Source organism: Thunnus albacares, chromosome 9, assembly GCF_914725855.1.
Source record: "Thunnus albacares chromosome 9, fThuAlb1.1, whole genome shotgun sequence".
Classification (NCBI taxonomy): Eukaryota; Metazoa; Chordata; class Actinopteri; order Scombriformes; family Scombridae; genus Thunnus; species Thunnus albacares.
In genome coordinates, this window is record NC_058114.1 from 11,142,846 (window position 1) to 11,275,328 (window position 132,483).

Genomic DNA, 132,483 nt, shown 5'->3' on the forward strand with positions numbered 1-132,483 from the left:
TGTCCTGTGTCTTTGTTTATTCACAAATCATCTTGGTTCATGATCTGTGTCTGGTCCCTATGTTCTAATCCATTTTAAGTAGCTCTGATCTTATTCTATATGAGTTGTCAGTGGTGTAATAGCTCCCCCTAGTGACAGAGTATACTATTTTTGCATTCATGGATGTATAAGAGCTCTTCTAATACATCCATGTTTGCTCTTTATAACGATTGAGAAGAACAGAGAGCAAAAGATGCATGCAGAGAAATCAACCACTGAAAACATTTTTAGTGATAGATCTATGGATATGGTTTTAGGATATATTTTTCACACAGTACTTGGATGAAAATGGCTAAGAATTCACATACAACATGTTATAATGGCCAAGGATGTACAATCTAGAAATTAAAACTAAAAAACACAAATTGACATACAGATTCTTCCCAGAGGTCTTCATAATCAGGTATAACTGTCAGTTCCAAACAAATCATTCTGTATCTTTACAGTTAATTTCACCCTAATTCCTCTTTATTTTTGTTTTCCTATTTATTGACTCACTGTTCACTGAGCATTTTAGGCTACACTGATAGATAGATGTTGATTAAATATTTTATCTAGTCATGAGCATGACAATATTTTTTATTTTTGTTCTTTGGCGCAAAACAACTTATGCCAAACCATTCCAAAAAAACAGACGAAAAACAAAAAAACAAGAATATAGTATGCAGTTGTGATTGAATTAGCTGGGGCAATAAATATACAATGAAAAACTTACATGTGTGCAAATTTCATGTCATTTCTCATAAACAGAAAAAACCTTAACACTGTTCAATATGGTATGTTATCATCCATCATACAACCATCATTATTCTCATTATTTTCTCCTATTAATTTATCATTATTGATCAACAGTTGTCCTTTGGTGTCTTAGCTTTTTCTCACACAGAATTTAATTGAAGCAAGTTGTGAAAGTGACAGTCCATGATGTGAGGTAGTTTCATTATTTTATGATAATAGAATATATATATATATGTATGATCAATGACATCTCCAGTCTCGTAGTGCAACACAAAACATATGTCTGCCCTTTTTTGTGAAATGAAAACAGTTTTATTCTTAAATTAATTAAAAGAAATAACAACCAATAAAATATGTTTTAAAAAATTGCCCACGGTTGAAACTGATTGCTGACCTCTGCCATGCCATCAGTGCTACTGATTGCAAAATGCTAAACACTGAAATCCAATTAAATATGACAACGCTTTATTAATTGGTATTTACCTCAATTTTTATTCCAGATTTCTTTCTTTTATTTATTTATTTATTTTTCTTTTACATTAGTTTTATTCATTTTTAAACCTCTTTGTGTTTTGCTATTATTGTTCTTGGTGGTGGTATCGAGTTATTTATTTTGCTGTTTCCACCTTTTCAATAAATTTACAGCATGTCTACTACTATTTTACAAGACGATAAGTAGATATCTATCCCAGCTAAGACTGTTAATCACTTTATAATTTGCACACTGAATGAATGAAACACCCAAAATGTGTATGAGGGATATTAAGTGTAGGGTCATATTACAACCCCTAGATGGCAATAGAGAGCTCAAAATAAGTGGAGAACAACTTTTTGATTGTTCTGCTCTCATTCCTATTTGACTCATGCATTGAAGTTCAGTATTTCAAACTATTTCTTCCTTTCTGTGTCTGTATTTTAGGATACACATTGATTTCTCTTCCAATAATTTGCATGCAATCTGCTCAGATTCCACAGTATTCCTCAGATGATCTGTAGTGGCTGCAGCAAGTGGATTATTGGCTTTTAAACTCATCAAAATTACACATTTATGACAGCAGATATTAGATCATGGGAAACATGATAACGTGTATAGCACTGCAGCTGTTTGTGATTCGCCGTAATCACTGATAAAACAGTATTTATACACGGGGGTCGCTCGAAGTCATCCAAAAAAAATCTCGTCCAATCAGATCCCCGCTTCCCTGCATGGGGTAGTTTGCGCCTTGGAGACTCTCTGCCCAGCTGAGAGGTGGTCTTTGTATGACAGAGCTGAACAAGGACTTCTGACTGCAGATCTCTCACACAGGAGAACAGACACTGAGCTGCTTGCTGGGACCTCAGAAACCGAGCTCAAGGAGAGGTGAAAGGCTGCAACTCCTGCGCACAGAAACTCCAGAAGAAACCAAAGAGGCGCATGAAACCGCAGCAACACCAACGACAAATTCCTTTATAGGGCTAATGTTGTGTCCTTTGTAGACATTTTTAAATACTTTTTAGCCAATTTTGAGAGCCTGATGTCTCTGCCTATATATCGAGATTCACCTTGAGGTTGCGACTGGCGAGAACAAAGTACCCAAAAACTTTGCTTGAGAAGACTCTTGGATCTGAAATGGGCACCAGATTTGTGTGGTTGTCCCTTACGCTGTCAGTGGCGTTCTCCACTGGGCAAGACGCAGGGACCGGAGCCTCAAAGGAGGACATCCCGGAGGGCGCATCCACCCTGGCATTTGTCTTTGATGTGACCGGCTCCATGTACGACGACCTGGTCCAGGTTATCGAGGGTGCCTCCAAGATTTTGGAGACATCTCTGAGTAGACCGAAGAGACCTCTGTATAACTTTGCCCTGGTCCCCTTCCATGACCCAGGTAATGAGATGAACATATGAGAAATTAAAAGTCAAATTCATTTATTGATTTACTCTTTGCGCATGACAATTTTAGGTTTTCTGTATAGTTTCTGCACACTTTTTTTTTTTTTTTTGATTATTTGGAGTTTACTCCTTGCTGTGGAAACAAAAGCACACAGAAAAGTGAGAAATGTGATAGTTTGCTCACAATCCGCCCTTTGAATGCCTAATGTTCCTCACACCTCCAGAGGAGGGACTCAGGGGGATTTTGTCTCTGCACACAGATGTTCAGCCTGGCGGTCACTATCATTAGCATTCCGCCAGGGCTAGTGTGTGGCTTAAGGTTTGCAATGCAGCTTGATGATTATCATCACCCATGGGTGCTCTCTCATTCTGAGCAGCTAATGTTGAGACAATCTGTCATTGGGCTTATTTAACAGTAACCTTGACTTGTAGGTCGCAGGAGCAGGTCCGAAGTTATATAGATTAAAAAAAAGAATCCAAATAATTTGGCTCAAATAATCAGGACTCACATCATGACCTTTGCTTAAAGAGTAAGTCCTGGATAGTGGTATGGGAGTATGGCAAGCACATAAAGTTACTGGAGAGCATGCATTCAATGTGTGTTGTGACTTACTTTAGTTATACCACTTTCCATGTAAGTCTTGTTTACCATCACAACCACAGCTTTACTTTGGATGTTTTAGAGATGGAGAGACTTTCTGTAAGGATTTAAAGTCCCTGTAATTACTATTTTCTGAGAGGGGGGAGAACTCACTTACCTGCATGCAAAAACACCATCAAAGACTGCTGTCATGCCATGTCATGGGGGTTTGTGAGCTGATCTGGAGGTGAGAAGTGGAAGGTGTCCACCTGCGAAAACACTCCATCAACATGGTCACGTAAAGTGTGCAGCATAAACTTTTTTTTTTACTTTAAAGAAACTTGTTCAGTCACACTATCGAACCACCTTTTTCAGTGTAGACAACACCAAACCACAAACCTAGACGATCATAAAATATTCCTGTAGGGATCCAAAGTGTGTCTATCACTCAGTAGCAGCCTTTAAGTATGTTATGGCACTGATTCTGCTTTTATGCTACTATGCTATTGCTATTGGCACTGTGTATTTTGATATGTGTTAATAATCTGCTAAAATGTGCTGTAGGATTTCTGTTCTCATAATTGGAGATTCCTACTGACTGCTTATATTGTATATTTAAAACGTTTGTCAGTTAATGGGCTTAACAGGTGAAAAGACAGACAGATCTGTCTTTACACTGAGAGATCTGAGAGACAGATGAATAGACAGAGGTGATCTGTGTAGTGAAGAGATAGATTCCTATTCCAGATGTTTGTTCTCCTCTGCTAAATTTCAGCATGTCACAAATTCTTAAGCTCGATTCCTCAATCATAGATACAAGCACCCTGCTCTGTGCCTAGAATAATACTTATATTCAAGGAAGAAATATGCTCAGTATACACAAATGGAACAAATTATGAATTCATTATGATGTACCTCTGGGGGGGGAAGAAAATCTCAGATCATTAGCAGATGATGAAAGAGCTGCAATCCACTGTATCTTGGACAAAAGCAACAGTAGTGAAATAGCACTGATTGTAACCTGTATCTAACTTCAAGGCTTAATTCTTAGCAAATGTTACCCTTACTAGGAAGTAATTATAGGATTGTTCTCTTATAGTAAAGTGAGACTGCAACAGTTTCCTTGTTGTCTTCTCTTTACAAACTTCTATGTCTTTGTGTTTGTCCCTCACCACCTCGTGACGTTCGTTTGCTCCTTAAAATGTTTACGAGGATGTCAGAATGTGTTCTCCAAAACCCCCACGGGAATAGAGGAATGATTAGCACAGCACACTGCAAGCCGGGGTAGCTGAACATTTCCCCAAATGTTGTTCTGCCCCTGTCTCTTTTTTTGTCCTCCTTTGACTATATCCCAGACCCTTGGATCAGTTTTGTTTTCCTAGGGACCTTTATTTAAGTTTTGTTTCATTTTGATACAGATCCCTTTTCTCTGCTTTCCATCCGACCCGGTGCGATAATGCACTCCCTCCTGTTTGATTTGGCTCCTTTTAAATCAGAGGCCAGAGCTTCCCCTTTATTTACACTGCAATCTGACACAGTAAACATTAGAGTGTGTGTTTGTGTGTCTGTGTTTCTGTCACTCTGTGTTGCGTGCTTGCCTTTGTGTGTGTGTGTGTGTGTGTGTGTGTGTGTCAAGAGAGAGTGTCAAGAGGATGCCTGGATATTGGGGTCAGGCTTGTGTGGGAAGATCAGTCAGGAAGCCTCCCCCCTTTCCTCCATCCTGCAGGGAGAGAAAGAACGAAAGCAAGAGGATACTTGACAAGTCATTTTACTGAGGCACAGGGGTTGTGTATTTAACACTACAGTCTGAGAACACTCCAATGAAACCATTGTAGGATAGAGTTTCGGCTACCCTGTTGCGTTACCCTTTCAGACCTTGGTTACTTTTGAAAATGGCATTCACATTCAAACTGCAAACATGAACATCACTCTTCTGTAGCAATAGTCCAGGAATCCTGTTTTAGGACATCAAAGGTGTATTGCAAGAAGACTCTCCGGACTCATGGAGTGTTTTTTTCGAGAATTTACAGCCAAATAAACTTTATTTCACAACACTCCAACCATTCCCCAGCCAAGAAATGTAGCCTTTATCCCAGGAATATTGTCAAACAGTTCTTTTTTTCAATCGACCATAAATAAGGCCTCTCTACAATGTATAAAGAATGTACTCTAAGGAGTTAAGTTGATATGAAATATGAAGAGTATGTATGTGTGTTAGTGCATGTGTCCGCAAATTTGTTTTGAGAGTCTGCTAAGATTCCATGTTGTGGTCTTCATGGCTTTGCTGACGTCCTTACGCACACATGCTTGCCCTTGTAAATACTACCATGCTGCGAGAGGCTGTATGTTTGTACGTGTGTCTTGTACCTGCTTGTGTGAGTGTTTAATTGGCTGAGGTTGAGATGGGTCAGAGCCCAGTGCCGTGGGACAGTGGGGAACCTACCATGCATGCCTCAGTTATACACATTCAATGCTGCTAGAGTATTAAAGGGGAAATCCACCGCCAGGTACTGGGGAGTACTACTCTATATGTGAAAAAAGGTATAATGCATTTTGTGGAGCCAGAGGGAGCTGCACAAAGTCTAATAAATTGTCTCAAGTGATGTAATTTCAGTCAGTGTTGGTTGGGGCTGAAGACTACAGGTTTGAAAATGAAAAGAAAAAATTGGGAATGTGGAGTTAGAGAGAAGTGAGGTTAACAGACCTCTGTAGTTCACTCCTCATCTCTGCTTAAAGCAAGTGGCTCAAGTATATGTTAGCCGCTATCAGCATAACACACAGGAATTCGTGCAGTTAAGTTGAGTTGTATTATTATGGGTAATTTAGACACCAGGTTTTGACAAGGAGGAAGAATACATAAAATAAAAAAGACAATATATCTGGTTTTGCTGATCTTTTTAATCTTTTAAATGTTCATTGTGGGTCCAACAACAATGTTATAGGAGTATAATGTTAAATCTGTGGAGTCCTCTTTTTGGAATTTGTTATATTTTGTTTGAAATGAAATAAAGATTATACAGTTAAAGTTCTGACTTCTGATTAGTTAGTAATCCACATCCACGATGTGCGGAACAATAATTCTAGCTCTTGGGTTCCAACTGGAACATTTTGGCAGTGCACCACTTAGCTGCAGCATGCCGGTAGCACGCTCATGGATGTATGCTAGCCAGCATAGCCAAGTTACCCCAGTTACCCTGGTTAATCATGCTCAGATAGTGTTGCAGCCGTCATTATTATTAAAATATCCCACGCCCCCGGCCATTATTGGAGACCTGGCTTTTAATTGAGTACTGTCTTTTATTTGAGGAAATACGGTAATTGCAAAGCCCTTCAGCCAACGACTGGCTGAAGTCTGTGACCCATTTAGTATCTTCACTGTTGATGCTCTGCCAGAACTGCCGTGGAGGGATCTCCAATTTTTTGTTTTGGGGAGTTTGGTCTCCAGCAAGTGAAACACATTTGATTGAGGTCAGGTGACTGCCCTGGCGAGGCAAGGACATGCCAATCCTTGGTTGCCCAGACTTTATATTTAGGGTCATATTGACAGGCTGTTTATGAAAAACAATTCCTATACCAAACACATTTAAAGTCAGCACTAAACCTCATAGTGATAGACTGATTGATTGGCTTACTGAGTGATGTCTGTCTACTTTAAGCTTGCTCACATCAAGTAGTTCAGACTCAGGATTCTGACTCTATGGGCACTGTAGAGGTCTACCTTGCTAACCTTTCCTGCCAGCAATCTTCAGTTAGAAGGAGATGGAGCAAGGCCTGGGCACAGAGTGATGAGAGGAGATGACGGGATACCTTCTACCTCCTCTGCATGATCAAAGGCGCTCATCTCAGAGCTCCCTTTGTTGGTGTTCAGCGTCCTTTTCCACCATCCCCTTTTCCCTTTGTTTTCTTCTTTTCAGAGCAGCCGTTTTTTGTCTGAACCACCCCGCCCGTGTGAGATTACAAGGAGCCTGCGTTTAGCTGGACAGAGTCAATAATGATCCTATTAGGCAGGAATGTCAAAAGAGAGAGAGGTGGAGATTTTGGAGAATTAGAGGAAGAGAAGAGTGCAGCAGACTGCAGTGTGTATCTGTGTGTTTCATGTTCTAATAGTCCTACTCTGGAATATTAAAATGGTCTTTAATTTTTAGGACTGTACATACACCTTCTGAAGTGCCCTGAGGTGCTCTTAGCACAATCGTTTTCAACTCCATTTGACTTTGTAATTGGTACTCAGGGGTTATCCCCCTTTCATCTTGTAAGGCAGTTCATACCTGAGGGCTGCTTTAGGAACACTTTAAAATATTGTCCATTCTGCTTTCCTGTGGGCAAGTTTATATATGACAGCTTAGGAGATTCTAAGGTTAATTACCGATAAAGGATGTTGCTGGTGTTTAGAAAAGTCACAGGTAGTTGACCTTTAGATGCACCAGTTGACATGAATCCATTTGGAATAAATGACCCATTTGTTAAACATTTCTGTTACTTTGTACTTACGACCAAGTCTGGTTTGTTTCCCTCTAGGCGTTGGATTTATTTTCCAAACCCTGTTGAATTCCAAGCCTCATCCTGAGGTCCTGAAGGTTCACATGACCTGGTTGTGACCTTCAAGGCTCTTCAGACATCACTGTCTGGGCTCTCACCGATATCCTCTTGACCTTTCATGGCTGGATTTTTGTTTGTGTTGCAGCATCTTTTGGGTAACTGTCTGAGCATGAATGAGAACATGGAGCACGCTGCAGTAGCCAAGAAGTGAAGAAACACAGTGAGAATGCAGTTATTAGGTAGGACATAAAGATTAATCTCAGGAAGTGAGTTGAGGTTTAAAGAACAAAGAGAGGAAGAAGAGGAGTTTAAGAAGTGAAACTGAACATTTTTTTCATCTTGGCAGAATAAGGAAATTAAAAGACAAGTTGATTAAACGCTGTAAAACCTTGGGAATATTACACAATTGCTTGTTGCTGAAAGAAGAAAGTCATCTGCCTCATAAAACATGTGCTGATGTTAAATTAGATCTGAGAAATTGAACCTGAACTGTGTTTTGTTGGCAGTTCACATCACAGAGGAATCTGACCACTAACTGTGTTTATGGATTTTAATTTGTCACAAACGCATGTTTTGCTGCATGTCTGAGATGTGTTTTTCCTCTTCTGTGGCAGACATGTTTACCTGACCTGTCTCTAACTCTTACCATGTGTCCACAGCATAAGCAGCCAGTCACTCCAAATCCATTTATTTGTGAGAGCGAAACACCCGGGGCAAGTCAGGTGATTTTGATAACAGCTGCCGCTGGTTGCCTTTTCGCTGGTGGGGAGCTGCTGTTTTTAATGCTGTTTCTTACAGTTTGTCATGTCCACTGCTGTAACAGTGTAGTAGCCGGAGATGGTTTGGACCACATCCAGATTTTTAAGATATAGTTATGATCTGATCATTATACTGACCAATTTTTATACCTCTACAACAAACGCATGGGTCTCAAACCAGTCTTTCATAGTCACTGCCCTGGAATCCAAGTGGACAATTTCCAGCTGCTATTGCCAACTATACCAGCTGCAGACATACGTACACTATGTTGTATATTAGTATTTGCCAGTCAGCATGTTTAGTACTTTATTACCCATAATAATAAGCAGCAACCTCAGCATTTTTACTGTTGCCCATTCAATGAGGGCTTTTCTCAAATCAGCACTTTTATAGTCAATTTAGACCCTGAAGATCAATGTCTAGACATTATTACTAAGGGAACCTTTTTTCTAAAAGACTTTTTAGCACAGATTCATTTGATTTCATTGTTTTACATCATACTTTTGGTGTCTAGAGGACTAATTTGGAAAACATTGGATTTATGTCCATATAGATCTGTTGCCAAAGTTGAACATTCCCATGGTTTGGTATGCAGTGACCTCATGTTGGCTGTGTTTTTATACAATACTGTGTAAGCTGTCCATGTACACTTTAGTTGAAACACATGCAAGGATTCAGCCATGGGACTGGCGTGTGTAAAGTGACATTTACTCTCGAACCATTAATGGCCAAGCTTTTCTTTTGTTTATTTGAAATTTGTTTGATTCTTTCTTTCTTCTTTTACAGATTAGAAGCCTTAAAGCTGCAGTAATCAGTACATTTATATTAACAATGGATCAAATGTGTAATGTGAAGGAAGTCGCTCGTTGTGACAAATCACGGAGAATTTTTTTTTTCTTTTTGCAGCGACTCTGCAGTATCTCTCAGCTCTACGTAACGTTTTAGCGTCTAGACAATTTTAAATTAGCAATCATCTGGAGAACATTGTGAAGCATTTAGCGAATAGACAGACAGATAATTCACTCAGGAATTGGTGGCGACTAAAACAGAGCTAAAAAGAGAAAGAACATTGGAACATTAAATTTGTCAGGTGGCAAGAAACATGACTCCAAACATGACTCTAAAGTTGTTGTTTGCCACAACGACTTTATGAGGTGATTATATATCAGTGTTGTGTTTACGCCTCATTACGTCGCCTCCAAGTGGCCAGAAAAATAAATTATCGCTACTGTAATTAAATTCTGTCTACTTGGCAAGATTTACTTTACCAAGAAGACCAAGCAGGGAATTACATCCTTGTAAAAGGTTAATGATCTTAGTATCGCAGAACCACAAGTTTACAGCAAATAATGAGCAGGAAGTTTTCAGCGACAGTATGAACTCTGAAGTGAGCGCATGCATTGTTTACAAAAATAGATGAGCTCATTGGTCACAATGGATGAAGTTGAACAAACAGTTTTGTTGTTTTGCCATGAAGGATTATAATTGGACAGTGACAGTGTTGGCCAATGTGCAGTGTATTGTGCTTGATGCATTTTTGTTTTCCCTCCTCAGTATTGAATTTTGCAGGTATATTCTTTTCCTTTTTTAGGTCTCCTCCACCTCCACAGAAGCATGGTGTGTAGTGCTGAAGCATTCCCTGAAAGGCTGCAAAACTGGTGACATGTCCATGTGTCTGGACCAGAGGAAAGGACAAAAGGTTATAGGCAAGGGATAGAAGTTGAGATGATACAACAAGGTGTCTCAAGTCGTCTAAGGATGTTGATTAATGTGAAGGTCGGTGTGGTTTGTGGTTGTGGAAAACGTCTCTGAATCTGACAAATGTTGAGGGAATTACAGGCTGCAAGGCTGAAGGTCAGGCTTTCAGTGACCTTTGGCCCCTACTTCTGAGGGGTATGTGTAGGGGAAGTCATGTATCATGACATCCCATCTCCATGCCTCAGTGGTGGAGACCACCTTAGACCAGTGTTTCCCAAGATATTTTATGCCATAGCACTATTTCTGCACAATAAGGTGCGGAGACATTACAGAATAAAACACATACTGTGTTCAGTGCCTATGAATGCAGCATCACTTTTAGTGTGAAACTGAGTTTGTTTTGATGAACCTGGCATTCTGTGTCAAACTCATGACAAGCACGTGCTGAGCTCCTGGTCAACTGTCTTGACAACCTCGAAAAGCCAAAATAATCAAGTTTTCCACAACAGACCGGGGGCAATCTGAGGCAGCTCTAGTGTGCTGTGGCACCCTGGCTGAAAATCACTGCCTCAGACATCTGAGTGTGCTTCTGTGTGTGGTCGACAGTGCTGATCTGCTGCATCTGAGGTTTCTCTGTCTGCTTCAGCATGCATAATTAGAATTTCCTCAGTAAAACAAAAACACACCAAACAGAAAACACCACTCAGTAACTTTTTAGCGCTCTGGGATTACACCATTAGTCATAAAATACATGGTCATGAGTTTTGCAGCTTTGTGGTTGTAATATTGAGGTTGTTGCCATTTATTTTCAAACCGCCCACTTACATTTTAAGATAAATTAATGCAATTCCGGCAATTAAAAGGCCACATTTAATTCTAAAGTACTTTTTTTCTCAGAGTGAATCATAGAATCGGACCTAGCCAAGTCTCAGGGTTTTGGCCGTTTTGTCTGCAATGGAGACCATATGTAGAAATGACACAAACAGCACATTTCTCAGTGTGTTTGCTGTCTGTGCCAGTTTTGTGCCCTTTCAGTGAGAAGCATTTAGATGGCTGATGCCTCTCTAAGCCACAGCTTTGTCTTTTTTCATCCTCTTCTCCAGCCCTCTCTCTCATCTTTAATAAGTTGTCAAGGCAATGAAATGAACATCTGTCTTACCTCTTTGCAATGATGCATTATGGGTAATGGAGATGTTGCACAACACAGCCCATCAGGGGTGCGGTTAGTTCTCTAAGCAGGTTGCTTTTGTAAGCTGTTGTTATAACTGTGCAATGGTGTCACCGGGACTTATGACCACAAGTTTTTTTTGTTTTTGTATTTCACATTTAGGATGATTCATTACGACTTGACCTAGAAACCCCACCATCAATCAATATTGATAGAAACAGCAAAAGGTTAAGTGAAGGGTTTGAGACAAATGAGTGCCCTTATGTAAAAAAAAGTGGGGAGGTGTGGAGCAAGGAATTAACAACACTGTTCTGACAACATGTGTTCGCCCTCAGTCTCATTCCTTTGAGGCTTACGCAGCATTGTTTGTGTTTACACCATTTTTAAACGTCTCGCCCAATGTTACTTGCAAGAGGTCATGATTGCAAATAATGGACCTGAGCCACCAAGTTGATGGTTGCAGATAAATGAGAGCTGTATGGGATAATATTAATACAAACCAGACGAGACATTAATTGAAAATTCTGACTAATCTCAAAATACACCTTCATTGCCTTTATAAAGTTGGATTCAAAGATGTCCATAGACAGATAAGCTTTAAATATAATCAACAATGCCTGACCTAGCATAACTTTGAAAAGCTGTAGACATAACAGGCTGCAGTGTTGTGGTTTCGATAAAGCTTCTATGGCCAGAAGAGTCTACAGAGTACTGAAAGGCAATTACATTATTTGTTGAATTGGTCTGTTATTTGTTGAAATGGTCTGTTATGTGGAACATCTGCTTTGAGAAGTGCTGTCGCAAATTCAAAATGCTCAGTGTAGTTTTTTGTAGAGTACAGTGAGCTAAAACTAAAGTTAAATATCACTGTAAAGTAACAATTTTGCTAAATAAGTCAAGTGAAAAAAACTGTTGACTATAATGAAATAACTGAAACACAGGAAAATGAGTTAAACTAATGTGCTCCAGATGGATTTATGTATTGGTTACCCTGTCCAGACCATGTCCGGAGTTCAAGAGTATGGTTGACAAACCGTTAAGGTCAAAAGTGAAGCATGAAGACACGAGGTCAGACGAGGTCTGAGAAAATATAACTCATTCCTCCTAGTGGTGCTTTTCTTTGAATCTCGTACAGGAGCACATACATCTCATCTCTACTAGGTCAAGTCAAGTCTATTGTATTTTTGCAGCCACAAATCACAAATTTAGCTCAAAGGGTTTTACAGTCTGTACAGCATATGACACCCTCTACTCTCTTTGAATACATACTGGACTATGGATACATTAATTGTTTATTACACAGTACAAACTGTAAACATACAGTATTGACGAATAAAGCATACATTTTATGTCCCAACATGCAAAAATCTATCTCAACATCACTCTTGTTGCATGAAGACATAATGTACTAGAGTGAATCTAGTCTTCTGGAGGCAATGCAGAAGACAGTGACACATAAATCTTGCCAAATAGTCTTCAGTCTTGTTTCGAACAATAAATTATTCACTTACTTTTGCCCTCGCTTCCCTCCGTACTCATCTACATTCTTCTTTTGTGGCTGGTAATCAGACGCAGAGTCTGGGCAGTGACCCAACCACACAGACAGATCGCATTCAACTCACTCTTTTAAGTTTTTCTTTGTAGAAATTCACAAATCCACACATCACATTCGCTCATATAAAGTTTGTGGTGAGAATTAGGCTAAAGGTTTTGACTGCCAACACGTGATGTGGATCTCACACAAAAGAGATCTTTGAAGGGTCCACTGTGATCATTGCCTCTGACCCCACCGCTTCCCAGACCAGATGTAAACGGAGCATCAAAAAGTACACATTAACAAGCCGACATCAGTTCCTCATTCAGTTCCTTAACACTGCCTATTATGCGTGTATGACTTTTAGATAATGTTTGTGAAGACCTTTAAGCAAAAATAGTTCACAGATGGTCAGTGTTGACAGATAGCCTGCATCTTTCTTAAATCATCAGTTGAGCACGACAGTTATTTCCTCAGATAATTTTTGTAAGATGCAGCTGTCAAGAGTTTAACATCGAGAAACTATTACGTTACAGTAGAATATAATTTTATGAAGTAATATAACTTTAGTTTGAAGTTAAAGAGAGAAAAGCATTGTTTGCATCTAACATTAGATATTGCATTATCAGGCAATTATACATTATATGGAATTTAATATGAATTGTATCATATTAAATTTACTTGAAAAACTGACTCTTACAATTAACTCAGTTTATTAGGATAGAATATTTCTCCTTTACTGGAAAGAGAAGAGGGATAGGAAAGATATGAGATGGAGACAATGTGGATACACTTACTATCACTGATATCAACAGCAGCATTTCTTCTTATTAATTCCAACACACCTACAGATTAATATGCACTGACACACTCAAACATAGATAAAGGGATTTCCCTTTGCTGCAAGGTTGCTCTTTTTCTATAGTTACATGAATGGCCACACCACAGAACCACACGTCCCCATAAATGATTGTCATAAATTTATAGACACGCACACAAAGCACACATGGCACACACGTCACACACGTCACACACTTAATTAAGAGCTCTCCCCGGGTTGCATCCTTGTCTGTGTTCTGTCTCCAGCACGAGTTAACCAGTCATATGGATGACTGTGGGAGGATTCAGAGCTGTCATCTGTCTCTGAAACACGCTCCCCATCAGGCAGTGCATCTGTGAGGGATTACACGCCTGTGTGCGGTGTGTTCATCAGTTTGGTCTCACTATATGTTTGTGTGCGAATGGCTGTTTGAGATCATTTGAACTCATGACTGTCATTAATGGAGATCTGTGGGTTTGTGGCCCATCATCTTGAGACACATCCAATTGTGTGAAGTGAAGTGAAACAAGAGAGGCAGTGCTGTAACTGCCTGGTGGTCCTTCTCTCTGTTGGTTGTTGGGAGTTGGGAAGTTTCCATCACAAGTTCAGTCTGTGGCGGTTTGAAATCAAGCCTGTAGTCAGCTCTGTCGCTCGGGGCTAAAGCTCAGTCATTAGATGCCAGCTGGTGACATCTTACAGGGAGGGCGAAAGAGCAGGGGTAAGAAAGAAAAGAGGGAGAAGGAAAGAATAGAGAGACACATAGAAAGGTGTGAGAGGAAAGAAAAAAATGTAGTGATGAAAAACAAGGGCAAAACAGGAAGACAGAAAAGTCAAAACAAGATTAAGCTTATATTGTGCAGCTTGTGGACTTAAAACATTTGAGACCGAAATAAACAATTAGTACAAGAGGTATTGAATCAATCCAAAGTATGACCTGTTTATGCTGACAGACCTGAGGCTATGTTGGCTGCTGGTCTTTGGAGGCTGCAGTATCAAGAGTCAATAGTTAGAAATAGTGACTGTTTATCGGATGGCTGCTGCGCTATGCTAAATTTCCAATAGTTTAGTCTGTAAAGTTTTCTCTGACATCATAGTGACTGGAAGTGGGAACAAATAGCAAAATAAGTAGCTCATAGTTGCATTCTGCTTTGTTTTTGTGACTCAGTGTGTTGAAAGAACACATTTCTGATTCTGTAACAGTGCCACAATTGTGGTTATTTTGTAATAGTGAAGACATGGTTGTGTCACCGTCAAACGCCAGAAATAATGAGACTTTATTTGAAATAAATGGACATTATTATCCTGTCAGAGGGTCAAACCACTTCCTCTACACCATGCTTTCCCTTTTAAAATAGCCAACACATATGGTAATGCAGGAATTAATCTTTCACAAGGCTGCAGTTTCCTGTTTGGGAAAATCTTTCAGGCTGATTTCACCACTGGTGTCTGAGTGAAGCTGGCCAATTTGAACAAATTTAATTAGGGATTTAGATCTGTGTCAAACAGAAAGAAAGGAAAAGCTAACAAGGGGCTACTTCCCCTGGTTTCTTTCCCCTGACTGAAAGAAACAATTCATAAGAAAGAATGTGAACAATTAAATACAGCACATTGTTTTTTGTATGCAGTGCACCTTTTCAGTTTTGTATTCCCAACAGAGACATAACATATGTTTGCAATCTATTAGTAGTGATGTACTCATACTGAGATAATCACAGAACTCTTATGTTGATGACATATTTAACTACACTGTATTTGTTTGTGCATATATGTGTTAGGATTGTAAATTCACTCATGTTCCTTAACTCACTCATGTTCCTTAACACATATATGTCTGAAAACCTGTGTGCACCTTTGTTCCGTATGTTAAGTGCTGGACGCTAATTGCACAGTGTGCTGTTTCACATGTGTTTTCTCAGTGGGGCTGATTAAGTGAATTATGCCCCATAGCTGACGGTCGGGATGACAGCCACTCTCACTCTGGCAGATTTTTACCCTGAATCAGCAGAATGACAGAAAGCAGTGTGTGTGTGTTTACAGCCTCTCTTGCCGTTAAGTGTTGTAACAGCTACATGTTGTGTAACTTTACAGAATACATGCATTTGAATGTGTGTATGCGTATGAAGAAGAAAGAAAGAAGGATTTCCATGTTTATTAGGATTTCTTCTGCTGCACAAACAGAAAACAACCTGTTGTCTTTTGTTGGATGAGGAAAAGCATCAAACCTACTTTACTAGACTGTTGTTCAAGTAATCTTACACTAGTCCAACATACGTTGGCTCATTAAATCAATTTGAAAATAATGGTTGCGCATTTTGTTCATAAAAATCTTGAACCATGAATGAACTGGTGACTGTAAATAGGGAAAATAACCCAACCCTTTTTGACTGCAATGCTGCTGGTATTGATTAAGTTTCAGTTTAGGAGTTTTTCTGGTTGCCGTTGGTCTGTATTGTCACAGCACTGGTTTTCTGGAGCTCTTTTAGGCTTTTATAAACTGGAGTAATTGCAAGTTAGGAACATCCAGGTTTTTTGCCCTTAAGAAAGAAAAAATGAAAACAAATGCTGTAGACTATACACGTGATTGTTGTCTCTGCTTTATAAACTCTTGTGGCAGAAGGTCTTAGAGGATGCAAGCTTCAGGGGATATAAAGAGCAAAACTTTCCCAAACTGCCAAATCATATCATGGTCACCACTTTGCAGAAAAGGCAGTGATACATAGAACAAATTTGACAATGTTTCTGTCAATTGCCTGTCATGTAGCAGCTCGTGAAACCTTGTGTCTTATATATTCCTGCCAAAGCTCAGAATTTATTTTCTTGGAAGACATTAACGTCTGTGACCTTTCAATGCGATGGCCTTTGAATTCCTCGCTGCTGATGTTTTAAGGAAAGAGAAACTCACTCCACAGTGAATGCACGTGTGATTCCCAGCAAATTAGCTTAAGCCTGAATGTCAGAGGAGTTGAAACTGAGATTGCATTTGGACAATTGCCCAGTTTGTTCCATCCCATTAGACCTTCTTTCTGTGTTTAAGCTCACTTGGGATTTGCGGATACATGCTTTAACAGCTGGCATTACAGATGAATGCTTTAAGAATACCAAGGTGGGACCTGGAGTCATTTGTTTGGATGATTTACTTCCAGTCCGCTTGTGTCAACAACTTGTACTACTAACAGATTAAGAAAACAGGAAGAGATGCAGACCTTCGATGTGATTTGTTTGTGGTGGTCATTTTCTGTCTTTTGTTGTTTTGTTCTTCTTGTCAGACTTGCAAGCATTCTTTCACTCTGAGTTCATTCACTTGGCCTTGTTCGTGCCACTTATGTGTTCCTTGTCATCACAGAGAAAGCATTAAAAGTATTTCCTTTGTGGCAGTCGCACGTTTTATCTATAAAACTCAAGATGGAAGATCTTTATCCAGAGCCTACTAAGTTAACCAAAATAAATCTATCAATTTGCCTCAAAAGTTACTGATATTTTGTGCAATGGGGATTTCATAAAATATACAAATATTTTGCGCAAGAAATGAAAGGCAGGGAAAATATGTTTGAAAACAAAGTACTAGTGGGAAGCTCCCAGGCATAAATGTTTGTAACTGTTTAATTGGTTAAGTGGCACTGAAAAAGAACACACAGGCTTTTTTTTTTTAGGTCTCCAAATGTCTATAGATGCACATTTAAAGAGAAAGGTAACACTGAACAGCAGTGGAATCATTATCTTAATACTATGTCAGAGTCAGAGATCATTACACAAGTAGAGTTTAAAGAGATTTATTTCATCTCATAATGTTTAGAGGTCATGAGCATTAGCTATGGTTTTCCACAGTGCTGGTGCAAGGAGGGTGGCTCTGGTTTGGGGCACTGTAGCCAAAATAGTCTAAAGAATACTTACAACAGCCATGGGAACTTCTCCCATAAGGAAAGAGATGTCAGCTTTTCCATCTCTGCAAAGTTTGGCTTGAGATCCGTGTTCCTTTCAGAGCGGCCAAACACATTTCCATGTTAGTTTTAAAAAGCGTCTCTGATCGCTGCAAATGTTCCTTCTCTCCACCTTGAGGATTCACAAGGATGCCAAAATCTGGGTCACTCGGAAAAAAGACTTCTTGCATCTTTGTGCATGTGATTATAGAAATTGGAAGTGCTTGTGGAGTGGTTCTCAAGAAGAAATGTAAAGAAAATGCCTCTGATTCCTTATTGCATGCGGTTATGAGTTATGTCAAATTCAAAAACTTTGAATGTTTGATCTTATGAGAGAGAAGAGGAATAAAAAGTTCTCCATGTTAATACTACAAGTATGTTTAAGCAGCCTCAGCACTCCACTTAACATCTAAATTTCTCATTTGGGTCCTGGCCTCAAGACAAAGTTGAAGACTGTTGTAAAGTAGTTTAAACTGTATCCTTTTTCAAAAGTCAGGGATCCTTTGTAATTGCCCTCTCTCCAACAAGGGAACCCTTGTTTTCCAATCTGCTGCATGTGCAGAACTGTAGTGTGTGTGCATGTGTGTGTGTGTGTGTGTGTGTGTGTGTGTGTGTCTACATGTGTGTGCTTTTGCAGCCCCTCATCAGGCTCATTCCACAGCACAGCTGCAGTGGCTGAAGTCACACAGTTTGACTCAAGAACGGGCTTAGCAGCTCATTAACGGATAGAACAAAGAAAGCTGAGAAACAGCAGTGACTACCAACACTGGCAGAGGTACAGAGCAAAGGCCATGTTGTTGCTCTGTGGTGGTGGTGTGATACTTTTATAATGCACTACAGACAAAGATGGCTTTACTTAGGTCAGAGTCTGGGAAGACATTGACATGAGAATATAACAGTATCTAAGTTGAAACGTCTTCCTGAGAGGAACCAGAGAGGAGCCAATAGGAGAGGCAGGAGTAGAGAGGGAAAACGATTGAGGAACTTTGATGTTGCTTTTATGGAGCATTAATGTGGTAGGTGCAAAGGTGAGTGGATAGGTGATATAAAAGAATATACAGAAGGACCACAAGATTCCTTAGATGTAAACATAATGTATGAGTCCAGACACCCAGTTGAAGTCCGTTCTTCTTCATTTATACTGTATAGTTTGGTTTATTCTGTTTGAATGTTTGCCACAAGTAGGCGCTTGAGTAATCTCAGTGGGATGGCGAAGGGGTCAGTATGCTTCACACAAAGTGCTTGTTCGATCGTCAAACAGCATCTTAAACTTCCTTCCACACTTTCTGATGTTTTCATTTGGGGCGACTGACAATTTTTAGAACTTTCCATCAATCAAACATTCAATCCAGTTCAGTCGTGCCATTACTGCATAATCTGTGTTTTATTTACTGCAGCGTTTTTAACTAATCATTTTTTATGCCCAGTCAGTATGGACTTTATCAGTTGTGCCCTTTATCTGCTCTGTTGTGCAGTATAATATATCTTATCTACATTCCTATTCAAGCTGTACACAATAACACTTTGGAACATCAGTGACAGAAGGGATTGAAGTCTTTCCAGAACTCAGTTTTCTTATCAGTCCAAAAGCAGCGTGTAGTGCAACTGATGTTTGAACAGGAGAGGGAAATATAGACCAACACATCTTCAAAGTCGTTATATCTGATCTGTATTTAAAACCATTTCATCATTGCTTTAATATTTTCCTTTATCACTTGTTTGACTGCTCTTTCTCACATTTCCTTCTCTCCCATTCCATGTTTATTAAATATATCTCCTTTCCTGAAGCTCTCTTTACTGCAGTTCATATTGTGACATTTTAATCTGAACATCCGTAAGCATATGCCAAAACTAATATTTGGCTCATGAGAAGAATTTAGGCAACAAAAGTGCTTTCAGTTTTTCATCTGATGCAGACTTCAGCCTGTGGCCTATTAATCACAGAGCTTCTTTCTGTTGTTTCTTTACAGAGATTGGACCTGTAACAATCACAACAGACCCAAAGAAGTTCCAGTATGAGCTGCGAGAGCTGTATGTTCAGGTGGGTTCGGCAGGTCACGTTCATCAAACCGAGGGAACAGCAGCAGTAGCCTGGACGCTAAGGTCATCTGGCATTGATAAAAGCAGCAGATTGTAGCCACGCTAGTCAGTTTTACATGTGTCTCATCAGTTAGTCTAAAATAGATGATGAAAGATGCCTCAAACAATAATTTAATTTTCTCCACTTTTAGACATGCAATTATTGAATTTCATCCTCCATGTAACGTAACCAGGGGGGTCTACCGTTCAAGACCATGGCCATATGTTGACCTCAGTGTTGCTGATGATTATGCTCTTCTTCATCCCATGTTTATTTTCCTTCCTGCACCATTACAAACAAATGTATAAACAAAAACACACAATGGCCAGACAGCTTAATAAAGTGCTGCCAAGTTCAAATTTTTGTTTAATCACTTGGCAAGAGAAAGGAAGTTGCGCAGGACTCTTGTTGTGTACCACATCAGTAATGCAGAACTAGTGCAAAACAAGTACTCTTCATGCGTCAATATGACAAAAAGACAGACAGAGACAAGAATCCTTCAGAGGTCTGTCCTTTGAAGAAAGACTTTGGCAAGTGTCTGTGCATCCTTGGCATGTGCTCCTGTTAATCTGGTGCGTAGCATGGAAGAGATCCAGTTTCCTCTCGCTCGCTGCTTCATTCCTGAGTCTGTTTTTCCTCACCTCACCTCCTCACCTGCACAACTCCTGGAGAGGTTTTGGCCAGAGTGGATGGAAAAGATTCTCGTTTGACATCAACGCCATTGTGTTTAAAGGAGGTGCTGTTAGGCAACACTTCATATTTTTGAGCCACAAGAACAAAAGTGCTCAGGGGAGTTGTCAAGGTTAGTACTGGGGGCAATAGGGGAATGGGGGAGTAGATTTTTGGCAAGAGGGGAAATGATGGGGTACAAGAAGAGACAGGATGCCTGTCTCTTCCATCTTCCTTGGCCTAAAATCATGGGTCACTCCATTCCAGATGTTTCTCTTGATGTATCCAAGCTAACTATTGAACCCATCAGATGGACAGACATGTGCCTGCTGGAATGCTTCAGACGACATCTCTCTTTGACCCCACCAACCCAATCCTGCCTCCTAGAAATTACCTTTATATACTACTAAATTGGAACAGCAAGTATGTTTCGCTAGAAACGTAATGCTGGCTGAATTATGTTTTCTCTCAACATAATGAGAAAATGTTGTAAATTAACCTATTAGGCAAATTGCAGAAATATTGATACTGAACATATGAGTGAAATATGTAGTTCTTTTTTTCATCCTGTCTTGCTTTACGGTATCCACTAGCAGAAACCACAGCATCACCTTTTTATGGTTTTGTTTAGGCAATGGCAGCACTTGGTTATGGTAGAGAAAGATGGTCTTGGTTTAATACAGTAAAAAAAAGTCCACAATGATTTGAAGCACATGTTTTTTTAACATTTAAATGATCATTAACCTTAACCAAAGTGTTTTTGTTGCCTAAAACTGTTGCCTAAGACGTCTTGTACGTCCAACTTCCCTTGTGTGATTTTGGAGTAATATTTTATGTAGTGCTTCATTCATTTGAAAAAACGTTGCCTGTGAACATAATCTAGGCAGCGATTGCCAAAGCAACACAGATTACTTGGAGACAGTCACACTGTCAGACATACTTTCTTGAGCCTTCTATGTTTGTTTTCCCTGTCAGTATCGTTGGAACAAAATGTATTTATGATTTCCACCACTAGACAGGTTTTTTCAACTTCAAACTATCAGTAACATATTTACTGGAACATTCAGAAAACTGTGTTGGTGGCTCACACACACACACACACACACACACATATGTACATGTACACCATTTGCTGATGATGCCATTCTCATTCTCAGGGAGGTGGGGACTGTCCAGAGATGAGCATTGGTGCCATTAAAATTGCTTTGGAGATCTCCTTGCCAGGATCCTTTATTTACGTCTTCACAGATGCCCGTTCCAAAGATTACAAGCTGACCCATGAAGTCCTTCAGCTCATTCAGCAGAAACAGTCACAGGTTTGGATATTACTTTCTGCAATCTGTTGGACACTGATTCAGAGTCAGAGAGATCACATTTTTATACGTGTGTGTGTGTGTGTGTGTGTGTAGGTGGTGTTTGTGCTGACGGGAGACTGCGATGATAGGAGTCACATCGGTTACAAGGCCTATGAAGAGATCGCCTCCACCAGCTCTGGGCAGGTCTTCCATCTAGACAAGAAACAAGTCAATGAGGTAAGAGCAGACTGAACAGAAATTTGGAGCTACGCTTCTATGCTCTTTGCTGTTTTTCAAGCACAAGTTCTCATGTTTCAGAGTCAGGAGACAAACGTTTTGATTTCAAAAGACACGCTTTGGTCACAGTGATCAAATTATTTGAACTTGGGCAGGGGTTTACCCCTAAGCTGTGTAAATAAAATGGTAGAGAGGGTTTTACAGCCTCTCATGTCTTTTGCTGTGCCCACATTCAAGTCTGGACTCCAAATCAAATATGCTGGAAACATTTAATTGTTAATTGATTGATGCAAACTCTTTTTAACCCTTCCAAGAAATGTAAATTCGTCTTGAAGCAGTGTTGGATTGGCGGAAAGTCAAAACTTGAGGTTTGAATAGTTGCTGTTATTAATTTTCTTTCAAGAAAAGAGGAATTCTAGATTTTATTGTTAATTTTCTATTAAGACTGAGTCAAAGTCCTTTGCTCTTTCTGCCTCTTTTTTTTTTTAGAAATACTTCAATATCTCTGTTTCTCTATTTCTCATCATCAGCATCATTCGTACCATAAACATTGTCAGCCTTACTTGCAACAATCCTTTTGTCTGTGACACCTTGACAAATTTCAGAGGAAGCAAGGATGTAAAATAGAAAAGTAGTTTTGTAGGTAGTTTTGAGAGCTACAAATAAACCTTACCCTGGTTTGTTTGCAGTGCTTATTTGAAAAAATTGAAATGACTGTAAATTGTAATTGATATACTATAGTTATGTACAAAAATGCTAGTGACTTTATAGTACAGACGTATGAAAATTCATGACACATGAAGAATTTACACACTTTCATTTCACACAGTAACTTATTTTATTTGAGTGTGACCATTCCTTTGCACCCAGCTTTTACCTGAAACTTTTTGAGATGAATTCAACATATCATATCACTCTTATGTAGCAGATGCCTGCTCTTTCAAATATTTTCGGTTGAAAAGCATCTGGCTCTGAAACAGTAGCTGTTGGATTCTTCATGGTGGTGGTGGTTGTGGTGGTCACGGGGGGAAGGGGGGACTGTCGGGACATAGGGGGACTTTTAGAAACTTCCCGATTAAAGCTTTGCACATGTTGAGGGGATGACCTTCTATGCAGCTGAGAGGGTAAATGTGTGTGTGTGTGTGTGTGTGTGTGTGTTGGTAAATTATTGATGTTTTAATGGCCTTCCTGTGACAATGTTGTTTTTAATTTTTAACACTTAAAACTATTAGAATACCACACCTTATCTAGCTGTTTTACCATTATACAGAGAGTACATTTTCCACAAAGTAATTTCCGCATTCTTTACATTTCCTTCCCATCGCTGTAGGTCCTGAAATGGGTGGAGGAGGCCGTGCAGTCCTCGAAGGTCCACCTGTTGTCCACCGATCACTTCAGTGGGGTCAGCAACACTTGGCAGATGCCCTTTGACCCCAGCCTCAAGGAAGTCACCGTGGCCCTCAGTGGCCCAGCACCAAACATTGAGATAAAAAACCCACAGGGTATGATAAGTGTGACCATGCATCGACATAATTGTCAGTGGGTCTATTTATTGATTATACTGACATTTTGAATATTAGGAAGTGTTTTTTTTCAGGTATGCAAGAGACAATACACTTAATCTGTGGCAGTTAAATTACATGAAGAAACTAGTACCTCCATTTCAGTCATTTTAGACCATTTTTCACATGTGAAGATACCATAAAACACACAATGAGACCATATAAAACACCAATGTGTTTATCTACCATTTACTGGGTATATCTTTGTTTGCATCGATAATGGCAAAACATGATAATATGATTCAGTATAAACATACTTTCAGTGCCGCTGGATGTTGTTTCATATTAGAGCTGATAAGTTATCAACTATCTAAACATCAACTATGAACAAAAGATTTTAGTGTCACTCTCTTGAAATCAAATAGCAAACACTTTCTTTGATTATTTTGAATCAAGGTTCCACAATCCTACCAGAAGAATTTGAAGAAGAGAAAGAAAGTTTTAGGAAGTAATTATTATTGAAAATCAGCTAACTGTAACATTAACATACGGAACAAAGGATTAGGGTTAGAGATAAATCATAGTCATCTATCATAGGACTGTTTCCATCACATTACATCATCTGGGATCCACACAGTCAGCATATGTTGTTTCATTCATCTACAGTATGCTGGTTAATGCTGCATCTTTTTATTTTGGCAATTTATGTCAGTATTTTATATGTAATTCTCAGCCATGCAAGTGTATGTTAAGTTCTAAGAATTCATTTGTATCAGTCAAAGCTGCAGAAAAGATGAATAATTTCCTCAGTTTTTGTGTTTTTCCTCCAGGGAAGCTCGTGGGGGAGACTGATGGCCTGACTGAGCTCTTGCACATTCCCAACTCTGCCAAAGTTGTCAACATCAAGGACCCACAGCCTGGGATGTGGACTATCAAGGTAAACAATTCATTCTTTACCTGGAAATGTGTGTGAAATTACAGGCTTCCCCTAACAATTCCCAGAGCTGAGCTGTCTTTTTAAAAGACTTACTGCAAATAGTTCAGTAGTATAACCTTGGAAAGAGGTCACAACTCACACCCCAGGAGGGAGTTGTGCCTTTGAGGAAGGTCCTTAAGTTGAATTACTGCAGTAATATATCAGCATGTTCAGATACAGTGATAAGTAATCAATTTAACATGCATGTTGCCTGGTGAAAGCATCTCAAAGCAAATAAAAAACATGATCAGAAAGATACATTTAAAGACTGAAATGATCATTTTAAAGACCACTGCTGTCAACACAACCTGTCGCTTTTTTGTGTGAGCACTCTTGCTGTTGTATTCCCCTTTGTAGACTTGAAACTGCTGACACCCTGCTATCAAGGTAATACAAAAAAGGTCACACATTTGACTGCCCACACTGTTAGTGCCAGATGTTGGAAAATGACAAGCATTTTTACCTGAGTGATTTGTTAAGGGGCCCACGATGGCCCCTATATTCTCTGAAGGCCTGTGCTGGGACACTTTCCCTCATGTCTGCATAGCTGTGTTATATGTTAGTGCCCAAATGATTTACAGGAGAGGATGTTAGACAAAAAACTGTCATCTCTACGTTTCCTCTCTAAGGACAGTGCTCCTGTGAGCAGATGAGCATTAAAATATAGGGATTCTCATAAGAATTTGATTTCCAGTGATTTCCACTGCTACGTTTATATCATGCTCTTTTTATTCTTGTACAATTATGATTTTTGTTTTTTGTTGTGCCTCCTCTTATCTCCTTTTTCATCATGCCTTTTTATTCCTCTCTAATCCTCTTCTGGTAGGCATTAATGATATTATTGGCCACTGTTACACTTTGAATGCATTGTAGTGTATTCAAAATGTAAATCCTCATTGAAGATAGTACTGTTTTTCATTTTTGTAACTTGTACGTGGGACATAGACTCTACCAGTAATACATTTTTTTTGTTTTTGGACTGATTTTGATTTACATTATCCTGTATGATGAAACAAGGCCTTTCTGGCTACGTCTGCACTTAACCCTCAGGTTAATCTCTTGCTGGGCTCTGTCACTAAACACCAGTGTAAGGAGCCTTTTCTCTTTTCGCACAGGAAAGCTGGCAGGCGCTCAGCATGAGAACACTCCCCGGTATGCTGCGTTACCTCTGGCAGACCTCTTTCAACTTTTGATTGATTGTTTACATGTGATTTATTTTTTGGCTGCGTAACGCTCTGTTTTCTCTACTGGGGCTACTTGTTAAATTAAACTTTATTTGCTCTAAGGTGAACAGTTCTGCATCACTTGGTCTTCTGTTTAATGTCAGCTTAATCACCATATCAGAAGGCTTTCTATGAACGCTGTCCATGGAAGTGATGAGGGATATCAAACAGACAATATAAGAGAGGGGTTATATCCTCCTGTCTTACTTCTGTCCCATGGTTGCCTCTTTTTTTCTTTCAATTCAATTTTATTTATATAGCGCCTAATCATAACAAAGGTTATCTCAGGGCATTTTTCACATGGAGCAGGTCTAGACTGCACTCTTTATTTTGCAGAGACCCAACATTCCCCTATGAGCAAGCACTTGGCGACAGCGGCAAGGAAAAACTCCCCTTTAATGGGAAAAAACCTCGAGCACAACTGGGCTGTAGGTGGGCGGCCATCTGCCTTGACCGATTGGGTTGAAAGAGAAAGGAGTGGGAGAGACGGAGTTTTTTTCTCTACTCCCTCTCAGTCTGTCTTCTTTAATCGCTTTCTGTCACTTACTGTATCTTGTTTTCTGTTTCCTAATGCATCTTCCTCAAAACACTATATACTCCTTCTCCTTCTATGACGCACAGGAGGACCTGCTGTTCTCAGTGTAATCCCAATACAGTACATCTTGTTTTCCCGTTTCTTCTCTTGGTCACCGCCTTTTCCAACCTCAGTCCCCCCTACACCACTCTATATGGCTCACAGACTAAAAATATCTCCATGTCATATGTAACTGTGTTTCCCAGGACATCCAAAGAAATGTGGGTAAATACTTCAGGGGGATTTCGCTGTTCTGCCATGCTGGGTTTCAGTAACGCTAATGGCCCGTGACACCCCAGTGTAAGGACCAGGCCATAGATTGTGTGTGAAAAGGAATTTGATCCTTTTTAATCTGCCTTTAATTGGATATTGTGGTGGAGTGTAGAAGGTGGGTTCACCCCGCTATCACCCCCTGCTTCTTCAGTTTTGCGTTCTTGCTACTTTACCCTGACTATGTGCTAATTTAATCCCATATTCTACTACTATAAAGTATAATTCAGTTACAAATGTTGACAGTGCACAGTTTTTCCAATTAGAAATAACATAATTTCCAGTTTGCACTAAAAGGTAATGATAGCAGGTGTGTCGTACTTCTGCAGCTGCTTTATTTGTGTTTTGTGGGGAAAATAGTCAACGACACATTAAAACATCTAGTAATTTAAATTTGCTTGTTGGCATGGCTAGGTGCACACATTTTTTTTCAGTGTGAAAAACACTACATTCGCAACACATAGTTAGAATATATGTTGGAGTGTCCAAGTGGGCAGTTCCCAGGGGCCCTTTGTTGCGTGACACCTCTTTCTCTCTCCTTGTTTCCTATCTGTCTCCACTATCTCTATTAATAAAGGCAAAAAGGGTCATCTTGAAAGAATAAAAAAGAATAAGTGTATGTCTTGTAATTGGGTTACTCTGTCAAATCCACATTGTGTGTGTGGATGAATGAGTGTGTGCACATGTGCTGTACTGAGAGTCATCCATGTGAGACTCCTTTGTGCTGCGTTGACCCCCGTATTGATGAGTGCATTTTAGTGTCACACTGAATTTTATAGGCCATGATGACAGTTTAGGAAGGTTTTAATCAACTGATCTTCAGTGTAAACATCTGTATCACTTTTCTCACCACTGCAACCCAAGAGCTGATTCAACTGAGTGAGGCTGTTTCCCTGGTCAGGGAGCTGGTCAATCCATCCAAGTGGGTGGGTGTGAAATTGGGAAATGTGTAGTTTTAATGACAGGGGCTCTTCTTGTCTTTGGTAAAAGCTTGACCTTTAAAGGACCTCTCCCCTAATTATGGTCTAATTTACAACCAACTAAAGACCCAAGATAATTCTATTGCAGCCATTAGAGCAGGTTTGATGGCCACAACATGTATTGTGTTTCATGATGGCAGGCATTAGCATTTAAGGCTGTGCCAGATCCCCTTTGTCCTTGTCTTACCTCATTGTTTAGGCAATTTCACCCCTAGCCTAGCAGTTATAATCTACCTGCCTGTATGCACCACACCATCCTGTTTCTTAGTTTCACATGGAATTTAAGTTTATGTCAGGTATAGTAATACTTAATTGTATTACTATACCTGTAATTGTAAAATACAGTAAATCCACACATTCTCTTTCATTTCAGTCAATTACAAATGACAATTTAGGTTTGCATGCCTCACTCTGCATTATGAGTCAATGTCTGAGACCTGAAGTGAGGAGTTTCCACTTCTCACCAACCTATACTTCATCATAATTACTCTGTCTCTATTTCTGCCAGGCTTCAAAGGACCTCCACGTGACGAAGACCACATGAGTCATTAGCTACTCTTTGATTATAGTGGTCGTGTTTGTTTAATTAAAGTATGAATGTCAGACTGAAAAGGTCATTTCTGAATTGTTGATGTTTTATAAGCTGAGGTGTAAGATATTTGACTACTCAAACTGGCTTGTCTATACTTGTAAGCATTACAAAAGGTTGTTACACAACAATCCCACAGTTGTGACTGTTATTTAAAGCACGCAGAGCTGCCTTTGATGCAACAACTCTTCTTTCTTTTGTTCTCTTGAGTTAGATAAAATCATCATCATGTATTGCCAGGGTTTTGAATCAAATCCACTCAAACCAAAGATCTAATAATATTTATCAAACAGCTGTTTTAATTTGATTAATAAGATTTTACCATAAAAAGCACTTGTTTTATATAGGAACTGATCTCGCACAGCATATTAAGACGAAACATTGTCATGAAGAAAAAGTTAGAAGCACAAATCTACTAACCAGTAATTCTGAGTCACATCAGTCCTGGACACACATTTCTATATATTATCTCCTCTTTTTACTGCAGACCTCTAGTGAAGGAAGACACTCAGTCCGTATCTCAGGTCTCAGCACCATTGACTTCCGAGCCGGGTTTTCCAGGAAGCCCACACTGGACTTCAAAAAGACCCTCAGTCGGCCAGTTCAAGGTCAGTGAGGTCAACCTTTCCAGACTGTAAAAAAAAAAGGACAGCACAGCTGTTGTATGTTTTCACTTTCACCTGTTGCCTTCTCTTATATCTTGTAGCTTTGGGACAGCAGTATTTACAGTATTATGTTATATCAACTTTCCAGGTATTCCCACCCACATCCTGCTGAACACCACCGGGCTTTCTCCTCCTGCTCGGGCTGACAGGCTAGAGCTCCTGTCAATTATGGGGAAAGTGATCAAAACCTTGCCAATCCGCTATTACCCTGAGCGCCAGCCGCACAACCTCTGGAACATCACAGAGTTTATTCCACCAGACGAAGCTTTCTTCTTGCGGGTGACAGGATATGACCGGGATGGTTTTGTGTTCCAGAGAGTCTCCAGCGTTTCCTACTCCAGCATTGTACCCGGTCAGTGATGCAGCTTGCCTTCTATATTTCAATGAAGACGTTAGGGGTTGCTTACCGACTAACTCCCGGAGAGATTAACTTTCTTTGTTGCAATTTCTTCCTGTTAGATGCCCCCAAAGTGCTGATGCCAGCCACCAGTCATGGTTACTACCTCCAGAGAGGGGCTGTTAACTGCCAGGTGGAGAGCCTGATCCCCTTCACACTGCGATTCAGCAGAGATGGGAAACGCCTTGGGGTGGATCAACTGTTCAGGTGAGCAGGGCTACGGAGGAGTAACAGGGACTGTTGCATAAAAGTAAAAATCCCAAAAGACAAATATCATGAGGAAAGGACATGCTGTAAAGTGCATGCTTTGACCAAAACTTAGCAATTCTCAATATATGCCTGATCCAAATTCACCAAAATCTCATTTCATCCATGTCCCATTACCAACCTGTTAAAAGTATATTTCATATTTCTTTATGTTGGACAAAAGCTCCTCTCCCCATCTTGTGGAATGACTGATGGTCTGTGAAAATACAAGTTACAACGATGGAAATAAATAAATCTAGGACTTTATTGTTGTATCCCTGACAAAGTCACAAAATATAATGGAGTGTTGTCAATAAACCTAAATCTAAAAATCAGGAAGTTTTTACACATTTTTATAATTCTACCTTAACTGTGACCTGGGACATGTCTATTAAGGTCCCAGATGTATTTTATGCATTTGAACAGATTATTTTAGCAACACGCAGCCAGTCATAACTGTATTTGCATGGTGGCTATATGAACTTTATCAGATGAACACCATCGATGCACTATGGTTTTGGATTGGGCAGATGATAAAACGTTTGGCCCTTCTTCTCTCAACTGATAAATGCACAAAGTTTGATGATGTTACATGAGACTGTTGAGTCATTATATGCTTTATATGCATTGTGAGAAACTTTTCCAATTACCCTTATAGCCAATCAGCAGACGTCCATTCATCATTACCCTAAGAATTCCAACGAACCACTGCAATCATGATTTTAATAGAAATCAAGGGATTAGCTAGTAGCAGATTGAATTGCTTTAATATTATTCTAACCAGTGTGGATAATAGTATCTAATATTCTCCCTTCTCCTCATGTCCTGTTAAATTTTTGATCCCAGTGAGTCTGACAGGGCATCATGGGAAATACCCCAGGTGACTTTGAAGGATGAGGGCTACTATGAGTGCATTGCTATCAGCAGTGCTGGGACGGGACGAGCTCGCACCTTCCTGGATGTATCAGGTAAGCACAGATCTCAAGACTCATGCACTCTGTCAGTTTGATAACAGGCCATTTTCTCAACATACTTAGATATTTATTTGATTATTTACTTTTAATCCAAGAATTCCACTAAAATTGTACTTAAAAGCAGTGATATAAAATGCAAAGTTTCTCAAAAACTCTGCTCTGTATAGTATTATATATTATTAACAATGTAAACTGAATAAAAGGAACTTGCAGAATATGTGATATGATGGATTAAGACGCTATTGCAACATGTCAGAAGCACTGTTTGTCTGTGGTCTGTAATACTGTAGTTTATATTCATTAATAGTGCATGTTGAGCTAGTCTCCATCACTGCGTGTAATGAGCCAAGACTGTCAGACAGGAATGCGTAAGAAGAGCTGGCAAACATTAGACTGTTGACAAGTGCAATTGGTGTGTGATAAATCTACTTACAGAACAGTGAGCAATTTAAAGTATCAAGTCTTTAATGTCCTGTATCATGACATAGACAACGACACTTAAAACACACACACACACACACACACACTCACACATACTGTAAAGAAACAGAATACCTTGAGTGAAATGGTGCAGCAAGATGAAGTTTGTGTCATGCTCAACAGTTTTAAACGCACACACACACAAACACATGTACACACAACTTATAGACATACGGTGGGGATATAAGTACCACTCAATGTGGGTTTGAATTTTATAGGGTTCAAGGTCTCTTGATCTTGATCCTATGCAGAAAACCGTCATGATGGCAGAATTAATTTAACTTTATGGAAAATTTGACCCGAGCTTACAACATGATGTTGTATTTCATGCTTCACAGCGATCATGTCATTGGTTTTATGGCACGGTTTGTGTGCCTGATTTGTAAAGCAATGGACTGTAGCTATGGTGTAACATGAGAGAGTACATATTAAGTTGTAAGTATGTTGCAGGCTGTAAGCATATAAAGCATGATGATGAAAGTTTTGGTGGGTATAGTTACTGCAAAAGCAGACCACAAATACTCGTCACCACAATAATAGGTGCATAATTACTTACAATCTCAGAGAAAATCTAACTAGTCTATAATCTAACTGGTAAGTTACTTTAATGATGATATACTGATCATGTGTTCATCATCATAATGTTAAAGCTATGAGCCCAGACCAAACCAGAGGGATCATATGATTATTTATACCTTCAGTTTCACCACTAGGCAAAATCATTTTTGCCTATTCATAAATCCTCTGTGGTGCATTTATTTTTCAATCTGCACACTCTCAATTATGGGAGACCAGAGCTGACACCACATGAGTCCCAGTGCAGTCAGTAAAAGTCTCCTTGCCCATACTTTGCTTTCAAAACAACTTCCTGCTTCATGGAAGTCACTGGAGCTTCATCAACTTGATGAATGCCAAGCAGAGGGGAAGAAAGTGGAGCGCGCTGAAAAAGAGCGAGAGGTAGTTGAAAGACTCTTTGTGAAACAGAAGAAGGAAAGAGGGAGCCAGGCAGGGATCTGTGTAATATATGAGCGTAACTCATTACTGTAACTCACCCACTATGTTCACTGTCCAAAAGTGCCGAGGGGACTTAGCTTGTCCAACTGTTACCTCTTATGACATCTCTAAAATTAGGTGAAATTAATCCTCCTCAGCCACATCCCCAACCTTTGCTACTGGGCCAGTTATAGTCTTAACAGGATGAACAGGATGACAGGCCCCCGCATTTTACACTTTTACACACACACACACACACACACACACACACACACACACATACACTCACATAATAGCCATTCAGCTGCCAAATTTGTGTCATCCTAATCCCAAGGAGCTGTGCTGAAATCCCCAGCATCCACCGTCTATCAGAGCCAAAGCCTCCGCTACCTCTCCCTCATCTTCCTTTTCCCTCCCTCTTTCTTCCCCTTCCCCCTTTTCTCTGCTTAGCTCTGGCTTACCTCTGAAAAAATGATTGACGACACACCGAGACTCAAGAGATGAATGTTTTCGAAATGGTGATGGGAGAAAAGACAGAGATAGAGGAAGAGAAATACGATAGGAAGGGAGACCTCCATGTCTCTGATTAATGGCGAACTTTATGTTGATAGGTGGTGTTTTCAAAATCCAGTTTCTGTGGCGCACAGCTAAACAAAGCTAAATGGAATATCTTCATACAACGCTGAGAAACACACACTTAATTTTGCCATTTAATATCATATGCATCTTAGAGTTTCCCTTCCTACTGAAAACATTGTCATCGTAAGTGTTAGTGGAGAGCCCATGGTCTAAATCATTGGATCCCAATCTTTTTGGCTTGTAACCTAAAAAGCTTTGGCTTGTCAACTCACAACCATTTGTCTATGAGTTTAGTCAGCAGTTCAATCAAAGATTTTCCCTTCTCAGATTGTTTAATTTGAATAGTTTTTAGACACTTGAAGAGGTAAAACTAGACTTCACGGTAAAAAAGAAAAGAGAAAAATGAGAAAACTCAGTTTGTGATGCAGAAATAAGTTTTTTTCTCACTACCTATCTTGTTAATCATCTCACAAACCCTTGGGTTTAGTTTGGGAATTGACGCACAAATTAAGGTAAAAAAATAACATCTGTCTAAAAATCAGTATGGTCTACAACATCGTTCCCAGTATAAAATTCTGCATCTCTCTTCATACGTAAGTGTCAGTAAGAAAATAAACGTTGCTTTCTTCATGATGTGAAGTTCCCGACAGCTGCCAACAACATTATGCCCTCATCCTGCAGAGCCGCCTCCTGCTGTCACAGTCAATGGCAACGTAACCGTTTCTCCTGGCTCCAGTGCCGTCCTCACCTGCCATGTTGTCAGCACAGTCAGCTTCAACCTCACCTGGCTGAGAGGAGGCCATGATGCCCGTCTGGACCCACAGGTGCAAGTCTTGACCAACCTCTCTCTACAGCTGTCCGTTGTGACTCCAGATCACTCAGGATGGTACGAGTGCATCGCCATAAACGAAGGAGGGGTGACAGCAGAGCGAGTCTACCTGGTTGTGCAAGGTGAGGAATGTGTGTTTATAAATATATGTGTTCAGGATGAGTCTGTGTTGTAAAAACTTAGGCTCATTGGAAGAGACATTGGAAAGAAATAGTTGCCACGTATTGGAATACCAATAGAAACACAGATACAGTATGTTTCCAGAAGCAGTGGCTACTAACTAAAGCTGAAGTTAGTTTTTGTCACTGGTGTATGTGTGCGTGAGAGTTGGTCTTTGGTATGTTTTTGTCTGTTTTTTCTGTGTGATTTACATTGTGGGGGAACGAGACTCTTGGCAAACACAACCTCCTTCCCAAATACAAAATCATCTCCCAAGTGTTTCCGCCCTTCTTCACTCTCCTACTCTCCATAATTCACCCTAATGCTTTATGGGATGTGTGAAAATTATTTATGCCTGACTCTCAAGCAATGCTAAAGTAGAGTTTTCCATCTCCGGACAGCTCTTATAGTTCTGTTCCTAACACTTCACTGACACTGAATCAGGAGCACGTTGTTGCACAGATGGAAGAGAGTATCGCTAGCTATCTGGCTAGCACCACAGAGCATGGGCCGGTGCCTGGCCAGGAAATGGTGATTTAATACAGCTGCTTAAAGCTGCCATTAGCAGATGATCTCAACCAGAACCTGTTAAGGAGAATCCAGGAGGTAAAGTCAGAAGAGAGAGAGAGAGCAAGTGAGAGAAGCAAAGAACTTTGTTTTACATAATCCAATCTGTCCAAACTAACATCCTGTATTCACTTTGTTATACAACCATCAACCTCTGGAGATGTTAATTCAAAGGCCATATGCTGCTTGCTGTTGCCTAAATTCCCCCTTGTATGTGTCCTGCCAGGTAAAAGTTTTAAAAAAGTACTCTTTCTCTTTAAAATCAAAAGCAATTGTTATATAAATACTGTAAACTGAGTTGTCTCTGCAAGGTAAAGCTCAGTGACGTAGATGGAGATGCTGAAGGTTTAATACCAGTGTTGCAGACGAGCTCGGAGAGGAACTCTGTCATTTCACTCATCTCACTGAGTGATAAGTGCTGAGTTGACAGTCGACCGTAAAACATCTTTTTCTTTGGCAAACTCCTCAGTTGTATGTCTTTTTTCAGATTATTCTGTCGAGATTTTCTTTGTTATTCTTTAAAAAAAAAACTATTTATTACTGCTTCTCTGGGTTTTTTTTGCTGTGCCTCATTTTTCTCTCAAACAGCTGTCAGCAAGCCCTGAGGGTTTCCTAATTACCCCCTGGTCAGTCCCATCCTAGTTATTAGCTACACTTTGAAGTAAGTCAAGTCTGACTTCTTACGACACTTGGATGGAATACAATTGAACTGATAGCGTCCAGCTGTATTTATGTTGATTTTGTTAGACAACTCTGTAATCATAAAATAGGGATTTGATTGACGTCTCAGCACAGCAGCGCAATCATTATTTTCTACTCTTTCTGTTGTCGGACACAGAAATAGAAAAAATATGTGTAAATATGCAAGTAAGAACAGCAAATTGTGAGTTCAGCTGTAATAACACACAGCACAGGCTATTGCAAAGAGCAGTAAGGGACAGAATGAAGGTTTTAGAAGCCAAGAGCTATTGTTTGCCAATGAAAGTAAAATGAAAAAAGAGATTTAACTGTTTAACTATTTGTGCTTTAGTGTGGACAGATGTCCAAAACAACATTTAGCTAGTTTAATGTGGATGAATGAAGGAAAAAAGGGGATGAGGGGAAAAGAGGTTGAAAAGTGGGGCAGTAGAGACAGAAGGAGGATGCAACGTGAGAGGGAGTGAAGGTGGATGAGCGAGGGAGGAAGAAAGAAAGAGAGCAGGTGATGAAGGGTCTGCTAAAGACAGGCTTCTTCCCGACACATAAAGGCTGCTGCTGAGTCAGAGCAGAAGAATGTGTCTTCCCTCTCAGGAACCTCCTAGTTCCTGAACTCAGAGGTGTCCCTGCCCCCCTCTGGGCAGGGTGACCTTGCACATTGAAAGAGGCAAGTGAGGAGAGAGTCTGACTGGGCTATAAACAACAAGAAAGGGCCCATTCTCAACGCCCTTACTTTTGACCTTGTCTTGTCATACAAGTGATGCCGCTAAGATTAAGATCAATAGGTTCTCAGGTTGAGGTATTTCAATTTGTTTCAAGTCAAGGTTGTAAGATATCAAAAGTGTTGCCTGTAAATTTATTGGCAGCATCTGGTAAATACGCAGTATATCTGTCAAAACGTGGCATCACTGATGATTGAAGTTGGGGCATCAGTGCAAAACTCCATACATTCCTTCACACCTACTGTACTCGTTTGCGCTCAACCTTTTGAACTTGTGACTGCTTGCCCTCTATCATCCCTGTGCTTCTCCTTCAGCCAACGCAAGGACGCTGACATACAGCAGATTATCTATGGCATGCAAGCCATGACAAGCTACTGCTTTCCTACTGACTACAGAAAAGAATAAATCCCTCTCTGGTGTCTTAGATGGACACGTGAATCAGAATCTCGTTGTTTTGGAATTGTCACCCCATGTTCCCTCTCTCCATTGAGAAGACTATTTCTCACACTGCACATTCTACAAGTTGGAAAGTTCGTGGACTCTGGAGATGATTCTGGCAGTGGGAATAAAATAGAGAAAAAACGCCCTTAAAGTGATGAGTTACACATCATGAATCAATTGGAAAATCTCTCCAGATTCCACTGCTTCTCCGGGTTGAATCCTGGATTCAGTATTCCTCCCTGTTTTACCAATAAAGAGGAAATGAGGGTGAAAGATACGGGTGAAACATTATTAGTTGTTGTAAGAGCCATCACTCTTCCTGCTACACTGACAGTAAAAGTTTATGCTCTCAACTTGTGGAAAAGCCTAAATTCATTCAGGGTTATGGAAGAAGTTCTGACATATAAAGGTCCAAAACATCAACAGTATATACATAGTATATAACAGTATACAACTGTATGTATGTACATGTATGTAAATGCATATTAGATGAGTATTGATGTATTGATTGATTGATTTGGTGTTTTTTTAATTCCTCTAGAGGTGCCTAGGGTTTCAGTGGAGCCCCGGAATCAGACCTTTAAAACAGGAGGAGAACTGAGGATCAGATGCTCAGCTAGTGGCTACCCTCCACCCCGCCTCGTCTGGACACACAATGACATGTTTATCATGGCATCAAGCAGGTGAATTCATCCCCTTTTACATGAAGAAATTTGAGGACGTTAAACTCTATTCACAGATGTTTAAACTGTTCAAAACTTAAATCTGTAACTTTCAAGACATAGTGTGAAAATGCATCACTCAATCACAAATCTCACTCCCTCTCTCCCATTTTTCCAGCCTTTCTTCAGTGTGCATAAAATGCTATGGAAATACTGAATTGTGTATCTTGTGTGTTCAGACTCAGGATGACTCCTGATGGCACGCTGTTGATAAGAAACATGGAGAAGAAGGATGGAGGGGTGTATGGCTGCCTGGCCAGCAACCAGGCTGGAACAGACACAACGACCTCCATTCTCACTTACATTGGTGAGTGTCACAGTGCACACACAGACACATGGAAAAGAACAACACAAGCAAAAACACAGACATTTAGATACAATATGCACATACAGTATTGAGTGTATGATCTCTCTATCATACTAATGTTCTGTCTATCCTTAAATAACTCTGCCTCCCCAGAATCTCCTGTGGTCACAGTGGCTTTGAGTGAGATTCTCATCGGCATTGGAGAAACCACTGTGATGGCCTGTTCTGCATCTGGAATCCCTCAGCCTGAGATCCATTGGTATAAAGGTAACACTTCAGAGTCAGAAGGAAGGCCAACACATACAATTTAGATAGAAATTAAAAGCTCAGCGTGGAGCTAAAACACACCCCATTCAAATTACAGCTTAAACAGCCTGAACATATCACATATTTTGTTAACTGTTCACACTCACGCTGCTGCATTTCTTCTAATTATTAGGGGATGTCCAGTTGCGTTCATCGTCATTGTTGGACATAGACACATTAGGAGGGACACTAACCATCAAAGGGACCCAGGATGTGGATGCTGGAGACTATACCTGTGTGGCTGTCAACGATGCCGGCACCTCGTCAGGAAAGATCTCTCTCGATGTAGGAGGTAAGAGTGGCACCAAGTTTAGTCAACCTTGGAAGAGCAAAAAAAAATGTAAAAGTAAAATGAACCAAAAATAAGAGCAAAATTGAAAGCAGGAATACCACTTGTGTAGCCTTACCATAGCTTTGTATGTGCAGACCACTAAATTATCCGGATTGACAGGAAATTAAACAGGGTGATGTAGTCTCATTAGACTTGGCTCGTTTCTTGTGTTGCAAGGCTGCAGCTGTTTTAGGTGATTATTGTGGTTTCATGGTATGCAGCTTCAATGTTTAGCCCAGCAGGGCATCCCAACACTAACATTTTCTGTCTTTATTCTAAACTAAATGGGTACTACTGTACTGAACAGTAAAATTTGGTTTTGACAAGTTGCTCAGTTTTTATTGTCCAGTTGAGTAGGAGATATTGACAGTATCTAGCTTAGAATATAGAAAGCCCTAATATTATCTTTCAGTTTTTCATAGGAAGCACAAAAGTAAGGCCTTTATGATACATTTATTTGTCATACATTTATAATACATTAAGAATTGATAGCTGTTAATCAGAAGCTAACCCAGAAGTGTAATGGGATTTTAGCTCTCTGTAGTAGCTTTTTAGTCCCTGGTAGTGACTTTTGTTCCACAGTGAGCATCTCAATCTACATCACTGTGAAACCTAGTCCTGGGGCCAGATGTGTAAATTATACATAGCAATGTCCACTGAATGAGGTCACATTATAATATTTGTAGCTCCACATATGCTCTGCACTATGCATACCTTTTTATAAGTCAGCGGAACTGAGTGAGATATGTATGAATGAAGATTAGAAGCAGAAACACTTTATTTGGAGCCTTGCACCTTAAATCATCAATGAATTGGCTGTTATGGCTCACAGTATATACCAGTGTGTGATGGCTGTGCATAAAGATACAAAGACTGCTTTGGTCCTGTTAATGAAAGATTCCTTTGCCAGACCAAGGACAAAACGTGTCTGGTTTACGTCAAAATACGGTTGCGTCAATATCCATTAATGAATGAATGAACAAGCTGGAGTTTTGCACGTGCACACAATTTAAAAATGACTGACATGTCTGGCACAGAACAAGGCATACCCAGAGGTCAATAAATCTGGTATTAATTCTATGTTTGCATATTTTTGCTGTTGTGCAAATAAATTCCTCTATACATCTGGTCCTAGAATCAGTAGTGAACAACCCAAGCTTACATGATGGACAGCTTGATTGTCTGTAGAATGCAATACAGATGGATGGGTGTCCCCTAAACTTTATGACCCCTGCCATCTTCATCCTTGACCACTCCAGCTGCACCCAAGTTCACACGAGAGCCATTAGACGTGGCGGCGGATATCGGCTCCAACGTGACCCTGCCGTGCCACGCCGAAGGTTACCCTGCACCAAAGGTCACCTGGAGGAGAGAGGACGGCTCGTCCCTTTTCAACAGGCCCCGCGGACACAGCACTATCACTCAGAACAGGGGAGGTCTACATATCACCAGTGAGTTTATTAGTTTGATATGTGCGTACACATTACACATATGCAGTAAATGCTCTGGGTTTAAACTTTTCTGTTCCTCTCTATGTCAGACCTGTGGGTTGAAGATGAGGCAGTATATGTCTGTGAGGCTCATAATCACTTTGGCAGGATCCAGACCCAGGCCAGCATCACTGTGACTGGACTAGGTAGGTGCAACATTTAATATGAAATGTCTTGTCTGTCTGGATGATTACTCTCTTTCTCTCCCTCTATGAACAAAAAGTAGAGTTTTTTTATCTTGAAATAAAAGCAAGTATTCACAGTGTGATTATGTTAGACAGGGAGCTGGCATAGTGATTTTTATTTGCATATGATTGATTGTTTCAATGTATAATCTCTAGGGGGGATTTGGTAATGGTGTGCATGCATTAAGTTAAATGGAGAGTGAAGGAATACAGAACTGTAGCTGAACAGAAAAAGTGCCTCCTTTGAAGTTCTTTTGCACTTCAAAGACCCGTGGCTTTGGATCACAAAATGCATACACACACTCACATATGCTTGCATTCCTTTTTGTAAGATATGCGTTTTTTGTGAGCCTTTTCATTCGTTGACATAGATCATATCTCCGTTTCATGTCCAGTACATTTTCTAAAACAACATACAGTACGTACGAGTGCCTATATCCATCTGTAGGTCTTCGTGCATGTGTGTGGGTTTCTGTTTCAGTCTTTACACGTGAGTGTAAGTTCATTAGCACATTTCGGTGGGTGTGTTTGAACACATGTGCCTTGTTAACCACTGTTTCTGTTTCACTGTTTTTCTACAGTGGAAACACTCTGAGCTCTTATATGTGGGCCAAAGGTTAAAAAGTACAGACCCACCCAGATGTCATATATTACTGCCCCACTGCCCCAATTCCCTACTGACAGCGTTGTCTCATAAGACACACACGCCCAATGCAGAAGCACATGAACAGTAGTTTCTTTTCGACAATAATGGAAGTAGAGTGCAGGGAAGTTGGCGTGTCCATGGTGTGTGTGTGTGTGTGTGTGTGTATGGGTGTCTGTGTGTGTATTTGTGTGTGTGAGTATGTAATCCCAGTACAGTCAGGGTGGTCATCACATTTCCCGGGCCAACACCCTGTTGTCTGTCACAGCCCCCGCAGATGATATCACCATTGTCCATGTGAACACAGCCAAACCATTTAGGCAAAATGTGTTGTCCAAATGTAAGCGTGTGTGTGTGTTCATGTATGTGTTGTGTAAAAGTATGCATATGTGAGGGAAGAAAGGAGTGTGTCCAAACTTTAAGCAGCTGTGGAAAATGTATACTGTATATGCTGCATTGTTAATGTGTTTATAGCAACCAAGCATTCTCTATTCATCTCACTGTACACACACAAACAAACACATATGTGCTTCCAGAGGTAAAAGCCTTTGCACACCAGTCCGTTATGTCCAGTCTGTTATGTTCATTATATTTACACACTCATTTTTAAAGGTTAGGTCATCAAAGGTCAGGTTAGGTCATCAAAATGCTGAACACTGAGGCTGTTCTGCATTTAATAATGAAATTCAGCGAGAGAGAATTCTGGTTGAAGGATGATGTGTTTTTGTGTGAAGGAAGAACTGGATTGCAGTAATTGTTTGGATTGTGCTCTCAAAGGCACTTGATCTTTGTGTGCATTTTCTTTTCATCTCTGTGCAGAGAACAGGCTGTTACCCACATGCTGTAATTCTCAACTGTATCAAATAGCTCCTCACTGCTGACATGAATATACTTAATCATTTTCTTGAATACTTTTCTATTGTTCTCTCAGCCTGTTTTTCTGACTTAAGCTCTGTATAATTGTTTGCATGACATCCGCAGTCTCTCCGGTCATTGCGATGAGTCCGACTGTGCTCAGTGTGATCGAGGACCAGCAGGTGACTTTGCCCTGTGTGCTGCTGGCTGGGAATCCATTGCCTGAGAGGCAGTGGCTGCACAACTATGGCATTGTAAGAACTCAGACACGCAATGGATCGAAGTCACAGTTTTTACATGTCCTACAATGGATTTACTCTGCATTTGAGTTAAAAACCATGATTTAATTTAAACCTATTTAATCTACAATTTGTCAGGTGACTTCCGACCAGTATGTGACCGTGAGGAGGGATGGCAGTCTGCACATCGAGAGAATTCGGCTGGACGATGCAGGTGACTACACTTGCTTGGCTGAGAACGTCGTTGGGGCCACCAACCATACCACCACTGTCAACGTCCATGGTAATGTATAAAACATACATACAACTCAACTACACACAGACATGTACAGTATGTGCACAAATCTATTGAATAGTTTTTAAATGTTTATAGGTACCTTGTGGAGGATTTTTAAACACCTGTTGAACCCGTATTTCTCATGTTCCAGTAAACACACACACAAAGATGTACATACTACAAGCTTTGGCAAGGTGTCAATGTATGGGGTAGTAATGCAAATGTAGAGGACATGTTAGTGTTAAGTTGGAATATCACAGCTAATAAGCTAATCCAACATTTTTGGAGATTTTACTTCTGAATGGAAACATCTCATCAGTTGGCAGTGACGCCATCACCTCTAATTGTCCAATGTGCTGGTAAATTAAACTCAAAGTTACTCAGAAGGCTGGCTTTATCTGTCAGATTAAAGGTGCAAGAAGAATATTTATGACATCCCATGGTTTTACACAATTCCACATATTGGCAATTGAAGGCAATAATTCGCCTTTAAAAAGTTTCAGTGCGCCAAAAAGAGGAGAAGCAGAGAAGAGAAAATCCCAAGCTTATGCTTTTGTTGAAACAATCCCAGTTAAAATGAAATTAAAATGCCATAAACCCTTTTCACAGCAGACATTTTGACATGTCATAGTAGGAAAATAACAGGTGCAATTCATAACATTAATGATGGCTGCGTTACACTTCCACAGCCATTTCCAGGGTCCTGGTATTGTGCATGCCGACTCACTGGGACACTAGTACTGAGCCATCGTTAACGTTATTGATTACATCTATGCTTTTCCTGCTATGACAAGTCAAAATGTCTGCTAGTGTTTTATGGGATATGAAATGTCTCCTCTCTCTTTTCCTTCTCTTTTTGGCTCTTAACCTCATAAATAGGATTATATTTGAGGTTGCACTAAAACCAGGAGCAGCTGAGGGTAATGACAGAGTTTGGAGCACAGTGAGAAGGAAAAATGTGTTCTCCATTTATACTAAAGTCAGTCATTGCCAGATTCTACCAACACAAATAGGAATCATCCATAGCGTGTACGTAAAAGGCAGTGGCTCCCTCACTTCTTGAAATTAGGCCAGTCCATTTTAGATGTAAACACACAGAACACTGAACATTTACACTATGTAGATCAGTGTACAGTTCAGTTAACCATAACCTATTAGAAATACTTTGCATGGAAGCTACATAATCTGAATCACATGCAAGAAGTGCTGACAGAAAACCTCCATGCAACAATCACTTGAATATCCAAACCCGTTTTTCAGTGATGTCTGTCATAGTTCACGAGATTTTCAGTTAAATCACTTTTCTTTTTCTTTTCCACAAAGATGCTCCAAGCCTCAAAGGGCTGATCTTTTCTGCAGAGACAGAGGTCATAACAAAGCAAAAACAAGACAGATAATGAATAAGGGAGAGAAAGAACAAGAAAGGGAAGAGTAAGATAAATGCAATACCCGTACAGAATACTGTATCTTCAGTTAAGTACAGGTTTTCTCCAGATGTTTTTGAGAGACACAATCCAAAAAGAGGCAGATTTTGTAAACACTTAATGAAAGTACAGTATGTACGCACAAAAACATTGGAATAACTGTTCTGTGTTTTGTATTGTACTGTTTTCAGTGATTCCTACCATTCAGTATGGTCCTCAAGTGTTCAGCACCATTGAGGGAACACCCATCTCTCTGCCCTGCCGAGCCAGTGGAGAACCGACCCCTGAGATCACCTGGTCTAAGGTCTGTATTGGCATAACCCCTCTGAGTATAAAGTAAGCCAAAGTAAGAGCCAGTAATCTGGTTGCTGCGGTGTACTGTTTTCCTATCCCTGAAGACCTTATTTTTCCCCCTATGAACATAGAAATAATAAAAAGGGAATAGAGGGAAAACCACATGAGACGAGGGTGTAAGCGAATCAATAAAAAAAATGCGGGCCAAAAGTAGAACAGCCAAGATTTCTGGCCACATCTCACCTGGTGAAAGTTAAATTTGATTTGATTTGAGATGAGACTCCACATCAAGCAGTATTAGAAAATATCTATCGCCAAAGTAAGCAATGTCATGCCATTCCAAAATCATGATATTTCTTTGAGATGTTAATACATCCAAGAGCATTTTAGGACTCCTGACTCCCATGTGGGTTAGTGATTGCTGTTATGAAGCTCATTCAAGCAAGCAATGTGTAGTATTTGTGCAGTGTTTATGTGTGGTTGTGCAGTTTTGGGCTTGATTGAAAGACTGCAGATGTGGATTCAGTATTTATCTTTCTCCAAGGCTACATGTCCTTGTGTTGTTTTGTGTCAAAGGTCAGGTAGCTATATAGATTTTAGTACAATGCGGACTCCATTGAACACTGGGAAGACATTATCACACGGGAAAATACCTGTGTGAGGGCAAATCTGTGTTCCTTATGTGCTCCTCCATGAAATCAGCTCTACCTGCGTCCATTGGCTTGAACAGTGTTCTCAGCGTTTACATGAGCATTTTTGTGTGTTAGTGTGTAGTATAAGCCAGTGTGTTTATGTGTACGCTCCCTCCCTCTTTTCCATCTTTTACACTAGTTTCTCGGCGTTGTAAAAGCGATGCTGTTAAAGTGAACAGGACTACAGGGACATATGAAACTAGATCCTGCTAAGTTCTGCACCAGCTGTTAAAATGTGATTCCCTGTGATTTCTTTTCTGTTCTCTATAACATCAATCATGTCAAATCAAGTTAGTCATGTCAAATCTGAAAGGACAGCTCAGAGATGACACATCCCTGATGCACCAGCATCACATTTGCTTCGTGTTTTGGTTCATTTGATTCATTTTGTCTTTTTTTCGTTTTGCCTTTTTTTTAACAGCAGGGAAAAAATTCAAATAATAAATTTGAGCACACTTAATAGGCCAAACCACACATCCTTTTTGGTCTTAACTCTCTCCTGGACACCTTGTCAAGTAAAGTTAAGTTATTGAATTGAGCTCTGGCCCTGCTCTTTACCCGTTATGATTTGTTTTGTAGGGTGGGGAGCTGCTGAACTTGGGTGGTCCAGCCTTCGCCCTGGATTCTGACGGCAGCCTGCTCATCACCTCGCCCTCTGGAAATGAGACTGGAGAGTTCATTTGCACAGCTACCAATGCTGCCGGCTATGCAACCAGGAAGGTTCAGCTCACTGTCTACGGTAAAGACAGAGGCTGGATATAGTTTGTAGAAAGAAGCAATATTTTAGTGTCAGGGTTTACCTTGTCCATGTGCATAAGCAGTTTCTTAAGGAGTGTTATTTAGGAGTGTTATTATTCAGATTAACTCTATGTTGGCAATGATGGAGAAATGTGTTTGCAGAAAATCTTTGTTTCTTTCTTTTTGTCATTAACTCACTATCTGGCCTGCCCATGTATGTAAATCCAGTCCGCCCGAGATCCGGTGCAAATGCTGGAGGCGCCGGAGGCTCCACGGAGCCATCGAGGATGTCAGTGATTCAGGGTGAAGATGCCATTTTGCCATGTGAGGTCCACAGTGTCCCCCCGCCCACCATCAGCTGGGCCAAGGAGAGGCAGCTCATCTCCCCTTTCTCCCCGAGGTGAAACACACAAACTCAACCATGCACAATAATAATGTTTTCTGTGGCAATCTCACAACCCCTTGTACGACACTGGGATATTTCTGCTATTTTTTCACTAACATTGGCGCTATATTTTCTCATTCTTAATTAAATGCAGCAGTGCAAACACACACCATAATTCAAGCTGAGAGCCCCAGCACAGACAAAATACCCCCCTATGAACTCTATTTTCCATTAACTTTCAATAAACATTTAGCAAAATCTTATGATCTTGTCTGCAACCTCGAAATAAGAGTTATATTTTGTTATTCTAAAAGACAGCCTCTATGTTGTCTATGTCTTGATTGCTGTGCTCTGTGCTCTTTGAACTGTTCATTACCTCAGGGTATAGTTTGTGGTTTTATAAGATGACTGAGTAATCATACTCTTCTCTGTGATCTGTTGTACCTACTGTGCGTCTGCCACAGAAGCTATAAATGCGGTTGATGGTGGATTAGTAGGAATTACTGAGTATCTGTTTACAGTGATGACTGAATAAGTCATTGAGTGGAAAAAATCCAGGAGTATGTGTTCTTATTTTTCATTGCCAAGAATGATTGCCAGTCACACTATATCACTTTACGGTTTCATTTATTTCTGTTTGTGTATGTGTGTGTGTGTGCGTTCCTCCCAGGCACACTCAGCTTCCCTCAGGCTCAATGAAGATATTGGAGACCAGACTGTCAGATAGTGGACTGTATGTGTGTGTTGCCTCCAACATTGCCGGCAACCTGACACAGTCCATTCAGCTAAGTGTTTTGGGTAAGTTCAAAAGATCACAAATACTAACAAAGAAGTAAACATTTCATAATGTTATCATGGGTTACTGGTCAGCATTATGCATTTTTTCTATCAGGAATGTAAGAACTCCTGGGGAACTGGTCAACAAACAACATTTCTAAGTAGGTTTTGAGGTACTTATGAAAGATGCAATAATTTGGATCAGAGTTGCTGACTGAATGCATAAAGTTTATTATTTTCATCCATTAGCTTTCATGTAATTGACTCTGATGTAGCTGAACAGCATTTTAAAGTCAAAATGACTCATTCAATACTCGTACATTACTAAAATGAGAGGTGCAGCCCAGACATACTCTCATTTGGGATGACATAGTTGACAGCAGCACACCAATTTATTCTAACTAAACTTCCAAGCTGACGCCCTGTGTGATGAATAACATGCAGGTTCAGATGAGGCACTCAAGGCTTAGTAAATCTTGTTTTCTGTCATCTGACCTTCAGTGCCACCTAGTATCCAGGCTGGCCCCAGGGTCATGAAGGTACAGGTGGGTCACCATGTGGAGCTGCCATGCGTAGTGCGAGGGGTCCCAGAGCCCACCGTCGCCTGGACGAAGGATGATAAGAAGTATCCGGTGTCACCTGGCGGCAGCCTAGCATTTAGCCACGTGCGGCTGGATGATGAAGGAACCTACACCTGCACTGCATCCAACACTGCAGGCAGAGACGAAGCTCGGGTTCAGCTTCAAGTGCAAGGTTGGTTTCAGTTAACTTCTGATCCCTGAGAGGAGCAGTGTGTTTAATGCATTCATGTTGTCAAACTGTAAGAGTTGTATATGTCTGCTTAACGGAAAAATGCTAAAGTAAGAGCTCAGTTTGCAGTTCTTTATTTGAATGAAGACCGGTACAATACGGTGCAACTGTTTTTAAGATACATGCCAAATCTGTTACAGTTGCATAGTAGTATGTATTCATCATTTATTATTTATGTATGTGTATTTTCAGTGCCCCCTGTGGTCGAGGTACTAGAGCCTCCTTTCAATAGTCCCCTGCAGGAAAGAGTTGCAAACCAACGTATTGCTTTCCCCTGCCCTGCCAAAGGTACAGTAGTGTTTCCACATATGCTTTTATATCATGAGGAAGAATTCACGGATTTCATTATCCTGTTAAGGCACTTCTATTGAAAGATATACTAAATATTCTGCTACATACAAGCACATACTATACTTTCACAAACAATGTTGATTATATCAAGTACAATACAGTTTCCTCTAAATGCTCTCATGCTAATGGTTAGGGCTTCTTTTCTCTTTTTCCTGCCTTTTTCTCCCTCCAGGTCTTCCCAAACCAGTGATTCGGTGGTCACGTAATGGTCAGGAACTGACGGGTAATGAGCCTGGTGTGTCCATCCTGGAGGATGGTACACTGCTGATTCTGGCCTCAGTGTCACCACTGGACAATGGAGAATACGTCTGTGCTGCTGTCAATGATGCTGGATCCACTGAGAGGAAGTACCAGCTCAAAGTCAATGGTGATTGACCTGTTAAATGTGCTCAGAGTCATCTTCTGACACGTATGTGCATCTCTACTAAAACATCACCTGCTAATATTATATATAATAATAACATTCGATGCCTCCACAGTGCCCCCAGATTTCCGTGGCAGTGATACATCAGGCAATGTGACCGTGGTCCTGAGCCAGCCTACCAGCTTGGTGTGTGATGTCACAGGAAGTCCAACCCCAGTTATCACCTGGTACAAGGATGGGATTCCTGTAGGTGAAATTACATACGACTGCTGCTCTTAATATAAAATGTGACAGTCGTCTTTCATGTTCATAACTGAGTAGATCTTTTTTTTTCTATTTCTAGTGTGTGTTGAAATGTTTATTCTTTTAAATGTAAATACATCAAAGACATGGGGAGTAACAGCCTGCCTTATAATACGCATAACATAAACTTAAACTTCAGTCTAATAAGTCATCTACAAGAATTGGATCTCCACTGGGGTGAATCGACATGTAGCCTAATGCATAAAAGTAAGAAATTATATTGATCTTTCCTTTCATTAATGGAAATAATCATAAAGTTGAATGAACTCTGATCACAGGGTACACCGTCCAAGAGAACAGACTTCAAACCACTATGGATACTGTGTGTGTGTGTGTGTGTGTGTGTGTGTGTGCAGGCTCGTAAAAAAGACCAACTTAATAAAAGGCCAGCCATGGTGGCCACATGCTCAAGGCTGTGATGACAGAATAATTATGATTAACTGATATGAGAACAGAGCATTAGCACATTTTGCATCTCAATTAACTGGCTGCTTTTTAGGTCATGCTAGCGGCTCTAGAGATGGCAACTTAAGTTGGTTGGTGAATCCTACCTAATTTCCTGTAGCGCCACCAGGAGGTTTCTCTACCACCAGCAGATGACATATCCAGTGAATATATCTCAGCATCTCCTGGATGGAGTGGCACAAAATTTGGTACAGTTATTCATGGTCCCCAGAGGATGAATCCCACTGACTGATCCCCTGACTTTACCTCTTGTGCCACCATGAAGTTGACATTTATGATTTGAAGTGAAACAATTGGATAGATTGCCCTATTTTTTATGCCCCCTCAGGATTAATTGTAATAATTTTGATCTTTCCATCTAGCACCTCCATCAGGTGAAAAATTAAATATGTCTAATTGCTTTATTTATGGCCAAAACCCTGCAAAACTAATTCCTATCAACCTCAGTGGTGCTTTGCATTTAGTGCTAGTGAACAAATGTTAGCGTGCTAGCACACTAAACTAAGATGGTCAACATTATACCTACTTTGCTGCAGCATGTCGTCATTGTGAACATGTTTGCATGCTGACGTTAGTGTTCAGCTCAAAGCACCGCTGTGCAGACGTACAGCCTCACAGAGCTGATAGCATGCCTGTGGACTGTTCTTGTTGTTCTCTATGCCGCCTTAGTAATTGTTCCTGTGAGGCACAGATGGGAAAATCAGACCACTTACTTTAATCTGTTAATTATGAGCAATCTAAATATAGATTCTCTGCTCTCTTAATCTTTTTGGCTCTCAGCTACAATTGAAAACACGTTTTGTACGCTTTTAAAATTTTATTTCTCAGCTGAATATATTTTTCAGCACGGTGTAGACAATGGTTGTTTATCAACTCTGTTTGAATTGCAGAGGTGCAGATTTTTAAAAGTAGATGCTTTTATCATGATGTCTTCCAGCTTGCTCCATAATAACTGTCATGCAGCATTTCCTAAAGTGTAACTTATGTTGTTGTTTTTGCTTTTGTGTTTGATATATGTTGATTGACAGGTAGTTGCTAGTAACAGTGTCCAGATTCTTGATATGGGGAAAACCTTGAAACTACTGAAGGCAGCCACAGCAGACGCAGGCAGCTACAGCTGTAAAGCCATCAATATTGCTGGCAGCACAGAAAAAGACTTCTTCCTCGATGTACTGAGTGAGTAAAGGCAATGAGCAATCATTTATGGCAACTCCAGAAATTACAGGGAAACAGCTTTGTGGAGCCTTGTGGACATAGAGAACCTTAAATCAATTCCACATTCATGGAAAACACTTTTAATGAATGGAAGCAGCCAAATAAATAGGATTTTTTATCCAAGAGACATTCTCATTATTATTATGGGAAAGAGTTACAATGTTTTCATTATACTGCTTCAGTAACAATAATTTTCTCCTTCTCTGCCTCAGTCCCACCAACCATTGAAGGGTCAGGCTCTTCCCAGGATGTTTCAGCTATTCTCAAACAGGAGATCAGTCTAGAGTGCAAGGTGCAAGGAGTGCCCTTTCCCACAATCCAGTGGTACAAGGACAGGAAGTTAGTGCCTTTTCACATTATAATGATCGAATTAAATGAATTAACAGGGTAAACAGTCTTCCTTCAAACTTTTCCTTTTATTCTGATTTCTTTCTAGACTGGTGTTTCTTGGTGATCCTAATCTGGAAGTCACCAATAGGGGTCAGGTTTTGAGAATAAAAAGTGCCCGTCTCGGGGACCAGGCCAGGTACCAGTGTAGTGTCATGAATACAGCTGGTAAACAGTCCAAGGACTTCAACCTCAGCGTCTATGGTGAGTGTGGATTTTGACAAAGCGTTGTACTTTAAATATATAGTATATAAACATGTTCACACACCTAACATGACCAAATACAGCTGGACTGCAAATTTGAGCCACATGATCTTACTATTTTTTTTTACTGTTGTTCCAGTTCCCCCCTCCATCAAAGGTGGTAACTTAACTACAGAGGTCACAGCGCTGCTGGACACAGTAGTAACGCTGGAGTGTGAGGCACGCGGAGTGCCACTTCCCACCATCACCTGGTACAGAAAAGGAGAGGCTATCCTGTCCAACCGACAGGCTCAATATGTAGATCGAGGCCATTACCTGAAGATCCCTCGGGCTCAGGCATCAGATGCTGGCCAGTACACCTGCAAGGTGACCAGTGTGGCCGGAACTGCTGAGAAGAGCTACGAGCTGGACGTCTACTGTAAGAACCTGTAGATATCATCTGACATCTGATATCTACACACATTTTCATTGTGCTGCATGTCAGCTGAACACAAATGCTATGAGAAACCTATCTTACCAATGTGATTTAGAAAATCTAGATCACGTTTTGAATCTAGAAACCACAGCTGAGGAGCTCTATGAGCTTCAGCTCGTGTTGTCTCTGCATTTGCAATCCTTCTCATATGGTATGTGCTGTGCTCTGAAGCTTATTATTGTATTTGTCAGAGCTTTGAAGGGAAACTTTATTATTTTTCAACATGGACCCTATTTTCCCATCTTTTTGTGCCTAAGTGACTAATGGGGACAACAATTTTTGAAATTGGTGCAGTATTGAGCGAAAGCGCTTCAGCTGGCAGCTGCTAAACAGGCTGTAATGTAATCCGATGGAGCAATAGCACATGTACGTTTAGTGGATGTACGTCCACTAAAAGTGCTTGTTTTTGCCACTGACAGGATCAGATTGTTATTATAAGTGTCTGAAAACGTTATTCAATGGACCATACAGAGAAATAAAACATTTTTTTTTTCCTTTCGCAAAAAGATGGGAAAAAGAGGGTCAGGTTCAAAAAGTTTCCCTTTAAGTCATTTGGTTTCACTCACAAAGCTTAAATACATTTGTAACTGTCAAGAATAATTTCAAACAGCTGTGGATCAGCAAACAATTTCATTAAAAAAAATCCTTGATCCTTGAAAAGCACCAAAAGTGGATACAGAGTTGAGGATTTGAAGCGTAAAACTATTTTACATTTTGTTGAATAATGAAAGGCTTAAGTGTTAGAGTTAAAAAAAAAAAGATATCAGTCAACCAGAAAAGTCCTCCGAGCTTTAACTCTTCTTTTGTTCTGTTTCTTTTTTATGCGTCTTCCACCCCCAGTGCCTCCTACCATTACAGGGGGAGATGACGGGCCCACTGAGAGGAAAGTGGTCCTCAGTAAGCCTCTGATCCTAGAGTGTGAAGCTGGGGGCTACCCTCCCCCTTCCCTCACCTGGCTGAAGGATGGAGTTCCTGTGCGTGACGGTGAAAGTGTCCGTGTCATCGAGCAAGGGAGGAAGATTGAAATCCTCTCAGCCACAGTCTCAGACTCAGGACGTTACGTCTGTGTGGCAACCAGCATCGCTGGGGAGAAGGAGGTGAAGTACGACGTCAGGGTTTTAGGTATGTAAGCACACAAAAATAACTGTTTGAATTGGTATAGCCATGTACTATACTGACACTGAAATGTATAGCACACATGCCTCATGTGGGATTATTTAAGTTTTACGTTGTCACTGTCAGGCAGACCCAAATTAATTTCATGGGAAAACAAGTGGACTATCTATGCATCCAAACATACATACTTTTTAAATTTGTAAAATATAACATTTCAAGGAGGTTGGCCTGCTTGTGCATTTGCATGTTGTGGCAATATAACAATTCTACATCCTTGGAATGACCTTACTGTTATTTTCACATCAATTTATTTTTAGTTATTGCTGAGGTGCCCCGCTTCCCTGTTCTACTTTGGTGAACCTCAGTTCTAGTTTGTTTTTGAGTCAAACTGTTTTCAGTAATGAAAATACAAAGATATTAGTCTTCCTGCATAGTAAGTGAACAGCAATTGAGCATTTAGTTTATCAGCACTACTCACTAAACAGAGCAAGTTCAAAAGCAATTAAGCCAAATATTTGATTCAGCCCTTGATAGTTAGAATCACATAAGAGAGGAAAGATTTAATAGAAAGTTGTTACCTGAAGTGGCCACCCTGCTTTAATAGCCGTTTAGAGCCAGGATATTTGTTCAGGACTGAGCCAAACTGTAATATGTAGCATCATGTGACATGAGCAGTCATTCTACATCAGACACTATCCTTAAAAGCACTCTGAATATGGCTCCAAGTTGGACTTTTTAAGAAAACTAGTGTGAGTAAAAATACACTATGAATATTTTGCTTTATGTATGTTTACCTCTAACTCTTCCACTGTGCTTATCAGTAAATGCCAGAGGAAGACGCTATTTTCTGGTTATGTTTTTTTGAATTTGCCTCAAATGGCACAGTGCTTATGTAACATTGAGTGTAGGTAGGAAGTAGCCTCTCTGATATTTTAGTCTCTTTGAGCACAGCTAATCACTCTAACAACTACAGCCTGGCATGTGTAGTTCATTCTTTTTACAATTTGTGACAGCTGGGAAAACGTTGTGCCGTTGTCGGCAGGATTCGAACCTGCGCGGGGAGACCCCAATGGATTTCTAGTCCATCGCCTTAACCACTCGGCCACGACAACTCATGTGTAATGTGAGCTGATACTGTTGCTCTCCGCTGGTGCTGTGGCTATCTACACCATGTGTGCATTCCACATGGGAAACTGACACCTGCCATTTCACTGTGGCTTTGCATATCTGACTGCTGTACTCACATGTAGAGTAAGACCTCTTCACAAATACCAGAGAATCTAGTTCTATACATTTGGGAGCAAGAAGAGACCCCAGCCACAGGATTTTGTCTTTAAAATCCTCATTTTTACTGATCTTCTCTGAAATTGATATTATCTGCAGCAGAAATAGAGGGATGATAGAAAAGTTATTGAAAACTCATGGACTGAGGTTTTTTCAGTGTTAATTATATGTAAATATAACTTCAAAATAACAAAAGATTTTTTTTCGTCCCTAGTGCCTCCTTTTATTGATGGAGGAGATGATGTGACAGACAGCACGGTGATCATCAACAGTCCTCTGGAGCTTGAGTGTCAAGCCACTGGAGCACCTGCACCTGTAATCACGTAAGACCTCCGTCTCCTGTGTGCTTGCAAACACACATAAACACATGCAGGCATACAAGCAGAGTCACTGTAACGATATCTAAATTGCAGGTGGTATAAGGATGGAAAACCAGTCAGGCAGGGTGAGGGGTTGCGGGTTGCAGCCAATGGGCGGCGACTGATTGTTTCCCGCGCTCAGGTCTCTGACACAGCTCGGTTTCAATGTGTGGCCACCAATGAAGCAGGAGACCATGAGAGGGACTTCAACGTGGTTGTCCATGGTAATGCTTTGTCATGTACTTTGTAGTTAAATGAAGCAATTGTTTTCTGGCTACAAATGAGGAATCATCTCAGTAGTTTTGCATATGTTGTAATTGTAATACATGGAATTTATACTCTCTAAATGCAAGCCACAGAGAAGCTCCCACTTTGGGTAAATATTGCTTTCTGCCTTTTTGTAATTTGCTTTTTTCCTAACTTCCTGTTGTAAAGTGTTTCTAAGAAAGTAAGTCTATCCTCGGCACCTTTCCAGTTCCTCCATCCATTCGTACCAGTGGGCCTGCTGAGCGTGCAGTGGTTCTCCACAAAGCCATCAGTCTGGAGTGCATCTCCAGTGGAATCCCCCCTCCCAGCATTACCTGGCTTAAAGATGGCCGACCTGTTGACACAACACAGGAGCATCTCAAGGTTTGTTTGCTGATTGGCTGAGTATTAATTCATTATTTCTATTCTTTTATTTTTTTTGGCATTTTAGCCTTAATTTGACAGGTTAAAGTGTAAAGAGACAAGAAACATGGCTAGAGAGAGGAGTAAGACATACATCAAAGGTCTGCAGCAAGAAATTGAAACACAGATGTTGCAGTTATGTTCTACGTGTGGTGAAGTAGGCAACCAGGGCACCCCATGAATTCATTATTTCGATAAGATAATCCCATTGGAGTAGGTACAGCTTCAGCGTCATACATGCAGACGCTGCTGCTGAAATACACAACAAACATTACTGAATTTCACCTGGATTGATAAAAAAATAGTATTTTGTTGCAGGATGGTCCGATTAGATAGTTGCATTGTTACAACGCAATACAAAAGAAAAAAATAGGGCACTGCTCTATTTTCTAAAATTACAATATGTTTACAATGACAATGCAAAACAGATGTCTTCTGATATGTAGAATATACTTTTATACTCACATTTTAACATGAAAAGTAATTACCAGTCTGTGTTCCATGTGTCGTGTGTGTATGTGTGCGTGTGTGTGTGTTTGGTCACAGCTGGAGTCGGCAGGCAGAACGCTAAAGGTCACCGATGCAAGACTAGAGGATTCTGGGAGATACACCTGTCTGGCCACCAATGCAGCTGGCGAAGCTCAACAGCACATACGGCTCAGTGTCCATGGTAACTTATTAGATACACACAGGACTCTCTCTGTCTGTCCGTGTCTCACTCATCTTAATCTCTTCACTGTTCCTTCTTCTTTCTGTATCAAGGGGACTAAGTGGAAATATGAGAATATAACCAGATAAATTATTGCTCTTGTGTATAATACTATGTGTGTCCCTCAGAGCCTCCCAGTATCCACAACTCTGGAGAGATCATCAACCAGACCATCCTGTCGGGCTTTCCGACAGAGCTTGAGTGCAAGGCCACAGGCAGCCCATTACCTGGTAAGACAGCTCTCAAACTTCCTCTGCCATCCTGCTGTGCTCACTCATAAGTTATAGTGCGTAGTTTCCTCTGACCAATGAGTCGGAATTGGCTTCGCTGCCACTTTTCTTATCTTTACCCATTAATGGAACAGCAGAAAATTGATCTCAGATGACTCCCTACAGGCAGCTTTTCTCTCTTCCCATTGCCTTGCAGATAAGCGGTCACAATCCAGTGTAATTGAAGACTCTTTTCTTGGGATGTTACTGTATTTTTACAGCAGTTGTTTCACTCCAACGGTCTGAAATATGTGAAATCGTGTTACATGTGAAAATATTTTACTAGGAATTTATTTAAATTCTATTTAAACTCCTAGAGGTCTTTGCTCTTTGACTCTTTGCATGATTTAACAATAAAAAACAAAAACATGAAAAAAAAACCAACACATAAACAAAACTCTCTTTGTGTCTTTTTGCCATTACCATGTCCTCACAAATTTTACAACCCTAAATACAAAATATTATTACTTGTTTTTGAAGAACTAAATGGTAAAATAGGGCAAAATACGTCTCTCTGATCTGCCTCCCTCCTCACCCTCCAGACATTTTATGGTCAACAGAGGATCATATGTTTACTATTCTTCTAGGGTTAAAACGAAATATTGTGAAGCAGCTTTTAGTTTTTATGCACATATGTCTGGAACAAATGTTTACAAGGTCTGAGATCTGCTCCCTTTTAATTCTTTTTAGATCAAGGCTACAACATCTCTGCTTTTTGTTAAATTTGGTGTTGTATCTGCACTGCAACCAAACTCCAACTCTTATTCCTTTGTCTATTATTTTTCTTTTCAGTTATGTGTTCAATGTGTTTTATTCTTCTTTCAAATACAGTTGTTAAACTTTTTTTGCATTATGATGAGCACTCTGAATTGCCGTTGTGCCTCAGCTATTACCTGGTACAAAGATGGCCGACCTCTGACAAGTGCAGCTGGGGTGACTATGCTGAAGCGTGGCCAGGTGCTGGAGATTGAACGGGCTCAACTGTCAGATGCTGGGTTATACAGATGTGTAGCAGTCAACCTGGCTGGAGTTGCAGAGATATTCCACAGCCTGCAGGTGTTCGGTGGGTGACTTATTTCGCTTTTTAAATAGAGGTATATGATCCTTTAGTCATGATCACTCAGCCACAGGGCAGGCCATGCACGTGTGTGTGTGTGAGGAATTAATGAAGGAGAATATTTGACAGCTGTTGTCTGCATCTGTGCAATAGATCTTGACCATTTCCTTCTTTCTTGTGCTTTGCAGTGCCTCCGGTCATCTCCAGCCGAGGTGGAACAGTAACAGTGGTGGTGAATGAGGCCGGTAAACTGGAATGCGAGGCCACTGGTGTTCCCTTACCCAGCCTCACATGGCTCAAAGATGGCAGCCCTGTGGCAAGCGTATCTCATGGCATACAGGTGATAAATTAACCAATTCATGTTTGAATTAAGTAATGAGTTATTTTTTGTGCCATGCAACTTGCAAGTGCCTAAGCTCAAACCTGGGCTGTGTCCGAAATCACTCCGTCATTCGCTCATTCACTACTCGTTGTATAACAGACACTCTGTAGTTTATGCAATAGTGAGCAGACAAATCACTTATGAAGAGTTGCAGTTGTAGAGTTGCACAACAGTAATTTTTGCATTTTATATTAAAGGCACAAACATAACATTGTGAGATTTTTAGCAGAAAATAGCTTCATAGCTTCAATAACTTCATTCTATTGTAGGAATTTTTGAGGGCACTACATAATACTTACATTTCACACTCAGAATTCAGACACTCAAATGAAATGGTGGAGGGTAAATATAGTGCACATATATAGTATATTAAATAGGGTGTTAATTCAGCTTCAAGTTTGTGATGGGGTTTAATCTGGTAAAGTCTCCTCAAGTTTTGATATTTTGAGAGTTTCATTACACTTTGTTTTTTTTTGCAATATATCAAACATTATACACACACATTACTGTATATTCCTTCAGTTGTATGGCGCATGGATCAAAAAGTAATGAGTAATCTATAGGTTTGTTGATGGCTGTTTCCCTTTCAGGTGTTGTCTGGTGGCAGAGTGCTGTCTCTGAGCAGCGCACAGGTTAGTGATACAGGCAGGTACACCTGTGTGGCCGTCAACGCCGGAGGAGAGCAACAAAGAGAGTACGACCTGAGGGTTTATGGTGAGTCAATCACAAGTTGTTGTTACTTACACGTACTGCATATATACAACTGTACTGTACATACAGGTACACAGAGGATACGATTTGTGAAAAAAATCAGAGAGGTGGGAGTTTTTGAAACGTTTTTATTCATGAAAATAAATCAGAACCACAGTGGGCCTACATAGACTATGAAGCCTATTAGGTTATTTAGATTAACATTTATAAAATAATTATGAACTTAAATAAAACAATTATGAAACTTGAACTTGACCACTGCATTTGCAGGAATGTTTTAATCCATTTAAAAAAAAAGTTTTCTTCTCTTGTCCTTTCCTCTTGCTGACACATAGGACATGTGATCATATACAACAACAAAAAACGGTTAAATGCTAATTTAACATGGCAGAATTAAATCCCCCAAAGCTCCTTTCAGTACTGTGGATAGCGCCACTCGGCCAGACGTGCCAATACACTTAATGTCATTCTTGCAAGTCAATGTTTAATTCAGCTCTATGCACAGCGTGCAACAAACTTCAATATTGAATAGAAAAATATCAGTACATGCAATAGCACAAAGTTATGTCATCATAAAAATAAATAGGCTACAGTAGATGCCTACTTGTCAGAGTAAGAAAACAATCTGCTTTGATGACGGACTTCTCTTTATGTTTTCCTGTGGAGGGGTCATACATGGTATGTCACCCCTCTTTTACCCACATCTCTGCAAATCTCCAAGCAGGGAAGGAGGCAACCCCTGCTCCATTTACTGCGTCAGCACGGAGCCCAGACGCCGTGTCATTTCTCTTGGCACACGAGCGCAAGTGCTGTCAATGAAAGTCCATTTCTGATTTTATTGTTGTTTGCACTGTGGGTTGTTCTCACGTTGCAGCCCTTTTTTAAATAGCCTATTTTTATTTGAGATATTTTATATGGTCTATGGGTGAAGCAGCATAAATCACAATGTGGGGGATACACTTTCATCTCCCCCAGGGATAAAAATAAGTCAGCAGAGGCAGGGATATATAGACCAGAGGGGGGGCAAATCCCCACCATCCACCCCGGCAAATCGAACCCTGCATGTACAACATATACATCACATACCACTACATACTTTACTTTGAGAAAGCCATGTTGTAAAAAAGTGTTATATTCAGCCACTGATGTAGTTTGTCTTGCAGAAATTTGTACATTGGCAAATATACCACAAGGCCCATTCACCATTGTAACCATAGAAATATGAGATATATTCAAACCCATAATAATAATTTGAATTATATTATAGTAAATGGATCATGACCCAGACTTGAAAAATATCCTGCTCTATTTTATAAACAAAGGCAGACGTTGGATGGAAGGGGCCTGTTAAAGACTGGGATGCTTTGGAATGAGTTTGAATTCAAGTATTAAAATAGTAGCAAAGCATTGGTTTCATCATACAAGTTGTTGGCAGGCAGTGATGTAAGAACAGTATTTTTGTCAAATTCCTCTCCTCAGGACAAAATCTTCCCGTTCATTACTTTAATGTCTTTTCCTATTTCCCTCCTTGTTTTACTAACTAATGGTTATTACCAGCCGACTGCATTATGTCTTTCAACAGAGCACCAGATTTAGCACTAAACATGTATTAACACACTGCAATGATATTTGAAAGAGGCCTTGAGCAAAACATGTGCATGTAGAGGAAACATGGTTTGAATTAGTTTAGCATTTCAATAAACCTTGTCAGTTCCCTGCAAAGAACTGAGCTTGATGGCAAATCAGTTGTTATACAAGTCTAATCAAAGCGAATGTCACTGAGGTAACGGGAGACAAGTAGTTTACATCTAGGAAACCGTTCTTGTGAGTGTGTCTGACCCTGTATGTCTGTTTAAACATACACTCTATGTGTGCAGAATAGAAACATCCACATGGTGTTTGTTTCCTCAGAAAGATCAAGAAGAGCTTGTCCAGAGAAATAAAGGCAGATTTGTTGTGGTAATTGCTACCATTCTTCGGCAGCTTCCTGTGTCTGGCCAAATACTGAGCTGAGGGCCTGTTTCTGTCCTTCCCCGATGACTTGTGCTCTGTCTGTCCAAAAACTATAAGGCAGAGGAAATTGGCCTTCAGGCTTTTTCTAAACCAGGCCAGATTCACCAAAAAGTGAATAACCTGAATGTCTCATGAAAGAAATTATGAATACAAGTGAAGTATAGAAGACTACTTGACTGACATTTAGTTAAAGTTGAATAAAACTGCAGCTGGAATTATATCATTTATTTATATTGCTGTTAGAATGGAGACATTGTCATTCACAAGCTGGAGACCTCCAGATATTTCCTGAGTTATTGCCCCAATGTTGTCAATTAATGTTTCCCCACAGTTTGCCTGTCTTAGGCTCAGAGGTGTGTGTTTTGCTCCCAGCATGTCGCCAACGCCAAATGCAAATCATGCCCCAAACTTATTCAAATTGTGGGAAATCGAGTTCATTGGTCTCACCAACACCCATCTCGAGTTGTGATGATGCGTAAATAGTCACTAGGGGGAAAAAAATTGTGGTCATTTCTCTGCTCTAAAGTCATTATGCATCTGATTGTATGTTTGCAATTTCCATGGAGTTTAGGTTTCATGAACGTCTTGGAAATGAAGCTCCTCTGATTGTTAATACCACAAACAAACGTTGAGCTGGTTATATGGTGCTGTCATAGCCCGAGATAGATTTAGTACTTAAAGAGCAACAGATGCCCAACTTAACAGAGCCTGTGCATCTCAGGAAGCAATTATTCTGCTCACTTATGAGGTAATACAAAGAGTTTACAGCATTTAAAATGGCTTTTCAGGCTAACTTTCACAGTCAATTAATCCAAAAGAGCAAATAAATACAATATAGAGTAATAGAATGTATGTGTGGATGTTTAATGGTTTTATGTATCATTTAGTGTAGCGTTCGTACACATAACTCCCTCTCAGAAGAGATGTTTGATAATTTAATCTGTGCGAGAAACATTGTTAGTAGCTTGTTTTCATGTTTGCCACAGTGCCACCCAACATCAAGGGTGAGGAGGTGAATGCCACAGTGATGCTCGGTCGTCCGGTGGAGCTGCACTGCCAGAGCGACGCAATCCCTCCACCTACCCTGACCTGGCGCAAAGATGGTCGCCCGCTGTTCAGGAAGCCTGGCCTGACTGTCTCAGCAAATGGGAGTCTGCTCAAGGTACAGAGTTAAATATCATACAGTGATTTGGTATAACTTTATAGGAGGTGAATACACAACTGGTTAATACACAACTTAAGGTGCTCAATTTGCTGAAGATATCCCTTTCAATCATAACCTCCTCACTTTCACTATTTCACACTTTTTCTTCAATATATACCCTAGTTTATGGCTTTAGAGATGATGTATCAGTGTCTTAATATCATATCTCATGATTTGTCTATGAATCTGATTGCCAGGTTGAGAGTGCCCAGGTGCAGGATTCAGGCAGGTATACCTGTGAGGCCACCAATGTTGCTGGCAAGACAGAGAAGAACTATAACCTGAATGTCTGGGGTGAGTTTATCTTTAGTTTTGTCTGTATTTATTTGTGAACCACTCTGTAAAAAATGAAAAAAAGTTCATTACATTAAAGGTAAAACATTTAAAACTTCACTGTTTTTTTAATTAGTTGTATGCTGACTACTGAGGAAGCTGAACCAACTCTTTTTGAAAGACTACATAGGCCTGTTACCATAGTTACCAGTGTTTGAATTGACCTGAAATCAATTTTTATAATGATCCGCAGTCACGACGGAGTGGTTTAATCACCCCCCACACTTTTTCATGCATAATTTTGCATTTTCATTTTAGTTCCAAATCGTCTGTTCCTTGTTCATGTTATTAGGTTGAAGTGTTTTTATTATGCATCTTATATGTCTGTGGACCTATTAACATGTTCTTTTATCCCACATTTCCACAAAGGGTGATGTGACAGCATGTCTTTGATGTGGCAGCTTCTTTGAGACCTCAGTGAAATTGCACCAGCTTAGCTTGAATAAGATGTGAGCGCCTCCTTTTGGTGTCCTGTCATTATTACAGTTTATCCCAGTATCCGCGGCTCAGAGGAGGTGTCAACTCTGACAGTGACTGAAGGAAGTCTCATCACTCTGGTGTGTGAATCCAGTGGCATACCGCCTCCCAGTCTTACCTGGAAGAAGGACGGTAAGTTTGTATGCAAATGTGTGTGTGTAAGACAAAGAGACAACATGAGCAAAGGAAATAAGACATATCACACATGGTATCTTAAAAACCATGACGTACTGAATACTTTGTGAGTGATATATTTGAAAATCATACCCATTTGTGTTTCATGTGTGCTTTATTCCAGGTGTGGAGCTCAAATCGGACCAACGGCTCAGGGTTTTGTCAGGAGGTCGCCAGCTGCAGATCTCCAGTGCAGAGAGAACAGATACAGCCTCCTACACCTGCACAGCCTCCAGCGCAGCTGGCACAACATCCAAGGAGTACAGCCTTCAAGTTTATGGTACTTATAAACCACCAGTTCTGGGACATCTATTGATCAAAGTCATTTTAGTTATTACTTTGCATTTTATTACTGAAAAGGAAAACAATCAGAGTGCTGGTTCCAATGTCAAAGAAATCTGATCAGTCATGATGCTAAAATCCCTTAAAACTTGCTTTAAACAGATAATTAACAGGTCATCTCCTGTGATGTATTTCTCACCCATATTACTCACCTGCTTTTCTCACTTCAGTCCGCCCTTCCATCAGACGCAGCGAGGGCGACACAGATGACGTTATTGTGACAAAAGGAGGTGATGTGACGCTGCAGTGTGCTGCAGAGGGTGTACCCCGACCAGCAGTCACCTGGCTGAAAGACGGACGGCCTATCACAGGCCAGCATGGAGCCAAAGTTCTGAATGAGGGGAGGCTGTTGCAGATTAAAGATGCTAAGGTGTCAGACACGGGACGCTACACCTGTATTGCTGTTAATGTAGCAGGGCAAGCTGACAGCAAGCATGACATCAGTGTACATGGTATGAATCAACAGTTTTATAAGTTTTTGTTTATATTTTTCTCTCCTTTCTCTAAAAATGCCACTGTCTTTGATTTTCTTTCTTTCCTTTATGTCCTCTCCTTTGTCCAGTCCCACCTAGTATCCTTGGTCAGGTACAATTTCCAGAAAATGTGAGTGTTGTAGTGAAGAACCCAGTTGCTCTGAGCTGTGAGGCTTCTGGCATCCCTCTTCCTGCCATCACCTGGCTGAAGGATGGTCAGCCAATCAAAGGGACCAGCTCAGTGCGAGTCCTCTCAGGTAAGCTCCCATTGGACTTTCTGGACTTTCCCTGATCATGGTGATGGGAAGATGTTTTTTGATAAACCCAAGTTACAAAAAATGTAGTCTGTGTTATATGTCATGTAAGATGTTTTCTAAGTAATATAAAATTCTTTCTCAGTTTGTGGGCCAACTCATTATGGAACAGACCTGTGGAAACCAAGCCATCTACAGAGAATTTGAATGAAAGAGGAGTCTCTTGAACTGTTTTGTTTTCCAGTTGGGTTTCAAAGCCCAAACCTTTGCAATACATCACCAGTACTAAGCTGTAATAGGATCATTCTAAGTGGGGCCAAACTAAACAGTTGAATAGGCAGAAATCTGTAAAAGAAGACAAACCTCTTGAAGCAAAAGAGAAGCAATTGCTTTGAATCATGTTTTTAAACATTTAACAAGATGTAATGGGTGCTTCCAAATTAAACTGTGGCCCCTGAACTTTGGACTGACAGCTCAAATTCTTTCCGTTAATTGATCACTGATTGCAAAGAGAGGTTATTTACTTTCAGTAGGCTGCGATTTTTTAATGATGGTTACACGTCTTTGAGATGTTTTTCTGTGGAAAAGGCCTTTGAAAACATTCCATGATGACAATTGAGAAATGATGATAATTGAGTTTAATTAATTTAATTTCCAGGGGGACGCAGCCTGCGTCTAATGCATGCTGCAGTAGAGGATTCTGGGAGGTACACTTGTATTGTGTCTAACAGCGCTGGAGAAAAAAGGAAGAACTTTGACCTTGACATCCTCGGTAAAGCAATATTAAATGACTAGTATCTTAATATTTTGTAAAATGTTTGTATACAGATTAAAACCACTGTATTATTGAGATATCTATTTTAAGAGTGAAAACTAGTTTACACTCACAATATAGGCCCTTCAATTTCATTTAACATCAATATGGAGAGATGAACATGGATCCTACTGTGAAAGTTTTTTTTATGAATGGTGAGACAGTGAGAACCATTTAATTGATTTTCAGTTTAATTTGACAGTTCCACCAAGCATTGTGGGCGAGGGAACTGTGGTCGATACTAAAGTCAAGGAGAAACACAACATCACTCTCACCTGTGAGGCCTCAGGTAATTGACATAGTATACACTCCTTGATATTGAAATCACATGCTCTACCAGTGACTAGTCTCTCCTGAATCTAGATGACATTAAAGATAATCTCTCTGCTGCTAGTGCCACTCTGTTAACCCTTAATGATTTCCCAGGTAACCCCGTGCCAGAGATTAAATGGCTGAAGGATGGTCAGCAACTAGTGCCTGACAGGCGGCACCAAGTGTTGTCTCATGGCCGTTTCCTCCAAATCTCTGGCGCCCAAGTTGCAGACACCGGCAGGTACAGCTGCCTGGCGTCTAACAGTGCAGGGGACCGCAGCCGGCATTTCAACCTCAATGTCCTGGGTAGAAACACAGCTATTACTCTTTTTAATACACTGAGGATCATTTAATAACTGAACCAGAATGTTTCAGTGGATTACAGTCATTGCTTTGATTTGATTCCTCCTTTTCTTGCCAGTTTCCCCCACCATTGCTGGGTCGGGTCCTGACGGTTCAGCAGAGGAGGTGACAGTAACCCTGAGCAGCCCCACCTCCCTGGTGTGTGAAGTCCAGTCTTACCCTCCTGCTTTGATCACTTGGCTCAAAGACGGCACTCCGTTTGAGTCCAGCCGCAACGTCCGAGTCCTTCCAGGTTTGAGATCACGTCTATTTAAAGTCTAACTTAACACCAGGGTGAAAAGCAAGGTTTTACTGCCATCTGCGGTTGAAAGTTAGTTTCACCTCTAACCACAGTCAGCATCACTGATGGATGTGGTCAGAAGTGTGCTTTGTTGCACCTGCAACCACATCCAACAATGATGTCATGGGGTCCTGGAGTACACCTGTACATCACTGCAACAAGTTGAGAAGTTAAACCATGGGAGGTCAGCAAAAACAAGATTTTTCAGGGGTGTGAAGTTGCTCTTGAACCATAGAAAACAAGAGTATGTTACATCGTTTGGCATTCATCACCCATGCTTTCACAGGTGGGCGAACGCTGCAGATCCTCAATGCTAAAGAAGAGGATGCTGGGAGATATACCTGTGTGGCCACTAATGAGGCTGGAGAGACACTGAAGCACTATGAGGTCAAAGTTTATGGTGAGATCATTTGGTTTGTTTCCTGTTTGGTACATCATGCATGCATCTATGAAGCATGCTGGATGTTCCTGCTGCATCATTAAAATCACTCATAACACTTATATGTGTTTCTTGATTTCAGTTCCCCCACAGATCAATAAGAATGATATCCCAGGGGAAGGACTGGCCCCCAAAGAAGTCAAGATCAAGGTCAACAGCACGCTGACCTTGGAGTGTGCAGCTCAGGCCTTTCCTACCCCAGCACTGCAGTGGTACAAGGACGGACAGGTAGAAAGTCTTCATATGTCACCAGTGGAGCCTTTCTACTGTTTTTACACCTGTCTGCTAGTAGTAGAACATTTTCTATTGGAATTAAACACTTTTTTCTCTCCTCTGATTCCTCTTCTCCTCCACAGATCCTACGGGCAGATGACCATGTGTCCATCAAAGCCAACGGTCGCATTGTACAGATTAAATATGCTCAGGTGTCAGACACCGGCCGCTACACCTGCGTGGCCACTAATATAGCTGGAGAGGATGAGAAGGACTTTGATGTAAATATACAAGGTGAACTGGGTTGACTGATGATAATGTACCTGAGACAATTTGTGCTTTTCATGGGCTCAGAAATAATTCCTGTGCTGGTAGTTTTGCTTTTTTAATTGTGATACCAAAACTGCTTGTTCTGTAGATATAGCTTGTGCTTCCAAGAATACCATTGATTTAAACGTCGATTAACATCCTTTGAGATAAATGCAGATACATACACTTGCTTATGTGTCACACTACTGATATAAATGTTCATGGGCTTCAGATTTTTTTTTTTCTTTTTCTTATCACCCTGTTCAGTTCCACCTAATTTCAACAGACCTGGAGTTGGTGATACCACGTCTCCCCCAGGTTTCGGAGGGGATGTTCGTGATGTGATACTCAATAATCCCATCTCTCTATACTGTGAGACCAATGCTGTCCCCCCTCCAACACTCACCTGGTACAAAGATGGACAGCCACTGGCCTCCAACGACAAAGTTCTGATCCTTCCAGGTGAGACAGACAAAGGAAACAGACAGAAAGAGGCAGCAAGGTAGAGAATGAGTTCATACTAACCTTTTAGTGTTTTATTCTCAGGGGGGCGAGTATTACAGATTCCCAGGGCTCAGGCTGAGGACTCAGGCAGATACACATGTGTGGCTGTCAACGAAGCCGGAGAGGACTCCATTCAGTATGATGTCAGAGTATTATGTGAGTACTTTGCATTTGGGGTACATATAAACGTCATTTTAACAGAGCTGAGAAAATTGTCTTTTTTCATTTTTGCTTTGTCATATTTACCTGTTTATTTATCTGTATTTCTGTCTTGCACCAGTGCCCCCGACCATACGGGGATCAGACAGCGATTTGCCTGATGAGGTAACAGTTCTGGTCAATAAAACTACCCGACTGGAATGTCACGTGGATGGAAACCCCACCCCCAAGATCACCTGGTTCAAGGACAACCAGCCAATCAGCTCTGATGGTCCACATAGAATCCTGTCCAATGGGAGAACACTTCAGGTAACAACCAAGAATAACAGACAGTAGCCTATTTGTGCAGTCCAATTCCGTCTTAAATTTACTACATACATAGCACTGACATAATTTAAGATTCATTCATTTCTTTCATTCATTCATTCATTTCTTTCATTCATTCATTCATTCATTTGTAGGACACTAATCATAAAAGTATAAATCCCTGTACACTGCAATAAATACTACCTTCAGTGTTAGACTTTTTCTTGAAACTAAGTCCACCACAATTTGCAATATAAATATTCTATTTATTAAATATTTTTCTTTGTCTCACTCATCTGTGAACATTACATCTGATTGTAAGGTTACCAAACTGATGCTTTATCTCTTACCTGCATATTTTGTATATGTTCAGTAGATCTGTATTCTTACTTACTATATACTGTATGTTTCATCAACAGGTGTTGACTGCTCAAGTGTCTGATACAGGACGCTATGTGTGTGTGGCTGACAATGTGGCTGGAAGTGCAGAAAAATCCTTTAATCTTAATGTTCATGGTGAGTCACACGTGGACAATGATTTGTAAAATATTCTTCTTTTTTCTGTAAAAAAAAATACTTTGCTATATTGAATGTGGACTTTCTTTCTCCTTTCAGTGCCTCCTGTGGTTATAGGCCCGAGTCCTGAGAATGTGACAGTGGTGGTGAACAACTTTGTGTCTCTCTCTTGTGAAGCTACTGGCTTCCCGCCTCCCACCTTGAGCTGGCTAAATGACAAGGGCCCCATTCAGGCCAACAACAATGCACTCATCTTGCCAGGTACTGCAGGCTTGGAAAGATCTACACCCACAGGGTCACATTTAGAAGAGTAATCATTTATCAAAGTGAAAATGTGAAGCCATATTAAAGAAGAATGAATAGGATATCGTGTAAAAATGCCTAATTAATGCGTCTGTGTCTGCATTTGTGCCTCTAGGCGGTCGTACTTTACAGATCCTGAAAGCAAAAGTATCTGATGGTGGGAAGTATAACTGTGTGGCCATGAACGCAGCAGGAGAAGCTTATAAACACATCTACCTCACAGTTTTCGGTCAGTCCACATCCACGCTATATGTACTTAATACTGAGCAGCTGACTTTGGCCTGTAGTTTTACATCCTAAAGTGTCAGTAAAAATTTTCCTCTCTTCTCGGCCTCCCAGTTCCTCCCAGTATCCGGGACAATAGTGGGGACTCTCCTGTGGTTGTCAATGTACTAGTTGGAAGATCAGTAACTCTGGAGTGTGAGTCCAATGCTGTACCTCCTCCGACCATCACTTGGTACAAGAACGGCAGGGTGGTTACAGAATCAGACAACCTGCGCATCCTGGCAGACGGACAGATGCTGGAGATCAAAGGCTCAGAGGTGACTGATAGTTTGTCAAGTCAAGCAGTGTGGCCAGCACTGTGATGTCTTTTTGTCTCTGATTTTCTGTTGATTGAAGAATGAGTTTTTGTAGTCCAGTTTACCTTTCTTCAGCCATAGTGGCTGTTATTTCTCAAACTAATTGCCCAGTTCTGCTTGTTTTTTGCTAACAAACCACTGTTCTTTCTGCCTAAAAGTAAAATTTGTCCTCAAAGTCTTGTGTTTTTTCCAAAAATTACTTTCTAGCTGGGCATAACATAAAGCTTTCAGTACAAAGCCATATGATAATGAGTAAAACTGTGTCTTTTGTTCCTCAGGTGTCTGATACTGGGCAATATGTGTGCACGGCCACCAATGTTGCTGGTCAGGTGGACAAGAACTTCCACTTGAATATTTATGGTATTAAACTCTAGACAATCATTTATATAAACGTGCACTACATTTTGAAACAAAGATAAGCATTTTATTTTAATGACAAAATCTTTCTCTCTCCCTCCCCTTTCAGTACCTCCCAGCATCGATGGCCCAGCAGAGGAGAGAGTTGTGGAAACCATCAGTAACCCAGTCACCTTTGCCTGTGATGCTACTGGAATTCCTCCTCCTAGCCTCACTTGGCTGAAGAATGGACGACCCATAGGTGAGCCTGTATGGCTATGGCTCTATGATATAAGTGCTGTATACTGTCATTAAGTTTATTAGTAATCATACAAATCAATTTATATAGCGCCAAATCACAACAAAAGTCATCTCAGGGCACTTTTCACATAGAGCAGGTCTAGACCATACTCTTTAATTTACAGAGACCCAAGAATTCCCCCATGAGCAAACACTTGGCGACAGCAGTAAGGAAAAACTCCCCTTTAACGTGTAGAAACCTCAAGTAGAACCCGGCTCTTGGTGGATGGCCATCTGCTTTGGGGGGGGGGGGGGGGGGGGGGGGGGGACAGAATAACAAGAATCATAACAATAACAGCAGCAACAGCAGTAGCAATAGCCAGGGAAGGATGCCAACAGGACTGTGAAGGACCACAAAGGATTGGCCTGCAACCCAGGGTTTCCTGCAAGATGAATAAGCACAAAAAAACTCGGGGGAAGAAGCCAAGTTACTGACATGCATTGATGTTACATGAATGCATACAGATGGAGAGGAGGAGCAGGAGAGAGGAGCCCAGTGCATCATGGGAAGTCCCCCAGCAGTCTAGGCCTTTAGCAGCATAACTAAGGGCTGATCCAATGTGAGCCTGGTCGGCCCTAACTATAAGCTTTATCAAAAAGGAAAGTTTTAAGCCTACTCTTAAACATAGAGAGGGTGTCTGCACCCTGTACCACAAGAAAGGAGCCTGATAGCTGAAGGCTCTGCCTCCCATTCTACTTTAAAAGACTGTAGGAACCACCAGTAAGCCTGCATTCTGGGAGCGCAGTGTTCTAGTGGGATAATACGGCATTATGAGCTCTTCAAGATATGATGGTGCCTGACCATTAAGGGCTTTGTAAGTTAGGAGAAGGATTTTAAATTCTATTTTAGATTTTACAGGAAGCCAATGTAGCATCTGCATCTTTTTGGGACATGATGCGCCTGATTTTTACGATATTACGTAAGTGAAAAAAGGCAGTCTTTGAAATTTGATTTATGTGGGAGTTTAAGGACATATCCTGATCAAAGATAACTCCCAGATTCCTTATGGTGGTGCTGGAGGCCAGGGTAATGCCATCCAGAGTAGCTATATCATTAGATAATGTGTTTCTAAGGTGTTTAGGGCCAAGCACAATAACTTCAGTTTTATCTGAGTTTAGTAGTAGAGAATTGCAGGTCATCCAAGTCTTTATGTCCTTAAGGCATGCTTGGAATTTGTTTAACTGATTGGTTTCATCTGGCTTCATTGATAAATATAATTGGGTATCATCTGCATAACAGTGAAAATCTATGGAGTGTTTCCTAATAATATTACCTAAAGGAAGCATATACAAGGTGAATTGTATTGGTCCAAGTACAGAACCTTGTGGAACTCCGTGTCTAACTTTTGCCTTCATGGAGGATTCATCATTAACATGTACAAACTGAAATCAGTCTGATAAATAGGACTTAAACCGGCTTAATGCAGTTCCTTTAATGCCAATTAAATGTTCCAGTTTCTGCAAAAGGATTTGATGGTCAGTTGTTTTGAATGCGGCACTAAGATCTAACAGGACAAGTATAGAGACAAATCCTTTGTCCGATGCAGTAAGGAGGTCATTTGTGACTTTCACCAGTGCTGTCTCTGTGCTATGATGCGCTCTAAATCCTGACTGAAAATCCTCAAATAAACTATTGTTATGTAGAAAGTCACATAACTGATTAGAGACTGCTTTCAGGAAAAACTGTTTCCTCATCATATTGTCGTGGAGGTAATAGTGGTTGAGTGCTGGATCTTTGATTGAGTGCTTTGTCATAGTCCTTTAATTTGTTATCAAATGTATGAATTTCATATTTTTTCAGAGAACTCAGAGTCTCTGGAGATGCACATCTTTTCAGGAGGCAGCAAGCTTCAGATTGCACGGTCACAGCTTTCTGACAGTGGCACTTACACATGTTTGGCCTCCAATGTGGAGGGCAAAGCACGCAAGAGCTACCACCTCACCATACAAGGTACATGTAAATCTTTAGGTTTTAACTCTCTATAGAAAATCCTAACTTGTAAAATTATTACAGTAAGATTAACATGTCCATCTTATATGTTACTATACAAATCCTTGCATTTACCAGTTTGTAGATTCTTGTTGTATGCACTGGATTGCAGCTAACAACAGCTACTCTCTGTTAAGTCCCTCCCAGTATCTCTGGATCAGAGCTGCCCAGTGAGATAGGAGTCCTGCTAAATGAAAGCATACAGCTGCTCTGCCGTGTCCAGGGAACCCCGACTCCAACCATCCAGTGGCTGAAGGATGGGGAAGTCATCACCAGTACGGGGAGCACAGGGTACAGGTACAGTGATACCTGCCAAAAAACAGTAACAAAATGGGATTTTATAGCGTGCCAAAGGAGACTCATCTGTAGAAAGAAATTCACATCAACTAACAGGTTTTTTGTAATGTTTGTGATGGTTAGGTGATGTTATGATGATAACAGCGACTATGTGGTGCTGCTTTTGGTTCAGGATCAGTCCAGATGGCAGCATACTCTCTGTGACTAGAGCTCAGACCACAGACAGCGGCAAATACACCTGTGTAGCCACCAACAGTGCAGGAGAGGAGGACAGGATATTCAATCTAAATGTTTATGGTGGGTTTAATTCATTTTTTAAAAGACTTACTACATGTATTATACAATACAAACAGTTTTCCCCAATCTTATCTCTCGATGTTTGAGCTTGTTTTCACATCACTGACCTTGTTCTCCATTTGTTCCTCTAGTGCCTCCTGTGATCGAGGGCAAAAGTGAGACAGTGGAGGAGTTGACCACAGTCCTGGACAATTCTGTCAACATTGAGTGTGTTGCTACAGGCTCTCCTCCGCCCCAGCTTAACTGGCTGAGAAATGGCCTTCCTCTGCCAGTGTCTTCTCACATACGGCTCCTCTCTGCTGGACAGGTGCTCCGGTAGGTCAGTGGATGATAAGATGATGACAAGACAATGCTGCATTAAGAATGTCTTCTTTTGTCTCTTGTGTGGGGAAAATGGTGGTCTGAGAAATGTGTATGTGTACTGTATGTATATGAGATGATTGCAACATATTGCAAATTGTAAGGGTAAGATATTGGTCACTCTTTGGCCATCAAGAAAACCTTAGTGTAGTTGCATCTTTTTACTCATGAATGATTTCTCTATTTAAAGGCCTACTGTATCCTGGCTTTTTTCCTACTATTGGATCAATGTGATTTGACCTGCCTAAAAAAATCACCATAATGATCACCATGAAATCATTTCTAACATAAAGAATGTCACATTTAGAGATGAATAAAAACATTAATCTAAAATGTTCATCTACATTAATAATTAGTCTAATAAATGGTATCTGCCCTAAGAAACTGTTGGAAAAACAAAATATGGAATATTATTTTACAGCTTTTACAGCTCAAAGATATCAGGATACTTAAATATTGTACCTTTTATATCTGCCAGGATTACACGCACCCAGGTGTCTGATGGTGGCACTTACACCTGTGTGGCATCAAACAGGGCAGGAGTGGACAACAGACATTATAACCTGCAGGTGCACGGTGAGTCTGAAAAACCTGCATTGCTGTAAGAGCTGAAGAATCAAATCAACAAAAAACAGCCCAAAGATTCTCCTCAACAATAAATAATTAACTGTAATTTTTGGTGTTATCTAGCGTTCCTGTTCTTTGAGATGTCGCCAGTCAAACTGAAAAACAAAAGCTAACAAGTTGTTATTACATTACTTTTCTCAGTCCCTCCTGGTCTGGATGGAGCAGGGAGCACAGACGATGTGACTGTAGTCAGAGGAAACTTGGCTTCTCTGCTGTGTATTGCTGATGGGACCCCGACCCCCACTGTGTCCTGGCTCAGAGAGGGGGTGACTCTAGTTCCTGACCCCCACCTCAGATTCCTCAACCTGAACACCACTGTACAGATCACTCAGGCTCAGGTCAATCATACAGGACGCTACACCTGCGTGGCTAACAACACTGCTGGTCAAGCTAGCCGTCACTTCAACCTGAAAGTTCTGGGTGAGTGAAAGAGCAGATCATGGCTTTTAACCTCAGTGTTTGATTCATGGATGTCAAAAGAAGTATTTCTTAGTTTCTTAATTTCTTTGTCAGACCCTCCAAGCATCAAAGGTTCTGGTGCACCAGAAGAAGTATCTGTGGTGGTGAATAATGTACTGGAGCTTCAGTGTGAAGCTTCAGGTATCCCTACACCCTCCCTGACCTGGTTGAAGGATGGACGTCCACTCCCCCAAACAGACAGCCTGCGCCTCCTCCGGGGAGGAGAGGTGCTCCGTGTGGCCTCGGCACAGGTCAGAGTGTCTATTGTGAAATCCCATTACTCACACCTTTAATTTTAATTTAATCATTTTTCTATAAAACATGAAAACTATACATTACATTACATACTATATATGATAACATAAAAACAGTGCAGCGATTTTTGCATCTTTTTCCATTGTTCTCACACTTTTTTCCACATGTACTCAGTTGGAGGACACAGGCAGATACAGCTGCTTAGCTAACAGTCCAGCAGGAGATGATGACAAGGAGTTCCTGGTTCGAGTGCATGGTGGGTAACATATACACAGTGTGCACTGTACATAATGTTTTGAAAACAATCTATGGCTTGCAGGTAATTTATGTATATTACAAATACATATTTAACTGAATTAATTTTTACTAATTATCATGCTTTATTAGAAAATTGATTTAAAAAATAGGTCTTTAAATGAGACTGAGCTATAAAACTCACATCATTGCCATTTGCTGTACCAGTTCCCCCTAACATTGCGGGAGAGAGCACACCTCAGGATGTGTCGGTGCTGCGGAACAGACAAGTGACTCTGGAGTGCAAATCTGATGCCGTTCCACCTCCAACTCTGACCTGGCTCAAAGATGGTCAACCACTGCAGGTGAAAAATCAAACAAACATCTATCTACAGTATATATCTATATATCTTGCCCTGAAATATTTTCATGAATGACTTTTTTATCTTTGTGTAGGCCTCCGCCCGTGTACGTGTTCTGTCCGGTGGCCGCTACTTACAGATCAACTTGGCTGACCTCAGCGACAAAGCTCAGTATACTTGTGTGGCCAGCAATGTCGCTGGAAAGACAACCCGACAGTTTAACCTGGCTGTCAATGGTACAGTTATATCTTGTATTTACAAGTATATACGTATAGAGAATCTACAATGAAGTTTCTTGAATCTTGAAATATTCCTCCTTTTATATAAAGTAGCTGATGAGAAGATAATTTGTTTCTGTGCAGTTTCCTTCTTAAATAGTTATAGAACTAAAATCATCACAAAGATACAAAAGAGTAAATAAAACATGTGTCTATCAATTTGTCCGTGTGTCCCCTAAGTGGCCCCAACTATCAAGGATGGCTCCGAGACAGTGTCAGTGCACATCAACAAGCCAGCAGTGCTTGAGTGTATTGTAAATGGAGTACCTCCACCTCGTGTAACCTGGAGGAAACATGGTGCCATATTGGCAGGAAACAACCCCAGGTAAACCCGAACGTCACACAGTATTGTTGTTGTTTATTATTATTATGATTTTACAACTATTACATGCATGTAGAGTTTTGTAGATAAAATCATGCTTTAATGATCTCCAGGACCCCAAATCTGCATTCTTCAAATATATTGTATGTAATGACTTTGAGTATTTTAGCACCACACTATTACTGGCATTTCCCAGACGCTGTATCTAACTCAGTTTGTATGAACATATGTGCAGGTACAGGTTTGCAGAGGATGGATCTTTACACATCAACAGCGCTCAGGTGACCGACACAGGCCGCTACCTCTGTATGGCAACAAATCAAGCTGGGACACAACGCAAGAAAGTGGATCTGCAAGTATATGGTGAGTGATAAACATGTGAATACAAAAATCTTGGATACTTTCAAACTGTCTCCATCACCCACAAACACAGTCACCCAGTAATTCTCCGGTTCCCATCTTTCAGTACCTCCCTCCATTGCTGACGGTCGCAACAATGTGACAGTTACAGTCAATGTTCAGACCACCCTGTCCTGTGAAGCCACCGGCATACCCAAGCCCACTGTCAGCTGGACGAAAAACGGTCGAGCCATCAATACTGACCAGAACCAGAATATGTACAGGTTGATCCAGGTTTTCTCCCTCTCTGTTTCCTTATTCAAGATCTTAAAAGTCCTCAGGGCAAGATTTCAATGAAAAGACAATACCTGAACATTATAGACATTTTATAATAATTTAACATACTTAACATACTGTATACTGTATATTGTATGAGCATTTATTTAGTAAGATAACATTTTTATTTTACACCCTGTCCTACTTTTGCATTGTCATGTGTTGATACTCCAAATACTAACTTCCTCTTTTTTTAAAAAAAAATTGCAGATTACTGTCATCAGGCTCCCTGGTAGTTATAGCACCTACAGTGGAGGACACAGCTGTTTACGAGTGTGTTGCCTCTAATGAGGCAGGGGTAGACTCCAGATCCATTAACCTCATTGTCCAAGGTGAGTGGCATTATTAACAAAATGATACAATATGTCCATAAATGTTGCATGTTTGGTTGAACTAATCCCTCTATTGTAAACATTTTGGTGCAAACTCGAGCTTTGATGATTTAAAAACAGCTGGAATTAGTTCTAAAACCTTCTTTTTCCTCTTTTTTAAAATCTCACAAATTTATTTTAAGATCATACCTCAGTGCAAAGTTTAAATATTTAGATTCCTCCTTTTAACTGCTGTCATTTGTCCTCTTAGTTCCTCCGTCTATAGCAGATGAACCCACAGAGCTAGTTGTAACCAGACTGTCCCCAGTGGTCATTGCCTGTACTGCATCTGGCGTCCCAGAGCCCACAATCCACTGGAGCAAAGGCGGCATGAAGCTGCCCAATCAGGGACAAGGATACAGCATCCTGCCCGGAGGTTAGGATCATACCCATTGAAAAGTATATCTAAAAGTACATAAGGTTTATATGGTATAACTTTTCAAACAGCCTCAAAATACTTAAATCACTGGAAAAGTATGTATTTATTTAGTACCAGTATGTAAGGCTTGGTTTTCAGTCATATGTTCAGGCTACAACTCTGTGTCAATTAAGAGGATAATTAGTAATAAATATGTGAGATTAGTGACTCATAATACATGGTTATATAGAACGTGTTTTATAAATTAATTGTCATAACTGCTAATAGTCGTTAATTATGTTGATTTGGTTTGTGTTGCTCTGTGCTCAGGTGCAGTAGAGATCACTTCAGCTGAGCTCAGTCATGCAGGACGCTACTCATGCATGGCCAAGAACGCTGCAGGTTCCACCCATCGCCACGTACAGCTCACAGTGCAGGGTAAGAACAAAACTACTATGACTTTCTGCTGTTTTGAGGCTATACAGACTGCAGAAGCCAAAAATATTAAGTGTTCAGGACTTAACTGCTTTTCATAGAAGTCTCATGTCTATTTATATGGTTCAGCGTTTAGTGGAAGGACATTTTCGACTACAATCACTTCATGACAAATGTAACCTGCAACGTTGCCAAGTTGAGATTAGATTTTTCTAATTTTTCCACACATAAGTCTCCTACAAATGCTCAGGTGACATAACTGTTGAAGATAAATAAGGCAATGAAACTTAAACAACGCAAGATGTCACTTATGATAAAAGTGTCACATGCGAAAAAAATTACTTTTTCGTTTACTATACCCACCAATGTAGTTATTTTATTTTCCACTGGAGAAGAGCAAAACTGGAAAAATGTCACAATCTTGAATTAAAATGGACTCCTGTTTCCGAATGACAGAACTTTTATGCATGTGGTAAATGGACTTTATTATTTACCTCAACAATAAAGATGTTTATTTAGAGTTTATTTCTTTAAAAAGACAAGTGAAATAAGATTTATGAAGTCAAAATAAAACAATTCCCTGTGACTGTATGTATATATTAGTAATGCATGTTCTGTCATTAAAATGATTCTATCTATGAATTTTACATCATACATTTTCTTTTATTTGATATTTGTTTGCTCTTGAGACCTTTCTGGGCATCACTCTTTTTCCATCTGTCTCCTCAGAGCTCCCAGTGATTCAGTCCCACCCGCCCGCCCTGGATGTGATCCTCAATAATCCCATCACGCTGCCCTGCAGGGCCACAGGCTCACCCAGACCTACTATCACCTGGCAGAAGGAGGGCATCAATATACACACCACAGGTAATCATCCTGTGTGTGTGTATGTGTGTGTGTGTGTGTGTGTGTCTGTGTCTGTGTGTGCGTCAGTGATCTTGACTAATTAGTGGTGACACATCTCTTGGTTCCTGATAGGTGGACGTTTCACAGTGCTGCCTAATGGAAGTCTGCAGATCTCTAAGGCTTCTGTGTCAGACTCTGGAACATACATATGTGTGGCTCAAAACCCTGCTGGCACTGCGCTGGGCAAGACCAAACTCAGAGTACAAGGTAAGTCACACACTCAAGTAGTGGTAAAACTATTAACATCTCATATAATAATAAGTCGTTGCCTACAGGGGTTGGACAAAATACTTTTTATCAGTGACATTTATTGGCTTCCATCTTCCAACAGTAGGAACTGCAGCAACATCAAACTAAGCCTGATTCCTCTGCCAGAGATTTGCGTGTTAAATAATTGTTATGTGTGTCCTCCTAGTTCCAACCTGCATTCCCTCCAGTCATATAAATTTGAGTTAGTCAGGCATAGACACTTACTGATTCCTTCTTTTGCTAATAATGCCAATGAATACTCTAAATACACTGACTACATGTTGTATTTCTCTTGGCATTGTGTCCGGCAGTCCCTCCTGTGATCAACTCAGAGACTCAAAAGTACCTGGCACCTGTGGACTCCTCTGTGACACTGCAGTGCCAAGCTGACGGCTCCCCTTCCCCTTCTGTCACATGGCATAAAGACGGGCAGCCGCTCAGTGAATCTGTGCGCCAGCGAGTGCTCAGTTCAGGCTCCCTGCAGATCGCCTTTATCCAGCCAAGCGATACTGGACGATACACTTGCACTGCTGCCAATGTGGCAGGCACTGTCAGCCTGGAGATGAGCCTTACTGTACAGAGTGAGTTTCAGTCAAAAATAGCAACCTACTTTGCCAATAAGCCTCCATTTGTGTGCTGCATAAAGTGGCTCAAAATGTGTTTAGGGCATTAGAGGCCACAGATACTCTCTCTGAGGAGTAGTTTAGAAGTAATATTATATGGAAAAATGAAATCAAAACAACAGCCAACAACTAATTTTAGAGCAACTATAACCTTTACTGCCTAATATAATCATCCTCCTTTACCTTTGCAGTCCCTCCCTCCATTCATGGCACAGAGCAGGATGTAGCAGTGGTGGAAAACAGTCAGGCCCAGCTGGTGTGTGTGGCAGAGGGCGTCCCTCAACCAACCCTGTCCTGGGAGAAGAACGGTAATCTTCTCAGTGACAGCACAGGAGAGTACACCATCCTGCCCTCTGGGGAGCTGGTTATCGACATTGCTCAGGTGAGAAGCACACGGGACAAACAATACATTATATGTTGGTTTCTTTATGTCTGTAGATTGCTGTTCAATACTGTTTAGCTTAGTTGGCTATAGTTCCAAGTGTATTTATAGTTCTGTATGCATGTTGAATGATGTGTAAACTTTTTTGTGCATGCTTCTTTTGTCTTATTCCCCTCCCCTTTCCTCGTTTCCCCTCCGTCTTTACCAGCCGGATGATGCAGGCAGTTACACCTGTGTTGCCACTAATGCTGTCGGGCAGGACAGTCGGACAGTGACCCTGTCTGTTCATACCCACCCTGTCTTCACTGAGCTGCTTGGAGATGTGGCCCTCAACAAGGGAGAGCGCCTCCTGCTGGCCTGTGGGGTCAGTGGCATCCCCCCACCCAAGATCACATGGGCCTTCAACAACAACATCATCCCAGGTATGGAAACATCACCATAGATAAGGAAAATAATTTATATGAAAGAGTATTCATTGAGAAATGAAACATCCCACAAAATCCATATCAAAGTCAACTTTTCTGTCCTCTTAAATTATGTTTCTATGCAGCTACAGTATATGTTATATATTAGAATAAAGTAATGTACTAATAGTTTCACATGAGGAACAAAGAACATGAATCAATGATACATTTCAACTGATTTCACTTTATGTTTTTCCCTGTTTAACTGTATTTTTTCTCTTATTGTCTTCTGTCGTTGACGCTGTAGTGCACTATGATCATATGAATGGCCACAGTGAGCTGGTGATAGAGAGAGTGAGTAAAGACGATTCTGGCACCTACACCTGTGTGGCAGAGAACAATGTAGGAACCATCAAGTCACTTGGCTTCGTCTATGTGAAAGGTAAAAAAAAACACTGCCATGAAACTATTTTACTCAGCTTCATTTCACATTTGCATTTTCAAATTTGTCCCAATCAAGAAATATTTCTGTTATATCAAGGCAAAAATTTCTCATTTCCATTCCTCTCTGTCTGTATCTAGAGCCTCCTATCATTGATGGGGACCTCCACTCTAACCGTATTGAACCTCTGGGTGGCAATGCCATCTTGAATTGTGAGGTTCGGGGAGACCCCCTGCCCACCATCCAGTGGAGTAAAAGTGGAATAAACATCCAGATCAGCAACCGCATCCGTCAACTGGACAATGGCTCTCTGGCCATCTATGGCACAGTGGTAGGAAATCATATAAGACTGATTGTTGTATACTTCTATACTGTATGTGGTGTTTATACTAAGTTAAAGTCTGCAAGCTCTGCATATGATGTTAACACTTTTTCAGTGTCACTTTTTTACAATTATAAGTATGTTTTAATTGAATTTTATGTAGAGTGAAGATGCAGGCAACTACATGTGTGTGGCAACAAACGATGCTGGGGTGGTGGAAAGAAGTGTCACACTTACCTTGCAAAGTAAGTGTCTGAGTCAAAGCTAAAGTATTTAGTACCAAATCTACATTCACTATGAAAACAAATTGTTAGAATTATTAGAGCTTTAAATCACATGGATCTGGCCTCTTCTTCCAGGTGCACCTTCCATCATAATAGAGCCAGTGAATACAGTGGTGGATGCTGGCACCACAGTAGTGCTCAACTGCCAGGCAGAGGGTGAACCTACTCCTGTCATAGAGTGGTCCCGCCAGGGACGTCCTCTGCTGGGCAACGACCACTTTTCAACCTTGTCAAACAGCTCTCTCAGGGTCAGCAGTGCCCAGAAGGAGGACACAGCTGAATATGAATGTGTGGCCAGAAACCTGCTTGGATCTGTGCTGGTCAGGGTCACTCTCACTGTACGAGGTGAGCTGTACATTGTGGTGATTTTTTTTCTACTTTGTAAAGAACAAAAGAAAGCAAAGGCAAACAAATCATCCATATTGGTTAACACATCATGTATGTGTGTATTTATTTGTTTTCCAGTCCATGGGGGCTACTCAGAGTGGGCAGAGTGGGGTCCTTGCAGTGTGTCCTGTGGTGTTGGGTCCCAGAAGAGGCTGCGGCAGTGTAACAACCCTCTACCTGCCAATGGAGGGCGCCACTGTGCAGGATCAGACACAGAGACGCGCAGTTGTCGGGGAAAGCCTTGTCCAGGTGAGAGTTCGGTGAAGAATCAGCGGGAGAGGATTCTGCATGTGCTCTCGGTGCTTGTAAAGAAAACAGTTTAAACTGTACTAAGATCTGTGCCTTTGTCCATCTACAGTGGATGGTAACTGGTCAGAGTGGTCTCTTTGGGAGGAATGTTCACGTACCTGTGGTCAGGGCAATAGAACTAGGGTCCGGACCTGCAGTAACCCTCCAGCTCAGCATGGAGGCAGGCCATGTGAGGGGAAGGCAGTAGAGGTCATCATGTGCAGTGTCCGACCTTGTCCAGGTGAGCAAACAAATGTATTTTCTCTAAATGCAGCACCAGACTGTCCTTTGTATGAAATGGTGGAATGAGGACATGCAGCTTGCAGGCATGTGTGTCTAATCTCTATTGGATGTGCTACACAAACAGTGATCATTTAAAAATTCCATGTTTGTATAAAATCACACTTCTTGACTTAAATAGCAGTGAAAATGTATTTCTCTCAATTTTGTAACTGCCTATAATAGATTTCACATTAACAGGCTTTATTGGTGCTGGAACCCTCTTGGAATTGTAAGGATTATTGTGTGCTTGCAAAAATCACGTCATCTGACCTGATGGTGGTGCCAGAAGCTAGAAACAAAATTTGGTGCACACATTTGGATGCTAGCTCCAAGCGTCACTGTGCAGTCCTGGGCTATTCTGCCAAAACCTGACTTTTTTTCTCATCTCTTTCATAATTGACTGGACATTTTTTTCTGAAATTCACATAATCCATGGTCATGTCCCAGTCAACAGGTGAAATTTGGTTTTGATTGATCAAAGTGGGTGGAGTTTATAAGCAAGTTTTTAAAATGTTAGTAGTAAAGTCTGCAAAACTTCAAAAATTGTCAAATTTCACTATAAGGTCAAAGAGAATTCATTCATTTTGCAAAATATCTTTTAATATGGGAAGAAACCTTGAGTCTGGAGATTAAATGTTGTAAAAAGTTTTGAAATATGTTTAAAATCTACAACGCAGTGACAATAAATACTTTAAGCATAATATGTACTGTACAAACAAAATGTGTGACCAAACTTTGTTGTGCAAACAAAAGACAGTTTGCTCACTGGCAGAGCCAATAGTCCAGTGGTTAAGGTGCTGACAAGGTTCCTGGGTTCAATACTGGGTTTGGACCTGTGCTAGTTGTCACTCTTCCTCTATCAACCCCATAAGAGACAATATGACATATAACACAGTGTTAAAGTATTTCAGTTATTCACTTTCATTGACTTTAAAGCTGTATCTGGAACTGAGTTAATGTTTAGCATCCATTGCTGTCAGTGACAGCTATGTTGTCCTGATGGTCTAGTAGTCTAAACACAGGCCCTGTTACTATAAACTTTCTCTCCATCTGTTGTGAACTCTTGTCATTTAAAAATTATACAATACATGTATGTCAAATGATGTGCTTGGTCCCCGCCTGTTGCTGCTTGTGGCTATATTTCCAGATTTTAATTATATGTACTGACTTTCTGTTTATACTCCTGCAGTGGCAGGTAACTGGGGATCTTGGCTACCATGGAGCCCATGCAGTGAGACCTGTGGTAAAGGTATGCAGTCCAGAATCCGGCTGTGCAACAACCCCCCTCCAGCATTTGATGGGCCACAGTGTGAGGGCACAGACACCCAAACACAAGTGTGCAAGGAGAGACCTTGTCCTGGTGAGGGTTCAGTGATTTCTGAGAAATTTCATTAATATGCCTGTTTCCCAATAGAAGGAAGAGTCTTAGTTGGAGAAGCAAAGATTATATGTAACAGTAAAATCAGGTTTCAATTAACCTATTCAATTAAATATAACATACTAAATGACCACACCTTCTATTTCTCCTTTTCTTGTGCTCACCAGTGGATGGAAAGTGGTCATCATGGGTGAGCTGGGGAGCCTGCAGTGTTTCCTGTGGAGGCGGGACCAGACAGAGGACACGCCTCTGTGCGAGCCCCAACCCACAGCATGGTGGCAGGCAGTGTGAAGGCAACGACGTGCACATTGACTTCTGCAACAGCGACCCCTGCCCCAGTGAGTTAGATTTTCCAAATGAAACTAAGTTTTTCTTGTATATCTTTATCTCTTTTTCCTTTTCTTTATTTGACATTTTGACTTTCTTTCTGTCAGTCAGCGGTAACTGGGGTCCATGGAGTAGCTGGGGCAGCTGCAGCAAGACATGTAACGGAGGTCAGATGAGACGCTACAGAACGTGTGACAACCCCAGACCTGCCAATGGTGGGAGAGAGTGTGCAGGTTCAGATACACAGATACAGAGATGCAGCACAGCCAATTGTCCGGGTGAGTCATGTCAGGGTCAGGGGTCAACAAGGCCAATGGTTGACATGCTTCTTCATGGGCTTAAAATGCTATTGGAATGAAGTGACTATAAATTCCCTTGATAAACAGTCTTGATATATTGAGTTTTCAAACATTCTTGGATTTGAGGAAGACCATGTATGTGATACTTTTCAAAGTGGTAATGAATGTAGGATAAACTACTTCGTCAACATAAAATAAAAGAAAAAGAATATTCTTTTCTGCAGAGGGGGGAAATGAAATGTCAAATGAAATGAATGTGTGTTGTATGTCTTTGGGGTCTATCATTGCAGTTGATGGTAACTGGGGACCATGGCAGCCGTGGGGAGAATGCTCTGCTTCTTGTGGAGGTGGACAGAGGACACGTGTCCGACTTTGTAATAGCCCGTCTCCTAGTAACGGTGGCCGGCCATGTCCAGGAGACTCCTCCCAGCTGTCCAGGTGTAACTTTCAGGCCTGCCCAGGTAAGGAATGTGATTATACTGTATGTGTTTGTGTGTTTCTGTGTGTGTGTGGTTGTGCATACACGTACAGCACTAAAAGCACTCGTATATCTTCTTTCTTTGTCAGGTGGACCACAGAAGGCGCGAGGTAGCATCATTGGGAACATCAATGATATGGAGTTTGGCATCGCCATCCTCAATGCCACCATCACTGACAACAAGTCTGGTGGCAAAGTCATCAAGGCCTTTATTACGAATGTACCAAGGACATTAGGTCAGTTCACTAAACATTTATTTCCATAGCTTCTACTTTAACTTTTACTTTCACTTGTGTGCATAAGTTGCTCTCTTGAATTCTGTAAGACTTATAATAAATTGATTCCAGGCCCTGCAATGAGGAAGCTCATCTCCATCCTGAACCCCATCTACTGGACGACGGCACAGGAAGTAGGAGAGGCTGTAAATGGATACACGTTAACAGGAGGCATCTTTAGGCGAGAGACACAGGTGGAGTTTGCCACAGGTAAGAAGGGACAGGCATGGGTGTGTCTATATGGTTACCACAAAGTTGTTACCCAGATCCTTACCTGATGATTCTGAATGTAGATAATAGTATTATAATAGTAATACAGTATTCAGAAATCTGACAACTATCTGTGATGACATTGGATGTTTTTAGGTGAGATCTTGAGGATGACCCACATCGCCAGAGGCCTGGACTCAGATGGAGCGTTGTTATTAGACATTGTAGTGAACGGACACATCCTGCAGCTGCCCTCACATGCTGACATCAGCATCAAGGTACAGAAATAAGCACTGCAGACGATTAGACTGTAGCTTCTTAGATATGCTACATGATTTACATTTACATAAGCTAAAATATTCCAAAGTTACTTCAAGGCTGCCTCACGTGTACTGTGTTAATTTCAGGACTACACAGAGGACTACATCCAGACAGGCCCAGGCCAGCTGTACGCTTTATCCACTCGCATGTTCAGCATCGACAGGGAGAGTGTGCCCTACTCCTGGAACCATACAATCTCCTATGACCTGTCCAAGGGCAAGATGCCTTACCTGGTAGAGATGCTGCATGCCACAGCCATTAGCGCTCAATACCACCCCCTGGAGGAGGTGTTGGAGTATAGCATCCAAGCTAGTATCTCCAAGGGTAAGAATACTGGCTTCTAAAAAGGACTGAATGTAGGAATATTTTTACGATGGTTGAGAGATGGACTGAAGCAATGGACTACTGGCTTAGTATCACACTTTGTATTTTTGGTCTTTTCTGAAGCTTAGCTGTCTAATCAATCTCCTGCATCTGATCTCCTTTTCTTTGCATGCTTCTGTCATAAAAAGTCATTCAAATTAAAACATTAAATTTTTACATGATTCCAGGTGATCGCAGTAACCAGTGTCCTCATGGCTTCACTTTGGTGTCTGCTGGACCCTACTGTGCAGGTAATGTCTAGTGCTATGCCGTTCCTGGCATAATGTGTCGTTTATGGCTGGTTAATTAGAATTAAATATTTAATTGAAAAAGTGCATTTCAAGATACTCACTGTATTTAGAAGCACTCAATACTTAGCAGAGCTTACTCGCTACAGGCTTTAGTCCACTCTGATTGTGTTGATATTTTTATTAACATATTGTTTATGCAGATGAGAACGAATGTGAGGTTGGGAACCCCTGTTCTCATGCCTGTCACAACGCCATGGGCACCTACTACTGCTCTTGTCCCCGAGGCCTTACGATCTCAGCTGATGGCAGAACCTGTCAGGGTATGTAAGACTCACACACATACGTAAACACACAGCTGTTCTGTACCAGTGATATTAACATTGCTATCACAGCAATAGCTCTCTAATTCATTCAACGTTTTCCATTTTCTTAGACATTGATGAGTGTTCGCTCGGTGGGAATGTGTGCCATGACGGACAGGACTGTGAGAACACTATTGGCTCATACCGATGTGTTATGCGCTGCGGCCGCGGTTTCAGGAGAACAGCCGATGGTCTCAGTTGCACAGGTACATCAACAAGCTTTGATTTGTTAAATCATTTGCTGTGAGTGTTGCTGATATGCAACTTTTTACAACTCTCTTCTTTGTTGCTCAGATGTAAACGAGTGTCAGGAGTCCAATCCATGCAATCAGCACTGTCTCAACACTATTGGTAGTTATCGCTGTGCCTGTGAGCCGGGCTTTCAACTCAGGAACCGACGCTGTATAGGTGAGACAGCTCCAAAAAACTATGCATAATAACAGCTACTATTTTGGGCTACGACATGTTAATAATTTCATTGTTTTGATTAGTAACATCACATGCTCTCACCTAAAATAATTTGTTGGGATTTGACCTCTTCTTTTCACCCTATTGTCACCCCAGACATAAACGAGTGCAGACAGCGGGTTTGTCGATCAGATCAGCAGTGTAAAAATACCCGTGGAGGTTACACCTGTATTGACCTGTGCCCTAACGGTATGACCAAAGGTGGAAATGGGACATGTGTAGGTCAGTATTCACCATCATATTGCATCTCCTAAAATACAAATTAGTATATTTTAAAAAAAGTACAGACTGTAAGAGATTTTAGTTTTGCATTCTGACTTAATCTACACTCTTTTGCAGATATTGATGAGTGCAGGGATGGCACCCATCAGTGCAGATACAACCAGATCTGTGAGAATACCAGAGGCAGCTACCACTGCACCTGTCCACGTGGCTACCGATCTCAGGGAGTGGGACGGCCCTGTGTTGGTACGTACATCCTTAATGTCTCTTACACTCTGTCGCCTTCTCATTAGCCATTTGCAAAACAATAGTTGAGCACATTATGACATTCAAGGGGCTTTAATTGCAGTGATCAAGCAGGTGATACTTTCTGCTACTTTCTTGTGTGCAATTCTGTTTAGGATATTTGTCTAAGCATACAGTATGTTAAGTAATTCAAATATTTGACAGCTTTTTGGCCTGCTCTGTGTTTACACTTCCCTTCAGCTTGCTTGCTTTTGCCAGCATACCTCTATCTTTGTGTCAGTGACTTACTCCTGTAAAAACTCAAATAATCATCTGCAGTATAGTTCAGACATCATATTCTGCCTCTGCTTGCTTTTGTTACTAAAATGCCGCAATAGAAACTGCTGACTAACTTATAATATTTAAATGCAAAGACCCTCTTCTTTTTGCAGAGATGCACTGCATGGTATCAGGTTCTTTTAACGTCTCTTTGTCTACACTGTAAGAGAAAGGGTAAGAAAGGACTACAGAGAAAGGGAAACTGAAAATAAATGGTTCCTCTTATGACACACCAACTATAAAAAGACCAGCACCATCACCTCACATCCATCATTCTCTGTTTCATTTCACTTCATTCCACTTCTGACTTTTTTTAAAATGTTACCTTACATGTTTGGATCTGGCTTTGTAATGGCATACATTCACGGTCGGTTCTGCCTGTGACTTCATTAACATTGGACGCTGATCTCTGTCTTTTTATGAAATCTACACAGTGTTCGAATCTGTCATGAATTGGGTTTTGTACCTGGTATCAAATATGAATTGTATTTGATATCATTATGTGAACTAGATTCTGATTTAAATATATATCAGTAATCAGTACAGTCATTATCTTCAAACTGGCATTTTTATTTGATATGAGAAGAAATAATCTCATTCAAAATAGACAAATGTGTGTATAGTCCCAATACATTTCTGTCTTAGGGACATGAAAATGTATTGTTGTACAGTGGGGTAATTGACATATCCCCTTTTTCCCCCTCATCCTCATCTCCCTCCTCTATTTTCATGGCCTGCACCTCCTCATTTCTTTCATTCATATATCTCTCCTTATTTCATCCATTCAAATATCACCTATTTTCTTTACTGTATTATTTTTGCACCTTTCTTTCCTTCCATCCTCCTTTTCTATCACTCTGTCGCTCTGTCTTTTCCTGGTGCTGGTCTTTCTTTATGCTGAGGGCAGATATAAATGAGTGTGAGCGGCTTCCTCAGCCCTGTGCCCACCAGTGCGTCAACACTCCTGGCAGCTTCAAGTGCACCTGCCCGCCGGGGCACCACCTGCTCGGGGATGGCAAATCCTGTGCTGGGCTCGAGCGGTTGCCCACCTATGAGAGTTACTCATACGGCTACCGAACATCACAGTCCTCTCCTGAGCGCAACCAACAGCGCCTCTACCACAACTTGGCCTCTCAGAGCTACCACTCCTACACCGCCACTTCATGGGGGCGCAACAGGGGCCCTAGGCGCAGAGAGGCCCGCTTACTTTCTTCACAGCGGGGCTTCCCCACTTGTCAGGAGGGGTTTGTGTCCAGGGGTGGCCTCTGCTTAGGTAACTATGGCGGACAGGCAGGGTTGAGTGAGGGAGAGGATGAAAGCTGCTAGCTGAGAAACTATCTCTCCTGAACACAGTATATCACTGCTGCTTGAATATGGACTGTGAAACCCACTAATAATTGGTAACTTAAGGATGCATTGTTTATGTTCTCTTATTGTCTGTCATTCTGTGGCTGTTTATGCATTTGTGTGTGTGACATCAACAGATATCAATGAGTGTGAGGTGAGGGATGCCTGTCAACATGAGTGTATGAACACACCAGGGAGCCACAGGTGTCTCTGTCCTGCTGGTTACCGCCTCATGACCAACGGCAAGACCTGTCAAGGTGAGAACCTCTGAGCTGGATCCTGCATCTATCCATCGATCATCATTTCTTCTGCTGACTTGAATGATTTTACAACATGAACTACTCCCGATGTCTCCCACATCAGAGTAATGTGATAAACTGTTTGCTGTATCTACAGACATAGACGAGTGTCTGGAACAGAACATCCAGTGTGGAGCCAACCAGATGTGCTTCAACATGAGAGGAAGTTACCAGTGCATTGACACACCTTGTCCACCAAACTACCAGAGAGACCCAGCCACAGGGTAAATGTTAGCTGATTGGCAGCAGCTCCCTCCAACCACATCAAACCTCCTCTTTATTTGATAAGCTTTTGGCATTGTTGATTTAACTAAGATTTATTGTGTTTATTAAGGCATTAATTCAACCAAGCAGCTTTCTCGTTGCTCTCATATTACTATTTTAAAAATGTAAGCAGTTCACCCAACTTAAAAGACATTTTAACATTTACCCCTAGTTGTATTGATTGTAAACAGTTTATTTGCCAAGGTTTACTGTATTACCTACAGTATTTCTCAGCTTTTTCCTCTAAAATCTGCTGTCTGTTGCAGGTTCTGCCTAAAAAACTGCCCACCAAATGACCTGGAGTGTGCACTGAGCCCTTACGCCTTGGAGTACAAGCTGCTGTCTCTTCCCTTCGGCATCGCAGCCAACCAGGACCTCATCAGGCTGGTGGCCTACACACAGGACGGTGTGATGCACCCTAGAACCACTTTCCTAGTGGTGGACGAGGATGTCACGTTACCTTTTGCCCTGCGAGATGAGAACCTAAAGGGAGTGCTGTTCACAACACAGGCGCTACGAGAGCCCCGCACATACCGCATGAAGGTCCGAGCCCTCTCCTACAGTGAAGACGGAGGCATCGAGTACCAGACTACCTTCATCGTCTATATCGCCGTCTCTGCCTACCCCTACTGAGAGCACTTTAAATGACGTGAAACAAAAGGTGCAGGGATAAGTTGTGTCCTCCGCATGTGGCACCACTGAGATATGTGAGCAAGTGGGTGTGGTTTGGAAAAGCAGCCGCATCAGTAAATAGACTGAAAAAAAAAAGACTTGTTCAGAGTGTGTGAGAGAGGCCAGTGAGTGCTTACAGCACTACAGACAGAAGTAAGTAGATTTAAAGTGGATGCAGCACAGGCCACTGGTAAACTTGACAGAAAAACTGGCTATTTATTGGCTCTAATTCCTGGAATCCTCACTTCAGTTTGTCAGGACTCTGTTATTCAAATGCTTGATCATCATTTTTCCCCGTTCTATCAGATTTATTTATACATCAGCAAGATTTGACTCCTCAAGCCCAAACGTACACCACTGGCTCAGAAAATAGGCTTCAACCCTACTCATACCAACACTAAAACAAATCTTAGCTAGCCGTTTATTTACATCTACCTATTATTAACTTATTGGGAAGTGCTTGAACGTGGAAAACGGGCAGTTCCCACCTTTTGTTTAGCCCTCGTGTAAATCAGTCACCAAAGTGGAGTTGTGACTGTGCAAGGTATGGTGCTCATTTTGGCGATAAAAAAAAAACTTGACTGTCACATGTACATCCTCAGGTAGTGGCCCATCATACCCACACGTGTATCAGATAGAAACCCTGGATGTTGTTACACTGATTACATCATCAATGTGCCATAATGCTCCATCCAATAGTTGATACCAAGATGTATTTTATTTTTATGACTTGTACATAAGTGTTGTTTTTCTCATAATGTATTGCTATACTGTACTTATTCTATCCTTTTTGTAATAAAAATGTAATAACATATACAATGAAAATAAGCTTAATGTCGATATGTGTCGCTCGATCAAGAAAAAAAAAAAAATCATGACAAAGTTATGATCAGCATTTATACCATTTATTTATTTATTTTTTTGTCAAAAAAGCACAAACATAAAAAAGGAATATTTGAGTAAGGCAGTTTTGTACATCAGTTTGGTACGTTCCCTCGTCTTCCCGCCCATCGGCTAGAAGAGCATCTCTTGACTAGAAATACATGCAACAGGAGAAGAAATCAGACCGCTCTCCTTTTTTGTTCTCATGTAAAACTAGCTGTTACTGCATTAGAAAAGGTATCTAATGTCTGGATGCATCATCACTGATGACAATATTTAAACATGAACAAACCCATGTCTAAATATAAACCGGTGGAAACTGTGATGATGCTTTTGTGTTTTTTCGTAATAAGCAACATCCCTTTAAGAAACTCCACCTTCACTCAGGTGCTTGATTGGAAATTAGCAGGAACAAAACATTATGCTGGAACTGAATTCCTCTTATCGCTATTGATACATAAGAAGCAAAGCATAAGGTTGCTTATTTTCAAAAGAGCAACTTTTTGAACTGAAACACTTTGCTTTTATGCTCATTCATACTGTATATTGTTAAAACTCCACAACTTTGTCTTTAAAAGTCATTTCTAATACACAAGGGCAACTAAATAATCACCTACATTAGTCCCATGAAAGCAAAATAAATCATTTGGCAACAGACATAATCTACCTCATAAGGCAGACAAAATTTGTAACATTTCCATTTTTATTCCCCATTCTATAAAATGTATGGGAATTATAAATGTATGTAGTAGTAACTGCATGTCTTTCTACTATAAGACAGTACAGTGTGTGGAGGATTTGTTTCAATGCATGTGCATAAATTTAACCCCAGATTTAATACAAAAACCACTGATTTTTTTTCCAGAAGAGACACCAAACATGTACAAAGGACAGGTATGAAATGCTTGAGAGAATACTCAAAATCTCAAAAGGTGGGATCATGCAAACTATATGTTTTATAATCCACTGATTCTCTCTCCATTTACAAATAGACCAAATATTTATTATCTAATCTTGGTCTCTTCTGCAAAGCAAGCATGCTTATTTTTGTCAAACCTCTCGGCCATGGCAAAAAAAAAATCATGATTACTATAAAACTATAACGAAACAAAGAGGAAAATAGATAATCCTAGATTATTTTTCTGTTAAATAGCAAAATAAGAAAAAAAAACAACAATCTGAGAAAAGTACTCTCAGGGTGTCATTTTGTTGAGAGTACTGAGAAGAAATGCAGCTCCTATAAACAGTACCAGCAGAGCCACGTAATGCCCTGTGCAGCAGAGGAGGGTGCATGAGAAAGTCCAAGACAGACAGACATAAACAGGATGTGAGGAATAGCAAAGTGGGATTAATATGAGTGGTAGTGGAGCTGCATCGTGGGTAATAATCCCTAACTGGGGCAGCAGGCAGTATGAAAGGATGGATGGATGGATAAAAGACACCACCACCACCCCTCCTCCTCTTCCACCTCCCGCCCCCCCCAGGGTGAATAGCGACCCCCCCCCACCCCCCACCCTGCGTGTGCAAATCCACCACCCTCCAATCTGTGACTGTGCTTTTCAGGAGACTCCCACTGTTAAAGTGTTATCAGCAGAGGCGACGACAGGATTTACTGAGAGAGAATCAGACTTTATTCTATCAGGAAGCCTCTACTCAGCACGTCAGCGGAGGAAACACGAGAGAAGGGTGGAAAACAAATACTGAAAGAGTTTTCCTGAGAGAAACAAAGCTGAAATCCGTGTTACAGTGAATTCTAAACGTCACGCCCGTGAATCAACACAACTAAGTGTGAAACAGTTGTTCGTACGAGCTGTAGGTACTGTGTATAGCATGAGCACATACTGTATGGGAAAGACATGGATCAGGGAAGCAGCACAGACGCATGTGTTGTTAAGTTATCTGTAGCACCCTGTGAGGAATACAATTTAGTAGACTGAGATCACGCATGGGAAGAAATAAGAAACTCATTTTTTTAACCTAATGTGACCCAGATTAGATTTTTTTTTTTTTTAAATCAAGCCTTGAAGGCAACAGGATCTCCTTGGGTTAAAAATCTATTTTTCATTTTCTTCCCTCTGCCATCTGTTAGATTACATGTACAGTGCAGTGCACCCCCTGTATCTGTCAGCGACGTAGAGTGAACCGCTCCTCCGCTCTTCTTTTTAGACCGTCTTCCTCGCTGTAAGTACCCTGACGATGCTGCCCACTCCTCCGGCTGCGAGTGCCTGAGAACACAGGAGAGAAATAACGTCAGGCTATTTTTTTTTTTTTTTTTTTTTAGGACTGAAAATGAGTCTCAGTGAAGCTCTAGTTGCTTGTTCTGGCACCTATTATGGCTCTGACAACTGAGGCCACATCCTTTTAAGACCGATCATATTATTTTTGTTGCCATTAAAAAAAACCAAAAAGAACTGTATAACTAACAGGCAGCAAGTCCTAAGAGCATAGAGCTAGACCATCCTAGAAGAGCCGCAACGATTAGTCGATTAATCGACTGACAGAAAATTGATGAGCAATTATTTTGATAATCCATAAATTGTTTCAGACAGTTTTTCAAGCAAAAATTCCAAACATTTGATATTTCCAGCTTCTTAAATGTGAGTCTTTCCTTGTCATATATGACAGAACATTGAATATCTTAACATTTTAAGTCCTTACTCAGACAAATCAAGCAAACTGACAACATCACTGTGGCTTCTGGGAAATTGTGGATGCCATTTTCACCATTTTTTAACATTTCATAGACTATATGATTAATTGAGAAAATAAACAGCAGATTAATCAATAATGAAAACAGTCGTTAGTTGCAGCTCCACATCCTAGAGTATATCTTCATATCTACCTTTTCATGCCACTGCAGCAGGACGGCGCTGCTGTTTTCTGACGGCCGCTCGAAGCCTTTGTAGATGTATTTCATCAGCAGGTCTACGCCGTTCTTGTCGAGGGACTGCACCCCTTTCTCGATGTCACTGCTCTTAAAGGCGCTGAGCACCTTCAGCACCAGACCCTCCGCACGGTCCTGGTAAGACATGGGAAGACAGAAAACCTCTGAATCTCTGCCCACATCTCAGATTTGTCAGCAATTCAAATAATAAACACATTAACAAAACTGTGGTTTAGTCTGATTATCAAGCTAGCTAATAACCAAATTTATTCTTGACCTGAACTGCCTTAAAACTTAAGCTGCACATCAAAACGATGCGTTTGCTTTAGTATATATCATTATGTATAAAATGACCAAGATTTACTACAATAAGTGAATGAGCACAGACAGTCAATAGCTCGACTGCATATATGCAGAGAACCTCTTTTCATTTGACAGAAGTTGGTAAAGTATGTTAGAAAATTCATTATTCAAAAACCCAAACGCCTACAAAGTGATGTATCAGTAAAACAAGAATCTGGTGAATCTTCGAAGTGTCGACAGAGAAAACCAGACCCACCTTGACGTTCTGGTTCTTTGTGTTGATTGGTGGGTTCTTCAGAACTGCTTGTAAAGCCTCCATGAGATTTCCTGTGCAGGGAAGGTTAAGGATGCAACACAGCGAAGCCCATGATCACAATCTTTTGAAAACACTGATGATTGACTACAACACCAAATATGAGTTTAAATATCCCCAGTGTCAAGCCATCAATGCTATGTATTAATTAATATAAACTTATGACACAATCCAGTCAGACCTCATCACGTCATCAGGTGATGGTTTTCTAAATGTGCCAAGAATAAGATCCAGATCTAGTTCCTTTTTTTATTTTGGTCCTGTCATATATAACATGCTATTTAAGTCAAATGACTTTATATGAGCATCCAAATGACTGCCTTAAAGGATAGTTTGTTTTTACAAGTCTGTCTTAAAACAATAATCTAGTTGGTCATTGTTTTCTTAGGTGTTTTTCAATGTCCCACCTGTTTATGTTTTATCAACCAGTCTTATATTTCCAAAAAACAAACAAAACCAAAAATCCCACATGTCCACATGAATTGCCTCAACAGCTATAACCATATCTCTATAATCTCCTGTCCAAACTGATTGCGAAGAGATCTGTTCTTGGCGCAGTTTGGGGGACAAAATCCACAGTTCTTCCTCTGTGAAAAAAAAAACGGATTCAGCAAATTCTGCAAATATAATATGAGGCGTCAACAGTCTGAGTTAGACAAACAAAGTGGGTCTCTCCCAGAGTTTTTAGCACAAAAACAAGTCCCTCTTTGTGTTTCCCCAGACTCTGTTTCCTTGCTGAGCTACAGTGGTGGGTTACTGGCACAAAGACTGAATTAATTTTGTACTAAAAAGACTGTAACTTTGGAAGATACCAATTTGATGTAGCTAAACGCATTTTTGCACAGAACAAGTTGATTTTGCCTCCATCTTTTACATTAGAGACATTACAGTATGGACAGAGGAATAATTACATCAACTGATACCTTGTTTGAATGTACATATGGACATATGAGCATTGTTTTAGGACAGACCTGAAAAACTGTGAACCAATCCCCAGTGGTGGAAGAAGTATTCAGATCCTTTACTTAAGTAAAAGTACCAATACAGCAATGTAAAAGTACTCCATTACATGTAAAAGACCTGCATGAAGTATTAGTAGCAAAATGTACTTAATGTATTGCAGTAAAAGTAGTGGTTTGGTCCCTCTGACTGATATATTATTATATATGACATCATTAGATTATTAATACTGAAGCATCAGTGTTAGAGCAGCATGTTACTGTTGTGGCTGCTGGAGGTGGAGCTAGTTTGAACTACTTTATATACAGTCAGCTAGTTTAGTCCAGTGGTTCCCAACCTAGGGGTCAGGCCCCTCCAAAGGGTCACCAGATAAATCTGAGGGGTCGTGAGATGATTAATGGGAGATGAAAGAAGAAAACAAATCTTCTGATACACAAATCTGTTTTCAGTTTTTGGACTTTTTCTCTAATCTTTGATTTTTGGTGAAATATTGGATCATTTGAACATTTATTGAAATTAAACCATATGAGAAGTTTAGAGGGAAAAATCACTGTTTGGTGGAGCTGTTAACAACTCATAGACATCTGAAATGTGACCCTGACTACACACTGCTTTTTGTAAGACATCAAAAGCCAAAAAGGTTGTAAACTACTGGTTTCATCTTTAACAATGTGTTGTATTTTAAAAGCTTGTTATATTATCCATTGTGACAAATCTTCATCTTCTGAAAAGTAACTAAAGCTGTCAGATTAATGTAGTGAAGTAGAAGTATAAAAGGTGCATCAAATGGAAACACTCAAGTAAAGTGCATCAAAATTGCACTTCACTAAATGTACTTAGTTACTTCCCACCACCGCCAATAGCTCACTTCTGCAATGTAACATGAGGTGGGAGGTCACTGCTTCATTCAATGAGGAAGTGCTGCACTTTCATGCCTTATAAGGCCTATAAGACTAAAACTACATGCTCGGCTGGCTGCTGACTTTACAGCAACACTTGTAACAACACAGTAAAAGCAACCGTGCAGACAATTACAACACAAATCAAATTTCTGCATTACAGAGAGATCAGAAACTCTGGAGCACTCATCTCACGAGACACAATAACTTGCACGACTGATTAAAGCCATTTCATTCAATTCCTCAAGTCATTGTGAGATAACTTGTAGTTATATAAATGTAAAGCAGCTTGCAGTGAATACAGATAAGACAGCCTGCTGTGTCTTGGGGCAGAAATCCCTGGAATGTGACTGTCAGGCAAGTCTGGACAGTGACTGGCCTACTTGCAAAACGCCCATTCATACAATTTACAGCAGCAAACACATACGAAAGGCGTCTTTTTTTTAGATTAAAGTGGCATTAAAAACACACAACTCTGCCATCTGTGTCTGTTTTCTTCAGCAAATCCTGGCTAGCTGATCATGTAAAAGGATATTGTCTGATGAGGGAGTCCACCTCTGCCTCGTCAGGACCCAGCTGGTTTTCTCCTCCGTCCTCCTCGTCCACAAATTTGTTCTCGTCGTACTCGTCTACGTCCACTCGCCTGAAGCGGGCGGACACGGTGTTCTTCGACATTTCGTTCTTATTTTGACCGAAAACGATAAGAGTTACAAGCTAAAGCCAGGCCTGTTTTTTTTTTCTCTTTACGGCAGCGTTTTTTCTTTGATACGGCGGCTGTCTGTCTGTCAGCAGGCTGGCAGCTTCCTGGCTTCCTCCTTTTTCCTCTGTGTGGTTTTTGTTTCCGTGTGCGCGCTACCGCCGCCTGGTGGCTAAAATGTGAAGCGCCTGTGATTCTCATCTGAACCACTAGAGGGCGATCACACATAAGAAATATCACCACTGACAGCAAAATACAGTCCACTGACATCTAACAGTTCTCATTCCGCAATAGAAAAAATAGAAAAAGTCATATTCTCACATTTTATCAGTCATACTTTCTGTAAATTTCACTCCCTTGTGGTCTAAATGTTGTTTCAGAGCCTTTAAAAAAGTGTCTTTCATACTAGCAAACTATTATTATTATTATTATTATTATTATTATTATTATTATTATTATTATTATTATTATTATCTTTTAATACTGTTGGATATTTTATTCAGTTTTTCCATTTTGTATTTATTTTAATTCTCTGATTTTATTTGCCATATTGCTGTCCTGGAATATTTTTTTAATCCTGGTTCAACCGTGTAAATTGAAATGACCGTTTTATTTCAATCTATCTTTTTTGGCTTAAAAACTGTCTGATTTTAATAATTTTAGTCTAAAAGTATTAGGAGTTGGCCTTTAAATGACATCAGACTGTTTCATATGTTTGTAATTGTAGAATGTACACTCAGTGCTAGCTACAGCTTTAATTTTATTGTCTTTATTTTTCATTATTTATTAATTTCATCTGCAATTACTGAATTTTTATTTTTGTTTGTCATTGTTTTCTTTGGGTTTTTTTTGGTTCACATCACATCACATCACATCATATTTATGTTTTCAATCAATAATAAATAATATACTTAAGTTTTGTATTTTCAACTATTTCAATAAATACTATGTCAAAAAGACTGTTTAGGATGGTTTGATAAATGACGTGTTTGCACATCTGACAATTGTGGCTGCTGATATTCTGATTATAGGCTACAACATCATTGTTTGTGATAGTCAAATTATTCCAAGCTGTACATTAAAACTATTTTGTACTATAAGAACAAAGAAATAAAATAAAAACTTCAAATATGAATCAGAACGTTTGTTATGAGAAACAGTTAACTAGTTAATTTAAAAATAGTACATTTTTCTCCCATAAACGTAAATAATTCTTTCATGTTTCAAAACAGTTTTCAGCAGTGATTTTGACCAGCTGTGAATCGGTGGAGTAACACTATCTCTCCTCTGCCAAATCATAACATTTTTGCAGTTAAGACTACATCCAGCCACTGATTATACTGTTGAATGGAGAGTCAAGAAATAGCCCGTAATCCTTTATTTCAACAGTTCTCTTTGTCTCTTTGAGTTCACAATCGCTTTTTCAAGACAGACCTGACAAGAGGAAACATACGAAATATAAAAGCGGCAGCAAACACTGAATTTACATACACAATAGTCAAAATAGTTCCACATTGAAGAAACCAATCACAAGAGGGATTCAGAACAGCTGAGTTTTTAAGTTTTCAGATTGGATAAAAGATTATGATAGAGAAATGCAGGATGGGCAGATACAGGTTTATGTCACAGACTAAACAATAAGTGTTTTGCACCCTTAATCCAGTTTGCATGAACATTTATTATGATTGAACCAGGACCCAGATGCAGCTGCACCAGCAGCAGTAATGAAATGTGGGCTTTATCTGCTGGAATCTAAATAGATGTTCTACAAAATCTGAATGTGTGTGTGTGTGTGTGTGTGTGTGTGTGTGTGTGTGTGTGTGTGTGTGTGTGTGTGTGGGTGCTGAATCACTGTGTCTACCCATGTCTTTGGAGTGGTGGAAGTATTTATTTTACTGGGTCTGTAATGGGTGGTCTGTGGTCTTTCCAGAGACCGCCACGTCAGTTCTATGATGTCAAGGTTTCCCTGCGTCACATGGTAGTGCATTTTTCTCTTTGAAGGACGCAAGAAAGACTTTCCATGTTGCAAATACTCACAATGGGATTCATATGAATCAGAAAGACTATCTGGCATAAACACAAAGATACTCATCTGCTTATCAAGTTTTAGGACCTTGCAAACTTTTCTCCTCAGACTCTCAAGAGCTCATATTAAAATTTTGGCTGGGACTCCTGTGATGTTGCTGTGGGCAACAAACATACAAGTCAATGGTGTTGTTTTGACCAATTGAAACTCAAGAGCCAGCCAATAAGTTCACAACAACACAGGCCTTTTCTGGGAAGTCGAGAAAGTGCGACACACCTATATTTCATTGATGCCTTTTGTTTGTTAGAAGTGTAATTTTTAATGTCCTTATCTGCCCTGTCTGGCCCTTTCCCCTGGAGGAGAAAGACTGGCTAATCTATTTCCCATCTCAGACCTCTCGTTCCTCCTGACACACACACACACACACACACACAAACACATACATCATATATGACATATCAGACACAGGAAAGCAGCTGGTCTGTTTCAGAAGTGTGATAAAAAAAAATTAGCTCACTGCACAATGTCTACGTAAGTGAGTGAGATGCTGAATAACAAACCAGAATAGCAGGACTTTTCCCACCACCCCACCCCCACATAGACCTGCTCTAGACAGTCAATACACACTCATGCATTAAAACATGCATTTCCTTTCCTTCTCCTTTCCTCCTCCACTCCCTCTCATTCACACACACAAACACACACACACACACACACACACACACACACACATAGTGTTGCGTGCATTGGTCATATCCTCATTGCGGGCTTTGTGGAGTGCACCAACCCGTCTGTGCTATGTGAATGACTCAGCTCATCAAAAGGTGAGAATGCAGGCACATACATGATCTTCACGTGAATGTACAAATTAACAAGCCCTGGAGAATTTCAATATGCAGGCCATTTCCCCTCCTGTAGAGTACACGCCGAGATAGACAGACTCTGAGAAGGAGGTGAAAAATGAAAAAGCTCCCAAAAGCTGTCTACTGTGTCTGCAAGGCAGTACAGCTCTACATCGTTCAATGTCAGAGCAAATCTGCAGGGCATTGGGCCAAGTGCTTCCGTGCCAGAGAAAAGGACTAACACCAAAGCAAAGTGTCCTAAGCACATAATTATTACTCGCACATGATGAGAATATTGCTCTTGGATGATGCTTTAATTGGGGAATGTAATGATTTAGTGGGTGCTGCGTTGGAGCAGGTCTTCAAGCTGGGAGAGACTGTGGGTGGTTTCCTCCTTTCTGGCGGTAAAAGTGGTTGTGGTGTGATGTTTTGTAACTGTTACAGCTTCAAGTTAGCCAGATGTTGAGATTTTTATAACAGCAATGCGCATGTTTTTGGCTTTGAGATTTATTGAATAACATATCAGTCATCACAAGATGTTTTATGAGGTAAGCTTGGAATTATTTTTAGTACAACACTAACAATAAAGGGTAGAAAGTAATATTCAGAATGCATAAAATGTATCATATAATGTTCATTTAAAGGGTAAATTCACCAAAATTACAAAATACAGTGGTGGTAGTGGTATCTAGCTGTGCAGATAGTTTTGGTTTTGTTTGTCCAAGTTTTGAGATATTTGTTTCACAGAAGCCATCCCATGCATGTATGGGCTCCGCAAGATTCACAAAGAAGGAGCCCCCCTCAGGCCCATTATCAGCAGCATCAACCCAGTTACTAATAACATTGCCAAACATATTCAATTCAATTCAGTTTTATTTATATAGCGCCAAATCATAACCAACGTTATCTCAGGGCACTTTTCACATAGAGTAGGTCTAGACCATACTCTTTAATTTACAGAGACCCGACATTCCCCCATGAGCAAGCACTTGGCGACAGCGGCAAGGAAAGACTCCCCTTTAACAGGAAGAAACCTCAAGCAGAACCGAGCTCTAGGTGGGCAGCCATCTGTGTTGAATTGAATTGCATTGAAGATCTCATATATCTGCCATCCTAGTCCCCTTGGTTGGTAACAATCCTCACCATATTCAAAACTCCATGGACTTTGTGAACAAGGTTCGAGGATTGAAAGTAGATCCAGATGAAACCATCCTATGTCCTATGTTGTGACCTCATTGTTTACATGCATCACAACTATGGAGGCAGTGGAAATGGTATGGAAACGACTGCTACATGACAACACCCTTAACAACAGAACCAACCTCAGCCAAGACCAGATTTGCTGCCGGACCTCTGTCTGAACACCTTGTATTTCCAGTAAAACAGTGGGATTTACAGACAAAAGCATGGCAGTGCCATGGGGCTCACCAGTATCTTCCATTGTGGCCAACCTCTACATGGAAGAAGTAGAAAGCAGAGCCCTGAATTCCTTCAGAGGAACAGGATTGAGCCGCTGGTTTAGACATGTGGACGACACATGGGTCACAATTAAAACCCAGGAGAGAGAGTGCAAGTCCTCACAGAACACAGTCAACAATAACATCAAGATCACACGAGAGGATGTCAAGAACAACAGCTCGGCCTTGGACTGTGCCGTTAACATTGAAGAGGGCAGGGACCTCCACATTGAAGTATGCAGGAAACCAAGCGGGGTCAGGGCTAAAAACCAAATGCTCGGCCAGTTACTTTCCTCTGGCATCGGGACTGCAGGAAACCCTGCACAAACTGCAGGTCAAAAAGTGACCGATACTCACTTTTTGACACTCACCACCTACTGGAGCATAATCTATTATTAGTTATCAGAACCCTGCACCACTGAGCTGATAATGTACCAACAAGTCTCCAGGCCCAACAGAGGGAGCACAAATACCTGAAGGATGTACTTAAAGCTTGTGGGTACTAGGGGTGTGCCTGAGTCCAAATACGTTATTCAGCAAAGCACAAATAGTGTTTTTTTTTTTTACAGTCATTTATTTCGTACAAATATTTTAAAAATTATTTGTTTTTGGGAAGGAAAAGAAACCCCATGTCAAATACCAGTGTGCAGGTCAGTTACATCACTCAGTCTTTCTCCTCTGCTCCGCTGTTACGTCTATCAGCAGGTCTCAATGAGGGCAGTCACATCCACCTGCTGCATGACACACATTTCTCAGGGACAGGGACTCTCCATATCCCGTTGTTCCCCTTCTCCTTTCCACAAAGTTAGGTTACCTTTGAAGTTCTTCTCTACACGTTATTCGCTGTGCTGTCTCTGTGTTATGGGTGTATAAATAAGAAAAGGTCTGTCTGCATATTGGTGTTGCACTCGGTTTAGTTCAGTAGTAAGTGCAGTTGTCTATGATCTGGGAGACTTGAATTCAAGACCCGGTGTGGGGACCTCCTTCGTAAGATAGTTTATTCACAAACACATATTTTAACGCTTTAATATCCTAAAATTAAAAGTGTTATAAAACAAAAACTGGATTTTTACACCAATTTCCACTTTTATTCGAATACAAATATAAATAATTTTGCACATCCCTAGTGGGTACCCCAACTGGACCTTTGTGAAAACAGCTACAAGATCCAGGAAGAACTCCAACACTGCGGGTGGTGAAGAAAAAAAAAGAAAAGAAGAAGAAACGCAACAACATCGTTATTCCATATGTGTCTGAAGTATTTGAGAAACTAAGGAGGATTTTTAACAAACGCTGCATACCTGTGTTTTTCAAACCCAGCAACACACTGAGACAGAAACTGGTCCACCCAGAGGACCGCACACCCAAATACAAGGAAAGCAGTCTAGTGTATGCAGTTCAATGCAGTGAGGAATGCACAGACTTGTATATCGAGGAAACTAAACAACCATTAAACAAACGCAAGGCTCAACACAGGAGGGCCAACTCCTCAGGTCAAGACTCAACAGTTTACCAACACCTGAAAGATAAGGGACACTCTTTCGAGGATAATGTACATATTTTGGATAGGGAGGACAGATGGTTTGAAAGAAGAGTGAAGGAGGCTATCTACGTCAAAGTGGAGCCACCATCCCTCAGCAGAGGAGGAGGTTTATGACACCACTTATCCCCCACCTGCAATGCTGTCCTGAGACTTCTCAGCCATTTACCTTCCGCCTCATGTGACAACTCCAACGACTGTCGTTACACTTGGCCTCAGGTGAGTCCATGACCATGATGACTGAGAATCTTCACAGACATCAGATTTCTGCTTCCACTCCAATGCTAACTTTTAATAATCTGAGAGCACCCCAACACTTGAGTCCCTTTGACTTTTTAGTACTTTGTTTATTGTTGCACTACTTTCTTGTTGTTTACGGTATTTATGGTATTTATTATGCACTTGCAGCTAGGCAGCTGTAGCTCGAGATAGAGTGAGTCCACTAATCAGAAGGTTGGTGGTTCAGAATGCTCGGCTCCTCCAGTCCGCATGTTGAAGTGTCCTTGGGCAAGATACTGAACCCCAAATTGCTTCTGATGGTTGCAGGGTGTGAGCATGTGTGTATGAATGGGTGAGCATAGAAATATTGTGGGGCGCTTTGGATAGCAAGCGCTGTATCATAGCTGATGAGCAGGTTGGCCTTTTGCATGGCAGCCTCTGCTGTCAGTGAATGAATGTGTGTGTGTGTGTGTGTGTGTGTGAATGGGTGAATGTAGGCATGTAGCGCTTTGAGTAGTCGATAAGACTAAAAAGGCACTATATAAGTGCAGTCCATTTGCTTGTCTACTTCCAGTTGTTTCTTACTTTAATCTAAAGATATACCTATATATACCTATTGTACCTAGTCAGCTACTTTAACCATGGCTTGATCGTGTTGCCTCACTTTGGATAAAAGCAAGTGCAAGTATTTGGTCATGAGTATTGGACAAATTTAAACAGCTGTCGACATATTTCAGTAGAAACAAAAATGTCATGGTGGTACTAGGAGGAAAGTCAGGGGATCACAAAAGTCAGTGGGTTTCAACCTCTAGGGATTATGACTGTCTGTACAAAATTTCAAGGCAAGCCATTCAACACTCTATTATAATATTAGTCTGGACCAAAATGGTGGACAGATGATTGACTGACAGACAGATAGATGGACCGAAATCGTCCCACCGTAGAGCCATGCCACTGGTGTAACTGATTACATTTACATAAAAACTTTCAAACCTGATTGTCTTACAACTTGAGTGATTGGCATGGCTAAATACAACTAAAGGTATGTGAGAAAATGTGGGTTTTTTTTTTTGTAATTTCAACATTTTGGGTGGGGGCTCTAGGGCTCTGGAATTTCACACCTCTCCTTTTGATCCTGGTACAGTTCAACACACTAAAAAGCATACGCCTACTTTATATCACCACATTTTTAAAACAGTTAATCTACGACAAAAGGAAACAGAACATGCTGGAGCTACAACCTTTCACTTTTTCTCCAGCTGATGTGTTATTTCAGGAAGGGTCTCTTTGATACAGAAAAGGGTGTCAAATATTTTAACAGAAAACATTACGCAGAAGATAATATCTCTCTTTTATTTATTTATTTTTACAATGCACATGTCTCATCAGCTATAACACAGAGTTAATGATCACAGCAGTATTTATATAAACCACTTTATTCCCTAGAGCTTTAGCATCTTACACATTTGTAAACATTGTCATAGATCATAAAAATGTAATTAAACAAAAAAAAAAAAGAAAAAGAAAAAGAAACATACTACAGCTCTTGTATACTTTCTAAATTAATCAGCCAAATGCTATAAAGAAAAATGAAAAAGTGTAGCCTAACATGAGTTTTACAGGGTGTCAAAAATGACCACTGCTTGTTTTGTTGCACACAAAATATGGAAAATACATAATGCCATATGTCCTTTAATCTACATATAAGGCTACAGCCAAGAGCTGGTTAGCTTAGCTTAGCATAAAGACTGGAAACAGGGGGCAACAGCTAGCCTGTCCAAAGGTAACAAAATCTAGCTACAAGCACTTCTAAATGTCACAAATGAAAGTTTTCTTGTCTCATCTCATACAGTTAAGGTTTTGTATGCTGGTATCGATCTTCTCGCTCAGCAAGAAGGTTAATCAATGCCTTTCCCCAAAATGTAAATCTATTTATTTAAAGAAAACAACATAAAACATAAACATGTAAAAACTGACATGAATCATCTCCTAAAAAAAAAAAAAAAAAGAAGAAAACTGCAAGTTGCAAAGGTTTGTTGCCCATTCATCCCTGCAGCAAGACTGCAAAACACTTTTTTTTGTTTTCAGTTTTCTGAGTTTCTTCCAAACCAGTGAGGCTGAAGAATGAGCATATAGGGGTTGGAAGTGCTTCAGTGTAACATTCCACTGCTTTCTGTGCAGCCTTTGGGCCCCTGCAGGTATAGGTGTAGTGTGTCAGATTCCAGGCCTCCGCTTCTGCAGGTGTAGGTAGTAGTGTGTAAAATTCCACTGAGTGCCGCCGAGAGCCACCGTCTCTAGCTGCAAGTGGATCTCATCATTGCACTCACCACTCCACCCAGCCTTCCTTTGCTCTGACCTAAGCTTCACTTCAGCATATGGGGGAGTTCGAGGAATCCTGCAGCAAGTTGGACTGTAGGAGGAGGAAATGGCCCGAGAAAAACAAACTGTGCCGGTATCTAAAAGGCAGCCTGAAACAACATGGTCAGGAAAATAAACACACCTTTATCCTGATGGAGAGAGAGAGAAAGAAAGAGAGAGGGAAAGAAGTAGCGGGGCCGTTTCCATGGTATCAAGTTTTTGTTTTTCCAAAATGGTGGCTTTAATTTGAGACACTCCCTACAGAGAAGCAGGGAGTGCTCCTTCCCTGTAGGTGGGTAAACAACATTGAGATGTTTGAGGTATCGAGAGGGGGTGCACTTGGCGTGTTTAGGAGTTGCCATCAAACAAAACCAAGCGTTACAAGCTCCTCTTCCATGTTATCAAACAGAATTACATGTTTAGACGAGCCATCTGGTGAAAAAACAAAAACATGGCGAATAGCATGTTTTGCAGCCGCACGTTCGAGATGGAAAAAGTTCAGCTGACAAACAGGTATACTACAGGTGAGGCTTCTTACAGTGCATTCAAATAGCTGAAAGCAAAGTTTGGAAACAGTATGATTGCATATAAAATCATATTAAAGATGCAAATGTTTAACTCTCGGCAGCATGAGCTGAGGCTAAGAGGTGTCCACTTGAAATGGGAACTTTGCAGCTCCAGTAGAAAATTCACATGATGTATGAAAGTGAAATGAGCACTGGGGTATGAAGTGGACATTTCTTTCAAACATAGAGATGGTTTAGGTAGAGATCCCCAGAAAGTATCAAAAATAAAAGGAAGGACTCACAATCTCTTGCTGTTTGTGATGGAGTCAACAATCCAGTCATATTGCAGTGTTTAGAAAGTGTTGATTTTCAACATCCAGTCTCTCTCATAACCACAGGGAAAGCAACCATCATCTGTCTGTGGTCAACAAAAACCGACAGCAAAAGCAGGTTTCCCAGAAGTCAAATTTGTTAGATAAAGTACAATGAAAATTCCCACTGTGTTTTTCTATGAATGCAATCACAAGACTTTTTTTTATCAGTAAACATTAAGATTCTTTACAAAATCCCTTTATCAGGCACTTATCTCAAATCCAGAGTTTTACAAATCCTCAGGAGTAAAAACATAAAGAAAAGAGATCAACATATGATCACATTTCCAAAAGAATGTACAAAAATCCCTATAGTCCGCTTATCCAAAGTCTCCACCTTAGATCAGGCTACTGGCTATCATTTCCAAGGAGATTCCAGGGTTTCGGATCTCTTTTGAGAAATTTCTTCTTCGGGATCTCACTGAGGGAGAACGGAAGAGAGCGGCCTGAGGGGTTTTCTTTCCGGGACACGATGCAGTCCTTGATGGCCTCTTTAATCACCTGTTGGGGACAAATGAAGAGATTAATTCCAAAATGCCATATTTTATCATCAATGAGGAAAAATAATGCTACCCTAGATCTATTAATTTGTATTTCAATACAAGGATATTTCCTGTTTTTTGTTTTGTTTTGTTTTGTTTTGTTTTTTTGCAAGAAGAGGTCTCAAGGTTCACTTGAGTCTTCTTTATCATCCAACAATGTGCATTAGTTTTAAGATGTGTTTAGTGTCTATTCATATTTAGATTTATTATTTAAAGAAGCAAGATGACAGGTACTTGAACACAAAACATTTTTGCAATATTGACTGAAATATTATTGGGACTTCCAGGTTATTAAATATATAAAGATCAGGATGCGCTCATGTGTTTGAAGTCTCATGCTGTAGGGGACATTTCAATAGCGTTGGATGATTTAGGAAACTTTGTGGCCTGGTTCCAGACTTCTGAATTTCTGCCTACACGTTGGATTTTTCCAGCAATGGAAATAATAATGTTAATACCATTTGATTGAGTTGATACTTAGGCAAGAATGTCATTTTCCATACGTTAACGCTGAGTATTGAGATATTCAGGAAAACGTGACAGTGCAGGTCTGTCCGAATAAGCTGACCTTCAAGTTGCATCACATTTGAATCCTTAATCAGCAGGAGTGATTCAGATATGGTAAATGAAAGTCAGTCTGACATTAAATAAGACTTGTACCATCTGGTCTAAGGCGAGTCTTTGGAATTTGAAATTTTCAATGTTGCTTAATAAACTGCCAATTAGGTAATGACAATACAAAAATGCAAAACTTCCCCTATTGACAACACTACATGAGGTTAACCATGAATGACAATGAATGATGCAACAAACTGAAATCATTCATAACATGTGAAGGTGCGGTAGTGAATCACTATATAATCCCTTCATGGCCGTAAGACACATCCAGTGTCTGTAGTATAAACTGCAGACATTGCTATTGTTTGATGTTGCTTGGTGCCAGAAATCTCAATTTTGTAAACAATAAACATCTCGTAAAGACAGAACTGACCTCCAGGTTGTTGAGAGTGTTGAACTCCATGAGGTCATGGAGTCGGATGAAGGCCTCGTTGGAGTACTGGAAGTTAAAAGTGGAGAAAGGCGACTCAGGGTCGTCGAAGATGTCAAAATCTGCCAACTCCTTCTCCTTCTCGGTCTCTCTGGGAACACCTGTTCATAAATAAGAAAGAACGAAAGTAAATAAATAAAAACTGATCCAGTGGGATGAACATAGAGTTGGTATCGAGGATGAAATATATATGTTGAGTTTCAACAGCAGTTGACAAAACAATCTCACCACCTTTTTTTGCACTTCCCATCAACAAAGGCTAAAGAGTTGAGTTCAAACCTTTCAAATTCTTGATCAAAAGCTACAGATAAATACCCTGAGGTAAAATTGTTTTGTATTTATTTAACAAAATTTTAATATGTTTTAAATGTACTGAGGCAATAAAAAACGATTGCGTGTCTGAAGCACAACCCTGCTTGCTTCAAATTTGATCTTATTTACTATTGAAGACAATACATGAATTATTCTAATTTCTTTGTAACCAGAGACAAGGCGTGCAACAATGAGTTTACAACTTTATGGTGCTTTATTACACAGGAAAATAAAAGTAGAATCAAAGCTGTTAGAATAATTTAATTGTAAGATTGCAAGATAGTTTGCTTTAGTCACGTCGGATTCATCAGCTACTTTTTGTGGAAAACTTCTATCATCATATGAAAGACAACGTGCAGGAAAAAGTTACAGCTTGGAAAATGCAGGCGTCCAATTCTGAACTGATTCCCTTGATGACTTAAAGTATCCAACTTTCTTTTCCACAGAGGGGAAGTCCATATATAGTGTGATTCCTTTGGACGTCTTTTGGGTCCGAGTGCAAAAACCATTATGTAATGTCCATAAACAGCGGAAGTATGTAGGCAGATGACCTACTGAATGTAAAGAGGCATCGGAGTGGAGATGAGCTGGAGATGCAGTGTTAGTGTGTCTTTGTATGGCTCATGATGTATGGCCTGTTTACACACAGAGCTCTCCCACTGGACTGAGAGATTCCCTACCGCCACCTGGCTCCTAAGGGAACCATAATTCACCCAGACAGCTCATAAAACACTGAGTGCACTGTGGTTCCCGTCTGTGTGTGCGTGCACACACACACACAGCAAAATGCAGGTGTGCTTAAAGACAGGCACACCATTTCCACTACTTAATCACGCTGACCCTGAGCAGAGACTTTTTTTTTTATGAAGGTCACTCAGATGAGGGGCCCAGCTTCTGACTAGACATGAAAAGCTGTCCACGGTTTACTGAATATGGTTGAACTCCAGTGCAACTTCGCGGAAGAGATGCCTCATATGCCATGCCAGTAAAACAGCATTATTATAATAATCCAGATTGTTTTGGCATATTTTCCCTCTCACATATGCGGCGGAAACCTCACCACATGCACATGCACTTACCAGGCGCTTTGAATTTCCTGAAGTTGATGTTGACCAGGACAAAGTGGATGACAGTGGGGCAGTTCTTTTCGCCTTTTTTTGGTTTGAACACGTAGCATTCCTTCAGGCCCTCTCGGTCAAAGACTTTGGGGTCAATCTTGGGGAATGGGAGCTTGTTCATTCGAGCCCATTTTTCTGCCAACAGGAGCTCCTAAGGTGTAAATTTACAATTTATGAAATTTTGTTCTTGATTCTCCATTTGCACTGATCATTTTTAGCAATTCATGACTGTGCATAAAGTCGGACTCTGACCTTAAATGGGGGGCTGGAGTCGCTGGGTCGTGCAGAAAAGTCAAAAGAGATGATGAGGTCAACACCACGCTGTGGTCGCAGGATGAGGGGGTAGGGAAGGTTGTAGGTCAGGCCGCTGTCCACCACATGGATCTTCTTGCTCTTCACATCAAGAGGCTCGTAAATACGATCAAATTCATCTGGGTCTGAAAAAATTCCACCAAATTAATTAAATGATGATGAAACATTATTGTGAAACTGCCTTTGTCTGCAGGCACATTTTATTCCACACAACTAACCCAGCTGATTTCGTGACTCACATATGTAATTTTGACTGGGAGTACGGCTGAGTATCATTTTTAAAAATTGTTCATACTGGTGCCAATACCACACCTGCATTGCAGTGCCTGTTGTCTGCCTAACTTCCTTAGTCTGCTTAACAAACATGTTTTAATCTCTTAAACTCCCCAAGGACGCCGGCGTCCTTGGCCGACATTACTGTCTTTCAGAGGCTGTAGCAGGCTCAGTGTTAAAGTTACAGTGAAGATACTGTTATCATATGGAACTAGAAGACCTAAGGCATCCATTGTACCACCATGTCATGATAGCTTGTCGGGAAGGGGACAAAATAGCGCTCCAAGGTTAGGTTAGATTTTGGTGAGGGAAAATCTGGCATGGCCATTTTCAAAAGGGTCCTTTGACCTCTCACCTCAAGATATCTGAATGAAAATGGTTCCTATGGGTACCCATGAGTCCCCCCTTTACAGACATGCCCACTTTATGCTAATCTCATGCAGTTTATGGTGAACACCATGCAGTTTTTTGCATGCAGTATAAATGTGTTTCTTTCACCCATTCTAAAAATAGTGCATTTGAATATTTCTGCATAATGGGGTCACCGTTAAGTTTCACTGTTAAGTCATCAAATTTATTTCCAGCCACAGCTGGCAGCTGTTTTCACTGAAAAAAACTCTGATAAACCAACTGTACACTACCTGCCCAGCACCAAGCAGCAGACAGAAAAAGTTAGCTGGCAGTTAAAGAGCCAGATATTAACTTCATAACTTGGCAGAGACCAAAACAGCCAAAAAGAGGATGAATATTAGACTTCTAGTCATCAGGAGGAAACACAATTCCAAATAAATGCTAATGGTGATCCATGTCTAGATGTGTATATAGGCAATTGTTTGTGTTCACTACAACAACTTTTTATGGTGAAAGTAGTGTCAGTGTTGTGTTTACAGTTTACACTGTCCTGTGGTGGCAAAAAGTCAATTTATGGTGCTTTAACATAACAGAACAAGTTTATTTTTACAACAAACATCAGTGTAAAGGTCAGTATGGGGTCAGTACTAAAATATATTTTGTGTGTGGGTAAGGTTTGAAATACACAACCCAAACTATAATTAGACTCACATGCATCTACTTGCACATTAAACCACCGGGTACTGCTCAGTTATTATTATCCATTTCCCTGTATTTCATTATCATTCCTATTGTGACTGTCTACAGTTCCTAAACAGTCCCAGACCAGATGATCAAGAAACTGGAAATTCAAAACCACAATATGCAAAATAATCATGTCCTGGCCTGTTTTTCATTTGCGTGGCTATTGTAAAAATGAAGCATTGAATTGTGCATTTATCTTTCTCACCTGTGACAGCATCCACCTCCTCCTCCGGACTAGGGGCGTGGCACGTGACCTCAGTGACGGGGGAGAACGGGATGTTGGTGTTCAGGTTCAGGCCCAGCATGAAATTATGCACCTGGTTAGAGAGTGAAATGGGGTATGGAGGTAAAAAAAAGGCAGGTTGTTGTGAATTTGAATATAGGAAAGGTGAAACTAGAATAAAGCATGAGCACATGCATGTTAAATATTTTCATGGTTTCCAGTGAATATTTTAAAGGTACCTTCCCGGCCCGGCCCTCTCTTGTGTTGAACAAGGCAGAGTCACTGAAGAGCGACGTGACCATTCGTTGAACCCAGCTGGCTTGAGCAGTGCGATGGTACTCTTCCTCTGCCTCCGGGTTCTCTGTGCCACCTGAACACCAACACAGTGAGAAGGAAATACTATTAAGCATGCCTTGTCCAGAGGAGCCATCCTTCAACATAGTTTGCAATTACAAAGAATTGAACTGTGGCTCAGGAAGTCTTTTTCTGCAATAAAACTGGAAGAATTTGCAACTGAATTTAGGCTACATGAGGTTACTTAAATGTACCCTGTGAAGTTTTGCACCAATAGTTGTACACAGGGATGAAGTCAACACAATTCACATTCCTGCCACTAGTTTCAAGCTATTCCACTGATCAACAGTTGGCGGCGGTACTGTGCAAAGAAACTTAGTAATGTGCCAACAACGGCGGTGGAGAAAAAGACTGCGAGTTTGCAAACAAGGATGTAAACAAAGGATAATTTAATGTATTGAAAAAAACTGCTTTGGCAAGTGTTTCATGATGAAGGACATACATCAACACGATTGTTAGAACTCAAGGATACAAACAATTTTCATTTCAACAAATTTAATTATACTACACATTAAAGAGCCTATGAATCATGCATCATGCAGCTCACCTTGACGTGGCCCGTCTTCATTGTCCAGACTGTCTTCTCCAACGATGTGCTGTGGTTTGATCTGCTCTGTAAGACACATGACAGCTTCACTCATCAGGTTACAACTTCAAAAGAAACTTGTTAATCTCATTTATATCATCACAGACAAACACTGCACCTAACAGAATGTTTTTTAGACCTTATCAAATTTACTGTCTATTATTTATTGCTGTCAGAATAATCCCTGGCGGAAATGCAATACATCTGATAAACTGATGCATTCTTCAACTGGGTGGAGACATTCTTAGCACTTAAGTACAACCGATGCATTGTCAGAGGTGTGTTTAAAAGGTCACCCCAAACAAATACAGTCAACCAGAGCAAACATCCGATGAGCTGTCAGAACGATCACAGGAAGCCGATACCTTCACTGTTGTGGTAACATCACACAAAAAACACACAGACTCATTCACAAAATACACATTTACAGTCTGGTGAGGTCATTTTAAAGGTGTGAAGATACCTACTGGTGTCATGAGACAAAGAGAAAGAGCGTAAGAAAAGACAAACAGTAGGATCTCAGACATAACTGAATGCCAGTGTCAGTAAGAGGGTGTGACAGGAAAGTGTTTTCAAATCATACCTGTTATCTAATCAACTGATCAATACATACCAAAGACTAAGGCTGGAGACACGTATGCTCACTTACATAAAGTAACCATGACTAAAAACACATATTTCAGATTATGATGAGATATGAGATTAGTCTCAAGGTCCACAATTCCAAAATATATTATTACACAAGGAAAATAATCATGTAAATCATATTTTGGATGTAAGAAACACATTTTCTCCTAAACAATAAAGAATATATTCACAAGTATGTAAAATATTTCTTTTGTTGTAATGTAAGTGCACAAAACTTCGTCCGTTTGGCCAGTTTTTGTACATTTTTCAAAAGAACCTGAAAATTACGTTACTTTACATCACTATACTAATAGCTTATTCCAGTATTTCTGTGTATACTGTGCTGTTTGATGCATAAAGAACAAAAGTTATACTGTACAATACACAGAAAGAGAAACAGAGAAACAGAGATAGATTACCTAACTCCTCCTCCATGGTGCTGCCACCAGCTGTGTCTTTGACCCCCAACACTCTGTTGAACAGGATCGAGAAGGCGCTGCCCCACACACCTGATGCACAAATATACTGTTATTAAATATGATATGCAAAAGTCTGACTGTTGTGTTCAGTGGTCGTCGATGAAAACATGTCGCTCACCCATTAGAAAATGAAGAGGGTTTTCCTCGTATTTCTTCACAACAGTTCCCATGAAGAACTTGCTTCCAAACAAGTCAGGGGTCATGAAGGTGCCATATTTTGCCATCCCAATTTCGTAAGGACTGAACTCCACCCAGTCTGCAAGTTGAAACTTCAGTGTTAATGTAACAGAAACATTTTTGGAACACGTACGCCATATTTTGAATAAGCACTTGTCACCGACCACTGTGTCTGCTCTGTAGTTACCAAGGTGTTTTTGATCTCTAAAAATGCAATGTATGTACAGTTAGCATATGTAGTTACTGTCTAATCTCTTGCGCAGATTTGAAAATGTCATATTGAGGCACTGAATATAAGACCATGGGCAAACACTGTCTGTATCCCTGGACTGGACACCTTCAAGTCAAAATTCAGGGAATCAAATTCCTTGAGACCTAAAAAAGAGTCTCCAGCAGCTGAGTCTGAATTAACAAAACTTTATTTGAATGACAAAACTGAACGTTCTTAAAGGTGCAGTGTGTACAGAGTACAGAGGGACCGGGTCCTCTTACACGGAGCCCGCCATGTTTCTACAGTAGCCCAGAATGGAAAAACCAAACACTGGCTCTAGAGAAGACCTTTTGTGTTTTTTGTGAGTTTCGCAGCCACCGTAGGTTCTCTTTTATCAATTCTTGAGGCCCTGTCTTACAGAGGGGTCATGTGTAAAAATCTACTTCTCTCTTCTTACATGTTGCATTTTCCAACATTAATATTTAATCAAATTACCAAACTAAACTAACACAGCAAGCCCAGGGTGGCATAATATTCCACAGAAGCAGTACTGGCTGGTTGGGCCTCTGTGTTGTCTGCACTGTGTGTACAGTGTGCACTGTACCTGTCTGATAGTTCACAACAGAACAATACACAGAGAGTGGGAGGAACCGGAGGTCAATATGGCCCAAAGATCAATTCCGCTCCAGGGCCAGTTCATTCATCCATGATAAACAACAAGATGAAAACTGAGCTACATTGTCCAGCTCAACCATACCCATTACTTAAAACCTGAGTCAGTGGGTGAAATTGGCAAGAACACAGCAGCTTTCACATTACAAAAACAGTACTCTACTGAAAACCAGTGTCAGAAATAACAAAGGGCAGAACTGCCCTTATTTCCTAGTATTAAATAGCTGTGAGAGAAGCACCATGTCTGAACGCACGCACACAACTTAACCTTCCTTAAACTCTTTATTCTTCCCTGGCCCGATGGGTTGGTCAAACAGCTGTGATTGGCTGGATGTCTGTTTAATGACTCTAACTTGACCAATAGGTTTTCATATATGGGGAACTCAGTTTAATTTCATCAATGACCATAGGAAAAAGTGGCATCATATTTCTGTAAAAGCACGGGTGTCGCAACACCAGTAACACCCGCTGCTGTGAGGCGCCTGCATACACACAAACACTCAGGCATGCAAGTGAAAACAGTTGCACAAATGCACACAAACAATACACACAGATATATTCATATACAATGGAAATACTCAAGCCTCTGTCACCTTTTAGCCAATAATTGCCTTTTAAATGTGCAGATTATTTCACAACTGAACTTTACTTGAGCTTTCTATTTTCCATTGTTTCAGTCATAAAGAAACAGGGAATTTGATTGATATTTGATGATAAGAAATAAAATTAGAAAAAACAACGTGATTGTAGATTAGGAATGAGTTTGGCCTTATTCTAATGCATATCAAAGTGATACTGCACAATAATGCCTCTTCAAAAGAAATAACAAACAGACTGCTTGTGGTTTGCTACAGTAACAGTGCGAGTGTCAGATTGTGGGTGAGATGCTGAGATGCTTCAAACCTCACAATGCAGGTGTTTTCTATGGCTTTTTGAGCTACTGTGTGTTTATTTAAATTTCTGATCTATCTATCCAAGAATTGAAACCCACACAGCTGAGCAGTCATTTTGTGCTTCTGAACAACATGCGTCAAACAAACATCTATGACAACAATTCAAGTCATTTGTAAATGCGAACATTTCCTGAAGTTAGCACCAAGACAGAGTCACGCACGTAACATCTTCCAATGAACGATGGCATGAAGATTAAAGTGGTATTTCAGCTACTGTGATGAGATTTTCTTGGAACCTTTGGCAAAACATCAAGTTAAACTAAAACATAATCAGACAGTCTCATAAGCACATCTTGACTCGTTGATCTATCAAACATGACAGATTTTTGTCATTACTTGATTGTATTTTCTATTCAAATTATCAGTTCCACTGAAGCATGTTGCACTGTAGCTGTGCAGGCTACATCAACATTGAGGAAGTACTATACAACATGGGACTAACCCAGAGTCTGTTACGGCCTTGTGCACTCTACTCGGTTTCTTGATATAACACAGTTGCTATCTGTCACCACAGAGCAGTCATTACACGACAGCCCACCACGTCATGACACATCCTCTCTGTGGTAGCAGAGTAGCATTATAAGGAAATATGTATCGCTTGGTTATTTTGCATGTGGCCAAGCTCATCTGATCAACTCTAGTTACTCATTACATATGCAAAACAGCTCTGTGAGGGACATAGAGTACATGCAACACACAATTTAATAAAAGCACAAGCAAATACTCACAAAATGACAGATATTTACCTGCAAACATGAGCTCAGAAACATCTGGCTTGACATGCAGACATGTGAAGAGAGGAAGGGGACTCTGGGCCTGGTTTACTTTCTCCTGAAATTCACTCAGCTTGGTGTCCATCCTCTGATTGAATAGAACGGTCTTTATTCAATCATTTACACTCGCATTCATTTATTCACACGTAAAGTAGATGTTCAAACAGTATTCTCACATACAACACCAGAATTTGGTTCCATTGTGACTCCCACGATTATGTGAAAGTAAAATATGAAAGTAGAAATTGAAATACAGGGAAAGACTGCACAGAAATGAAAATAGAAAGTTTAAATTAGGATGAGAACAGTTCGAAAGAAAAGAGAGGAAATGAAACATGGACTTACGGGAAAAAGCTAATATACTGGTGAACGATAAGCAGACAGAGAAAAAAGGAATTCCATTGAAATTAAAACAAACATCAGCTCTCAGACGGCTCTTACCGCAGGTATAAGCGTCTCTCCTATGAGCATACCGAAGATATCGGTAAAGGTTACAGGCTGCCCTGAGGCCTTTTTGCTCCACAGGGCCTGGATGTAGTTGGTGATGTGTTGGGGAAGCAAGAGCCTCAGCGGGTTACTGCTTACTCTTTTCATCAGCTCCTTGTTGATCTCCTTTGGGCCCTTATTTGGAAACTCCGAGTGGGAGTAGAGAGTGGACATGTACCTACAGGGATAAAAAGAGAATTGGATAGACACAATGAAGCATTGAGAAAGAAAGACGTATTGCACAAATGTAAATCTAAGATGAAATGTTCTGGAGTCACTCAATATATGCTTAAAAAACACACTCTGCTCTTTATGACACCATAGCGGTTTACTGTACTTGTAAGGAAGTCAAATCCAATAAGTCACTCCACAAACATGAAGATGGAGACTGAAATAAGCCAGAAGTGTTCGCTTGATGACAGCTTCATACCAGCAGAGGAAGGCAGGAAAGTTTGCCAGAGGAGGGAGGAGGCAACACCGAAGGAGAGTCAGAGAGAACGTAAGATAAAAGAAATGTGGCAGTGACAACAAAGAGGAAGATAAAAAAGACAGAAAGTGCCTTTAAAAATAAGAGGGGTCAGGAGAAGAGAGAGAAGAGAGGAAGTAAAACTGACCAGGTGGATCCGGAGAGACCAGCGACATAAGTGGCGCAATCCAGGACCCCAGACTCAAACAGGGCTTTCATCACACCTGAGAAGCCGACCATGGCGCGGAAACCACCTCCTGAACCCACTATGGCTATTACTGGCACCTGTAACACACATACGTATACACACACATATATATACACAAAAAGATAGTAATGATGACAGGAAGACAGAGGCGTACTTAATCTCATAATTACATACTACACAGCAAGTGTATGAGTCTCACATTCTTTCTATCTCATTCTTTCAGCTTGAGTAACTTCCCTCCTTTGCCTCTATACAGTGAAGGAGCCATGCCAGTTGCGTCACACCTTTGCAACATTTTTAAACTTATCCCTTCAGATTTTCAACTATTTCGTAATTGTCACTGTGCAACATTGTTTCCTGTCTGCAGTCTGTGTTCTTCTTATAGTAAGTTATGAATATTCTGACAAACTTTGTCCCACAAGACCCATCATGGAGATCGAGTTATGTGATGTTAGAGCATAGTGGAAAGCCGTGGCTGGTTATCTAATTCCTCTGGAGTTTCCGGCACAAGTTGAAGACATGAGCAGGCTTGGTTGGAGATTACAGCCAGGCCCAAGGGCGTCTAGCCAAAACTATACTCGCGAGAAACTGAAACTTTGCTTAGCTCAGAGCAGGGGGAGCAGAGCGTGAAGCTTATAGAGCTCACTGCATGCCTCACTTCTCAGTGTGAGAAATGCAGACGTGTTATTATAGACTGAGAACACAGTTTGTGAAAAAGTGCATTCACAGTTTTGAAATTGGCAAGTCAGCAAGTCTGCAGCAAGTCTGGCTACATTACCAATAGCAACAGACTTCAAAGATTTGCACAAGTTTTATTTGTACTATTTTTTATTGCACATTTTTTTCACTAATAAACGCTACATTTCATAAATAAGAATGAATAAGAGAGTTTTTTTTTCACCAGTACGATGAAAAAGATGTGTTGGATATATGTCGCAGTGAGACAAAGAGTCACTTCGCTTCACTTTTGTGGCTTATTGATTAATGCATTAGTTTGACATTTTGGGGAATAAAAAAACAAAGTGTAAACTGATCAAACTGAGGAGATATATAAAGGTGTTTCTAGATTTAAGATATTTTTAAACTTCGGACAGAACCAGGCTGTTTCCAGACTTTGTGCTAAACTACTGTAAGCTAACGGCTGCTGACCGTACAGTAGCTTCATATTTTAGAGAAAGTTATGAGAGTAGTATTGAGCTTCTCATTTAATTCTTTGCAAGAAAGCAATTAGGCAAATTTCTTAAAATGTCAAACTATTTCTTTAAGTGTGAATCAATTGGCTGATTTAAAAGAAAATGTTACTGAAACATGAATGGCTTTCTGTCAGCTCACAGCAGCCATTAATTTTTCATGCCACATGATACTCCAGCGTTGTGCTGTACGTAGGAAAGGACAACAGGATGGTGAAGTTGAGTGCTTGAATAAATTAAGCTATCACCTCACTAATTTACATAAATTATTGAAAAAGATTTTCATATTTTTTCTATTTTAAAATATTTTGTTGCTCTGTACGCACCTCCTCTGGAGAGCTGGGGAGGAAACGAGGCTTCTCCATGTCCAGCAGCTTCTTGATGCCCAGCATCACTCTTTCTCTGCGGGTCTGTCTGAACTGCTTCTCTTTGTCACACAGGGCCAGGCTGAACCGCAGGTCAAGATTGGTGCTGTACACACAAATTATGAAATATAAGATTCTCTGATAGAAATCTGATAGTGGGAAGGTGAATACCTTTCACATGTTCTGCTGAGAGGAAGATAAGTCTGTGGAATACTACTGGTGATGTCGAAAGTGATCTTTAGGTCAGATAAGATGTCTCATAATAATCTCATGACAAGCAAATGTCAACAGACAAACAGTCATAACCTTAAACCTCTCTTACAACTCACTTTTTCATAATTAGTAAACCTTTAAACATGTATGGAATTTCCAAACCTTACCACTATCGTCTATGCAGTGATACAATGGGAGTTATGATGCATTTTAACTGTATATTAGCTTTAACAAGTATCCTGATAATCCGGAGCCACACCACTTTCAGTTCTAATTTTAGTTTCTGCACTGCTGCAGGTGAATTCCTGTCTATACAGTAGTTGAATTCCAGTGTATTCCAGTGAACCTGTGACACAATTGTACACACAGCATAATTTAGATATTACCTGTATTGCATTTCACATGAGGGCCTTTAGGTTGATGCCAGAGTGAATACTAACAATTATCACTTTATCGCTAAATTAAAATAACTGAGATGATTGATAGTAATTGGAATACATACCAGATCTCCAGTAACATCTCTAAATATACTTTGGTTGCCTGTCAAAACAATGAAATATGTGGTTATGGTACAGTGAAGGAGCTGTTGATTGTGGTTGGTGTTTTTGTCAACAGGCAAAAAGAATGAATGAACAAGGTAAAAAAAATGAAAATAAGAGGAAAAGAGAGAAGAATGGTCAGTGGTCAATAATGGTCAGTTTAAAACCTTTTTGCATCATTGCAATTGTTATTTAAATAGAAATGAAATCAATCTTTATATACATTACTTTATTTATATATATTGAAAATGTATCAATTAATTAATCTGTTATGATTAACTAACAAAAAAGTCTAGAGTTATTCTGATGGCACACTTTGGCCTCCATACACATGCAGTATAGTGTGTAGTGATTCACTGAAGCTGAACAACAACATTATATCAAATGAAAAATGAAAGGTGTCATGTTCATCTTTTCATACACATTTCCTTGTGATCAATCTTGATATATCTAATTTCTTTGGAGGCCGTGGGATCTTAACGAGAATGTAAATTAAGCTTCTATAAGTGTCGACAGTACTTTCCTGCACTACATGCGTTTAATGTGAAGGTGAAATGTCTTACTTTGCCAATGAGGAAAATCTCCGTCTTTGTCTGGCCTACTCTGAGCTTGCTGATGTCGAAGGATGACGTTCCAAGTGTCTCATCCATCACATAATTGGCGTCCATTAATGTTAGCTGATTAAAATAAACAACAGAAGTGTACAGTTGTCACGTCAAGATCAATGCATTCGTTATTCTGGCATATGTTCAAGTTCACACCTTTAAATCATGAATAAACAGTCTAGTTAAACAACTATCAATATAAAAAAATGTGGCATGAGTCATTCTGATAGTTTCTATGATCATACTATTAATTAATCTCATAAAAATAATGATTAACTTTGTTAATGTGGGTTTACGCTCCACTAGATCCCTCCCCTCTGTACTGGGATAGATTATACTGGACTAAATTAGACCAGAAAATGCTGTTCTTACCTCCAGGACATTCTGCTGGTTGGGGTCTAATATGAAGTGAAACGTCTCGTTCCATTTTGGGTTGATGTTGTTGTCTATGTGCGCTGTCCTCTTTCTGCTCTCTGGAGCTGACGGGATGAACAGCTCCACATACGGATCTGGTGTATCCACTGCAAACACACACACACACAAACTGAATTATTAGGATTTGTTTCCCTACAGTGTAACTAAACAGCAACAGAGCCCAAACTCACAGTTTCCCCCTACCCAGCAAAAATAAAGATGGTGAACTATATTCTTGTTGGAGACCTTTTCTTGGAGAAAATAACACAAATACATAGATTTACCTACTGTGTGCACACAGCATGTTTTGAATAACTTGAAGCAGCAATATGTATGAATGTAAGAATCATGTGCAAAAGAAGCAAGAAATGTATTCAGACTCACATAGGTCACCCAGCGCTCCCTTGGTGACATTCTCTGCTCGAACTACCTTCACTGTGAATTTGTGAGAGAACTGTTGTTCCACCTGCAATACAACAGTCACTCAGGTCAGTTTAGTGTCACTGCTTCACGTGAGCCAATATCAAATTATACAAGTCAAGTCAAATTTATTTATAAAGCACATTTAAAAACAACAACAGTTGACCAAAGTGCTGTACAATGAAAAAAAGCAAAAAACATAAAACAACACAATAAGAACACAACGACCAGTTTAAACGATAAAAAGACAATAAAATACTAAAAGCAATAAGACCATAAGAAAAAGAAAGGCAACTCTCATACTGAGTTTAACGCCATGGAATAAAGATGTGTTTTAAGACGGGATTTAAAAACATGCAGTGTAGAGGCCAGGCACGATCTCCCCTGTGTTTCAACCTTGATCTTGGGACAACCAGAAGCAACTGGTCAGTGGACCTGAGTGATCTTGATGGGATGTGCAGTTGTAAAAGGTCAGAGAGATAGGTTTGAGCTAAATGATTTGTAGACAAACAATAAAATCTTAAAATCAATCCTAAGACATACAGGTAGCCAGTGAAGGGAGGCCAGTACGGGGAAATTTGTTTTCACTTGTGTGTTCCTGTTAAAAGACGAGCTGCAGCATTCTGGACTAAATGTAAGCGTGAGAGGGAGGCCTGGCTAACACCAACATAAAGGGCATTACAGTAATCACGTCAGAATAAGATGAAAGCATATATAACCCTTTCATAATCATGTAATGATAAAAAGGACTTGACCTTAGATAAGAGCCTCAGCTGGAAAAAGTAGATTTTATCACTGAGTTTATCTGTTTGTCCGATTTAAAATCACCGTCCACTATCACACCCAGATTTTTTACTGTGTGTTTTACACATGGTTCAAGGGAACGCAGATCCATGTAAGGGGCCTCACAGGCACTAACGGGTCCAAATATCAGGACTTCAGTTTTACTCTAATTATAGTTTAAAAAATGTAAGGTCATCCAAGCTTTGATGTCTTTGAGACAGTCCAACAATGGTTTTAATTATATCTTTCCATTTAAAAGGCAGGTAAATTTGAGCGTCATCTGCATAGCAGTGGAACAAGACACCATATTTTCTAAGAATGGACCCTAAGGGGAGCATGTAAAGGGAAAAAAGGATTGGCTCGATAATAGCACCCTGAGGGACTCCACAAGGGAGAGGCGCTGAGGAGGAAACACGGTCAACAAGTAAGACCTGAACCACTCCACAACAGTTCCTTTAATGCCAAAACAACGTTCCAGGTGACAGATGAGACTACTGTGGTCTACTGTGTTGAATACAGGTGTGAAAGAGTCAGTAGCTAATAAAAGATTGTTAAAAACTTTTAAAAGAGCTGATTCAGTGCTGTGAAGGGCTTTAAAACCATACTGGAACACCTCAAGAATGCAATGTATGTATAAAAAAGATTGCAATTGTATGCATACAACTTCCTCTAAAACAGTTTGGAAATTGGCCTAAAATTGGAGAGAACCAAAGTGTCCAGATTAGATTTTTTTGATCAATGGTTGCACTACTGCATGCTTAGAATTTGCTGGTACAACACCAATAGTCTCACAAATCTCTTTAAAAAGGTTAGGGGGGAAAACATCTGTGGGACAAGCTAAAGATTTGAACTGAAGAGACAGGCTCAGACTGGTTAAAAACAACAGAGCAAGTGACAGTGATGGGTGGGTCGTAAAAAGGGGGTGCGATATGTGCTCTAATGATAGCAATCTTGTCAAAAAGGAAAGTCGGGGAGTTTTTCACAGGTTTATGAGAAAACATCAAGACAAGCAGATTGGGGGTATTAAGATTAGCGTTAATGGTACTAAAAAAAAAAAGAGGTTTGTGACAATTATTAAAATAATTTCAGAAAAATATTTTGTCTTTTCAGCTTTGACAATTTTCTGATATCTGCAGCAGCTGTCCTTTAAAATGTCAAAGGACAGCACACATGGTGTCATTCAACCATGGTTCAGATTTAGGTTTAAAATGCATGATTTTAAAAGGAGCGATGGTATCCAGGATGATACAAATCACACAGCTAATCAGGAGTATAACCTATAATGCAGGAGAAATATATACATTTGCACATTGTGTAAGCAGATTCACAACAGGTTCATGTGTCATTCAGTGAGAACATCTGAGGTTTTTGGCAGACAGATACTGAATGTCACATTAAGTGTGAAATTAATTTCCTGGCTGTGTTCACACTGATCAATATTTACTTTCTCCCATCTGAATAACATTAGAATGGCAAAATGCTCACATCAAAAACATGCTAAAATATAGGCTACACAACAGTCTGTGCTAATGTCTCCAATGTTAAACAACATGCAACATATAAGTTGAAATTCAAACAGTTTTGGAGTACATTAATCTCTTAAAGAAATGTCCCCTTTGTCCTCCATGAATACCCATCATTGATCCCATGCTGGATTAAGAACAGAAGTTGTTTTGCATTTCAGACATCTGTTCATGTTTACAGCTGTTTTAAGGTGTGACCATTCATGAGGAACACATTAGCCTCTGATGCTTTTCTTATAAAGGTCTCTTGTATGTTTTGTAGTAATGCAGGAGAGACAATTTGGTTTCAACTCAGTATACACAAGCCTTTAAAACAGTAAGTGTTGAAAGACTTTTAACAGATGCCCTATAGTCCTACAGGGCTGTGAATGCAGATATCAAACACATTATCTCATGCTCATGTTTGCTATTTGTAAAATCCACAGTGATAATAAACGCGGCCGTGAAGTTGACATGTTTGGTGCAATGTTTGTCCAAAAATGCTTAGAATTCCTTCATGCTTATTGCTCAAAAATCAAAAAGATAATGCCTGCTACAGAACTATTTGGTACATTAATTGAAACAAAAAAAACCTCCCCACTTCTATTGGCTTTATTGTACTTATGTCCATACTCACAATTATATTGGAAGCCATTGTCTGCCGTCAGTAGAGTAATCCTTCGACAAGATGTGAACTTTAACTCAGGAGAACATCTCAGTCATGAACTGAAACATTTAGAGCCTGGAAGATGAAACATATCGGTTGAACAGGTTTTCCTCTGATCACAATTTGCAAGATAACAAGTAAACAATATGAGAAAAGCACATTTATCCACATTTGACCGCAGCTGTCACAGCCTCAACAATCAGACTTATTACTGTAATTTCTTGAAGAAGGATACCGTCTTAAATAAGCCAGAACTGCTTTAGAAATATCAGTGAAGTCCTTTGCATCTTGACAGGGTAGGAAGTGTGCTGAGCCACAAACCCAAGATAGGAGGACTGAGTCCGGTGTTTGTGAGAAAGTGAGTGCAGTTTGTGAGAAAGATGCCAATAAAAAAAGATGTATGTCTGATGTCAAATGGCCAATCTCACCGAGCAAAGATAGTGTGTGTATGACATAGTGAACAGTATAATGTGCAGCAGGGAAGCAGCAGGGTGCATTTACAGAAGAGGGGGTGAGACAATTATTTTTAGCAACATTGAGCCTTTCTCTTTACGATGGTTAAATATACATATGTTGATAAGAAATTTGAATACGGTGTGTGTTTGTGTGTGTGTGTATGCATGTGTGTGTGTGCGCATGTGTGTGTGTGTGTGTGTGTGTGTGTGTGTGTGTGTGTGTGCTGGGATAGCACATCAAGGTCAGTGAGCCTTTTCTCAGCTGTTCACCAAAGCGTATTATTACTGAGGGGACTGAGAGCACGTAGAGAGTCACTGTGTTCACAGAACTGGTCACGTAGTTTGCATTAGTGGTCCAACTTTCGAAAGTGCCAGTTCACACTGCCCTTGTTCTGCAGCATACAATGAGTGCATGCAGCCTGTTGATTCCTGTGTGTGTGCCAACATATCCCAGAGTCCTCACAGCACAATTTTTTTATATGAGGATGTAGAATGTGAAAGAGACACACAGCAACCAGCCATGATGCAAAACAGTTGGAGTAATTATAGGTTTTAAAGGTATACTGGTGTCTCCTACTGTATGAATACGTGTACCTGAGATGTACAAGATAAAGGTTGGAAGTGAAAAAATCTCACAAGGCTACTTCTATGAATCACTGTGCATTTCCCAAAAGAAATATTACAGTGAAAAGTCATTACAGGGTATCTCCTACTAACTTGTTATTAGGCCCCTGTAAACAGGTTTTGCCTGATTCTCTTTTTGGCTAAGCAGAATAAGGTCAACTCTGACAAGGCCTGACTGTGTGACATGCAATAATAAATAATGTAATACAGTACAGTTGGTAGTGTAAACTATTAATTTTCAGTTATGTAAACATATAGTATGATATAAAGCATTGTATACATGCAAAACAGGAATTTAAATGTTATTTTCTTAACGGCGACTAAGTGCATTTGTTCACACTGATCTGCAGTATTTTACTCATTTCACACTGAATACAGGCTATTACAAAAGGCATCAATAAAGTGTTGATGTTCTTTGAGTCCTAATATTGACGCGATTTTAGTTTCCTCGTCCTCTGCGTTGCGTAAAGTCAACTGTTCAAGAGGACGCTGGTTAAACTTCCACAACTCGCAGTCACTGGCACTGACCTTCCTCTCCATATTCCTCTCCAGTCCTATTTGCCTTAAACATAACACTGTGTCTTGAAAAGAAAAGAAATGGTAACATACCTTAGCAGGAGCGCACTATCAACTCACAAATCCTGAAAACTGTGTCATGCTGTTCGAGAGTATCCACCACTGTAGAACTGAAGATGGAGGAGGTGCTTCAGTTTCTCGGCAGATGTACAATACACACACCCGGCAGTCAGCAGGAACGCAGTTTTGCGGTATCACACTAAGTTAGATAATATGCAGGCTAATTAAAGCCGACTACACGAAAACAAAAAAAGTATTCCTTATGACATAAAGATATTTTACTGGCAAGAAGGAAGTACGGAAAACTCCGTGGAAGAGTCAGAAGCTGACTCAGCGGGGGGAAGCTGCAGCTGGTCTCCGCCTCTCAATAAGTGCGCAATGATGTCCGCGTGAGGGCGCATAAAGGTAAAGTCTGACTGTAATGAAAATAACTTTCTGCTTCGAAAATGACACACCGCTGACTCTATAGTTATGCTTATTAGTAAACTTCCGTTTTGGGTCGTTTCCACTGTCTGATGGTGGGCTACAATTATAATTTTATATAATTGTGGCTTTCTTCATGCAGTATTTCCATTAACGTTATCATGAAGCCCGGTTATCATAAGACATTATTAATTTCACATGAAAATAAACATAGATAAAGTTATGCCTGATTTAATTCCAACAGAAACCCTTATCATGAAACGTAGTCATACTAATTTTAGACGTCATCTCTTAAACAGATACAATATTTATCATGCATCAGTATATGCATCATATTTGTTTTATTTCTACACGTCTGGCGATTGAAAAGTTGGCAAAAACGGATCTCTTTTTTTAATTGAAATGATATCTTGAAATACAGTCGTCTTCTGGTGGAAATAGGGTTTTTTTAATTAAGATATCAAGGGCACGTTTTTATATTTTCAGTTACCTTAATAATGTAAAAGTGGCATTCCTATAATTAATTTCAATTAAAACCAATATATCCTTCATCCGTTAAAAACGTATTTTGTGACAGCATAAATAAATCCAGTTTAGGTTCTCATAATTAAAAGACATGTTAAAATGTAAAAGGTCATAAAAAGTCCTGTAAAATCCTATACTTTTCAACATGCTGTCTGCAAGGGGAGAAATACACCTTTACATATGAAAGTTGAAACATTTCACTCTTGTTCTGAATTAATTTTTAATGTGTTCAATTTAAATTATTCCACTGAGAAAGACGGACATGAAGAGAAAATCAGCGAAAGGTTGAAAGTGAACGTAATATCTGATTAGTGGTTTTTCAAAAAAAAAAAGGTGGAAGAAAACAAAATTTGAATTGTGTAAGAGAAAACATTCCTCACTATCTGGCATTAGTCGATTTTCTGGTCAATTTTGTCTCATACATAAAGCCAGTGGATGGCGTCATCCCCCTCCTTCACGTGGCTATAAAAGCTGCTGCCATATCAAGTTCAGCATTCAAACTGCCTCAGAGCGACACGGCTGCAAGAGGAGAGCAGGAGCGAAGAGAAGCTCACACAAAGTCTTTGGAGTATGAACAGACTCACGTTTGCGGTTTTCCTTTTGGCTCTCGGGTTTCCTGTCTGCGAGGGTAAGTAGAGGCAACAGAAAATCATATGTCTTAATAATTTGACCAGAAACTGCTGTTTTAGAAAAAAGACAAAAGTTAGCATTTTTGTACAAGGCTGTGGGTTTGTACTGGAAGACAGCAATTAGAAAACACACTTAATTTGTTAATGTGAATTTTGCAAGAACACTGAAAGGCTAAAAAAACACCACCCCGCTATGTTATTATGAGTTTACAGGTATGCTGTAGCATATTATAACACCTATACTGTAGTGTTTTTAAGAATTTAATACTATTTAAAAACTTTTTTATGTTGGTATCTGAAGTGAAGTGAATTCTCAGCAGCCGCCCAACGTTGTCTTGTTTCAGGTAACCCATGCTGCTCAGAGCCATGCCAGAACAGGGGCTTTTGCACAGCGCTCGGAACAGATACTTATGAGTGTGACTGCACACGTACTGGATACTATGGACAAAACTGCACGACACGTAAGTATAAGCAGAACACATGGGTGCATCTGAACTTAGAAAGTACTTATTTTTTTATCTGTTCAGTCATTCACTTTCCCTTTGGACCCTTACAGCTGAATTCCTCACCTGGATCAAAGTGTCTTTGAAGCCATCGCCCAACACCGTCCACTACCTTCTCACCCACTTCAAAGGCTTCTGGAACATTATCAACAACATCTCCTTTCTCAGAGATGCCATCATGAGATATGTGCTGACATGTAAGTCTGTCTAGCTGAGGGCGAAACGAGGAGATGGATCGGAAACTCTTCATTTAATAATTTGTACACAGCAGGTTGAAGAAAAGCACTAATACTGACAGACTAACATGCTTTTTTCCCTCCGTTATTCTCTCTCCAGCCCGATCCCACTTGATTGATAGTCCTCCAACTTTCAATGTGGATTACGGTTACCCCAGCTGGGAAGCCTACTCCAACCTTTCCTACTATACGCGAACCCTCCCTGCTGTGCCAAAGGATTGCCCAACCCCCATGGGAGTACTAGGTGAGTCCACTCTCTCTGCTTTTGGAAAACCGGTTTTCTCAGATTCTTGAATACTGAGCAAGAGTGGCTTGGCCTCATTCTGTCGCGGGAAGCGCTCAAAAGAAATTGCCCTCCTCTTGTGTTAATAGACTGGAAATGTGCTGAGGGAAGACAGAAAAAAAAGGAAGTCAAAACTGAATGACATGAAACCACTTTTTACTCATTTTATTGAAAGTAAATCTCAGCTGTTGAAGCTTTTATTACACATAAAAAATGAATCATCAAACCTTATTAGCCTGTTTTATACAAATTCAATTATAAAGTATAAAGCCTATGTGACTGGCTTGGGTTTGTGTTTTTAGATACTTAATGTGTGTTCTCAATTGTTTCTCCAGGTAAAAAGGAGCTACCCGATGCTAAGATTTTGGCTGAGAAGCTCCTTATGAGAAGACAGTTTATTCCTGACCCGCAGGGGACCAGTTTGATGTTTGCATTCTTCGCACAGCACTTCACACACCAGTTCTTCAAATCTGACATGACGAAAGGACCTGCCTTCACACAAGCTAAAGGTCATGGGGTAAGGACGGCAGATCTCAGACTATGTCAGATTTCAGTCAGGCAAAGACGTCACATTTGTGAATGAATAATTAATTAAAAATACAACATGTGTTAATGGTGTGGTTTACGTTTTCAGGTGGACCTCAGCCACATTTACGGAGAGACCCTGGAGAGGCAACACAAACTAAGACTCTTCAAGGATGGCAAGCTTAAATATCAGGTATGAGAAGAGACAGATGTAGCTCAGAAAGCTTCACAAGCTTCAGAACAAACACATGTCTGACAATTTCTTCTCTTGCATAACTATGCAGACTCTGGAAGGAGAGGTCTACCCCCCAACAGTAAAGGATGTGGGTGTTGACATGCACTACCCTCCTCACGTCCCTGACTCTCACCGCTTCGCTGTGGGCCATGAGGCATTTGGCCTGGTCCCTGGTCTGATGATGTACGCCACCATCTGGCTCCGTGAACACAACAGAGTATGTGACGTGTTGAAGGAAGTTCACCCTGACTGGGACGACGAAAGGCTCTTTCAGACCACACGACTCATTCTGATCGGTGAGTTGATTTTCTCAGTGTTTCAACAGTGAAACCATAGTTGTAGCGTAGCTCAGAATAAAGCACTTGTCATTGTACTGAGAAAGCTTTCAGGGGAATTTTCAATGGAGGAAGTTGTACTTTTCATTTTGGTAATCACCCTCCAAGAACTCTGGCGCACCCAGTAGAGCGTTTGAGCTCGCACGTCTTGCAGGATTCACTGCAAGACATGAGAATTTCTTTTCAACATCAGAAAGAGGAAATGGTAACAAACTATTACGGTCAAACAAATGAATATTCAATACATTTACTGCAACTCCCTTACTGAAAAAATTTGAATCTATAAATACACTAGTATTTTTTGTTTCAAATGTTTAACTACCTTCAAATCCTAAACTCAGATTTAGGCTGAGCACAGCGAAACTGCAGCTGAATGTGAAAACAGCCTTCTAGTGTCAAACTCTGCACATATATCATTCATTTTTGAGTTGAGTTTAAATACTGATAATGTCAGCATTATATTAAATATTTAATCATTTGTCCTGTAGGAGAGACCATCAAGATTGTGATTGAGGACTACGTGCAGCACCTGAGCGGCTATCACTTCAAGCTCAAGTTTGATCCTGAGCTGCTGTTCAACCAGCGCTTCCAGTACCAGAACCGCATTGCATCTGAGTTCAACACCCTGTACCACTGGCACCCACTGATGCCTGATTCTTTCCACATTGAGGAGAAAGAATACAACTATAAACAGTTTGTCTTCAACACCTCTGTAGTAACTGAGCACGGCATCAACAACCTGGTGGAGTCGTTTACTAAGCAGATTGCTGGACGGGTAAGAGCTGTTTGTAGTAACTGTTGTAGAAAACATTTAGATTGAAATGAGAAAATAACGCTGCTGTTGCTTTAAGGCTGCATAACTGACGTTTCTTTTACTTTTTTTAGGTTGCAGGTGGCCGAAATGTCCCAGGACCTATTATGTACGTGGCCATTAAATCCATAGAGAACAGCAGAGAAATGCGCTACCAGTCTCTGAACGCTTACAGGAAACGATTCTCCATGAAGCCCTACAGCTCTTTTGAAGACTTGACAGGTGAGACAAAGTGAAGATAACTCAAAATACTACGAGTAGGTGGAAAGGATGACGTCACAGGATTAGTGAAGAGGTTATTATCGGTCCTTCAACATGAAGTGAAAGTTGCCTCAGGCATAATTTGTCATTATTGCTGCATTGTTAATAACATTGTCAAGAACTGATGGCAGGAATTAAATACAAACTTACAGATCTTACAGTCAAAGTTTGATGATGTGGGTTTTCACACACATACTTTTTTGAGGAAATGGGTGCAGTTTTAGTTTCCACAGCTTTGGAGGTTAGGAATTTATTTCCGTGACTCTAAGAAGCAGATGTTCATTTCATCTTGAGATAGTGTAAGCAGACTGTCATCACAGGGAGCAAGACATAAACAGACAGGAGAAGCAAAGCGCTTCAGGAAAGAAGATTTGACTTCTGCAAGAAAAGAGGATTAAATGTTGATTAAAGATGTATGAGTAAAAAAGATGTTGATGTGTGTGAGGATGAGGAGAAGAAAAGAAGTAAGGACTTAAAAATGGATTATTGCTTTTTATCTCACATGTGATGGATTACAATAAGTGAAAACACAGGGCTCATATTTAGACTAACTGCACTCTTTGCAGCAGCTGAACCAGTGGGCGAAGCCAGACTGAGACATTAACTAAAAACTGTTTTCTCCTCTGTGTTATTCAGGAGAGAAAGAAATGGCTGCATTGCTGGAGGAGATGTACGGACACGTTGACGCTGTGGAGCTCTACCCAGGCCTGCTGGTGGAGAAACCCAGGGAAAACGCCATCTTTGGAGAGACCATGGTGGAGATGGGGGCCCCTTTCTCCCTCAAGGGCTTATTGGGAAACCCCATCTGCTCCCCGCAGTACTGGAAGCCCAGCACCTTCGGGGGCAGTGTTGGCTTCGACATTATCAACACCGCTTCCCTACAGAAGCTCGTCTGCAACAACGTACGGGGCCCCTGCCCTGTGGCGTCCTTTCATGTGCCTGATGTTAAAGAGACGGGGTCCATGATCATCAACTCAAGCACATCCCACTCACGCAGCAGTGACATCAACCCAACAGTCATTTTGAAAGAAAGGACTACTGAGCTCTAAGTTGTTGTTTTTTTGGGGGGGTTTTATACTTGTTTTTTTAATATGTATCTATTTATTTATTTATTTATGTTTTATTTATTGTTATATTTATAATGTAAACTGGCACATGTTTTTATACAAGTTTTTACAAATATTTTTGTGCGATCATTTAAAAAAAAAAACATTCTGTGGTTTATTTATTGAAAGATTCAGTGTATTATAAATTATTAAATGTTTTACTTGAAGGTTAGTTTACAGTTTCAGCTACATTGTAGCTACACTCATAATTTTTCTTTAGACTAAGTGCTGCTTCTTCCATATATGTTAATGTATTTACTTCTCTTTGACTGTTACAGCACCATTGCATTAAGTTTATACTAAGTTGCATCACTGATGTGCCTCAATGTTACGGACTATTTTTTTAGTTTTAACAATAGAGTGTCTTTACTTCCTTCTGGGTATTACCTATGTTCATTTGAGAATTCTGAGTCTAAGCTGCACAAGTTGCTTATAATCTTTGTACATCTCTGTTCTGTACAAAACAGGAGGACTATCTACTGGACTGGAGGACTATCTAAAAAAATATGAACATGTGACGTTGAGACAGGCTTTTTTTTAACAAGTTTGTTATAAATGCGTGATTGATTGTATTGACACACAATTTTGACACTAATAAATGCTATGAGGAAATGATACACATTTCTGAGAAATCAGCCATTTTTACTTTTGTTGTGTCTTTTATAAACTCTCTAACTGACTGCCACGGGAGCAGACTTGCTTTTCCTTGAAAAGGGAAAAATTCAGATGGTATTAAAAGCCTTGAACTCAGTAACCTTCAGTGATAAACCCACTTGCAAGTGCTTTTGGTGCTCTTACCTTTAATTGCGGCTACTGTCATGGTTGAATGAATGCAATTTTGAAAAAGACTAATTGTGTTTTTGTCAAGATTTCGAGATGGGAGAATGCAATGGCAAGAGATAAGTTTAAAATTCATAAAACAGAGAAAGTCAGACAGGCCGTCTGTGATATTACACACAGTCTGTTGCTCCTCCTCAGTTATAACACACTGTCATTAAGAACTCATACTGTCAGCTAAACCTTCCATATGCCACAGATATTATATTGTAGGTATAATATCAGACAGTTAAATAAATTTCACCGTTATGTTTTATCATATATATTTCCTGTCTGTATTAGTACGGTAACAGAGACTAGAAGGGCAGTGCAACATTTTGTCACACAAATACAGACCAGCCCGAAGATAATCATTTTCATTGCTTTAGTTCAAAGGTGAATTAGTTATTATATGTCCTAATCCTAAAATGTTGATGTCAAAAATACAAACAGTGTCCTGCATGATGTTTTTGTGAGGGTGAAGTATGTCACAAGAATATTTGTAGCTAGTGTGCATACAAAAATGGAAAACAGACTGAATTGTGAGACTGAATGTGATAGCACCAGCCTTTCAAACATTCTCAAAAATGGTTTTGCATACACATTTGAATATACTATAATGTAAGTGAATAAGTAAGTAAAAATTATTATTTAAATAGCACTGTTTTTAACACAGGTTACAAAGTGCTTTACATCAAGCAGAAAAAGAAAAAGAGAACAAACAAATAACAAAAGAATAAAACGGAAAAGGAGAAAAAAACATTCAAAAATACATACAGACATAATGCACATACGACTGCAGAAAGCATGCAGCAACCAGTCACCACCCAGAGCAAACCCTTGAATAATGAAATAGTTTTATTTAGTAGTAGTTTTTATTGCTGTAGTTGAATGCAAATTATAGTAATTAATTAAATTTCATTAACTATTGAAAATTAAACAGATAGACTACTTTATTAAACAGAATGGTAAATTTCAGTGCCACATCAGCCAAGTCACAGAAGTCATGAGACATATAAGTGTTATGATCCTTGGTCATTTGTTTGTGTCTGCTCCTGTATTAACTGGGGCCTGTTTCAGAAAGCAGGTTTAGTGAAAACTCTGGTTTGTTCACCCTGAGATGAGGGAAACTCTGTGTTTCTCTCTGTCTCCTCCCTCTTACAGAACCAGACATGTTGTTTCATTTCCTCATTCATTCAGCCCGTATCAAAGTGCATTAGCGGAGGTTTACCAACTGTCAGAATCTGAATCCTGGTCGGATATTGATTTAGTTACTCAGAACCTTCTAAAGTTACCGCTTTTATGTGCATCGGTCATTTCTTTGAACAGCGTTTTGTTCTCTCACATTCAGATATTACACAACGTGAATTTAGGCTCAGCTCAGAATAAAACCTCTGAATGTCCCTCTGTTATAACACTGTGACTCTGTGCGCAAGACAGCTATCAGTTTGTTAGAGCAGCTCCTCTGCTGAAATCTTTATCGCACATAATGTGTAATCTCAGTTTAATTTTAAAAATATGGATATGAAGCTTTAGACACGTGGGATCAATGAATAATTATCGGATTGGAGATTGGAGAGTATATGTTAATACGCTGAGTGAGCAGGATTGTGATGCAGCTGAAGAATGTAGTTTAAAAGTGAGATTTTTAAATAGGGAGCGTAATCTTAACATGTTTTAACGGCATTTCAGTGACAATGTTTAAATTTACTACATCTTGTTGAAGTAGCGGAAATAAAGTCACTGAATGCTGTTGAGCTGAGATGCAAATTTAGGATATTCTGTATTTTGACCTCAGTGCCTTTTCAAGTGCAAATCACCAAACAAATTATTCCTGGATCAGACTGAGAGCTTACAGTCATGTCTCTATGTCTTTGATCTATATATGTTTTAAATCTTTAACTATGTTTTCCATCTTCAGTTGTCGCCTCCTGTGTTTTGTCCATCAGATAAAAGTTAAACAAATATATTGAAAATGTAATGTAGCTGCAGCTTGATACACAGTCAGATTCCACTTAATCATCATTGAGGAAATGTAAGTCTGGTAAATGATGAATTAATGGACAACACTGAATAAAACTTTATTGTGTTAACTTATCGACACTTTTCCTGTTTATCTTTTTTTAAGATAAATGTGCAGCGTCCGCATACACATGCATTCATATCTCTATCCACTGGATTAAAATGGAGGCTCTGCCTTTTATTTACCTGTTGCCATAGTGGCTCATTGTATCAGAGCTCCATTCATGATGGCTTTTTTTATTCATCACGCACAAGCTTAACTCAAAGTGAACATACTCGGAGTTGATTGAACTGACTCTGATCAGCTGTTCTGAAACTCTGAGTTTCCCATCTTGAGGTTCATCAACTCAGAGTTCAGGGTTAGACTCAGATTTTGCTGAACCTGCTTTCTGAAACGGGCCCCTATTCTCTCTCCCCTCCCCTCTTCCGTGTGTGCATTCAGTGTGTGTGTGGTGAGTTGCAGGTGGTGCTCCCTGATTGGCTCAGGTGACGGGATAGCTGTTGGCTGATTGGCAAACGCAGATGATTTCAACACCAGCTGATGCTGGCTTCCACCCTCTTTCTCTCCCATTCCCAGCAATGGAAATCCTCCTACTAAACCCTAGAGTCGTATGTTAGTCGAGTTGTTTCAATAGGCTTTGAACTTAAAGATGT

The 132,483-nt window shown here is 40.3% G+C and overlaps 4 protein-coding genes, 1 long non-coding RNA gene, 1 other non-coding gene and 1 pseudogene across 7 annotated transcripts; 3 read left to right on the plus strand and 4 right to left on the minus strand.

Annotated features, from left to right (window-relative positions):
• Positions 1-1,502: 1,502 nt before the first annotated feature.
• On the plus strand, positions 1,503-89,108 carry hmcn1 (hemicentin 1). Of its 2 annotated transcripts, XM_044360712.1 has the most exons (107): positions 1,503-2,642; positions 19,633-19,703; positions 21,569-21,727; positions 21,821-21,943; positions 23,274-23,445; positions 24,276-24,382; positions 28,545-28,665; positions 28,811-29,074; positions 29,182-29,326; positions 30,212-30,333; positions 33,073-33,342; positions 36,347-36,488; positions 36,707-36,834; positions 36,988-37,101; positions 37,274-37,432; positions 38,731-38,922; positions 39,012-39,107; positions 40,771-40,898; positions 41,022-41,166; positions 42,776-42,888; positions 44,150-44,309; positions 44,537-44,708; positions 45,364-45,491; positions 45,972-46,223; positions 46,473-46,568; positions 46,804-46,998; positions 47,111-47,241; positions 48,792-48,939; positions 49,191-49,317; positions 49,415-49,569; positions 49,709-49,987; positions 50,885-51,166; positions 52,659-52,767; positions 52,858-53,027; positions 53,279-53,433; positions 54,019-54,142; positions 54,310-54,411; positions 55,337-55,513; positions 55,696-55,847; positions 56,480-56,603; positions 59,600-59,775; positions 60,015-60,111; positions 60,637-60,759; positions 60,926-61,081; positions 61,314-61,595; positions 61,706-61,873; positions 62,529-62,642; positions 62,887-62,973; positions 63,111-63,302; positions 63,418-63,591; positions 63,926-64,039; positions 64,161-64,306; positions 64,435-64,585; positions 64,868-65,062; positions 65,147-65,260; positions 65,385-65,572; positions 65,989-66,085; positions 66,185-66,346; positions 66,504-66,617; positions 66,728-66,930; positions 67,248-67,329; positions 67,436-67,567; positions 69,407-69,556; positions 69,733-69,892; positions 70,065-70,189; positions 70,321-70,504; positions 71,028-71,125; positions 71,318-71,596; positions 71,690-71,886; positions 72,065-72,146; positions 72,353-72,489; positions 72,581-72,722; positions 72,945-73,089; positions 73,322-73,449; positions 73,553-73,709; positions 73,972-74,093; positions 74,344-74,508; positions 74,821-74,928; positions 75,655-75,792; positions 75,904-76,038; positions 76,392-76,661; positions 76,895-77,085; positions 77,294-77,507; positions 77,797-77,931; positions 78,072-78,262; positions 78,417-78,498; positions 78,613-78,882; positions 79,003-79,173; positions 79,283-79,453; positions 80,684-80,854; positions 81,040-81,210; positions 81,307-81,477; positions 81,789-81,959; positions 82,066-82,212; positions 82,324-82,461; positions 82,618-82,739; positions 82,869-83,106; positions 83,334-83,396; positions 83,597-83,716; positions 83,830-83,964; positions 84,053-84,166; positions 84,323-84,448; positions 84,566-84,694; positions 85,920-86,285; positions 86,497-86,616; positions 86,756-86,882; positions 87,189-89,108. In XM_044360712.1, the coding sequence occupies exons 1-107, from the start codon at positions 2,387-2,389 to the stop codon at positions 87,553-87,555; spliced, it is 16,875 nt and encodes a 5,624-aa protein (XP_044216647.1). In that variant the 5' UTR covers positions 1,503-2,386; the 3' UTR covers positions 87,556-89,108. The 2 variants fall into 2 exon arrangements, with proteins under 2 accessions (XP_044216647.1, XP_044216648.1); XM_044360713.1 differs by lacking the exon at positions 85,920-86,285 and having other exon boundaries at positions 1,505-2,642.
• Positions 28,334-37,620, minus strand: LOC122988433. Its single transcript, XR_006404799.1, has 3 exons — positions 37,548-37,620; positions 37,374-37,459; positions 28,334-28,689 (listed from the first exon to the last, which is right to left on the minus strand). It is a non-coding gene; the product is annotated as an uncharacterized LOC122988433 (long non-coding RNA).
• Positions 52,191-52,272, minus strand: trnas-aga. The gene has a single exon. It is a non-coding gene; the product is annotated as a tRNA-Ser (tRNA).
• Positions 88,484-94,679, minus strand: arpc5b (actin related protein 2/3 complex, subunit 5B). The gene is made up of 4 exons (XM_044360714.1): positions 94,371-94,679; positions 91,920-91,992; positions 91,319-91,495; positions 88,484-90,701 (listed from the first exon to the last, which is right to left on the minus strand). Exons 1-4 carry the CDS (start codon positions 94,508-94,510, stop codon positions 90,639-90,641), a joined length of 453 nt encoding a protein of 150 aa, XP_044216649.1. The 5' UTR covers positions 94,511-94,679; the 3' UTR covers positions 88,484-90,638.
• A 3,004-nt stretch (positions 94,680-97,683) lies between these two features.
• Positions 97,684-100,628, plus strand: LOC122989069 (annotated as a pseudogene).
• Positions 100,629-101,955: 1,327 nt separating this feature from the next.
• On the minus strand, positions 101,956-123,483 carry pla2g4ab (phospholipase A2, group IVAb (cytosolic, calcium-dependent)). Its single transcript, XM_044361310.1, has 19 exons — positions 123,153-123,483; positions 121,435-121,539; positions 118,477-118,558; positions 118,051-118,199; positions 117,637-117,750; positions 117,037-117,074; positions 116,283-116,427; positions 114,707-114,843; positions 114,048-114,270; positions 113,580-113,694; positions 110,939-111,076; positions 110,761-110,850; positions 109,676-109,741; positions 109,014-109,144; positions 108,757-108,868; positions 107,124-107,308; positions 106,833-107,022; positions 105,385-105,542; positions 101,956-104,352 (listed from the first exon to the last, which is right to left on the minus strand). Exons 2-19 carry the CDS (start codon positions 121,450-121,452, stop codon positions 104,200-104,202), a joined length of 2,244 nt encoding a protein of 747 aa, XP_044217245.1. The 5' UTR covers positions 121,453-121,539; positions 123,153-123,483; the 3' UTR covers positions 101,956-104,199.
• Positions 123,484-124,549: 1,066 nt separating this feature from the next.
• On the plus strand, positions 124,550-129,626 carry ptgs2b (prostaglandin-endoperoxide synthase 2b). Its single transcript, XM_044362090.1, has 10 exons — positions 124,550-124,695; positions 125,041-125,157; positions 125,253-125,396; positions 125,536-125,679; positions 126,054-126,235; positions 126,353-126,436; positions 126,528-126,774; positions 127,302-127,588; positions 127,699-127,846; positions 128,522-129,626. Exons 1-10 carry the CDS (start codon positions 124,638-124,640, stop codon positions 128,932-128,934), a joined length of 1,824 nt encoding a protein of 607 aa, XP_044218025.1. The 5' UTR covers positions 124,550-124,637; the 3' UTR covers positions 128,935-129,626.
• The last annotated feature ends 2,857 nt before the right edge of the window (positions 129,627-132,483 follow it).

Excerpts from the sequence above, each read along its gene's own strand:
- hmcn1 (XM_044360712.1), top strand. The coding sequence starts at position 2,387 with ATGGGCACCAGATTTGTGTGGTTGTCCCTTACGCTGTCAGTGGCGTTC. Across the intron at positions 76,662-76,894 it reads GATGAGCCTTACTGTACAGA|TCCCTCCCTCCATTCATGGC; the intron begins GTGAGTTTCAGT and ends TTACCTTTGCAG. Across the intron at positions 86,617-86,755 it reads CAACGGCAAGACCTGTCAAG|ACATAGACGAGTGTCTGGAA; the intron begins GTGAGAACCTCT and ends CTGTATCTACAG.
- arpc5b (XM_044360714.1), bottom strand. The coding sequence starts at position 94,510 with ATGTCGAAGAACACCGTGTCCGCCCGCTTCAGGCGAGTGGACGTAGAC. Across the intron at positions 91,993-94,370 it reads GTGGACTCCCTCATCAGACA|AGGAAATCTCATGGAGGCTT; the intron begins ATATCCTTTTAC and ends CCTTCCCTGCAC. Across the intron at positions 91,496-91,919 it reads CAAAGAACCAGAACGTCAAG|GACCGTGCGGAGGGTCTGGT; the intron begins GTGGGTCTGGTT and ends ATGTCTTACCAG.
- pla2g4ab (XM_044361310.1), bottom strand. Across the intron at positions 108,869-109,013 it reads GAGAGGGCCGGGCCGGGAAG|GTGCATAATTTCATGCTGGG; the intron begins GTACCTTTAAAA and ends CTCTCTAACCAG. Across the intron at positions 105,543-106,832 it reads CAGGAAATTCAAAGCGCCTG|GTGTTCCCAGAGAGACCGAG; the intron begins GTAAGTGCATGT and ends ATTTATGAACAG.
- ptgs2b (XM_044362090.1), top strand. The coding sequence starts at position 124,638 with ATGAACAGACTCACGTTTGCGGTTTTCCTTTTGGCTCTCGGGTTTCCT. Across the intron at positions 126,437-126,527 it reads ATGGCAAGCTTAAATATCAG|ACTCTGGAAGGAGAGGTCTA; the intron begins GTATGAGAAGAG and ends ATAACTATGCAG. Across the intron at positions 127,589-127,698 it reads CTAAGCAGATTGCTGGACGG|GTTGCAGGTGGCCGAAATGT; the intron begins GTAAGAGCTGTT and ends TACTTTTTTTAG.